Below are 129554 nucleotides of genomic sequence, written 5' to 3' on the forward strand. Positions count from 1 at the left end.
TGAATATTATGTAGCATGAAAAGCAAATGATATATCAGATGTACATAATATTCACAGAAGTTTCTCACCTATACCATAACTACAATGGAAAAACAGTAGGAAAAAAAAGCGCATGCTCCTTTGTAAAGCTCAGCTGAGTTATTTGGAAAAATTGTGGTTGTGTGTTACAGGTAAATAAATCCACAGGTATACGGACTGTGTGCAAGAAGACATTCATATCTACATCCCTGAGGCAAATAAACAATATGACGCTCATTGTGTCAACAAGAAGTCTCTAAAAGTATCAACCACAATTACTGCTCATGTACGACTGGTACATAACAGCTTCTTAACACATGTGCTTGACTACCACCACAAGAAAATTAGCTCTGCCACTGCAACTGCATACTCACAATATATTCCAATGTAGCCAAGCAGGCGGCAGCAGCAAAGCAAACAGCGAGAGCCTAAACATACAGCCCACTGTACAAGCACATCTGCAGGCCAGCAGCTCTGACTAAGCCACAAAGCCACAACATCACGTCTGTAGCACAAACTGTTTAATTTTACCTCTGTGAAGTGAAGCTTTGTCCACAGGAGTTGAGGCCCCTCCAGAAAATCCATGCAGAACCCTGAACACCTGAGCAGAGCGGCAGCGAGGAGCCCCATCGGGATGTTTTAATGGAGCAGGAGCAGGTGTTGTCAGGCAAGCATCACCTGGTGTGGTAAAGTGAGCAGAAGATTGGATGTTTAAATACACTGCAGTTCGTTTCATTTGATATGTTGCCATTACCACAGTTTGACATTTATAAATGCAGGCTCTTTACTTTCGCTCTCTGGCTTGTACTGAGTTGCATTTTATTATTTCAGTGCTGATTCAGATACTTTTAAACCAGTACATCGACAAATAAACAATACAAGTGCATTTAAATAAAAGCATATACAGTTCACAGTCATGAGTAAAATAAATAACCAGATGAGCCTCAGTTTTCCTTACTTGAATATATGAGTTTATCACAACATGGATCTGTCGACTGAGAAGATAATTATTATGAAATGCGATACATTTAATATCAGTAGAATTGAATTAACAGGCGACCCCCAAAAAAGTTACTCTTACTGTTTACTGATACTCTGCAATAATCCAACCACTGTGAGATGATGTGCAATTTTCAGACTTTTTTAATGGCTTTTTATATATTTGTAAATAGAGCTGGGAGACACACAATTTCGTTGTGCTGTGCACTTCTGGATGTAAGGTCAGAATGACAATAAAGTTCACCTTGACTTTGAAATTAGACCAGAGCTCGGTAGCAATCAGTGGGAGCAGGGTACTGTACCTTCAGTCAGCTGACCCAATTTAACATGTCATCTTCACTGCACATAAACCAGGTAGGACTAACACAAAGTTTTCAAACTTCACTCTGCACCATATGCTGTTTATAAAAAGCTCTGTACACAACATTGAGCACACAAACAATGGAAAGTGACAGTCTAATGTAAAACTGCTTGAGGAGGACTCACTAAAAGGAGTGATTCTAGCTCTAGAGCAATAACACAGACCAAACTAATAGGGATGCAGACATCAGCAAGCGACTGAGCAGACTCTGGTTCAACACAACACCAGGGACAGGATGGCAACTCTACAACATCTATTCCTGCAGTGGTCATACACAATACTGAAGATATTAAGTGGTGTATAAGTAACAAATGCCCTGACACTCACATATATAGAAGTTGATTTTCATACTGACCAGGAATAAGCCAGGGGCTGCCTGGAAGGTAGGTGGGACCTCAAGCATAAAATGTGTGGTATACTGTACTCTTAGAAAATGCTCAGCAGTGATGCAGAGTATATACAATTTGTAGTTAATGGGCTACAACATGCATTGATATGGTCCATTTTCTTATCATTTTCTATGGTTTTCAATAACATTTTTCAAGTGAATCATCATGTTTTTTTGAATTGGAGTGTACTCGTATATTGGCGGTTTTAGCAGATTTTTCATATTGTAAAATAGCTGCGTGCCTCTGGGTTCTTTTCAGGGAAGAAAGACCACACTAAGGCAGACCTGAGGGCTTTGGAATGAACAGCATATTTACACAGTTACTGTGAAAACAGGTCTTTGCAGTCACAAAGTTCACCCAGCTCTCTCCTCCCCCCCCCCCCCCATCAGTCATCAGAGCTGTCAGCGCCACATCCAGATACATAATGAACGTGGGGTCCCGTCTGTCACCTCTCCATCCACCTCGCATCTGCCATCTCTTAATCAGGAAGACTCCAGTGGGGGTGTAGTGTGGACGTAAGTCTTTTTCTAAACGCGGTACGCAGGTTGACAGGGGAGGTCCCATTTCCCTTCAATCAAAGCAAGTGCACACAGACGAGGGACACACTCACTTGTGTATGAGCATGGAAACACACACATTCGCCAGTGCCAGCACATTCCACAACAGCTTATACTTATGTTAATGTGAATACATTCATGCTTTTGTGTCTTCTGTCATGCAGCAGCTGATTAGACGTGACAATTAAAGCTGCACTAATCTATTTCTTTAAATATCTTAATACAATGTAATTGCACAACTGTGCCTTTACAGTCTTTTGCTCAACAACCCATCAGAGAAACTACCACAAAGGGTCACAGTGGGGATTTAAACAGGCTCACATGGAGGAGTCCTCTTCTGCATTCACTTCATGTCCTGAATTCAAGCTGCATATCAAACATTGTGTAATGGTCTTTACTGTGTATGGAGCTCTGATGGAACTTTTTTGTCAGACAGTAAAATTGACCAATAGTTCTCAACACATTCAACAGCAGTTGTTAAATTTGACCCCATGGGCAGCTATTACACAATTCGTGTGTCCTGCAATGCTAAAATTAGCAATGAATAAAATCAGAAGAAACCCTTTCAACCAAAGAAATGTCACCACTACAGAAGTCCCACTTGTAAGACTTCTTGGTCGACTAATGTACCTACTTAATTCACAGCAATGATAGCTAGCACTAGTTGTGTGCTCCCCTGTTTATTTAATGGGCTTCTTCTTCATCCTCTTTTTCAACACCTTTCTGTTATTCTTCACCCCATTCATCTGTCTCTTCGTGTCCCTGAGGAAGTGATTACAAGTGTATGTAGTCCCGGTGGGAAATCACTCGCGTTGCTGCTGGTATGTCTGTGGTGACAGATTTGGCCCAGGACTCATGAGCTGCTGAATTACTCCACAGGGCTGACCAGATCCGAGGAAAAAGGCGAGATGAATAAGGAAGAGGGAGAAGGAGCAGAAGGCTGATGTACAGAAGGTGGTGTATGGTCAAGAGGGACAGAGTACAAAAGGACAATGGATGTGGAAAAGCAGGAGGAGGAAAGGCAAAGGGATAACAAAAGAATAGGGAGAGCATGTCTAACATGTCTTCTTCTCCATTGATAATTTTTATGTCACCATACTCTTCTGACAGACATTCACAGGTGTTGCAGACTGATCTCCCTGATGGCAGCAACATTTATAGAATCCCTTCCTCTTTAGCAAATTGTCTTCAAAGTAAAAGCACAACATACATTTGTGTTGTTGTAATGCTTTCTATTGAGCTGAGCTTTTATTTCTAAAGGTTTTGAAAAGCCACATAATAGAACAGTAATGAAGCAAGTTCAGTTTCATTTGATGAAAAACACTGACTACAAAATCTTCATTATTAATAAACCAGGTAGGATGAACACAAAATGACCTAATTTCACTCTGCACTATTCTTGGTTTATAAAACACTTTGCACACAATGTCCAGCACAAAAACAATACAAAGTGACTTTGCTTGAAACTGTTTGAGGAGGACTCACTAATGGCTCCAGAGCATAAACACAGGACAAGCTAACAGGGAAGTTTACAACGGGCACTGCACTAGTGTGTTTGTTTCTCAACCTTTCTATAACCCGATATACAGGGAGACAATGGAGACAAGAAAGGATCAGTGGATACGATGTATTCTATAGATATATGCACATGCTTGGTCCACATATTTCATAAGTCATTTTACTGTGAGCACACTCCAGCAACATGTAAATAATAGAAACATGCAGCACTTTTCTTGTTGAACATGAGGAAAATTCTTTCAGGAGACAAGTGTAACCTACACTAAGGTTAAGGTTTTCAGTGTAATGGGAATTGAATGCACACAGAGTGTTATAGTAGAAATTATACTGGAGGTAATTCAGTCAATATAAATTTCATAATCTCCCTCTTTTATTATTGATGTGGTGAGGGGATGGAAGATGGATTGGTCTCCTCTCCCCTATTTTAAATTGATTTGTTCATATCTCCAAAAGCAATTTAAAATTCATTGCAGACTATGTAAACCGTGAGGAATTTCCCAAAATGCCCGGGTAGTCTGGTCACACAAAAATGAGAGGCTGATAACAGGGGCTCTTGACCACCAGCTGCTTCAGCTAAGGTCCTCCGCCACTAAAGACTGCGGAAATGTGTTGTAGTCACCCTTATGTACAGTGGCCCTGAATGCTCAATGCACTGCTACTGTGAGGAACCCATGCAAAAAACCTCTCAGAGAATGAATGTGTCTGTAGTCAAGCAGTTATTTGCATAGTAGATTACTGCATTAAAGAATGAAATGGTGACCCCACCAAATCGTCATGCCTGATTTAAAGCAACACTATGACCCTTTTTTATCATAAAATAGCAGCTTCAAAATTAGGATGATAGTTCACTGACTTGGAATAGAGAGACTGGTGACTGCCGACTTAAACTGCCAGTATCGGGCCAGCAAGTTCAAGAGTGATGTTGAACTGTAAATCAGTTAAAAAGTAACAGAGTTTATTTCTGATATTCTGTGAGGGAAATATTAAGAATCCTGAAGAGAGTTTGGTGTATTTGTTACAGCAGCAGCTCCTCTAGTTTGGCTCATGTCCCATCTGCTAACATGGAGTAGGTGGGGTTTATGACCCATATTATAGCCAACCACCAAGGCACAAACAAGATATTTTGGCTCTGTGTATAAAGAGCTGTAATGTCGTCCTTTATTTACAATAGCTGATCTGTTGTCTGTTGTCTTGTCAGCCTCCTTTCTGCCTTCCCTTATTCCCTGTTACTGAGTGCTGTGGCACCAAGCAGGAGCGTGATGTTTGATACTGTCGTCAGTGACATCACATGATCAGGGTTATGTGTTGAACATGGTTGCCATGGTAAAAGCAAGAGCAGTGTACAGTTTAAAATAAATCAAGGAATTTCTGATGATTTTCTCTAAAACCACTCATCCAACACAATCTCAGTCGACATTGCACTTCCTTGGATCGTTAAGAATTTGCCCGCAAAGTCAACCAGATGAGCGGGTTGTTGTAAAAAAAGTGTACAAAGAGAGATTTCTGGATTTATCGCCAAAATATGAGCATAAAGCTCAAAGATTAAATAGCTGTACCCAAAAAGCCAGAGTGATTTATGAGGCATCAAAAAACTGAAACCATCTAATAAAGTACTGCTGTCAAATCAATGCCACAGAACATAAAGAGGTCACATTTTGAATGAACATGTTTTTGATTTTTGCACAAAGATATGCAGTCTTTCATGTTCATATTTCAAATGGTGACTTGTCACCTGATTTACGAGTGTTTTCATGTGGGAGCACTACACAGTGCTGCTGCCTGAACTTTGGTTCATTAAAATGGCAGCTTTGACAGACTTTGTTTCTGGCCTTTAACAACAAAGCTGCGTGCGCGACTGTGATATCTTTTCATACGACAATTAATTTCAACACCCACTCGGACTTGTACCTCCCCTGACAAATCACTTCATTCCTTCTCTGCCAAATAACAAAACAGCGTTCTGCAATTTCACACTCCCCAATAACTGTCTGTGTTTATTAAATGGCAAAGGAGCTCCCTCTGGTAAAATGATGAATAATTGCATCACATTGTTACATCGCAGATTTCTGCTTCCTCAGCTTGTCACTTTTAAATCTGCGTTGATCTGTGATGTTTTCGGCCACGAGCTAAGAGAGAGGCCTTGGTGCATTTCCACTCGTCCACTTCTCATATTGTCAGTGACAAAGAGTAATGACCGTCAAATGAAAAGATGATGCTATGCTCCCATGAGGTGGTAACTGAAACATGTGCTCCTGCATGACAGACGGCACACACACACAAACACCCTGATGTGCAGCATTTTCATCGATTCACTGGTTCCATTAAAAAAAAACATTTATTCTAAATTGAAGTATGATTGTCTCATGCAGTTGTGATGTGCACAGTGCTGCTGACTTATCACATGAATAAAGGCTCTCCTGCTGCCAGGTTACTGATGAAGACGAGCAGCACATCCTTTGATTACATTACTCTGGTTTTAACTTCCCTGTGTCAGCTGTTAATATACATTTTTAATTTGATTGCATACTGACCATTATATATTGCCAGATATGTGGAATGTCAGGCATGAAAAATGAACACTGTCGCCTGTCTTCCTCCTCCACCATCTTAATATTCTTTTATCCATGCATTTTCTGCCACTCAACAATGGACAAAGCCACCGGGGATCGAGCAGGATCACAAAGTCTTTTGTCCTGAAGCAATTACAGCTAATTACAAAGCAATATTATTGTACAGTGTCCTAGTACAAAGTGGGATAATAAATCACCTCCCCAATCTGTATGTCTTTAAATCTCTGCTGTAATTAAAGAGCTTACGCTGCTTTATTGGGAAAAAGTGAACTGTAATGTTTATGTCACCACTATCTGCTTTTCTTTTAATGTCTACTCATCCAGGTTCTACACCAGGGCCACTGAGGACAACATCAGATGCCTGCATTTGTTATGTGCTCACATGCGCTTTTATTTTTATTATCTTTACAGTTTCTTAGCTTTTGTTTGACTAATTCTTATTTACAAAAAATTTCAAACAACAGAAATGTATCAGGTTACCAATGTTTGTCTATGTACATTATGTCCACTCTCTCTCTCTCTCTCTCTCTCTCTCTCTCTACACACACACTCACTCACTCACTCACTCACTCACACACACTCACAAAAGAAAGATTTGATGGGATTTTGGAAGAACTATAGGTGACTAGGAATCTGTGACATTTGCTGGCTCTTATCAGATCCTGTATGTTCTCCAAAGTTGCAAAATAATCTGATACAGACAGTTGCCACTGCAGCAGAAAGATCAATCCTCAAACTCTTCCCCATTTAGTTAATTAACAGTGTAACAGCAAATAAGTGGAGCAAGAATGGTGCTGGATTCACACCTGATTTAACTCAGGCAGAGGGGAAAAGTTTGTAATTGAGGGTTGGTTAAGGTTTGCCAGCCACTGTCCTACAGTTTAGCATTAAATGTCCAGTATGTAAGATTTATAGGTGAAAGGGATATATTGGTAGAAAGTGAATATAAAATAATCCTAGTGACGTTTTAACTAGTATGTTTCAACTAAATTGTAGATTTGTTGTTTTCTTTACCCTAGAATAGGCCACTTATATTTAAATACTTTATATTTACATCAGGAGGGGGTCCTCTCTACGGAATCCGCCATGTTTTTTTTACAGTAGCCCAGACTGGACAGACTAAATACCTTTTGACATTTTATGACAAATGCAAGCTACCACAGGTTCTCCCTCATGTTTGGAAGGGGGGTGAGGTGAGGGGTATTCAGCTGCAACATGCAACTTCACCACTAGATGTCACTAAATTCTACACACTGAACCTTTAAAGGAGACGTACAGTATGATGCTTAAAGGTTTTTCTCTCTCCTCTAATGTGAAGTAGGTGTGTGTCAAAGTTTTGCAAAGTTAAAAGAGAAAACACTGCTCCTGAAACACCTTGCAAGTCGTGTATTCCCCACATTTGCATAATGCACGCCTCTCAGCTAGTCTGACACGCCCCCTGACAAAGCCAACTAAAGTGAGAGTGGAGGCCGACTTGTTCTTCCTGTACGCGCTGGAAGCGGTTGATCAATACAAAGGAGTGGGCCAACTAACCATCAGAGCAGGCTGGGCTTTACTGGAAGGGGGCCTTAAAGAGACAGGAACTCAAACCAAGTGTTTCAGACAGAGGCTGAAAAGAGGAGCAGCAGCATTATGTGATTTCTGACCATTAGAGTGTGTATTTAAGTATGAAAATTATGAACCTGAGCATAAAATGTCCAAAAAACTTGTAACTTGGCACTTCTAGCTGCTGCTGCTTTTGTTCTCTGCTTGTGTGAGGATAATTTTCAATTTCACATTTTAGCAAAGATATTGCTGTTGAGTACAGTCAAAAAGGTCATCCATAACAATTACAAAATAATTTGCCAGTAATGCCTCGTCACGTCTTAATGCTTATAAGACACTTTAAAGCTATTCTTCTCTTGGCAGTGTAGTAAATAAGTGAGGCTAAATTAATAGTGTGAGAAGGGAAGAGGATCTTCCTAATCTTTGTTTTTTTTGTAGCTCTTTTGGAGTTGTGCAACACTTTGTTGTATTTGTACAATTGTTCTCTGGCTAGAAATTGCACTGCAATTATCCAACAGTACACCATTAACAGCTCTTTATTTCAAAGGATGATTCTGACTTGGGTTGTTATTTCTACATTGAATATACTGGGATACATGCACAGATGCATCGGCACTGATTGACAATGTTTATGTTCAATCGCCTGACGTAAAATAAAAATGCTTTTACAAAAAGGTGAGGCAGAAATCTAAATATTTCCATCCCATTGGATCTGAAAATGTTACCAACGTCTAACTAGTAGTTATACACAGATAAAGACATGTTTGGCCTGGATATGGTGCCATATTGTATATGATGGCAGATGGAAAACACATTAAAAATTGTATTTGTAATGAAGCATGAAAAGAGCTTTCCCTACAATTACCACCCAAAGAGGCACTTCTCAGTGCCCAATGCTTTTAGCACCGGTTCCTCTCAGACTGTGCAGTGAATTGCCTTTCTACCTTTATTTACTTAGTCATCGCTGATCTGAGAAAAGGGTTCAGCTGACAAAGATTAATGAGACCCTTCACACGGCCAAAAGGTTTTAATGATCAGTGGACTAACAGCCTACATAATGTGCTGGTTGCTGGGGTAAGAGGTGACAATTGAGACATCTAAAAAGCACAGATCTCTGCAGCTGAAAGAAAACCAAAGTGTGCATCTTTCAATTGAATGCATATCTTCAAACTCTGACTGCTGAAAAGCATAATATGTGATGTTTAAAGGGTCAAAACCATCTTCCACATAATGCATCAAAGTGGATTGAACCCGAGTTTTAACTTCCTCAGAAGTAGTTTGGAGTAGTAATGATTATTTATTTCCTTTAGAAATGTACTTAAAGAGCTTCCATTGGACTTTTTGTTTTGTTTTTCAGGGGCATTGACACTGGAACTCATTTAAAGGCTTGTGTCTCTCAATATACTGAAGTGTCCTTTATCAAGACGATGCCTCTCAAGCATGTTGGAGGATTCTTTCTTCCAACCTCAAACCTTTGTGAGGAGAGACAAACACAAAAGACCAATCAATAATGAGACACTTCACAAACAAACCAATCATTTCATTCCAGCACCAGGCTGAGCTTTATGGCTGATAATATGTCCCCTCATCACCTTTAGCATTCGGGCAAATTAATCTGCTGAGTTATTAAACTGATTTATAGGTGTATGTTTATCTCTAAACCCACTCTGCCCCTGTTTCCTCGTGTTTGTGTGCTTTCATCTATATACGTAATGGTGAGAATAACTATCAATGTACCTGTTTTTATATCATGTTTTTGTAAAGCCTCCCCGAGGCATTAAGACTTTCATGCTCCACACCCTTTTCATTCAGTTGGGTGGATTTAAAATTGAAAGAGCTTGTCAGGAGCTGTCTGCAATATGGTTAACTTTTCCAAGACCCTGGGCTCACTGTCATACTGGACTGTAGCAACTACCATGTTACATCTCAGCAAAGATGCAGTTTTCTATTGTACTTTTCTATTGGTCTTATCGACCACTCAAAGTGCTTTACCGTACAAGTCACATTCAGCAATTCACATACACATTCATGCAGTGCCTCACACAGCACTAATTCTAACACACACCGTTCATACTCTGCCCGCAAAGCCACTTGGGCAAAGCAGGCGTTCAGTATTGCCCAAGGATACGTCAGCATACAGACTTGAGGAGCTACAGATTGGACCACTGGCCTCTGGTTGGTGGACGACCCACTCAACCTCTTCAGCCAGAGTTGATTTAGAATTTCGAAATCAGTATGTTCAAAATAGTTTTACATGGAAAATTATGCAATTCACTCAGAACACAGCATCTAGTCCTTGTTGCTCAAGAAGAAATCCAGAACTGCTGAATGTGTTCAGCTGAGATCTTTACAAAATATCAAGCACTGGCCTTCTGATTCCCATTTGCACTCTTCTGTCCACAAGAGTCAATATACAAAATGAATCAGCCTGCCTGATATCAATCATTAAACACCCTTAAGGGTGAAAGTAACCAATTCACAGCTTGTTTTACAATAGATATTTTGTTGTTTAAGTTTCACAAAGAAATAAAACAATGACACCAGTATTGAAAAAGAGGAAACCCTCCTAAAACTAAGGGAGCCAAATGTATCTGGCCATACTGAGGATTACACTTCTAAAGAATTCTGGTGGTCTTTCAAAGGATACATTCATTCACACACCAGAGAGAGACTCAAACTTAGTCCTGTCTCATACCAACATATCAGATGTTTAATAAAAAGACCTTAGTCTGACAACTTAGATTTTGTATTGTGCAAGTCATCAGCACAATCTCCTGCATATGTGTTTGAAGTTTTAAATTGCTCACTTGCAAAGATCTAATTATTTCCATCTCTGATCTTGCTACATGTTAGAAGGAGTTGGTTATCCTGGAAGAGTCCTTGTTGCTGCTCACATTCTTTGAGGATTCCTCAAAGAGCAGAGCCATCTTAACTGTACAGCCAATTGCAACTGATTTTCTTGAAACTTGGTGAAAAGTTGATGTATGGTCTAAAAAAGGAACCAATTAAATATTGGAGCCGATTTAATTAAAGTGGCAGATCCAGATTTTTTTTTCACTTTTTCATTTCCTTGAAATAGGTTGTTAGCCTCGGTGTGTGTTTTTTGAGTGCATTTAAGTTTTTTATACAAAACTGGACACAGGATATATCTTGTGGGGTGGAAACATCCTGTACTCTCAGCCATTGATATTTCCTATGATGAGAAAAGTGTGTCTGACCTTATATCTGATCTGGGCAATCATGATACTGAAACACCCATAAATATGAAAGATTTTGATGGGGCTGGAGTCTCACAGATTTGCAGGTTTCTAACAGCAGACTACACTGCAGCAGTTTCGGGTGTCATGATTTTTTACACTGTTTTTGAATTGCTCCCTCTTCACATACAGAAAAAAACATGTAATAAGACTGTCAAGCCAAGCAGTTGCAGCAGCTCACAGTTCATGTTAAGTTAAACATCTCTGTTAAAAGGACATGAAAAGGGACACAGGAGCAGAGATGTAATATTTGAGGTACACACTGCTTCCTGTTTTCATCCACAGTGTACACATTCAAAGACACGTGTTTGCACTCTCTGAGTAACAGCCTGCAGCTCACAGGTTTGAGCCTCTGGTACATGTGACTATGCCTGGATAGTTTTCACACTGTGGATCTATAAAGAAAAAACAATATGTCCTTGTCTTCCATCATTGACCTGTAGAGTATAAAGTTAAAACCTGAGTTATCTTGTAAACAAGCTATTATTTATCCTTAAAGCTGTGCTAATCAATATTTTTATCATAACAAAGGATCAAATATTTACTATATATGCAATGTAAAGGAGGGTGATTGTCTGGAAAGACTACAGTGAGAAATGTGATTCAGCATATTGTTGTGTGTGTAGAGAGCGAGTGTGTAACAGTGAGGCTGGTGACTGGAGCAGAGAGTTTAGAAGCTGTATAGATATGAACCAGCAGTAAGGGTGTTAAAACAGGTAAGGTAAAGCAGGGATTTTCCTGCGGCCTAAAGCTGAGAGGGAACCATGGAAAATGGTATATTACATTAGTCCACAGCAACATTTAAAATTAATGATCGCTATTATAAAGGAGCGTGCCATGAAACCGTGGTTGGAAACCCCCAATGAGACGACCCCATGCCACTAGTTTTCTACTAAAAGCTTACTATACCGTTGAAAAAATCCTTGAGGAGGCAGACCGGACTCATTCTCTAATTTACTCTCTGCTGCTTCATTATACCTGTATATGGAAAGACCATTGTCTCCCACTAGTCCTCCTCACTCCTCCTCCTCCTCTTCTGTTAGATTCCTCTGTCAGCAACACATGCTCTGACCCCACAATCATAAGTCAACCTGGAACATCTAGACTTAATTACAGCACCTGGATGTTATATGCTTGAATTACAGTGTATTGTTGTAGTGGTGAATCATACATTGAGGTGGGGCTTTGTTGGTGGTGGGTAGAGGTCTGCATCTTGGATTCCCTCACAGCACGTCACAGCTTCTCAAATTTAGACGATGCTGAGCGTCGCTGTCACCGGTCAAAATAACAAGCATGCTGCCGGTGGTTTGTCATATTAGCTCTAACTCATTAACTTCATAACAGGCCTAAATAAAACATGTCTGTTTTTTCTTTGTGTGCTGTCTGCACACGTCTGTCAGCACCTGTCAGAGATGGATTATAGGAGAACTGCCACTCTGTTACAACACTGTACAACCAAATTAGTGTTTCTGCCGCTCCCACAAATTCAACAGAGTGAGACATCTTAGCATGTCACCGTCATGGATGGCACTCTCCAAAATTAACTGTCCTTCATGTCATATACATAAATGAAGCATAAACACTATATATTTTTGTACGGTGACATTCTGTATTTGAATCAAGTGGCTCTTAATTTAGAAACAAAATTCAATGTGTCTAAATTTCACAACACAATTAAAGTTAAATAATGTTCTGTCGTAGGTATAGACTAAAGATGGAAGACATGACGGCTCCTAAAAGTGAAGCAAAAGCATCCCTATTGCCCCCCAGGGGCTGGCTGCAGTATAGGTCATAAACAATTCCTCCTCCATGTTAGTAGGTGGATAAAAAAATCTATCCACATGTTAAAATATTTTTTCTCAAAAGATGTTTTCTGTGATTTTAGGTATAGTTTGAAATCACATTGATATGTTGACGATTGATGTTTCATTAGTTACTTAATGCTATAAAAACAAAAGGGGTGGAACGTCAAGAGTGACAGCTGAGACCAGCTCACAATGGGTCAAGCATGTGTATCGACAAGACCTCGATATAGCACACACACAGCTATCAAGATTTTGCATTTGATACAAAACTTATTGTCTGAAGTAGCATTCACTAACTAAATTGTTGGCTTAGTTTTCCTTATCTATTTAGTTTTTCATTGTGAAGTGAATGTTTCCACATATAATGTCACACACATAACTTTCCACACTGCTCTACTGTGAAACTAGTGTCAGAAAACTCTCCTCAGTCTTGATTGAATACAAATGTTCATTGTCTGTGCCAGAACAGTTGAGTGCTGTAAAGATAGAGTTGGAGACAGACATGCAGGGACATGCACTTGACTTGACGTGTGTCACTCTGTCACCAGATGCTCCGCTGCATCATAAATTACCTCTCACCGGCCTCTCACAATGTTTGCTCAGACAGCTCTTCTTCACCACCCCTCCATCATTCAAGAGATATTCTCCTCATCCATATCATGTCATGACAGGCTGTGTGTCAGGCATTTAAAGCATGGGCCCCGAGTGGCACACATGTCCAGGTAGACTGAGGGCTGTGGTGGACCTGTGTGAAAGACCTATGGACAATAAATCGAAATGATCCATAGCTCCCACCTCATCTGAGCTTCCCTTAAGGCTGTGGTCATATTAAGTTGCAGAGCAGCAGTGGCCACTCTCCCAAGGTCAATGTCAGAGGGGAGGGCAGCGAAGGATGGATGAGTAGGAGGATGGAGGGAGTAAGAGGGCAGAAGTGGAGTAGAGGGAGAACAAATTGGCAATGTGATGGGGGCTTACAACACTTTCTTTGAAGAAAATGTTACAAAGAAAAATATTTGTGTACCTGCTGTAGCACAGTCTTAGACACAGCAGCAACCCCCCCATGTGTGTCGACCTTTTGTTCCTCACACATGCTCCCTTAGGTGCTTGTTTTGCTATCTGCCCATTTCCTCTTTTTGACGCTGCGAGATGTCATCTTGTTTTCTGTCTCACTGTGGCAGTGTTGGGGCACTCGCATACAAAGATTGCACTGTGCATTGCACTCATTATTTGAATGCATGGCAGGGATACCTGGTGACACGTTTACCTTGAGTTGTGAAACCTTTGGGGCCGGCATACCGTCGACACAAACAAAGCACCAAGGCCTCTGGGCTGAACAAATCAGATTTGGTGATTCTGGATATAGGGAAACGGTGACCATGAGACCAAACTGAAGAGACCATTGTTTTGATGATGATCAAAAACAAGAAAACAAACATTACTTTCTTTATCTTTAATGCTGTTAATCCAGCCATCAACTCAAGTTACGTGTGATCATTTAGTCAGAATGGAAATTGAATGTACTTGTTTTATTTGTTTATTTCTTGAGCTGTTGTCCGTCCAGCTTCTGGGTTGCTCCCTGGCCCATGAGTTTTAAACCTTACAGAATAAAGAGACTATGCTCTGTAACCTGTAAACAGGAATATGAATGGAGTATTGGAAACTCATGTAAACAGTAAACACCATCATTGAAATCATGTCTCATTCAGAATGTCAATAGTCGGACCATTGGTGTCCACATAAATGAATCACTTGCACATGCAGTTATCAGAAGTACATGCTGTGTGCTGGGCTACAAATTTTTAAATATTATTTCTCACCTCAGATAGAAGGCATGACACTTTGTCTTATGTTCCGACACTATGAGCAAAATGTTGGAGTAATGGATAGCTTGTGACATACCCTGCAGAAAAAAAGCCTTCTAGTCATGTTAGCAATGCTCATGTTAAAAATGTCCCTTGCTGTTCTGCTGTGACATAACAAATCTGTGAGAGACAAGGCAAAGCTTGGAACAAGGGGATAACTTGTGATATACAGAGAGACAATGAGCTTCATTGCCCTGGGTCTTCTGGGGATGTATGAAATTTAATCGGCTGCTACATCCGAGGCTGCTCTTTAATATAATTTTAGGTTCAAACTTGATCTGTTATTGCAGATTTGGCTGCAGGAAAGCACAGGAGACTGTGTAATCACAACAAACTGGGTAATAAACGCAACAATGCACTTTATTGATGCAATACACCGACCAGCAGTCAGACAATTAATTTCATTGCTGTTTAAATGTTAACAGATAGTTGTCGATTATCTTAGCTGAGCCAGATGAGACTAACGTGTGCACATGGGGGACTTGTAACTACTGAATGCTGACTCATCATGAACATGTGGGTGTAAAAATAAACAACTTAATAATCAACTAATTATTACAATTATAATTACTAAATATATAGCCGATCAAATACATGACATAACTATAAAACTGCATCCTGACTGGACCTTTTTTCTACATTCACAACACATTTCTGTGACGACCTAACCACATTTGCTCTTCATCTTCCAGGACAACTCCCCAGAGTGCAGCCATTATGTTGACCTAAGAATCCAACTAAATACCAACTGCCCAGTCACACCGTGATGGTTAAAAGGGGATGGTATTCACAATAGATCCCAGGTGTCTTAATTCAACCCAATTATGACTATATAGAGGAGATGTTGTCAGAGTAAATGTCGCTGTAGAATTCTCACGGATAATTACTTTGCTTCTGGGTGACAAGGGGCACATTTGGTGAGGGGAGATTAGACCAGCCCATGAAGGGGAGGAAGAAGTTCCCCCCATCTGATTTTGTAACTTATCCCCAGGGTACAAAGTCAAATGTTGCAGAGGGCCCATTTCTATCCGGCCGTGTGTAATATAGACCACCGCTTTAACACTAAATGCCAGCATTTGACCATGAGGATTTGCTTTTAATTACTAACTAACTGCTGACATTTTGAACCTGCACTTTACTTTTTTGTGGATCACATTGTGTGCTGTATGGCAGCAGCATATGGATTCACAGATGGGAACTTCTGCTTTACCTCGTGCCAGATACAAACTGCTCTCTTAGGAAGTCATTAAGCCACCTTTGTATTCACAACTTCTGCTTACTGTGAACTTTAGAAACTAAACACTGGGTAGATTTTTTTTACCCACCTACCAAATTAACACACAATAAGTTATTAATAGGTGTCGGATCATGAATCTGCTTCATGCCACTCCACTTTAACCCTGATGTCTGGGTTGTGTGTGTCTCGTTAAATGTGTGGCAGGGGAACTGTGTGTCTTGTTTTGCTTTTTTCAATGTGTTTATGGGAAACGGATGCCTCATAAATTCTCAAGTGAATCAAACAAACATAAAATAAAAGACTAACAACTTCAGATTTGAGCCTAGTGTCTGTCTTATAATTCTAATGGGGGTAATAATTTTGCAATGGTGGAAACTTTAATTTGAACTTGATTCATTTCAACTTGCCTAATCAAGACTTGCTATTTATTTCCCCAAAATAGATTTGTTACCATGTGCAGTAGCTAACAGATGAGAAGCTTATCTCTGAAGTGGACAAGCACAGTCCACATCATACTTGGTTGACTCAGAAAGAAACCTAGGTTTAGTAGCACAAGGTTGTGGTTTCTACAAAAAATTCTCCCTGCAGCAGTCTGTGGTGGAATTTGGACACCTTGAGACGCCTGACACACATCATGTTTTAGAATCTCACTGCTCCTTGTTATTCCAGCCTCAACCTATCATCCCTGGAGTGTATATTTTCAGTGCTGACAGATGGAAAGAAAATTATGATAACAATTCACAGATGGAATTGACTGAACCAGAAAATTAAAAAAAAAAAGCCATTGGACAATGGAAATCTACTAAAATTGATTTCCAATATGAGGAAAAAGCAACATACATCTGGCCAGTGTCATGCTGAGTTGACTTCTGATAAACAAAGAGGTACACGACGTCTCCAGAGTGACATCATCACTGTCTTTTCATCCAAAGCAACACCAAACTGAGCTGCCTGGAAATCTCATCTTTATGGGGTGAATCAGCATGTGGAGTGGCTAAATCTGGACAATGAATCAGCAGCTCATCGTCTTGTGCCCAACTTTAAAATACAGCAGAAGATCCTTGAAATGGTGCTTCATTTGGGTAAATATAAAAAAAGCTGTGGAGGCTGTGACTCTTGTTAATATCCTAATTTTTAGTTTGATCTGTGAGAATTTTAATTACATCTTGTTGGCATTTGTACAGTTAAACATCCAGAACTTTTACTTATAACGTGACGCTTAAATAATATGTATACATTTCATTATATATATATTTCAAAGCTGTAGTTAAGATGCACAGACCAGAATAAACCGTTAAGTGGAGCAGCCCCTGCTCCTGGGAGAAAGGGTTCAGCACCACGGACAGCACCACGCATCAATACTCCCTCATTGGATGTTGGAGCAGTTTAAAGACTCCAGTTAGTGTCAATATGATCCAGAGAAAAACCTTTAATATATACCCTGTACAAAATCAAGAATGTGAGGAAGATAAACCTCCCTCACTTTCAAAATTAAAACAAATGATTCGTGAGATCATGTAAATGAACTCCTGCTCTTTTGATGGTGCCCTTATGTTTGCAGTTGTTCCCTCTGCTTCTTTTCTCTCTGTCTCCTTTACGCTGCCATGCCTCACTTCTTTTTCCTCCCTCTAACATGGATGTTTTGTTTTTTTCTGAGTCCTCATTGGCAGATGAGTCTTTGAATGACAGTTCAGTGCCGTGTTGTTCGGTTCAGTAGCAGCAGCAGCAGGAGCAAGGTGATAGTGATTGTTAATGATGGTGGTTGTGCTGATGTCCAACACGTCGATCCAAGCTGTAGAGATGTGGTGACTAGACCGTCAAACGATTCAGTCATCCCTTGTGCGCTAGATGAGGCATTGTCATCCCTTTCCTCCCGGTGTTCCCGAAATGATGTTATTATGGAATGAAGCAGGATTTCATTCATGTCTCCGGTGAATCAGAGGCAGCTCATGGCTTTAATTCCACACACTCGGAGTTGAATGAACGATCAGAGTTCAGGGTCAGACTCAAAGTTGGATAAACCTGCGCTCTGGATTAGACGACATGCTCGAACTTTAAGTTGGACTTCTTTCTTGGCTCTCTGAATCTCCGTGCTGGTCTCTCACTTACGCAACCCCTCACCACCACCACCACCTCCTCCTCCTCCTCCTCCTCCCCCCGCCCAGACGTCATCTGCTGGAGAGCGGGCTTCAGTGATTTAAATACGGACTGAGAGGCAGGGAAGGTGTCTGTGCGAGAAACAGGAGCGTGTCTGGAAAGTGTGAGCGTGTGCGTTACAGGCTGCCACATGGTGGAGCAAAGCTTAACCAAACTTTTTTTTTTAATCTTTAGAACACCCCCTCCCCTGCAGTGGGGCACAAAGTTTAGACATCATCCAACAAACTAATTATTTACCACCACACATCTACCTTTGGCTTTACTTGGTCAAGTGTTTATTTCAAAAGCAACAAGTGCTGCAAGCTTGGGGCGACAGTTTGTCTTTATTCTTCTCCCCCACAAAAAAGAAAATGCTTAAGACATATTAGCCGCTGTTCAGCGCACCGTGGCCCAGTGTGCCACCGCCGTTCACACCGGATTGCGATGATCGTATCCAACGTGAGCCTGAGCGGAGGCTGCGCGGAGGTCAACAGCGCTCTGTGCGCCTCAGCCGGGGAAGGGCACCCGGGCGGCGGCTCGTACCGGACCACCCTCACTCCGACGGGGAACCTGGTCGTGGCTGTGTGCTTGGGCTTCATCGGCACTTTGGGACTTCTGAACAACCTGCTGGTGCTCGTGCTCTTCTGCCGCTACAAGATGCTGCGCTCGCCCATCAACCTGCTCCTGATTAACATTTCCATCAGCGACCTGCTGGTGTGCGTACTGGGGACTCCGTTCAGCTTCGCAGCCAGTACGCAGGGACGATGGCTCATAGGAGAAGGGGGGTGCGTCTGGTACGGCTTCGCCAACTCCCTCTTTGGTGAGTAGAAATGTAGATTGTGTAAGCAAATGTGCACACGGATGCTTTTGTTTGTGTGTCTGTGGCACATCTGTAGACTGCATTTTCTGTATTGGGTGTGAGAGATGGTGCGCTGCAGACTCTGTGTGGATCCTTCCCACGGCACTGCGCTTGTTTCAAACAATGAAGTTCAGCTTCATTGTTTGAAATGGAGCATTTGTAAACAGTAGATAATCACTTTGCTGTATACATGTTGTGATGCGCATGGTGGGTCCTCACAACTTTCAAAGAAAAGGCTGAAAATCCGTGTAGCCCGAATGGATCGAATCCTGATAACCTGATAATTGTTTTTTTCCTTAACATCAAACCGGTTTGGTCAGTTGATTGGATTTTCACATGACGGGTTTTCTTTGTCTCAGACTCTCTCAGTAGCATTTTCAGAATTTTGGGTGAGACCATCCTGCAGCCTGCAGCGGAGAGAGGTGAGGTCTTGGTGAAAGTGCAGATCCTCTTATTAACTGTTATACTGTGCGAGGTGCAAGATAACACGGTCTCATGGTCGTGAAGATGTCTGGACGTCCGGATGCGCATGTTTCTTACCAATGAATGAGTTTGTAAGATACACTGTAGTGGAGATGTTTGTGGATGGGCTGCTGCATGACAGACTGTTGAATCACTTCCAAAGCTGCATGTGCGATGCATTTTCACGGTACCAGTGTGCAGTGGGTATTTAGAGCTGCTTAGTCATTTCAAAAGTCATTACTGACTCTGAAAACACGGCACACCGGACTGTCAAGCTGGTCATTTGGGCGCTGCACGCTGTTTTATGTATACAGTTGCGTGCTCCTATTAAATGGCCGTTAAACGCTCATTACCACATAGTTGAGTGAGTGGCATGCGCCTGAAGCAAGTGTAGCGTCATCACTGTTCATTTAGCTGCCCGTGCAGGTCCGTGCGCTGCGGGCACATGCACGGTCTCGGTCCGTGAGCAGGCTATGACGGATGCATCAGCAGCATTTGTTGCAGAATAATGTCACACCAGGGGAAATTAGCGATGAGAAAGCAGATGCAGGTCTACCTTTGCTAATATCGATGCTAATATCGGGCGCAATGACGCGCTCCCTCACTCACCTGGGCTCGGGCCAGGCTGGGGATGCAGAGCCAAAAAAAAGCTTAGTGCAATGTAAAAGTTCTAATAAAGAGGTCGTATAAAGCTAGCATAACAGTGTTCACATCCCACCCGAGCATGTGTATCAGTCAAGACTTCAACTGGCAATGTGTTAGATCCTCATTTGTGCATTAAACATAACAAATGTAACCACAGTCACAAGTCGTCCCTCTGACAACTGATTTGAGGTTCTTTAATGGCCAAGCCCTCTTACTTTCAGTCGCACTAATTGCTTTAAAAGCTTTTCAAGCCACCCACAGAACCTTTAGATGAGCATGCAGGCAGTCTGGGGTATGGGCTTTTGAAAACACCAATCCCTCAACTCTTTTGACATCAGCACAATGACATGCCATCTGTGTATCCTACTTCTCTCTGGCTGTCCAATCAAAGAGCACATGTCAAAGGATGTGTTGCACTTAATGATTTCAAACCAGAAAAGAGATGGAAGTCATAATAAAGCAATGTGACAGAATTGGATTCTAGGGTCCTTCATGCTCCTATGAGCATCACACTTGACTGTGGCTAAAATCAATTTATATTAATCTCATATAAAATTAACTGCATCAAGTCTGGTTCTGTTTGTATAAACTTTGACCGACAACTGTCAGTCCTTGAATCAGTTTTGAATAATTAATCATGTTTTCATCACATTGCCGCTTTGTTTCCTGCCATGCCTCCCCCATCAATTAATCATAGCAACTGGATTTCATGGTCAGCTTCCTCTCAAAATGATTTCCTAAAGTTCATCAGTCACTGCTGGAAATAAAAAAAAATATCCCAACACTGTGAATGTTTTTTTCACAGGATTAAACACAATAATAACATCTGATTAAATATTTACAGCTTTTCAAAAACAGACTTCCAGCTCCATTTCCAGCTGAACATTGACTGCACATTGGATTTTGGACGCAGACCCACTCTGCAGTCAGCGGCCGATAACTTTCTCCCAGATGAAGTTTATAGAAAAGCTCTCATAAATCTTACAGGAAAGGTTCCCTCTCATTCGATTCTGCACACTCCATTTTAATGAAGAGCAGCTGCTGGTGACCACCCGTAATCTCAGCAACGCTAAAGCCAAACATGAAGGCTTTGATAATTAAACATGTCCGGCGTTTTGCTAACAGTATCACTTGCTTAGCTACCTGCTTATCAGAGTCCAACTCACATGAAGCACCTTTGGGTCTTGTTGAGGTTATTTTCAAATTTTTTGTACTTGTTTCAAAATGCGTATGTTGTTGTAGATGATTTGCTTTCCGCTGTAGTCTTACTTGTGTGGATGTTGTCTGTCTCTTTATAGTAATTTTACATCTATTTCTACTCATTTTGTGTCTTTGGAGTCATTTTACATCTTTCGTGTGCATTATATGCCTCCTTATGGCCGATTTGCGTCTCTGCCGTACTGTTACATCTAGTAGTTTTGCATCTCAGTCTTTTTGTCGTTCTTCACAGTCATTTCACGTCCTTTTGCGATTGTATCTCTTTAAGTGACATTTGCAGCTAAAGCTCAGGAGACCTGCAACCCATCGAGCCCCTGGCTGTTTAATCCATCCATGCAGCAGAGGAAGGAAGTAAAGATCTACACACACATACGCTCAGTGATTAAGATTCATGCAGCGGACAAATCAGGCAGGCTTTTCCCTCCATGGCTTTTGTCACCAGGACTTGGTCTGCTGCTTAAACATTTCACACCCTACGTTTTACTTAACTTCACTTTCTTTGCTTAACAGCCTCTTGAATTTGTGAAACTTTTCAATTGATAACAGACTCTTCAGCACTACTTTCAGTTCCTCTTGGATACGTTGGCAGCTTCCAAAAATGGATTACTTCATTTCACTCAGATCATAGAGAATAAAGTGAGACTCCCATGTTTATCAGTATCTGGATGTACTCTGAGTGTATCCACTGTCTAGATAACTAGAGTTTTATGCTGATCTTAAGCGCTGTCTCACGACGTGTAACAGTGACATCCACAAAGAGCCAATTTATTAAAATCTCTCTGACAGGACTTTAGCTTCTACCAGCTAAAACATTGCAGGAAGATCGACTGCTTGTGTGTGTTCATGTGAGAGCAAGAGATGGCTTACAGACATCGTTAGAGCGCCCATTGGTTATGGATGAGTAATTCCTCAATGGGCTCATAAAAACAGAGTGCAAGAAAGAGTGGAGCAGGGTCATAGAAAGGAAAAGTGAAATTCAGATGAATAATGCTGTGTGCTGCTTTTGACACAGTGTGTCTGTATTCACCAAATCCCTGTAAAACTTCTCTGAATGATCAATGCTCCTTCAAATTAAAGGGCATGACTGTCAGTGACAAAAGATGTTGTTAGCCTGGCGTAGTCATATTCCTACTCCCTCTGCACATTGATTTCTACTTCTTGCTCACAATCTCCGGCTTTTGGTCTATAACATCTTAGATTTACGAAAGACTGAACAATAGAAAATGAACAGGTTTAATTTCAAGCCAAAAACACAACCTGCACTTTTTCCTTTCTGCCATCAACCCCCTCACACCCATTTAACTGCTTTACCTGCCCTGACTGGTTTTTTTTGCATTTTCCTCTCACTTTCCTTCTCTTACTGAACTTTTATTGTCTTCCATTAAACTCTTGGGGGAACAGGAGAAAATGTATTTTTCTGTCTTTATTTGACACCAGGTCTGCGTGCCCCTGCATACTGTTGGCTGACTCCTTCTGCCTCAAGTGATCTCTGCACAGTCACTGGATTAATCTTGCACTGCTGGGCCCACACGCTGCATACTGAAGTTAGATCGCCCTCCTGCATGCACACACACACACACTTGCACACGCAACCAAGCACAGATATAGATGACGATGTCCAGGGGAGAGGAAATGCATATACATGTGCATCACGCAGGCACCAGCAGCACCTGGCCAGAGTGATTTTAATTTGGTACGACGGGAAGAAAAAAAGGAAAAAGAGATTAGAACAATGCTACTGCGCCATAAAGGTCAAAGAGAGTGAGCCATTTAATGAGCAGGTGTACTAAATAATAAACGAAAGGTCTTTCAAAGCAGAGACCAAATTATATTTTGCGGAAACATGTCTGGTTTTAGTTGTGCATTAATGGGAAAAATTAATCAAAATAAATCATCCCTTCAACTTCTAGCCAAAGCCATCATCCTTAATGTTAGCGAGACATTTTCTTCCAAATTAAAGACTTCTCTTTTGTTTGAAACATATCAGCATCACAATACTTCCCCTGCACTTATGATGACCAAGGAAAAAGACACAGCGATGAGACAAAGCTTTATTTGAGCCTGTGTTTTTCATTCAAAACGTCTTTTCCTGGATGTACCTTATAAACCTATTGAGCCAGATACTTTCTAACAGACACATAAGACGGAGGCAGTCTGGGAGCAGCACAGACAGCCGAATAAAGATGCTCCTTTTTCTTGATTTCAGATTATTAGATCATAAGATGTTTCATTTTGGAATATTAGCTTCAACTGCTTCCTTTGATCCTGCATGAGGACAGGGGGGGGTTTGATTTCACTCTGTATTAAGCTACATCCAGAGTTCTGGGGGTGTCTTTCACGATGACATTACATGGGCTTTAATAAAGATTTCCTTGTCAGTCATATACTTTTTAACCAAAAAAAGAGCAAGGGGAATTTGATGGGATTGGAAAGTATGTCGTTTCTGTAAGTGATAAATCATAATCAACTGCAGCAGATTTGAAGAGCCTGAGGCCAAGGGACTGCTGTCAAAGGTTTCAGAAACATGATGACTGCCAACATTAAAGTTTTATTCTCCTGCATGTATGTCGTGGAGGAGAGTGCCTGAAACCTATATATTCTCACATTACAGGCAGAGGGGTGACTTCACTCGATTTTTCCCTCAAATAGTGTCTGTTTCAATGATTTATAACTCCAGTACAGTACATAAAGAATTTATTGGCAAGTTTCAAGGCTTCTCAAATTAAGCGTGATGTTCATTTGGTAAAGAATTGCTCTACTTACAGTAAGAGACGATAAAGTATGGATATATTGGGGTATAGCTAGTAGGCTACCTTCCAATAGGTGCTGGTCGGATGCAGTGTCCTCACATTCTCAGTCAAGCTCACTCCGCACCCCCCGTGCTTATACTTCTAGTTTACAAAAACAAAGATGGCACTGGCCCAAATGACTTGACACTTGAAAGCAGCTCTAAAAATCAATAGGTGACATCACAGTGGATTCCATGTATACTACCAATACACATAATACCAACACAGCAGAAACGTTGCAAGCTCAGCATCAAACCTAACTCCATTAATTGTCTCCAGTGAAGGAAAGTAATGCCAATGTTTATTCTAGTTTTGATTAGATTAATTTGTTGCTCCGAGTAGGTTAGCATGCTAACTGGCTAGCCTCAGCCTGGCAGGTCACTTTCAGATAGCGGGTCACTGTAGAGTCCTTCTCCCCTGATGTAGTAGCACTGCTCAGAGGGCATATTACAACCCTTTGTCTTGTTAACACAATCTTGGCAAAGTCACCACCACCCACAAGAAAATGAAATAAATTGCCATAATAATTCATTTTTATGAATCAAGCAATCAGAAATAATCACAATTTGTAAAAGTTATAGTGTAACTTTTAGTTTTTGTTCCAAAACATACAGGAGTAATGGCTGCCTCTGGCAAGATGGGTTTGTTGCCAGCTATTACTACTATCACAAAGATAACATCAGCCAGTCCACCTGTTGTTTGAAAGTTCTTCTGTTGTTTCTTTTTAAACTGCAGAGAGAATAGCAGAGTAAAATAACGAGATGAGAGAGTAGTGATGAGCTGACATGAAAGTGTCCTTCGTAAAATAGATGGGAAATAGTGCGTGTTGGTGTCAGTTGCTATGAGTCAGTCAACCCACATTAAACAGAAACACAAGTAGTTTGTTGTAAAACTTTGTTTACTTTGTAATATTGCAGTAACAGAGCTAATAAAAGCCTGGAGCTAAGCAGTCTGTGCAGAAAAAGCAGCATGATTGCAATATCTGGGGGCAACAGTCAGCACACTGTGCAATAAAGACAATAGAGACTCTGAAGGCAGTGCAGTATGGTGGATGTATGTGCACACAAACAAAAACATTCACAGAGCTAAAAGTATTTTAAAAGTGTTCTACTGCCTTTTCCCCCCTAACTTTTCCCCCTCCTCATTTTTACCTTTATTCATTTATTGTGTTGAGTGTTTGCAGCTTTGGCACCTTAAAGAAAGGTCTGGCTCACTTCCCTAAAGGAACACTCAGTTTAGCTCCACTTCATTGCCACTGAAAATCAATGGGCATGAAGGACAGCCTTGTGGATCACACCAGCTTCTAAACAAAAAGGCTGAGGGGTCAGCGTGAGCACTGAGCTGCAGGCTCCTGCTGCTCTGCCTCTGAAATAACAGCAAGGCATTGAGATATCAAGTTAGAGTGAGAGTGTGTGTGTGTGTGTGTGTGTGAGAGTGTGTGTGTGTTTGTGTGTGTGTGTGTGTGTGTGTGTGTGTGTGTGTGTGTGTGTGTGTGTGTGTGTGTGCACTGAGCAGAGAGACTACAGGTTGTGGTGCTGTTGGTGATTTACAGCAGCATGGATCTGCTGCAGGAAGCTGCTGAGCTGAAATACCATACAACCACATTCGCAATAGTTTTATTACACGGCACATTTCACTGGGGCAATTATTTTTTGAAATTATAACCCAACCTCTCTTTGAAACCCTAAACCATAAAGCTCATTTTGGCTGCACTTTTGATTTCAGAGAGAGCTGGGAGGTTTTATATCACAGTGACTGTGCATGATTATCTTAGATGCACAGATTTGGAAAGACTGAGTTTAGTCTGTATTTGATGGCCTCATTAAATGTGATGTACAGTAGTCAGGTAATAAAAAGGAGGCACAAACCTGCACATGATGTCTACAGTGTTATATTCCGCTTATGTACTATATTTAAACTGTTGAAAGCTGGATCTACCATTCTTGTAACTTATGTATATGTTTCCCCTGTCTTGTTTGCTGTAGGTATCGTGTCCCTCATCTCCCTGGCTATCCTCTCATATGAGCGCTACAGCACCATGATGGTCCCCACCGAGGCCGACCCCTCCAACTACCATAAGATCTCACTGGGCATCACCCTGTCCTGGGTCTACTCCCTCATTTGGACCTTGCCGCCTCTCTTAGGTTGGAGCAAATACGGCCCTGAAGGACCCGGGACCACCTGCTCTGTCGACTGGAAGGCCAAGACAGCGAATAACATCTCTTACATCATCTGCCTGTTTGTCTTCTGCCTCATCATGCCGTTCCTGGTGATCGTGTTCTGCTATGGGAAGCTGCTGTGCGCCATCAGACAGGTAAGTCTATGGGGAAGACTTTCACTAATGTTGTAGCATTAGCACAAGGAAATCTGGGTTCACCCTTAACACTAGATGCATCTGGGGTCTTTGGGATTTTCAAAACTAAAACCACATTTTTCATAAACCTTGATACTTCAGGGGATAGAATAATGAGTGCTGGCACCAGCTCATATATATTCTGACAAGGTAAGCAGTCAGATTATTGACCAAGAAAATACAGTAGATATTTGTTATTGAGGAAACTTTTCAAAACTTACTACCTCAGTAACGATGGATGATTCTTGACCTGAACAATTCCTACCCTAGAACAAGTGCACACAGCGTGAACTGTGAGCCGTTGTTAATAGAAATAACACCAACTAAAATGTCTCTAAATTGTTTGTTTATATGTATAAAACTCAGAAAGACACTAACACCTAATAGCTTATGAGCAGTGAGCAGCTTAAGAGACTGCATTTTCTCCAAGAAGTGGGTGGAGAACAAACAAAGTCAGAATTAATGTTTTTCACACCTGAAGTCTGGATCATGTACAAACCCAGGTTCAAGTCTTTGTTATATTGTTTTCATCTGATCTGGTTTCACTTTGTAATATCGGGAGCTGACTTAAAGGTTCAGTGTGTACAATTTAGTGACATCTAGAGGTGAAGTTGCATGTTGCTGCTGAATGCTCTTCATCTCACCCTCCCCTTCCCAACATGAAAGAGAACCTTTGGTGAACTTCAGTTGTCATGAAAACTCAAAAGTTTTTAGTTTGTCCAGTTTGGACGACATTAAAAAAAATGGCGGCCTCGCAGAGAGGATCCCCCTCCATGTTAATATAAAGTTTTAATTATAAAGGGCCCATTCTATGGTAAAGAAAACAACAATTCATATAATTTAGATGAAACACTCCAGTGAAAACATCACTAGGATTATTTTATATTCAATTTCTGCCAAAAAATCCCTTTCACCCAAATCTAACACACTGAACCTTTAAGAATTCTGTATCACAAATTAAAGTTAAAGAGTTAACAAAGTTAAAGAAATAGACTGCAAGCAATCCTACAAGCTGCTTCCACTACTCTTTAATCTTCTATTGTTTAATGCTGCCTCATCTTCCTGTGATAGGTCCGAAAGCCTGAACTATCCCAAAAAGTATTTTCACACTGCATATGATCTGAGGAATGGTTCAGTTTGATCCAGTCTGACGACATTTTAATCAGTTGGTCCGCACCATAGTCAGAGGAACCTTTCACACTTGTTATTTTGGTTCAGACTTAAGTGAAAATACAGATGGTCTGGAGCACACAAGGTAGGTTTGAAAGCCCCTTTATACTTTAAGTGGCCAGAAACTACAAATACATGTGAAAGCAGTGACAAATCTACTGGATACGTAAATAAATAATAAAGCTTGTTAGTACACAGTCATATATATACAATACAATATATATATAATATATATGAGTATCTAGCTCACAGGATGGTGATCATTGCCAACTTATTCAGCGACAGTTGAGAATCTCACTGTGGCGATATTACACATTATCTGCAGTCCAACACAAATCAAAATAAGAACACAAGCAACAACAATGATATATAATATGATTCAACCAGAACCTCTACATGCTGGATACGACTGCAAATTAAATAACCCAAATATTAAAACTGTCAGGACCCCTATATTGACTCCTGAAATGTAGAGGTAGAGACAGTTGCAATGTCTTTATTCAAATGGTGTTTTAGACTGAAACACAGGTGTGTACTGGGTTATGAAATGCTTTCATATGATTTAAGCTGATGTTATGAGAAAAGTGTTATAAAGTGAAATACAACTCAAAGATTCAATATCATTTCTTAAGATGACTACATGAAAAGTCTCTGTTATTGTGCTAAAGTAACTAAACTTATCAAGCAAGAACTCTAGTAGTTGTGAACCAGTGAACTAAAACCTGCAGGATATGATACATGATACTGAATGATACATGAAGATGTATCATTCAGCTGTGACTCTGGGACTTCATTATTTGGTTTTATTTGACATCCATCCATCCAAACATTCATTACACAGCAGAGCTAATGGCAGTTACCCTAACTCTAGCTGTATCCAACTAAAATGACCATGGGTGCTGTCACTGCAAGTCCATGAAGTCAATCTCTGGGTCTTTGATGGGACACACCACAGCACAGTTATTTGTACTGGCTTCAAATTGAGAGAGTCACAGTCAGTATTTATGTGAGCCGAGTTAGAGGAAATATAACCTTTAGCCAGTTATACATTTTTTGGATCTTCCAGGACTCAGTTAACTTTATCTTACAGGTTCAATGTAAGATTTAGGTGAAAGGGATCTATTGGCAGAAACTGAATATAAAATAACCCTAGTGATGTTTTTGCTTTTACGATTTAGAAGGAGAGGATGAGGTGAGAGGTGTTCAGCTGCAACACGCAACTTCACCACTAAATTCTACACACTGAACCTTTAAATAGTCATTTAACTGCCTGAAAATTTTGTTCCTGCTGACCCCCAGTGGTCATCTGTCCGTCACGCTGGACTCAAACCCCGTGGCACCACTGCAGGGTGAGATTACAGGTGCCACAGTGCACATTTCTGTAAACATCTATTTTCTTATTGTGCTTATAATAGTCATATAATATATTCTATCTTCTAATAAGAATGTAAACTTTATGGGCGACGTCATTTCCCTGAGTGTATGTCCCAATGTGTTTCCCAACTCTATTGCTAACACTACAAATGTGTGTGTCCGTTTGCATGTGCTCTGTCTTTGATCAGCGGCTTGGTGTGTGACACAGACACAACTGTGAGCAAAGATAGGTTATAATTAATCTATCAAGAACAATGCTGCCTTCTTTTCTTTTCACATACAAGGTTTTCTTCCTCTCTCTCCATCTATTTGCTGTCCTGCCTCATCAGAAAGCACACCCAGCTCTTTGTACATGATACAGGGTGAAACAAGGGAAAGTAATAGTGTCTCAGTGTTTTCTCTCTTTGTCTTTACCTGCTTCTCATTCTATTCCTTCCAAACCCTATGATTTATTTGTTATACGTCAGCTTCAGCTTCTTTGTCCCCCTGTCTTGTCCTTTGGTTGTTCTTTTTGCAGGATTAAATTAGCATTTTTTATCTGGTTTTAATGGCTTGCTGTGCTACTCATGGGTTGTTCCTCTCCTGATGATGGTGAGTACTTGCTATTTTTAAAGTCAGGTCATGTTGGAAATCAACGGCTGGGAAAGATAAAAGTATGTCAGCAACTTGTCGACTAAAACTTAAGAGAGTCGGCTCCCCTATCTAATAATGTGAAGATCAGTGGAGCAGTCCATGCTGGGTTTGATCTGAGGTGGTGTGCATTAGCCTGATCCCATCTCATAGTGAAATCAAATATCAGAGGTAGAGGAACGAAGTTGAGTATTTTGTCACGGCTTTCGATGGAATAATGACAAAACTGTTTCCATGAAGTGAAGATGAGACTCCTTATTAGGTTTACTCATGTGCCCATCAATAGCTCTCTGAGGGGATTTTAAGAAAGGAAATGGACAGAAACACAGTTAAAGAGGAGACAGGCAGACACATAAGCAGAAATCATCTATGCCTGCTTGTGCATGCTTCTTAGTGTCTGTCAATGTTGTTGTCTCTTTTATTGCTCGCTCTCTGAGCTGGCAAGTTGAAGTCTCCACATAAGTGTGGAGGACAGACGATATGGGAGAGGTGAGGTCGTTCCTTTGCAAGCACTTCAGTCAGAAAGTGCATTATTTGAAGGTCTGCTTTTGATTACTATCGTATTACTATATAGTAATCTCTGGAAAAAAGGTTGTAACAGCAAATCACTTGCAGTGTGTCAAGGTGTTATTCTTATACAGACAACCTGTGTATCAGGTACTTAAAGGTACAGTGTGGACAAACTAAACACTGGTCCCCTCGATGTAAATAAGTATTTAAATACAAAGGGCCTATCTGGGGTAAAGAAAACTACAATACATACATACAATTTAGATGAAATGAACTCGAATTATTCTACATTAAACATCTGCCAATAGATCCCTTTCACATAAATCTTACACACTGGACCTTTAAAATCAGCCTGTACCTCATGCCAACCAAATTCAAACTGTATTCAGACTTTACCCAGAATCCATCTGGGACTCGGTATTAAAAACAACATCCATCCATTTACTCTGCAGAAAGAGCACTTATAGGTAAATTATTATACCAGCAGTGTCCATGGTTTTTAAAAGGTCTTGTAAAATGTCTTTAACAAACAATTTCATGAGGCTGTAGATATGGAGATAGAGTGGGTGTCTAAAAGTGGCTTGTACTGTAAAGCACTTTAAGAGGTTGTTGAGGTTTTCTTGTTCTCTAGTTAAGACTAAAATTTATATAATATATTAATATAAATACAATTCATTTATCTATACATTTATTCAACCAATTGAATTAAAAACAATTTAAAGATGCCTTCCTTTCTATTTGTCACTTCATGTAATATGCACAAAGAATAAGCACAATTTATATTTACAATAGAATCAAAAGAATTGTACGCTTCTTATTTATTCAGCTCAATTAAACAAGTTTGCACAATCTATTTCTGTGTGGATACAACATTCCCTCTTTCTCTGCCTCTAGCCGCTGGACTTTTTGACCCTAAAACCTCATGCATTAATCCAAACGCCTCAGGAATATACTGAAGCTGTCTGCAAATCACCAAAACAAGAACAAACCAAAAAATCCACATATGAATCCTAATTAACCTGATACTGCAAATGCTTTAGATATTTACAAAATCCAAGACTCTGTTTATTTTCAGTTGAATGTTGTTGTTGTGATTTTTGTGCACATTAAACATTAAAGCTGCAAAGGCTGTTTACAAATTAAACAAAGAATACTGTTTGTCCAAAAATATTCCAGGGACACTGTCGGACATATTGTTGGTACTTCAACTACAACAAGTAAGAAAAAACTGGACTCACCAACTCTGACTGATGGAATACTATTTTTATCCCAAGCAGTCATAACAACAGCAAACGTTGGACTGTGGAGGCTGCTGGTGCTACACAATGTCTGGTTAATTAACACTGAAACAACTGTCGTGTTGTCTGCAGGATCACAGTATAGTATAGTAAATATAGTATAATTTGACATCATTTGGTGTCTGCCGTAATATTACAAGATAAAAGTCAGACACGGATTTGGTTGTGGGTAATGACAAATTAATTATTGTCTTCCTGGAGGATAGCATAGACACAGCTAAATGGTTGAGCTAAGTGATGAGCCCTGGCTCAGATGATTCATTTTTCAACCCAACCAAGTACATCAAAGCCACTGTGTCCTGATCCAAACCCACCGCCCAAAGATCTGTCCTTTGGTTTCTATTAGCAACATAGATGTCTTCAAAACAACAGCAGAAAACAAACTAATGCTTCAACCCAGGACATTGTCCATGACACTTGAAAACAAAAACAAAAGATAAAATATGCACATGCACACACACAGACAGATGGAGTCTTTGATTAGACAACCAGCAGTTCCCTCCCTTGTCTCAACAACCTCACTCTTGGTCTGCATTCATTATGTGACTCATGTGTCCCTGTGGAGATCTACCAATACTCTCAAGTACCACAATATTTCTCCAACCTACTCTGTGGCGGAGAGGCAGAAATGTTTACAACATAATACAAGCAAACGTGCAAAACATTCTCTAGTTTTTTAGTTTAGTCCAGCTCTTAAATGTGATAATTTTCTGTTCATTTTTTCATCATTGTTTTACATTATGCACCATATTTAATTCATTTTTAGACATAAAACCGTGAGCTCTAGGGAACATAAATTTATTTTAAAATAATTGATGGACATACAGGATAGTCAGCACATTGTGTAATGATTATGAAAAGTCCGAGAAGAACTAGTAACACAACAACAGAACAATGACAATTATGAAAAAAACTTTGCATCAATGCAGAATATTGAAGAAAAGTTTGTGGCCATGGTAGCATTTGCAGAAAATATGCCTCTCACAGGAAGGCAGGTAATCCTAGGACTAACCTATCATTACCATCTAGTATTATTATCAATGGCATATAAGTACAACTGGTAAATGGAATTAAGTAAACATTGTCTACTTGGTAAGCCTACTGTTGTACTGACTTTTCTTCAAGTCCTCTACAATTTTTGTTGTGTCTGTGCAGAATTTGCTTCATACAGCTTTGGGTGCCCTCAGGGGCGAGTGTATGATTGTCCTCCATTTCTGATTCTGGGTTTGTCAGGAGAATCTCTAAGGTGATAAGCTTTCACAACACAAGTTTTTGCTCAAATTGAAATATTTTCAACCTTGAATTTTCAAAGAAACCACATATTAGGAACAAAGAGTTGTGGAAAAACAGACAGGGATATGTTGAAATAAAGAGGCACAAAGGCCTGCGATAGATTTATCAAAACTTTAGTAAAACAATTCCAATAGTCCAATATTACAACAACTTTCTTCTCACAGTTTACAAGATGCCAAATGTGCTGCTGTTTAAATGCATGTCTAGGATAAATTCTCCGTTCACATTAGGGACCCTAATGTTCCTTACCACCAAAACAAAATAAAAACTCACCACGCACACACGCGCACACACACACACACACACACACACACACAAAATACAAACAAACTTGTCAGAAACAGAGATGCAGTGAAGGGGAGAGGAAGCTGCAAAAACACTTCTTGGCAATCACCAGCACTTCTGTGTTGACCTCTTTTAGTATGACGTTGGACTGGTATGCTTATCTTGTGTGTGTGTACATCTTTCTAACTAACATCTCTTCTTCATATACACACAAACAAGTATTATGCACACAACTGGCAGAACGGCTCATCTCATTTTCGACAGTAACAGCTTCAGTCCCTACTTTCTCACCAGCTCTTTTCAAAACATTTTCTCCATCTCGCAGCTCTCTGTGTGCCCTCGTCACATATTCTTTCCCTTTCACTGTGCCATTATCATCCATCTTATTCACCTTGGTTGTCTCGGTTGTCATTATCACTTCCATCCCATCTCCACCCCTCATCACCTCTCCAGAAAGCAGCCCGATATGTGCCATTTTTCTATAACAATGATGCATATGATACATCTAGAAGTTAGTTGTGATTAAAAAAACAAGCACATGCCTTTGTTTTAAATAATGTGTATGTGTTAGGCTTAATTTGAAAAGAATAATCACCTATATTTTAACTTGTAGGCTTTGGTGCAAAGATCTTTGTGGTTGCTTTTGTGGATAATGTTATATTACAGCGGCAACTAAATTAAGAAAATAAACTGCTTCATTCTTGTTTCCATTCAAATAAAAATACTATTTATTGCCTGCCTAAGTGACAACATGCTGACATCAGACGCACGCCCATCTACACAGCAATCAATATCGATCAGACTCATCCTGAGTCATGATTAAGATAAAGATTCTTTAGTCTGCTTCTTTAAATTGCAATTTAAAATCAAAAATAACCTGCTCAGTTGAAAACTATGACAAAGACATGAACCTTGGTCCAAACTTTCAGGTGTAAAAAAGCCCATAATGTTGACACAAGAGCAGGTTTAATACTATGTATCCACCTCAAAGTTTTGGAAGGAAATCCAAAGCAGTTTTTAAGAGTTGATCGTGAAAAAACTAAAGTGTAAACTCCTGTTGGCGACCAAGCCAAGTTTGCAAACAGAAGATTGTTTGTAGAGCCTTTATTTTTCATGACTTCTGACCAGGTAGGGGAAAAAGTAGAGAAAAGCTTTGGCAACCACTTAAGTAAATTCATGTTTTGGATGTCATTAAGTATTTATGTTTCTTCTTAAAAAGCAATCTCAGCCTTTGCAATTAAGCACAGTGGGATGCAGATCAGTGTGTGCTCCACTTAATTGTATTGAATATCCGAATGTTTTGTATATTTGTCTGTGTTGAGCTTTAAGTCACAAAACTTATAATAGATAGTGAGCTCATGTGCTAATTGTTAGCACCCTATTCACAATTAGAAGTTTGCCAACTAGCCCTGCGAGTAGATCATCAAAGCTCCAACAACCTATTTTACATAGACAAGAGAATATCACTTGGTGGTGTGACTGCAGTTTTATGTAGTTACAGCTAAAGAGTTTGCTTGCTGGACAAAAAAATAAATGGGTCAATAAAGCAATCAAATTGTATTTGTATAGCTCATATAAACTGATCACAATTTGTGTAATAGAGCTCAAAAATAAATGAGCTAGATAGGCTGAGGAGAAACTTCCAAATGACGGATCACCTAATTGTGCCATCCTCAGAGTCACAACACCAACATACCTTCAGGGTCGTGTCTGAGATTGTTCACAATTTCCTTATGTAGTTTAACTTTGACAGATTAAACAAGATGTCACAAATTTGAAGAGCTGCAGAGATTTACATACAAAACATTTGAGAATTCGGTATTTCAATTACATGCATTGAAGCACACACTGATCTGCGTCCTTTGTCCTCAATCGCAAAGGCAGAAAATGTGTTTTTAAAATAGGAAACATAAATAATAAAACATAAAATCACAAACACTTTGGTGTAAATGTTTCCCCCCATGCCCTTGTAAAGAGTGCAAGTAATACTCCAGTCTACAGATGCGGCGGTGTTTGCACATTTTCCCTTATAGCTCAGCTTCGGCTTCCCTGACATCTGCCGACCACTCATTATCAATCTGTGGACATACAGAGAAAACACGCAGCTCGCTCTTACAACCAAACTGTGAAATGCCATTAACTTAATCCTCCAGATATCTGATATTGTGTAGAAACACTTCAACACTCAAATTATGGTTGAAAAGTGCATCTGACCTCCAAAATCCATGAGGAAAACTGAGAATGCGGTCATTAATTGCAGTTCTTAATGATCCTGTTAGAAACAGCATCATCAGTTGTGAGGAAACTATTTCCCTCGGTCTGTTTAAACCAGTCAAGTGTGGTGGATGTGTGGCAGTAAAACCGAGTTGCATCTGTGCTTCAGCAGATGTTAATTGATGTTGTGCGTCACAGGGAGAGTAATCCTCCCATGAACTACAGGCTCAATTATAGTGTCCTCAGAGATGATAACAGCTCAAGAGTCAAGACCTCAACTACTGTGAGTCCGGTTCTTACACTGACTGAAACAAAATGACTGGATTGTGTGTCCATTTATATCTTTGAAAATTCCAGCAAATAAAAACTTATGCCATGATATATTGAATATCCTGAACTCTCCTCAGTTTAGTATGAAAGGTTACATCTAATTTCTAGTTTCATTGTTTTACAGATTTGTATATTATATCTAGCAATTTTAACAATCGGGAGATAGTGTTGAACATAGACGTGACAAAATGCAGTATATCACCCAAAGGCTGAGTATAGTGAACAACAGATCAGTCCTAAACTTGATATAAATTCAGAAATGATTTCATTAACTTGCCGTTTTGAATCACCAGCTAATAACATTAAATGTCTGTATACAGAATGTTTAATTAATTAATAATTAGTTAATGCAGGATTTTTATCTGAATTAGAGAGCTACCAATGATGATCATATCTTAGATTTTATCGTGAAGCATTTTGAGCTACATTTCTTGGCCGAAAGGTGCCGTATAAATAAAATGTATTGTTATTTTTACCAGGGAATCTTTCACTGAGGAGCACATTACTCTACATCAAAACAAAGGAGTTGGTTCAAGAGAGCATGTTCTTAATGGCACTCTCCTCACAATATACTGTCTGTACTTAATCTGTGTTACCTTGTAGAGGATTTAAGGAAACGTGACGACAAACACAAAAAACAGACTGCTCTTATATGGTTGTGTTTCCTAGATGAGGAGAGGAGGAGATGCTGTGCACGTCACTGTGTGTTAAATATGTTGCTCTCACCAACAGCTGGTTAACTTCACACTTCACTTAGCAAAAAGTTTGTCATTGCTAAATCTTAGTTTTTGTGGAGATAAAATAAATATAGAATGTTATTTAGTGACTTTCAAAAGATGCTGGTTTATAATGATCCTGACAGAAGCAGACTAAACCTGTTTTCAGATATGACCGGCTAATGATCTCTGAAGAATTGAGTCACACATGCACAATTACAGCGGGGGTTACTGTGCTCAGATGCCTTCACAGCAACAAACTCTACGGGGTTCATGTGAGCGGTGGTGCAGCAAGCACGTTGACAACAGTGTTGGCTCGTATATAACACAATGTAGCTTTCTATTTAACACACACACACACACACACACACACACACACACAATTCTTGGCAAGAGTGAAAATAAAATGTGTTTAAATGGCAAATTACAGAGTTCAGGTTCATCTTCAGCTTACATGATGAACATGATTTCAATATATTTTAAGATAACTTGATTTTTTTTAATGCAGCCTCAACAAATAAACCGCATCTATATGCAAAATAAACTGTCCATAATCTATATAATAGCACGTTCCTAAACATACTGTATTAATTTGTATATACAGTATCAGACTCTACATTCTTCACAGATAAATTTGACATTAATGTATTTTTGTCTATAAACTGACCAATGTTCAGGCCGATGGCTTTAAAGACTGCACACTTCTGATTCAGCCCCAAAAGACTTTGAATGAACTGGTGCCTTTTTCTGTGTAATCCTTTAAAAGCATGGATACTATGAAACCCAGCTAAAAGGCGGCAGGAGGATCTATCATTATTGTGATTCGTTACTGAGATTTGATCATCTGATTGCAGCCCTAGAGCCGTATATTATACTCCAGTTATTAAAGCTGACTATAATCCATCTGAGAGAGCTAATGTTTTTTTATGGCTGCCAGAATAATATATGTTAGGAGAGCTAGATAGGTGTTGAAACACAGGGTTATTTGAGGTCGATGGTATTAAAGTGTAGAGTTAATTTACCATGAGTTCTCTTTAGCTCAATGCCCACATGAATAACCTTTATTAATTTTGACCGACCTTCCACAGAAACCTACAGAAAGTGTGGTAATCAATCATACAGGTAACATTACGCACACCGCAGCCAGTGTTTAAAAAGGTCTAATTAAATCCACGTTATGTTGACTATACAGACAGCCCTCCCACAAACACATACAAAACCACATCATCCTTATCTTCATTTGAAATTTATATTTCACAAAAATATAAACACAGCATATTGTGCTTACGAATAAGTAATAGTTAAGTAGTAAAGTTTAAATCTTAATGCCCACCTCTATCCCAGGTAGATCTCACACACACATTTTTACATAATGGTCTGTCAACCAAACCGTAAAAACTGTGAAGCTAATGGCAGAATGCTAGTAGCATGTGGCTTCTCCTGTACATAGTCGATAACAGTATTTAAAGGGGTTCCAACAATATTGATGTTGCTGTGTTCAAACATAATCAGCTGTTTTCAGGGGCCTATTTTCAGGTGGACGCCCAAGGTGCCTGCTATGCCTATCCTGTAGCAAGGCCCCTGTTTACAGAAATGGAATAAGAAGTGATGTGAGGATATTGCAGGAAAATTAGAATGACGTAAGTGCTCAACAGAGAACATGGCCACAGTGATGGCTCCACATTTAATAACCCTCCATGCATTAGTATATATTTAGTTTCATCAGTAAGTTGCCCATAAGGTTTTAGTTCTGACAGAGTGGAAGTTACTTTATTGACCCACATATCTCAAATGTCCATATACAGTAAACTCAACTGGAACAAAGGCTTTCTGTGTAAATTACTGACCCAGTAACTCAAACTACATCTACCCCATGGGAAAAAATATTAAATTATTCATTATTACTATATTAATTATTGACACTTGAACCATAGACTCTGCTAGGAGACAATGTTTTGATGGCTGTCATCAAAATAGCACATATAGCAAATGTGAATCCAGTAATTCCCCATCTTTGCCTCACAAGCAAAATGGGACAGAAGGATCTGAAAATATCAACCCCAATTTTTCACATTTATTGTTGGTTTCCCAAAGAGGAAATCAAAGTGCAGGCATCAAAGTCACAACAAAATAGGAAACCACAGGGGAGAAAGAGTCACTCTCTGCTTGTATCATGGAAGGCTAATTGCAGTTCTTTTGTTTGCGATGAAACATAGATGGTTGACACAAAATCAATGCAAAGTTGGCCTGGATCAAACATCTGAATGTAGCTCCAGAGAATTTTAGTTTCCACAGAAAACTTGATGTGTGTAACAGTTATACACTGTCAGTAAAGTCTGTATTCTGTATGACAGACACATTCCAGAAAGCTCTTGTCATTCTCCTGTGGTCCAGTGTTATGCCAGCCATCACTGTTGGTATATGAATATTTGACCACATGGTTTTTCCTAACATGTCAAAGCAAGTTCTATTTCATAGAGTGCACATATTTACAGCTGGTAGGTTTATTGGATATGAAGACATTACCCCTTATTGATTCAGGTGTATTTAACAATGGCAGGTAATTATACCATCATCCTATTTATGTACAACCTAGTTAATGTGCGTCATTTTTACACTGGTGCCTGAAAGTCTTTCTTTTTCACAAAGCATCACCACAGCGACATGAACTCTCAACTGTAGAACAGTGACACATATAAAATAAATAACACAGTGTCCATTGTCTGATCATAACTGGAGGAGAATCTGAAACTTTGCATAACTTACATTTCTTGCGAAACATCTCAATGCTACGTTTACCTAATCAAGAATTGTACTTGTCTAATTTAACCATGATTTATGTCCCTTAACCACAACACCCTTATTGTCAAGTGTGGATATTGTACAAAAAAATCTTATTTGGATTTATTATGTCCTCAATATAGTTCAATAACAACGTTATTTGAGAAGGGACAACCCTGCTGACCAATTACAGAGTATCTAGTCAAGAAATGTGGACCTACAGAGAGGAAGCCCCAAATTGGGACACAGTTCAAGGCAGTTTTATTAAGAGCTATGCCCCAACATGACATGATGTGAGGAGACTAACACAAAACACGATATGTCATTCTCCTGTGTAGCTCCCATGCCTAAATAAAGCTCACCACTCGTTACTTTTTCTGAAAACACAACTTATTCCCTTTTCAAGATGGAGTGCTGAGTTCCTTTTAAGTGATGATGACACTGGGATGCAGAGCGGGTGAATAAAAAAATCCACAACAGGTTAATTTGGCCGACTCAAGGAGTTAATTCAGTGTAAAAGGTAAAAACCCTCAGGTGAGGTTATCAGTTAACAAAATCCAATATTGCCTATAGTTGGCTAAAAATGAGAAGCCTCAATCTATTTCATTTTCTTTTGTTGTTTCACTCTTTGTTCACGTCCTGGGCTCCCTGCCTGTCCTGACCCAGTAAGCCATGGCCTAATTGGAGAATCTGAATGTGAGGCAGCCTCTCGTCTGGTACTGCCAGCCTCTGCAGCCGTTTGTCTGTAGGATGTAGCAGCATTTCAATGTTGGCTTTGACACATACGCTAATGCTCTTTTCTTCAGCAAAGAAGTGATGAACAGTGATGGATTCCTTGAAATTATAGCACTCTTTCTTTACCATAATTTACAGGCCACAGGTGTATTTAGGATGGCTGTCTGCCGAAATGCCAGTGTGTGCTTGCCCCAACTCCGCCCCACCTGTCTTTCTCCTCAGGATATAAATCTCTAACACACCTCTTGAGAATTCTGCACTGGAAATGGAGCATCCACAGTATAATCACTTAGATTGGGTTCTTCCTGACCTATTTCTATTTGTTCACTAGTTCCCTGGTCCTTCCTAATAAAAAGTGTATGCTCAAGGAAATGTTGACCTCTACTGGAGATTCCCATTCCTAACAAATTATATTTTGCTTTTTAAACCAAAAGGTTTTAAATAGGACGCTCAGTAATTTGCCTTTTGCTTGTGCATAAATGTGCAGTGACATTTAGCCTGATAATAATAACATGCCCGTTTCTCTTAGACTCTCCTAATCTTACTCCAAGTTGGTCCTCTGAGATCTGGATCCCATCCTGCTGGTTACCAAGGTTTCACATCTGAAGGCTGGGCAGGAAAAAAGGTCCCACATGTAGCTGAAGAGAGATATGTTGCCTTCCGCCTCAGGGTGGGATTTGAGCGCAATAACCTGCATCATCAGGGTTCTCATTTGATTTCTTCTGGTTCCTCACAGTCCACCTTCTCTTTTTCATCAAACTATAAAGTCTTAGTTAAACCAGAACATAATCTGTGATCAGTTTATGTGCTACATTTTATTTGTTTTTGTGCAGATCAAAGAAGAAGAAATAATGTTTCAAAAAACTATTCAAAAAACATTCGTTATTGCCACAGTTTAGGTATGAAAAGCCTGCGGTAGAGATAAGAGAGACACATCAATTTCAGAATCCAATTAAATTCTTGTGATTATTTTTAGACTTCTGCATGGTTGGGAACCTACATTAGAGATTTCCTGCAGTTTTATATCAGAAGCTGGTTTCCGAGGTCCTCTGCTTGTGGTTTGTTAGTTGTTAATTGTTCAAGGTTTAAAACTACAGGAAGCAGTTTTTTTAACTTGCACCTCCCAAAGTTTGGATCTGTCTCCTGTTGGACCATTGACCTTTGAATACTGATCTGGGAAGCACTAAGCGACATCTGATAAAGATTGTTGATGAAATATCTCCCGCTGAAAAAGTGGTGACACACACATAGAAGACACCAACAAAGATGTCAAGAGAGTTTGAGGTGATAAGAGCTGACGACGGTGTTGGGGTTCTGTAAACAAAATCGTATGATCTCCGCAGTGGAGTTAATACGTCACTTCTTGCCTCTGTCTGCTGCACCACCTCTTGCCTGAATAATACAGAGGATTTGTTTCTGTTGTGAACGTGTCCGTGTACAGAACCTCCCGCTGCATTGTGCATGTGTGACAGGCAAACTACAGGTTTATTCTGTAGCCAATTCTCCCGATTTTACCCAGAGCTCATGTCTGAAAATGGCTTATGTGTTGGAGGTAACTCCTGCCTCAGATCAGTGTTTAAAGAAAACGATCATGTGTACCAGTGTGGTCACCTTTCGACTAATCACTCCAGTCATGCATGAAACTAAATGTAATTTATACCAACAGCGTCTATGTTTCCCTTCTCTCAGCTTTGGAGTTCTTCCAAATAAATTTGTAAAAGTTTAAAAGCTTTGTGAATAGGTCTTTAGAGGAGACTCTTGGTTTCAGACTTTTAATGCCATTGCCTGGTGTAAGATAAGATAATGTGTGAATACTTCCCCCTACCGATTCATCCCCCAGCAGGTCTATACATAAATGATCTTCCTTTTGTCCTCACTCCTTGCAAGTTACATAACAAGATTGATAATAACTACACAAACAGAAATATATCGCTTGATACAATAATGGCACACACAGGACTGAGTTTGAAGTGAAGAATACATAAAATTAAAGGACACGTTGGAAACAAACAACACTAACAACACCCAAGGTTATCACATCTGCAGTGTTGCACCTTGTGTAATGCCTTTTGTTACAGTATATACAATTAAATATTCATGAAGATAATTAATTTGCTGTCCCCCATATGTAACTGGAGTCGTATGGGGACAATCAATAATATACCTACTGAATGTGTTTAAAGCCATACAGCGGAGAACCCACCTGGTAAGGTGTGTGTGTTTGTGTGTGTGTTTTAGGCAGTTCCAGGACACATTGAGTTATGAGCTGTTAGCCCCCTGCCGCTAATTAATGAAAAGGGCATAACAGTTGTACACTGTATGTGCTTGTACACATGTGTGTGAGCTAGTGCGAGGGAGTTATATATTATAACATTATGGTACATGGAAGTCTGTATGAGTTTTATCGAGCAGATTGGCCAATGGGAGAGTCGGCTATTTTTATTCAGGAATTTAAACTTAATCCTAATGACCAGCACTATTCATTACATTCACCGAACACATGGGGTACACCTGTTCACCTACTTATTCATTTTTACATCATGTTCAGCAGTGCAATGCATAAAAACATTTAGACATTCAGGGTAATGTTCAAATCAAACATCAGAATGTGGGGACAAATGTGATCTGAGAGGAGAGCAGAGAGTCTGGAGCTGACAGAGAAGCTGAGGTAACTCTGATAACACAGTTTACAACTGGGGTGAGCAGAAAAGCATCTTGGACTACACAACATGTCGAGCCTTGAGGCAGACGGGTTACAACAGCAGATATTATTTCTGGTTTCATTCCTGACAGACTCTAACGATGGGAAGTTGAATGTTGGAAAAGTGTAGCCTGGTCTGATGAGTCTGGATTTCTGCTGAGGCTGCAGATGGTAGGGTCAGAGTTTGGCATCAACAGGATGAATCCATGGACCCAATCTGCCTTGTGTCAAAAGTCCAGTCTGGTGGTGGAAGTATAATAATGTAGCAAATGTTTTCTTGGCAATCTGTAGCCCCTTCAAGTTTTGTTGCAGACCATCTGCATCTCTTTATGCCTCAATTCACCATCTTCTAAGGGCTACTTGCAGTATGATGATGCACCAGGTCACAAAGTCAAAGTCTTTGCAAACTGGATCCATAAACAACGATAAGTTCAGAACTTCAGTGACCTCCCCAGTCAACAGATAGAACACCTGAGACGTGGAAGAACAGGAGATTGGCATCTGACAAATCTGTAGAAATTGTGTGTTGCAGTCATATCAACATGGAGCAGAATCTCAGCAGAAAGTTTCCAAAATCTTTTGGAATCCTTGTCATGGAGAACTGAGGCTGTTTCAAGAGCAAAGGGAAGAACTAACTACCCAGTATTAGTGTGATACTCCTCATAGTGTGCAATAACGACTTCTGGTGTTATAAAGAGAGCTTCCTAAAGTTTCGACAAAAAAGCTCACAACCCTTAACAATGATAAATTGCCTCCAAACATCCTACTGTATTTTAAGTGTACATTTTGCAGATAAAAAGGTAAAAAATGGAATCGTAGGATTGCCCTTCTGCTGCTTTAGTTTTGCTGTAACACTGGAAACTTAATTGGGTGCTAAGGGGCATGACCTTTGAACTGAATTCTTTGAAAATGATATCTTAAAAACTCACTGAGGTCACAACTTCTCTGTACTGCGCGTCTTATGAAGTTTGTTAACAAACTCTAGTGAGACACCCATGCAGTGTCATGCCGCTGGTATATCACAAATGTACTAGCATAGTGACTGTGACCATCTTTGTGAGTTAATGAGTCTCAGCTTCTGTTGCTGAGTCTGACTGCTACTAATCAGGTCAATCGTCAAATGATTTGAAATAAGTCTGTCAATCAAATATAGGTCCCCAGCTGCCAACTTTGGTTGAGTGAATTGACAATTGCCCAATACATTTCCACAGTCGACTTGATTTCTTGTGCAGTTCTTTTCTTCAATTTAATGGTGGTATAGGTTCACAAAGAATATTTTAGAATCCAGACATGTGATGCATTCTTGATGTCAAAGATGTCACTTGTGTTTGTCAAAAGCAGGATTGTAAGCTCTGCTATGCACTAATCTTTGACACCTTGCTCATAGCTGGCGGGTATGATCCATTTTTGTCTCTGTATTTGGTGTACTCAAAGACGTCTGACACTGTGGAGAACATAAGTCATCTGATAGAGTCCCTTTAGAGTTAGCAAGAGGCAGGACAAGAGATAGGATCTCCAGACCAAAAGCAATCTAACAGCTAAAAAAAGCCCCTTAGCTCTACAATTCGACAAGTCAATTCCACACCACTTGTACAGTTCCCCTCTCTCCCTAAGGTCCTCGGAGTGCTGTTATTCCAAATGAAAATGAATGTTCCGGCACTTCATCTGCAGCGTACACACACATGCCCCCACACCAACCTTCCATTCACTACATCAGCCCCTGAATTCCCTCTGCAGCCCAACAGAGCCTCACTCTTGATTTCATTCGTGATTCCCTCCTTTACAAGTTGTTTGTCTGTAGAAAGCAGCCAGTGATGCGTATTCCCCTGTGCTCGGCAGATTTACTTGACTCTCCTTTATTCAATAAGTCACAATTATGGTACTTTTTTCCCCCGTGACCTTGCAGACACCTCGATGTGACAGCAAAGGGGAGCAGGTGGAGGGGAGGAACCCGGGGATATGAAAGGCGAGGAGGAGGGGGACAGTGAATGTTTGCAAAGCGACTCAACGGAGCATGGAGGATTCTTGCTGAGAGAGGACCTTTGATGGGCGAAAAGCTGGTGTAGTGTTTGGCAGGAGGCTGGTGGTGTACGGGACTAATGCAGCAGACACAAATCCTGCAATCAATCATGTTTAGCAGCCCACAATTGCCCTGGCAGAACACCCTGGCCGACTCAGGAGCTGGAATGCAGAGGCAAAACAAGCCAGTCAGAAGTGCTGCGGCTATGTCTTTTCCACTTCTCGTGATGTGTGAGTGTGTATAGCTGGATTGTCTGTCTGGGTTGATGAAAGACTAAAATGTGTCATTAGATTGGTACGGATGTAGCTTTCTGAGGTGGTTGTGTCTTGGTGACTTGGTGGGGGGGACATCATACAGAAGAACTTTCCAGATGAACCTCAACAAGATAAATGTAACAGGCTTAAACTGTACTGTAGGCTAGAAAAGTTCTTGCTTTCAGTCAGACGTAGGGGATGTTTGGATAGCAGCACACAATATCCTTGTATTTGATAAATTACCAGATAAAGAAACCATCTGTCATACATTGCAAGTTCACAAGTTTCCCGCTAATTAACTGAACTTTGAGAGAGGGTTGCCTGAAGCTGTCATATATCTCTCATATTGTTCCTTTCCGCATCCTTTTAGTCACATTCAACAGTGACAAGTTTTTCCGCTTGCAGCATTCCAAAGTTAGTTGTAGCTGACTTACAGACTTGAACATGGGAACGTGTCTCTGTGAAAGATATTTTTTACAGTAAAATGATTCTTCTAATCTTTATTTCCTGGTTGAGGTGGTGAAGTGTTGAAAAGCTGTTCCAGCTCAACTCTCTCAGGAGCTCCAAGAGTGTTGACAATGCATTCTTGCAAAAAAGAAAAAATCCTAAGGATGAATAGGCTCAGGTCTCAAGTATCTAAAGGGTTTTCTAAGTGTGTGCGTGTTTCAAGATGACAGTATAGAGAAGGATATTTGGCAGCTTGCTTAGAAAATTTTACTTACACGGCAGCCCTCTACCTTAAGGTTGAAAACGTTTGTGTAACAAGGCAAACATGACTGCAGCTGCAACACTTTGCTCTCGTGCCAGGTAATCGCTGGCCAAGCTGGCAGCCTCACCTGCTTATAACAATATGGGGCAAACTCCCACAACAACTGTCCATAATGATACAAGGCCAAAAACAGGAGAGGGGAAACTCATCAACTCATCGTTAGATGCCCCGATAGACCTCAGTTTCTCCAAATTCACTCTTTCACCTCCCCTCTGTTTCTGCTGCAATGATCCGACTCCTTCTCCCTGTTCACTTTTTAATTATCAAACAACCACCTCTCCACTACATCTCACTCTCTGCACTCCCCCTCCATCTCCCTCCGTCTGTTCTCAGCTTCGTGTCTAGCTCATACTGCCTGCTTCCTGTCGCACTGCCACCACCACCAATCTCACAGTCTAATAACCAGTATCTGGTGCTGCTGGAGGCATGAAGGAGGGCAGGCGGCAGCTGGGGAAGGCGTGGGAGTTTTACTGAATGCCCCCAACCACCCAGGGCTGAGGTGATTTTCAGCAGCGAGTCTGGCAGACACCCACTTCGGTGTAATCAAGTTAGCTGCACAGAAGACTGCAGATTAACTGATTGTGTAGTTTCATTAGGAACATTTACAGCGTGCTAATATGGTTTTGGGGGGTGTAGGTGCATCTGGTGTGATTGTATAACTCTGGGTCACCAACTGTTGAATCAAGGTTGTCCATTATCTGTGTGTAACTGGACAAGAAATTATCTTAGAGTTGAGGGTTATTGTTTTGCTTCAATCTGCTCCTTCGATGTGTAGTTTTTATTTTTTTCCCACAGCAGCTGTCAGAGTAGGAAAAGCACATTAACAATGGCTGTTCACTTCAAATGTCTCACTAAGAAATGACAGTTAGACAAAGAGTCTGAAACTGAAGCAGCTACATTCTAATCAGCTGTCATTCATTTAAATTACACCTTTGACATGTCAAAATGTCTGCCATGAAAAAAGAATTACTGAATGAAAACTGCAGCATTTGATCTGTTGCTAAAAGAAAGACAGGACAGGTGGAGTCTGCCAGAAAATCAGTTTCTAAGTCGAGAGAAAGAGAAACAAGCAGATGCCAGGAGAGACATGGAATATTGTAATGTCTGATCTGCAGGTTTGTTGGTGTTTAAAATGTATTTCCACTCTCGGTGGGTCTGCATGGCGGCTAGCTGCTAAATAGCATGCATTGTTAACATAGTCGTGCCTGTATTGTAGGTAAAAAAGGTGTAGCTGCAGTGTGTCTGGTTAAACAGCACCATGGTGGGCAGGTGACAGATGTGTTCACAGTGTTTGTCTCTGAAAGACAACACAGGGCTCAAAATTAGCCTATACACCTGGCTGTGATGTTGACATCACTGTCTAACAGAGCTGTCCTCTCACAATATGAACATATGGAAGGACAATGGTTTCACAGAGAAAGGTCAATTAAATGGTTACATTTATAACTTTTAAGACCGTAAAGAATGAAACATATCTGTTGAAAGTACAAAAGATATGAAGGAATATCAGAGTCCCAGAATAACTTTCTGGTCCCATAATTGAAGTTAAGGTGAAGTGGCCTATAATAGAAAATAACCCTTGATACGCTACACTGTCTTGCAAACTACAGACAGAGGCAATGGGTATCAATTTTAATTTTAAGACCCTGCACTAGGCCTTTACATAGAATATATTGAATTATTAAATTGACTTATTTAAAATCTAAAACCTTCCAGTAATCAAATAATACCTTAAACATGCAACAACTTGATTAATGTCTTGAACTAGCGACAACTGGTTGACGATGAAAATCTTTGGTTGGAGGAAGGCTAGTAATGACCTTACAGTCCTGAGCAGTTCTTGAAAATGGACTCAGTCAGTATTGTGTGTTGATTTATTTAGCCATGTCTGAGCACTGTTTCAACATGGCTGCCAGCCTGTCTCCACCATCCTTGACCTGTTTTATGAGTGTTTACATCTATAAGAAAGTTGAATAGAAATCAGAGCCTATTTAACCTCAAGAAGCTGCCTGCAGCTGTATTTTCAAATATTAAACTGATGAGACTATTTGATTACAGTGATATAAAAAGCAGCTGGTCTCACTCATGTTTCATAAGGCTTCTGAGATGATGAGCACAGAAAGACAAATGCATACTGGGCATGAAGTACCACTGCTTATTATAGCCAAGCCCATAATTTGAGTTTTTCATGCATGCTTTGAAATAAACTGCTGTTGTTTTCACTTTCATTGCATAGTTCATACTCATATGGCTCATATGGTGCTCAGACCTGAGGCATTACTGTAGGAGCCATAACAGTATATCAATATGGACTTAGAAGTTAGTTTGGCTTAATATTGGATGATGTTTCAAAACTATTTTAATTAATTTTGCAAGTAACTGTTATGTATTTTACTCTGAGAAATAGTGAAGGCTTAAAGTTGAGACTGAAGTTGTTGTGGAAGTGGCAGACAGAATAAACAACTTACAGAAGTTGAAATAAAAATACTGAAAGAAGTTAATTTCTTTCTCGAAATGCAAACATGTGAATAAAGTTCAAACAGTGAACTCAAATAATGACCAGCCCCAGAGGCAATAAAGTTTCCAATAAACCCAGTTATCCTGATGACTTAGTCTGTCCTCACTTCCAGTCCTCAAATACTAAATATTATGGCCGTCTCCACTGGACAGTGGAAAGAACAGAAGGCAAGCAATCCAACTTAGTCACCATGTTCCTCTGTTAGTTTTTGTCATGGATTTAGCTTCTTTGGCAAATTGAAAGCAATATAAATGTTAACTTCAGTAAATGTTCACTTCAGGTGTCCGCTCTGCTTGAATTTGGGGAATGAAAATATTTTTACGGTGATAAATGAGTGCCTTTCAGAGACAGGAGAATGAAACAAGAGCTGTGCAATAAACCTGTGGGGGTCCAGCATTCAAAATATTTAATTTCTCTTTTTGCACATCCCCATGTGTGTAATTCAACATACATTGGCTACAGATTAAGGCAACAATGATTGAGAACTAGTCTCCAGCAAACTAAAAATACTAAAAAATGGATAAGATGGGTGTTAGGACTCAGCAGTACTTCCCCCCTCTCTGCTAGACCTTTCCATCATCGCTGACAGTACAGTAACGACTCCTGCCAGAAACCAGCAGGAGATCTAACTTGATTCAAGAAGGAACTGTCATACATGCCCACAATGCACCTGAGTATGGAGGCTCTGTCTCTCAAAAATCCATCAAAACAGATCTTTCCTCACCCAAGTCTGTACCTGGCTCTTTGCTCAAACTTTAATCATCCGCTGACTTGACCACACCAACTGCAGCCTGGGAGCTGTTATCATCCTTTAATATTTGCCCTTCCACTAATTTCTCCTGGAACAAGGCTAATAAGACGAGCTGCACCCGGCACCATGCAGCTCATACAGTGCCCTAACTTCTGTCACCACATGCTCCGTTAGACAAGTCATATTTGGCCTCATTTCCATCTCTCTCTGAAATGTGGAATGACCTTATCTCCATTTGGCTTCGCACAAATAACTTCTTATTTTCTGAACTCTCCCCAAAAAGTACATCAGGCACCCTCTAAGTCCACACTTCATATCTGTGCTGAGCTAAACTCCTAAAGGGGCTGGACAGGAAGAGATCCAACCATTCTTCTGAACATGAAATACAACAGCTAAATGGATATGATAAAGTCACCACTCAAATATCTATACAAAAATATGTTTTCATCAACTTCATGTGGAAGAGCAAACATTTGTGTAGCAGACAGTGCACACATGCAAGAATTGAGACAGGCAGGAAGAAGAGCAAACAAAAATCACTGTCATACACATGTTTCCTGCTCAGGCCAACACAACCTTACAAATGCAGTGTGTCCACATAAGAGGTGATAAGGTAACATTGCCCATAGCATGTGAATGCTTTTTCAGTAGAAATGTCCAGCAGTTTTTTCTATTTTTCATCAATCCTGACAGCAGTCCTCACAGCACAGCCTGCTGCAACTTGATGCTTTGACCCTTCTACACAGCAGTTTGTGTGTCTGTGCTCTGTCTCTAACTTCTAAACGAGCATCCAGAAAAGATCAGAAAGCATTCAGCAACAGCCCTGAATGTGTTGCGCTAACTGAGTTGCAGGTCCTAGAAAAACAGATGTAAAACTGCTGCAATGAACCATTGAGCAGTCGCCTTAAAATCACAGTTTCCCTCACAGAAGGGATAATAATCATGTCAATCATGTAGGCCAGCAGAAAACACAAGTAGGAAGTGATGGAAACTTTACCTGAACAATAAGCTTCCATTAGAATGAACGGACTGGTGTGTTTAGATATTCAACCTATGATTGGTGTGCATGGCTAATACAGGCCTTTGACAAACTGCAGAAGGAGAAGCAAGGTTAAATGAAATAGATTAATCATGGTTGAAATCTATTTAGATGTCTCACTTTCAGGGTCCTGGATTGATCATGGTGACTCATTGTCATGACTCATTGTAGGCACTTGAGGAGAACAGAGCCTTTGTTAATGTTAGTAACACCTGGGCTTCTTCTATGACGACAAGTCAAAATATATACCTTCAAAGATGCCCATTAAGGCAAATAATCAACTGTGTGACCAGAAATATATATATTTATCTAAAAATGTTGTTTTGTTTGGCCAACAGTATGACATCAAAAGAAATTCAGTTTGCTGTGGTGTTTAACATAGTATTAGTATCGATCATTTTCTGAGCAGAATAAAGTGAAACTATTCATTATCTGTTTAAAACCAAAGAATCTAACATTTCTTTCCCTTCAACATCCAGTCACTATGAGAGGGAGGATATAAAAATATGTATCTACAGTGTGTGGAATTAATCACATCATGATCTTTTGCATAAATTGTATTATTTTTAACAATTAACACAAGTCACTATAGCTGGAACAATGCACGTACACACATTTAAACTTGTGCATTGTCCACATATACTTGTGTGAATGAGAAGAATCCACACCAAACCCAGTAACAGTGAGCACAAAGCATTAAGACATTTCATGTACCAACACCATAAATATTCTATTTTCAGCCAGTTTGGTTCAAAACTAATTTTACATCGCAACATTGCCAAAATGATCTGAATAGCTGAAAGTCTGCCAGGGGCCTGGGTGGTGACAATACTCCTGTTGCCACAGAGGAAAATTAACCATTGAATATATGAATGAGTCAGTGAAGGCTATGAAGGTTTCCTCTCTTGACAATTCTTTTATGTCAGACCATTCTTGAGAAACTCTGTTTTGTGCTGTCAGAAGGATGTGACTGCTCTGGGGATTGTAGTTAAGCATATGAAACAAATTCTCTGTAAGGGCTGTCAATTAGTAAGGTAGCACCTTCCAGCAGCCACCCAGTCTTTGATTACAGTCATTCAGCACTTATACTCTTCACTTCCTCTTCATTTGTCTGTGATGTCTGCCACTTGGTTTATTTAATTACAGTCAGGATTGAAGCTGCCACCTTCTCTTCACAGCTGACAAAGTCAGCAGAGTGGAAACACAGCCGCCAATATGGAAGTTTTTGGACCCTTTCAGTCAAAAAACATGAAGGTGATAAAACATTTGATGAAACTAAACTGACACTTATTGATTCATGGATCCTCATCAGGTGAGGATGCAGACTTTATTTCCTGTGACAAGCAGCTTTAGATGTTTAGCACAACTAGTGCAGTGCCTGTTCTAAACTTGCCTGTTTGGACTGTTCTGTTCTCTTCTCCTGTGTTAATGCTCCAGAGCCACTTCAGAATAATTTCTTGTCATTAGTGAGTCCTCCTCAAACTGTTCTACAATTAATTGTCGCGTTTTATAGTTTGTGTGTTGAATGATGTGTGCAGAGCTTTTTATAAACAGTCTATGGTGCAGAGTGAAGTTAAAACGTTTGGTGTTCATCCTACCTTGTTTATCTGCAATTAAATCATTGTACGTCCATGATCAAATTAGTTCTGTTTTTTGTTTTTTTGTACTGATTTTATAGTAAATTTTTTTCATTAAATGAAACTGAAATTGCTTTATTACTGTTCTCATGGTTGGTTTATGTATAAGTTTGAATGATTTACATGAGTGATGTTATTTTTATATACATTGAATTTTGGCTATTTCAGAGGTCTGTTAAGCAAGTTCACATTTTTTCAAAATAAAGCCTCTTCAGTTCAGCTTGACTTAAAGCATCGCAGCAAGAAAACAAATTCTGTGCTTTTACTTTGTAGACAAATTGCTGAAGAAAAAAGTGATTCTATCAATCAGATGAAGTGCCATGGTGGAAGACAGGACCTCAACAATGTCTGTCAGTGCAATATGGTTAAATAAAGAAATTTAATTATCAAAAAATGATCAGGCTGTGATTTTGGCCGGTGGACAGCCATTTTGTTTATTCAAAGTTTATTGATCACAACAAATTCAATCCTGCACTTCATTGGGCCCCTTAACAATACGCATGCCAAGTGGGAAGCTCATAAGATACATACAGAATGAAACCTCAAATTCATATTCAAGACAGCTTAAATTCTGCCTTCAGAGCATATCAGGTTTTAACATCAAAACTACAGCCACAATAAAGAAAACAAAATTGAGTCATCAACAAGAAATGACTAGCTTTGTAAATAAAGGTTTGCTAAGCCAGCTCCATACAAACCATAACAACGTTTGCCTGGAAGAAACTCAGCTAAGCCTGCAAACACTTCAGAGTTTGTTTCAAATGATCTAAACATAATTGTGAAAACATCCAAAATGTCCTTTTGCTGAGATGTGGAAGCAACTTGGGAGAAATGAGCTAAATGTGAAGAGGCTGCTAATCCCTGGTGGGGCTTGATTAGTCTGCAACGTTGGAAAAGCAGTTGTTTGTCATATTGTGGCAATAAGTATGCAGGAATGTATGGGTTTACAGCCCATTAGTAAAATGTTAACTGAATAATGCAGGGGAAAACACCTCTATACCTGTATATATGCATATACAAACAGACCCTTATAGCATACATATGTATACAGTGCATGCAAAAGGGAAAAAGAGAAATATATGTAAAAGTAAAAGTAGACTTGATTAAATGATTAGCCGAGAGATAAGGATATTTAATGCCTGATTAGCTATAATGTAGGAGTAATGAAGACTAATCACTGAGACCTTGATTTTTTTTCCCTACAAGAGTGTGCAACTACTGTGAGTGCACAGTTTCATGCCACCGCCTCACTTCAACCCTTTTCCAAAAAAAAAAGAACCTGCCACAGCTTGAGCTCATCTTGAAACTTGCTCCCTGTCACTGTGTCTCCACGGCAATGCAGTTGACTGACAGCAGCTGACATGTGGCCATCGGGCAAAGAGACAAATGAAGGCATCTCAAGTCTGGAGAGTTAAGGTGTTTTGCAGTGTGCAGTAGTGTCCAGATTACAGTGAATGCATTTGTTTAGCCTTTTGCTGTCCATGTTCTCAGGCACAATCAGATTAGAGTGTGTCAGTAGTGTACATTCACACATCTGCTAAAGATCTGTATGTTTTGTTTGAGAAAAATAACAATTCTATAATAGCTTTTGGTCGAGTTTTTGTATATGTCACATCTAATAGATTGCTGAGAGCTGAGAACATGGCGACATTACAACACTCTGACCAGGGCATGAAACACAAGTTATCAGACATCATGCAGGTTGTGAACAAGCAGTCAATTGAGCCGGATAATATTGGTTGTCGTTACACAGGAAAAATTGTTTGTGCAATAATGGTATGGTAGGTTAAAGCTGAAGCCCAAAGTTGGTCTGTATTACTGCAGCATTTCCAGATGTCAGGAGTCAATGAAATAGTTTAACATTTTGGGAAATTTAACATGGTAAACATGGCTGGAGCCAATAGACAGCTAGCTTAGCTTAGTAATAAGACTGGAAAGAGGAGGAATAGTTAACCTGAAGGTCACTCCATCTGCCCTAGAAGCACCTGTCATGCTCACTACTTAATATATTATAGTTTGTTTTCCAGGTATCCAGCAATGACATCATGAAGTCAACACATTTTAGATTTGAATCAAACAATTGAAACATAACATTAAAAAATTTAACTCCTGATAAGAATGCAAGTGAATGTATATTCCCTAACTGTCAGTCTCTTGCTTTAACTTGTCAAAACTTTAAAGTAAGTCCTAAAATGTTTAATGTGTGAAAATAAGAATGTGTATGTGGGTTGGTAAATTACTGTTTACATGTCTGGACTTAAAGTTTACGTGTGAGGTCAATGGATGCAAAATTCAATGATATATGACATTAAGTTGTGTCATTGTCTTCCTCTTGATTAGACTTCTTCTTCAGGTATGCAGGATGAATGAATGAAAGTATGTCTGTCTGTTTCCTGCCCTCTCCACCTCTCTACAACTCTGGGAAACAACTCAACAGTGATAGAGTGCAGAAGTGAGAGAGACTCCTCTCCTCCTCATAACAACTCTCTGACAGTTCAGATGCACCATGACAGCAAAAGTCAAGAACATACACACCTGAACACATGGCGTGTAGATTCCTAGCTTATTAACATATTATTTCTCTTCCTCCCTCTCTCTTCCTGTCATTGTGTCCAGGTGAGAGGAATCAACCCATCGATGAGCAGGAAACGTGAGCAGCGTGTGTTATTCATGGTGGTGGTCATGGTGATATGCTACCTCTTGTGCTGGCTGCCGTACGGCACCATGGCCCTGCTGGCCACTTTCGGGCCCCCAGGCCTGGTTACGCCTGAGGCAAGCATCATCCCCTCAGTCCTGGCTAAGACAAGCACGGTCATCAACCCAGTCATCTATGTCTTCATGAATAAACAGGTGAGAGAGGGATGGAAGGAGGGAGGGGTGCAGCGAGGGTCAGGGCCTTTTGTCTTTCACTGTCACAACGCAGCGGGAAAAGAGCATCTCATTTACTGAGGCCAGTCTGCTTCACTGTTTACAAGGTGGTTTGTATTTAATGGAAATGAGCCTGTGGTTTGTTTTCATATCAGATTCTATTCTAATGCCTTCTTTTATGTCTATTACATCCTGTGTGCAGAGCTGTGTGGGTCTCACTGAAAATATGTTGCACACGTATGATGGATTTCTTTGTAGACGTGTATCGGAAATCATCACAGGGTTCAATAATTATCCATCTGATGAAACAAATGCTGCAATAAGTGGTTAAGAGTCACCGCCTTGATCTCTTTGACTCCATCTTGTCTAAGCTGGCACTTTGGTGCATCTCAGGCCATATTAAACAAATCGAATATATTTTGTGATCAACTAACTCAAGCCTTTCATGTGATTGTAACCTAATCCTGCTCATTATCAAACTAGAAAGGGTATTTGCAATGTCACGAAGGTGCCTGTCGTCTGAAGTGTTGATAATTAAAAACACACAGTATGTCTCAATTAACCTTGGCCCATCCCCACTTCAGACAACATGGTGAATAGCTTTGGGAGTTATCTGCACTTGTGAGCCACGATTCTGCAGTTGTTGTTAGTGGCTGGGGACTATGATAATGTTTTATTAGCTTTTCTGCTTTATTTAATTTTTAAGTTGCTGTGAGGAGATGAATCAGAACTGACTCAAAACCATGAGCCCATGACTTGCCGGTAAATTATTACTGTTATCAGTGACTGCTGAAATGAAAAGTGCTTTTTCTGAACATAATGTGTGACACATTCACATTTAAAAACTTTTTTCAAATCTGTCATCATTCATAACATTAAAAGAACATGTTGGAAAATATGCTTATTTCCCGTGTGGTAGAGTTAAATGAGAAGTTCAATACTACTTTGAAAGTGAATAGGTCAAAAGCATGTATCTGATTAAATGTTAAATATTTGATTAAAGTAACCAAACAACCCATCTAACTTTAAACCTAGTGAAATAATCATAAATGTTCTCACCATGGCAGAATATAGTGTGTTAATGTAGGATTCCATAGCAGGATGCAGGTTGAGGTAATAAGTTCCCAGGATTTCATATTTTTGACATATATATATATTTTTTTTTTTTTGTCACATATGCCTGAAACATCAGTACAGCACTGAAAGTACTGCAAACAAATGGCTGTCTCAAAGTAAAAAGATGTTTGTCTGGGCTGGCAGCGTCAAAACCCCGACAGAGCAGGTTGTGCTCATGCTCTTCTGGATGAAGGGGCAGAGAGATAAGAGACAGGAGGAAAAAGCCAAAAGACAGCCATGGTTGAGAAGTGAACTGAAACATTCGTTTCATGTTCTACCTCTAGTGGCCGACATGTGGAGAGCCATATCTGATAGCTGTACCTGCATACTAGATCACTGAGTGAGGAGCAAGGGATATACAGCCTTTGTATTCAAAATATTAATCACAGCAGACCTAACAAGCACTGCCACTTTTATCATGCAGCCCTTCCTCGTGTGTGTTTGTTTGAGGGTGTGTGTGTTATATTTAATTCAATCCACAGCCTGATGAAAACAAGCATGTTTTTGTGGAAAGATTCATTGTAGCCTCTATTTTTTTTAGGAATTTCATGTTCAGCCAAGATGGAGCCTAGAGTCCAAAATAATGTTCGAGTTGGATACGAGATCTTCCTCAGAATGAGATCAGGCTATTTCCAGCAGAGGTCTTTGGTGAATTCAAATCAGATTTAATGAGACACATTGCTTAACCAGTAGGGGCACTGATGCAGTTTGTCCCAGGAATTCTAAGAGGGCAAACTAATCCACACAAGGTCTTGATCCTGATTTTTTCTAAGGTAATGGCCGATTGTGTTGATATCACTTCAACGTAGATCTCTGTTTCCATCTCTGCCCAATTCTCATATGGATGGATATAAATATTTCATTAACAGGCAAGCACTTCAGTGAAGCGGTGATCCCAAACCTTGGAGAAAACATTACACACGTTTCCCCTCCGACACACACACACACACACACACACACCCACTCTGGTCAATCATGCTTTTTGAGACAATCCAAGATCTTCCTAAGGTATTGCTGATATTAAGCCCCACTGGCTGCCTGGTGGTTCAATCTAAAATAGTACACTTATGGATATACAAGATATGCATAGTTATTATAGCTTTCCAAGAAATGTTTTCATATCTAAGAATAATTGATAGTATAACTTAAATATGCCAAACCCAAATAAAATGTTTATTTTATCTAATCAATTTGTAACTTTGTTAGTTGCATTTGAATCTATAGGGGGATTAGGAAATAGTTTCCTTATGTGAGGAAAAACTAAACTGTCTATTTGGTTAATGTGTTGTCAGCTTTGGAATGGCTGAAACCATTAGAAAATTTAGTTTCTAATAATGTGATTAACCAAATTGCAAAGTGCAAAAAATGGGAGATCATTGGGGCCACAGGGTCGTCCTCGTGAGTTAATCTGATTTATATTCTTCATTTACTTTACTTGCTGCCTCTGCGTTATAATATATGCTTGCTTTGCTTTATTCGAAGCTTTAAAGCATGTGTTAATCATTGGAACATAACCATTACAGACACAGTCGATAATGAATATTAATGCAAAAACATTTTCACTACATTAGTTATTTATTTACCAACTTGTAAAAAGGGAATGTGCTACTATATGCAGCATAAAGGCAAAGGTATAACAGCTGCTGCAAAAACTTCTGCATAGTTCAACTTGTAGTTTCCACAAGGAAGTTGATGTAAACATTTCTTTGCAGATTGACAGAATGTATTTACATAATGGAGCATCAGTGTAAACAGAGCTTGTTTTAAAGTTTTAAACAGTTTGGGTTTTGACTGGTGGAGACTACCCTGCATTTTCTTGGCGTGTTTGGGAAAGCTGCTCTGCAGGTGAATGACAGGTACAGTGCATGAAGCTATAAGTGAGCACAGTCAAGTTTGAACACAATCCATCAAAATACTGGGAAGACTTTCAAGAGAGCCTGCTTGGAAATAGACAGAATTGGACTTTTCTGTGTCTTCGTGAAAGTTTTTGTTTCACAGGCTCCTATTTTTTTTCATGATTTCCAGTTTATAAAAAGCGTATACACGCTTGTCACTGGATTCACTCAAAAATTTGCATCTGGTCTATTGAGTATTTCAGCTATTACACAGCTGCTGTGTAACACATCAGAAAAGACGACCAGAGTTGCTAAATGAAAATTTACAGAGCTTCCTGAATGGGATTTGATTTGTATGAATTTATAGCTTCATAAACAAGTTATTAACATAAATCCCTGGCAGAGGACTGCAGGTGACTGTTATCCTTGGTTAAGAGATGATAAAACTACTCTCACGTAACTCATCATTGAAGAAAATTGACTGCCTCTTAGTTTGATTTATAGTGTATAATTTGGATGTGTAGTGGTCCAAGTTAACTCAAAAATACTGCACCACTTTCTTCTTTGTACTTCCTTATCAAGTTCCTCCCTCAAGTAAAAACTCTTTGTACTAAACAATACATTTAGACTTAAGATTTAAGATGTTTTGTTCCTTTCTGAAACACTCTTCATCATAGAGAGAAAAAATAACAAAAGATAAACGTCCTCCAGTCCCACTGAGGCCGACAGTTGAAACTTTTTTTCCCTCCCTCAGTGTAATCTTTACCATCTCGCTCTGGTCTTTTAAGTGAAGCACAAAATGCTGTGTAGGGTTTTTAGAAAATAATTCCATTCAAACAGAAAGATTTCATGTGCCGTACAGAGATTTATATACAGTACTGTCTGCTGGAGACTAAATCTTATCAGCTTCCAAAGCTGCTCAAGTACAATACTTTGCTGTGAAGCATTGCTCACACACTTACTGTTAAGATGGTTTTTATTGTTGGAAAATCAACACAAAACTACATTCAAATTAATCTAAAGGTCTGTGTTCCACTCCAAAGTGTCATTGGGCAAGTGTGTGTGTATGTGTGTCGTGTAAAGAGAGTTCAGTGCTCAATAAGACAAGAAAAGCACTAAATAATTGCAGTCCATTTGCCATGTTGCTCTGTCATCAGAAGGTGTGTGCGCCGCCATTTCTCCGCCGTCTGTTCCGTGTAGCACTCACTTTCTACTCAAGCTGCCGCCGACACCGCGGCAGCCATCTGACCTTACAGGGACATTTTAGCCCACACACCATTGACCTCATAACAGCGAGAGAGGGAGAGAGACACCAAATGTCCTGTATGTCATTTTCAGTCTTCAATTCCTCCCAGCCCGTTACTATGGAAACTGTGAGTTGAGGCGAGTTGAAGACTAAAAATGCTGTACAGATACAAGTACCAGCTGGTGTGCGTTTGTCCCAGTAATGATCAGCAGGGGCCACGTCCAAGTGGGCGTCAGGACATGCACGGAAAAACCGAGGAGTTGTGGGTAAGTTTTCCCTGAATTGTCTTCTCATGACTGCATGGTGGTATTTACTGGGTCAGCTACTTCAGAACACTGCTAAATCATTACAGTTGCCCCATAGAGTCTGGTGCCTACACAAAAACATTGAGTGAACATTGATAAGGAATATAAATGTTTCTAAATAATCTACTTCGAAGTTTGCTTGTTAAATCAATATTTCTCTCGCTTCTCTTTGTCTTCATCCACTCCTCTATCAGAATGAAGGCTGGAGCTGCGTGCTAGAGAGGCCTGTATACTGTACCCACAGTTTCAAATTAAAAGTACCTTGCAGAGTCTTGTAATTGTGATATTGCAGCAACCTCAGTAATGTCAGACATTGCAGTGGGTCACCAATCTCTGGAGACCTGACTAGCTTCTTGTTTTTTGATAATTTGCTGCTCCATGCTAAGCTAAGACAAGTATTTAACCTTTCAGCTAACTCAAGAAAAGAAAGTGAATGAGCATTAATTTTCAAAATGTCAAACATTCACATTACCGTGATCACACGTAATCACAATTGCAAACATTACAAAAACTGAAGGTCAAATTACAGAATGCACAGGTCAGCAGTAATAGTTATTGCTGGACATGAGCCTGTACAAGGCAGCAAAAGCTAACCAGTTCTTCAAAAGATCTAATCATCTGTTAATAAGCTGCTGAAGCATACTTCCAAACGACTCCACAATTACTTACTGTCAAGAGGAACAGACTTAAATAATGAAACCACGTCAAACAAACTGACAAGTCGTATCATTTCACCATCTTCTCATGTTACTGCTGTGAACTGATTCATCAGTACTGACAGCTTGACGTGCCCTGTGATTTTCTGAGTGATTTACCCCATCACTCCTTTAATAAATGGCCTCATTTCACTCCGGTTCATCCCAAGATGTTTACTACAGTGTCTATAACAAAAGGTCCTCAAAGCACAGCTGGGGTCATGTGGTCTGTATTCAGCAAGGATCAGATATTGATTAATACTTAAATGAGCATGTGCTGGTTGATAATTTTTAAATTGATAAACCATGGTACACAAAGCGCTGATCAACTAATGCAATGTCTTAAAGCACACCAGTAAAGATCCTGTATGGACCAGGCATAGTGTACGTTTATATTGTGATTGGTCATATTTGTTGTGCCAAAGAATGAACCCTACCCATTATCTTTCATCTGACCACATGTGAGAATAAACAGATACATTATAAAGATGTTGAACATTTCAAAATGAGATGAAATAGGGAAAAGCAATGTCTTGCATACCAACATGACGAAAATGTGTTACTGCAGTTTATAAACTAGATTCCAGAACTTCAATCACAGTTTGACCTAAATGGCAGTATGACATGATTTTAGGAGCCTTTAGGCTGACTTACCTTAAAGTTGTTAAATTATCTTTAATGATCATCTGAATAATTGGAAAATCCAAATAGCACCATACTTTAATTTACCCCTTTGGCAGAACACACAATGCTGTGCATGCACTATTGTCTGTATTGTTACACTGCTTGGTCTACTTGTAGTGACTGAGAAGAGATGCAGACAATTTTATTGAACTGAAAGAAACATTGAGTTGAAAGAGTGGACTTCACTTGAGACAACTGGCTTATCTGTAATTTGGAGGCTGGACAGCATTTCGAAGTATTCCCCATTCCCCATTTGCTTGATGAAAAAAGAAGATGTCTGCTGCAGGGCAGAAGTGGACCACAGCTCTGCTCTGCTCACACTTAAATATAATTAATATTTTCCTTATTAGTGATGTATTAGTTCACCAACTGCGGCCCATCCACTATTGTGCTCAACCCAACAGATTGACTCGTGCCTGCAGTCACCACTGGTCAGCTACAAGCCATGCCTACTTAGGGATTAAGGCTCCAATGAAATGAAAATATTTAAAATAATATATTATTATAATAAATATATTTATAGTTTAAAAATGTATATGTACAGCAAAGTAAGCACCTGTAAGGTTTGCTAGGAGTTGGTGAAAGTTTTAGTTAAAGACTATATATAAAGATGGACAAAATGACAGCTCAAAACTAAAGACAAAACATCTCGACCTCTCGCAACCTGATGGGTGGTAAAGGTAATAAATCCTGCCTCCTCTATATTATTAGATAGGACATGGACCAAACCTCAAAATCCAAAAGAGGATTTATGTCATTGTAGGTAGATCGTATCAGTCTAATATTTGTTTAAATGCAAATTAAGTAAAGTGTTTGTAAATTAGTTATAAAAATGGGGTTAAAACAAGTCATGATTGACAGCTGAGGTTGATACAGGATTGGTCATGTGTGTGTGTTGACAGTACCTCGCTACTGTGGCTCCATCCCCCGATCACTACTCCACAGACTTCAGCTCGGCGTGAGTATCCAGGATATTTGAGCTTAATCTCTGGATAGTAAAAAAAATAAATAAACACACGTCCATCTTTACAGACAGTCTTAGATTTCAACACCCTAAAAAACATTGCATCATATTTGCGAGGCCCTGCATGCCAACCACGGCTGAGGGGATACATGTACAGGTGTTATGCAGAGATTTATAATGGAACAATTTGTGTCTCACTTTAGTGCATTCAAATTACTTTGGTTCAGTTCATTTAGTAATTTGCACTGTGAAAGCTTACAATACATTTTGAAAATTATACATCGAACCCCTTTCTTCTGGGAGACATCGCAGGGAGATACTACTGCAGCTGCATGTAAGCAAGGTTATGATTGGGAACAGAATCATCTTACTCCACAGGCCAGAGTCTTCAATACAAACATGGATCGATAGTGTGGAAGGCAAGTCTGTTAGAAAGCATTATGACAATGGCTCTTGGAAATGAGCTGTAGCAGGAAATCTGAGCTGTGGGACTGTGTGAGGAAATGATTGGTACACATACTATAAATGCAGCGCAGTCTTTTCTGAGAAAGTACCATTAGTTTTCATGAGGAAATCAGATGATTGTCATTCTGATCATGGTCCTTTTTTTCCGAGGACAGCTCTCAGATCTACAACTTTTTCTAAAATTATGTTTATGGACTGCATGAATACTTCACAACACCAGGGAGTTTACTTAATCAAAGGAAGAGAGAAAATTGTCAAATGAAGTGGTGGGTAATCTGCTGATGTCCATAAAAGAAGCTCAGGTCTTCCGGACGCTGGCTCATCTCATTTAGATCACTTAGACTGCATTTAGTGTAATTTACTCAAGTGACTGCGATTGACCTCCTCTGAGGCTGGGGTGAGAACACTGCAACATTTTCATTATTACTGTCACTCAGCTAAAATGAGCAGAACTATTGTGCTTAGTTTTTGCAATCACTGCAGTTGTTTGGATATTGTATAATAAAAAATTGCGGACCCACAATTTGGGGTTTATATTGGACTTCTTTGCTCTTGCTAAGCGGACATGGGTGAACTGCTAATGAAAGCCTTTCTGTACAGTCCAGTAGAAGCAGATATCCCTGCTTCAGAAAACAAAATAAATAAAGGCCTTTAAAGTTGGAGATGACACCTAACATTTGACCCTCTTTTGTCATACTCTACCCATACGGCATCAGCTCAGATCATAGAAACATCAGCCAAACCTGATGTGACCTGCGTGAGATGACCCTTCGAGTCAATTTCAACCTTCCCTCTCACCGCATCTCTCTCCTTTCATCCCCCTGTCATCCTTTATCCATTTATCTGTCATCATCTTCACCTTTGCCTTGACCTTAGCCTTTATGCCTGTGTCTTAACTAACTTTATCCTCTACTACTTGTCTGTTGTCTCCATCTCCCCATCTTCCACCTTTCCAGTGCTCTTCAGTGTGTTTGGACAGCTGCGGGGAGGAGGAGAGCGTTGCATCAGCACCACAGAGAGGTGTTGAACGCGCCCTTTCGTTACATTTCATTTTTAGCCTTCACTCATAGATGACCTATAGGTTACAGGCAGACAGAGAGGAGACAGATATACTGTTCGTAGATACATTGTGAAGAGAATTTTAAGTTATGTCCAGAGGCATTTCTTGCTCTCTGCAGGCTTTTGACGGGCTGTTGAGGTTCAATGTCTAGTCAAGCTACGGAATTCTAACGAGATGAGTTTGTGATGCGTTTCAAAATTCATTTTCAAGAATTCAACTGAAAAGCACTTAGGTCCATATTTTAAGGACAAAGTTAGCAATACACGGTTTCTTTGACACTCCCATGGGAGGAATAAAGTCAAGAAGCTGCTGGTTAATCTATTAATGTTTTACGACTCCTCAGCCTGTCAATGATCTCTGTCACAAGCTCTGTGATTCATGACCAAAGAATGAAATCTTTGAAGCCAGGTTGCATTCAACACATTCTTCTTTCAAAACAAAACAGAAGACAAACAGGGCAGTGTCGTCTTTTGATATTACTCAAAAAGGAGTGAATTGAAGTATTTATTGGGGTTCTATTTTCAGCTGTGGATTTCATATTGTAGCAATATTTTGTGAGGAAACATATCAACCAATACAACGATTTGGTTCCTTTAAGTCTCTTTTTATTCTGTTTCTGACATGGTGCTCTGTGGCATGGAGGAATAAGATATATTAGGCTTGGCTACAGAAACAATAGTTGTAAGTGGGATCATTTCATTGTTGGTTTTTGTGTGTTGTCATATGGTTTATCGACAGCAAGAAAAAATGGTCCTTGTCCAAACTCTAATTTTAGTCATGTTTTTCAGCAACATCACATCAGTTACATTTTTCAGAGCACCTTCCTCTTTGTATAAATTTCAACTAATTCATGGCTTCTAATCAATCTACATTTGTATCAGCAATTTTTGTCCTGTTTTCTCTTTCTGTGTCTCAATATAATATTGTTGTATAGTTGGAATGCTTGGATTGCTTATTTAACTTTTGTGGTATCCCCGCTTAACTCAGATGCTGTGAAAGGCATCATATTTTGCACCTTGTGAGAAAATGTAGTAGACTATAAGTATACATAACACTCTGAAAGTATACTAAGTATACTACGTTTACTCAAGCGGTGCATCATCAGAGTGCATATTAACAGGAGCCCCAGAAGAAGAAGAAAATATTCTAAATTGTGGTCTAGTGGCTAACTGTGGTGTGAACATGTCTTGGATATGGATGGAATTGCCTGGAATTTAAAGCCAAATGCCCTGAATACATTGTTATGCTTTCAACCTGTTGCTGGGGTTGTCAATTATTCAGAATCTTCCTATCTGTCCATCAGCGGCTGTGGCTCTCTGTTATGCAGAAAGTTGGTATAAAACAGGGAGATCTGCATGAAATCAGGATTCTGGGAATTCTTATTCCCACATTGAATTGAGGTGTCCATTCACTATTTATTACACCCTGATGGATGGTGTATGTATTTCAATGCCTTTACTCTGCATCTTGGCGACAGCCTGTCTTTTCTAACCACAAAATATTTTTGATGTGTTCCGATTCTTGGTGCTGGTGTAGACCTGTAATGGATAACATGCAACACAATATATCACTACAAAAGGGCTACATTTATACCTGGTGTATTTTTGCCCATGTAGTAGTTTTATGGGCATTTAAATCACAATTGCATTTACAATGTTATCACAATGCATCCCTGAACACTTTTCAAACACATGAGGTTTGGCAGAACCTGACCTTCATTTACAATTGTTGCATTCCCAAGAAAAGGAGTTCACCACTTCCCACACACCTTTTTCAGACCATGTTTTAGGGGAACACAACAGTTATAAATGAAACCTTTGCTCAAAGTTAAATCACTGCGAGAATAAAGCCATTAGAGTTTCTACTAAAACTACCCTTTCTGGATGTTAACTATTACAAGGACTTCAGAACAAATGTTACCATTGCTATGCACCTAACTTGTTCTCCAAAGGGCACCAGGACTTCATTAAGGTGCACGCCCTCTACATTTTGTTAAATTCTAGAAGTGTAAATTCATTATCCTTAATTGCTTCGCAAATGCATCATTTTGCGCTGCAGGCTTTGAAATTACAATTTAGTTTGTATTGCTTTCAGTAATAATTCAGTAGTAATTCAATATGCAATGCATGATGTTGTCCCTTTGACTACATTCAAATGACAAAAATAGAGTTGTTGAATTGCTTACAAAATGCATCTTTAAAGACTCAAAGTTCAACGAGTGATTTTAATGCTAGCAGACTAAAACTAAAATCAGATTTAGATGATAATGTTTTTAACTTAATTAGAAAAAAAAAAAAAAAAGGTAATTATTGCTCTTCATGAAGTTCCTAAGAAAGTTAATTAAATGTAGCCAGACACACAGTCGTTACACAGCAGCTGTCATTATGCTTAAAATATGCCAAGGTGAACCAGGGTACAAAGTTAAATCCTAGTTCTTTGATCACAGGTGGAACCTTGCAGCTGACAAGAATTATGATTCTGGACTGTAAAGCTGGGCATACACTATATGATTTTAAAAACTGACTGTAAATCATCTGTGAACCCAAAGCTCACACTGTCTGAACCACAACCTGACTGCTCACACTGTACATGGAAAATTCCCGAGACATTTCATCTCTCAGTTCTGTTAGCTTTCACTGTGTCTGCCACTTTGCACAGACGCAGTCAGGAAAAAAAAGGTAGGTAAGGACTGTGACAAGGCAAAAATATAAATGGTGGTTAAGGACTGACAAATAAAAAGCTTAGAGAAAATCATAAAGTTAATAGAAGGTCAAATGTTGATTGCATTAAATCCTGCATTAAATCAGTTGTGCCACACGTCTTTCCCTAACCACAACCTTCACTCTCTTATTTTCTGCCTGGCTGCATAAAGGGCATCCCATCTACCGAGTTGGCACTGAAGTTTTGCAATAAGACGTAAATCATGAGGTGCAGAATAGGGAATAAGGCTCTGGGTGTCACCACTTTCCTTTCCTTCTTTTCCATTTTTCCTTTTCCACTGGCTGCAAAAGTTGGCTTCTAGCTGCAGTCACATTGAGTACCAGGACATTGCTGATAATAGTTTACAAGTAATGCAGTCAATTAACTTAAAGGACACGTACAGAAAGACATTGAGATTTACCGGGGCATTTGAGGGGCCACAGTGCTCACTGTGCTTTATCAAGGCAAGGTTGTGGCTGACCACATTTCTCTCACAGAAACCCTCTAGCAAGGAAGAAAGTGCTGACACAAACAAGTTGTAAAAAGGTGAAAGGCCAAATGTGAAATTGGTAAGAAATCAGCTATTCAGAGGAGCAGGTCATTGGGTTTAAATGTTATTGTATTGATGAGAGGGCGATTTAGTGCTTATGTTACAAATCACAACCCTATGTTCACTAGTCAATCAGGTTTCATACCAGTGATGAAGGCAAGGCAAGATATTCCCACATAAATTGCAGTCTGAGATGTCTTGTGGTCTGGCAGGACCATCCTCAGCTGAGTTTAGGAGCTAGAATCATGGCGCTACACAGAGTGTAGATCAGCTTTTTGGACAATTTATTGGTTTAACCCTGCCCATCAATGACGAGAGAGCATTGAGGGGGGAAAACTTGAATATATTGAGATGTAACTAAACCAAATACCACCAACATTAAGATTCAGTAATGTTCACAAGAGATTGAGAATGCAAGATACTGAACCCCAGTCTGCCCCTGATGATGTAGTATTGTTGTGTCCGAGAACAAAAGTGTTGTATGAATGTGTGTGTGTCTGTGCCAATTGTTGTGTAAAGCCCTCTGATCATTAACAAGAGAAAAGCTATATAGAAAGGCAATTCATTTAACATTTTACAAATAATGTTCAACAAAAACATTAAGACACAATAACCCCTGTGACCGAATGGTGCTGTGTGAAGCAGAGGCGGGCAGGAGAAGAGATCTGTCAGGTAAATTCATTTGGCATTGGAAAATGCAAGACCCAACTCTGACCACCATTACTTCTCTTGGCTTGTTTTTACAGTTTTATTCTTTGTGGTCTTCTGACTATTTCTGTAGTATACAGCACATTTCTGACCATGTTTCTTTGTGTTGCTTGCTTGCCCCAGTTTTACAGATGTTTCCAAGCCCTGCTGCGATGTGAGAGTCCTCGACGCAGCTCCAGCTTTAAGAGCTCCTCCAAGGTTGCCACCAAGGCCATGAGGGGTGTAGCAGTCAATGGTCCCCGTCGCACCAACGAGTTATTATTTATGGTAGCATCCCTTGGACAGCCAGCTGCCACACTGCCCCAACTGGGCCCTTCCTTTGAACTCACAAACGATATCACTAAAGCCCCTTCTTCAGACATCAAGCCTGCCGTAGTATCACTAGTGGCCCACTTCGATGGCTGATGATTGGGGACTTTTCATAGTTATAGCCAACATCGTCAGCCAGGAAGTCATCGATAATGAGAGGGGTGTAGTACCCGAGACTTAGAAAGCAGAAACCTGTCAGTCCAAGTGGATTTAACACAGCTGTTGCATCAGCTCTGCCCCAGCTAGTAGAGATGAAGGACCATTAACAAAGGGTAATCTCCGACTCTGGACAATATGAGCAGAAATCACAGGCAGTAAACCTACAGAGAATGAAGGTGTGTTTCTGTGCAGACAAAAAGTGCACATGTCTCACAACGCAGAGGAAGTGAAGGATGTTCTTGCCTCAATTTTGGGGAAAAGCTCTGCCGGACTGCCATTTTGTGCAATATCTATTTTTCAGGAAGGTATTCCATCATATGAAAGTCATAAAAGGAATGTGTTCACAGTGCAGGACAAAGGGATAAGAGGCATGGATTTTTTGACTTGACTGTGTTTACAAAGTGAGAGGGAAGAACAAAAGATGTCTATTACAATGCATTTTTTAAACTCTTTTCTAGAGTAGACATGATAAAGAAATACATGAAAATAAATACAGCAGGCGGAGTGATGACAATGTACTAGTACATATTTAAACCATCAATTAAATACACATTTATCCCTGAAAGTTAATTTGATTCATCACTTTGAAATGCATAAGGAGATTTGAATTAAGTGGATTAATAAAGTACTTTGTTGTATATGTAGCATTGCTAGCAGAAATCACACATTTTTTTCCAGGGATAGCGACTTTAAGGTCAAAGAAATAGGTGCATGTTGGCAAGTTGCTTCTTTCAATAAAGACTGTGCATGTGCACTGTTGCAATTGATATGCAAATGAGGTCTGAGATATGCAATATCTGGTAATGTTCCGTGGTCAGCACAGAGACATATAGGCTACTTGGTGTCGGTAAAAATCCTGAAAGTTTCTTGATGGTTTTCAAATTGACATTTTCACATGACTGCTCCCCTCCAAAAAACCTGGTGGCTGGTTACAGTATAGGTCCTATATTGCGACTCCATGTTAGTGGTTGGGACATTGACCACAATAATAGGTCAAAGTACAGCTACAAACAAATCATTTTAGGTAGTTATCACAGTGACGTATGTTCAAGAGCTCATTTCATTACATTTGGTGCTAGTTGTATAGTTACTTGATGCTATAAATACACTTTGAAACAAAATGATACACAACTGATACTAACTCACATGTGTATCGGTGGGACTTTGCCACAGCTCCATCGCCCGCTCACTACGTCACAGATTCTGGTTTCAAATGCCCAAACACGCAGTGTTTTTGTATACCCATATGGAGTCTATGTAGACTGCATGCTGAAGTGGGTCCTATCCAAAGTGCAGGTCATCCTTAAAAAGGATTGAGGTCACAGGCCCTTTAATGTGAAGGGGTGATTTTCAAACATCCTAGAAATTAGCAGTGCTTTCCTCATGGGTACAGAGTCAGCAGTGCATTGTTAAAGATTTCTGCCTCTACACGTAATATTTAAAGTGATTTACTTTTACAAAAGTCGCAATGTTTTTTAACATTCTCTAAAATAACTGGCGCCCACAACAAAAAAAAAATTCTCCCCAGGACGCAACAAAATACTTTATCAGAGGCAACAAACCCTGACCATTCTGTATATATGTTCTTTGCAAAGTGCTTATTTTCATCTCGTTCAATTTTTTGGAAACTGATTTTACACTTTTCCTTTTGCAAAACAAAGATAACTGGAGTTTCTGACAGCAGTGCATCAGTGCATCAGTGCTATGTTGTAAGTGAATGTCTGGTGTGGTACTTTTCTCTACTGCATACGATCACTTTAATTCATTTTTAGCTCACAGACTGTTTGAGGCTGTGAAGTTCTTGTATAGATTAATAAAAACATGTTGATACCAAAGCTAAAGAAATTGTCATATATTTTGAAAGTGCTGTTCAATAAAGTTTTTTTGTCTAAATCTGCGATGTGCAATGTTTTGTGTTGGGGGTAGCATATTTTAACCACTCCAAAACTAAAAATACAAAAGAGAGAGTTGATGAATAGTTTAATTATTATTTGTTTGCTCTAATGGGATCTGAAAACATGATGTATAGCTAAATAGTTTATAATCTACACATCTAACCTACATCCAAGATTAGGTAGCTTTTAACACTCTTTATTTTGTGTTACAGCTGTTACTGGTGACAAGGAAACAGCACATCCACTATGAGTTTTTCCTTATATTCCTCAACTTAAACAGAATAAAACATGCATCAAAATCAAAGAGGTGGTTTCATACTTTTCTCCCCATACATGTAATTCCAGGTTCATCTGTACACTCTGATACAGGAATATTGCTTTTTCTAGATTCTCCTGGTGGGGATATTGCCTGAAAGACGCAGCTTCAGCTTCAGACTTTTAAACAGGCAATAAGTGCAATAAGAATAGGAGTGTGCTCACTTTGAACATCTTTGATCACAAGATCACCATCTATCTGCACAGCCATAGAAGGTATAATTTTTTTTTTTATTTTGTATTAATTTGAGCATAACTCATTGGCCAGAAATCAGAGAAAACGCACAATCTTAATGATAAAATCAGCTGATATTGTCTTTTTCTCTGTCTTTTTTTAACTTTCTATAGATGTAGTAATAATATAATCATAATAATTGTTTCATTCAAATCTGATATTGTGACTGCCCTATTTGAGAACCTTTTTTTCTCTTTTTAACAGTGAGTCAGCTGAATCATTAGAAAGTCAGAAGTAGATGAGGTTTAAAACCAACTCACACAAGATAAGATTGGCTTTATTTGCCACCCACCTACGGATGATAAAATCTGGTCAAATCATTTCAACCAGCTCATCTGAAATTACTGACTGATTCCAAACTAACAGAGAAATGTATCTGTCACCAGTGGAACTGTAAACAGCATGATGTGCTGTGTGAGAAATGAGATCGACAAACTTGACAGGCAGAGAAAATACTTGGCAGGATAGATGGAGAAGGTTTACAAAATGTAAACAGTTAACATACCTGTCACCAAGACAAAGAAACTTGATGTAAAGTTGGCCTTTGGTGAATCTAGCAAGTTGTAAATGAAGTTACACACAATAATGTAATAAGCATTGATTTTCTAAGGGAATATCAAATTTCAGGTTACGTCTAATCTGGTCACAAGATTTTCTCTCCCACATTTAACGTTCACACAGAATCAAAGCAGGAGTCTTATGACTATCTAATTGCCAAAACTGTCCAACATAATTTTGCCAAGTTTATAGGGTCAGGGAGTTTCTATCTTAAAGTCTCATCAAACTCTTGACATCAAGTTAACCAATAAAAGACTGGGCAGATACACTTTTGGCCTTATTACATTATTGTTACCATTATATTATGAGCACTGAATATTACACTCTGAACCATGAGAGGGGTTGCTATAGTATAAAGTAACCTTTGTTGTAGTTGATATCACCCAAATGATTTGAAAGAGCTGGACAGACTACCCCCAAGTCTGTTTAGACTGAACTGAATTTGTTAGTGGGACTTCAGGTTGAACAAATCTTTTTTCAGTGCTGATTTTAATCTTTTTCAGGCTTCAGTGCACCTTCAGGGATGTTCTGCTAATTGTTTTTTGTAATGCTTGGTCCTTACTCTCCACTGTTTACAATAAAGCCTCTGGTGAGCGGAAATAAGAGCCGCCCCAATAATCAACTCCTTTAACCAAGGGGCTCAGGGCATAATGTCTGATTAACCATTTCAATGGCCACAAGACTGGGTCAGAGCCGGAGTGAGTAGAAATCCAAATAATCTTTTGCTACAAAGCCTTTCAACTTTTGTCAAAAATAAGAGCCAGTCAGTCGTCTTGATAAACATTTGCCCACTATGGGCCAGCTTTAACACAGATTTCCCTTTTCTGTCATACTTTCAACACGACTCTAGGTTCCTCTGAGTGCATGGAGTCTTGCTTTGAGATATCCTTCAGCTTCGTAGAAGCCAAAACGCTTAACTCCACAAGTTTTAATGATTGACTAAATCTGAAGGGTTGATATTACAATTACTTTAGGGTTAGGCATTTAATTAAAGGTCCAGTGTGTAATGTATTGGCAGGAAGTGAAGGGTGAGGGGTATTCAGCTGCAACATGCAACTTCCCCAAAAGATGTCACAAAATTCTACACACTGAACCTTTAAAATTGTTGAGGTTGGGAATGTTCATTGTCAGTGAGTGGCCTTGTAGGTGAGTGTCTGTTCGTCCGTCTTTAGTGAGCAACTTTTTACTCAGTAAATTAGAAACCACACAGAATGAAATGCTGATCTGTGTCCAAACAAACAATTTATGCTTTTCTAATATAGTGCTTATTCATTTACTTTCAGAAGTTTATTTTATTTTCCTGTATAGGCATGCCATTTTAATTGTTGTGAAGCCATCTGAGCCATCATTAGCATGATTTTGAACTGATCATGTACTCAGTTATTTTCTGTTGCTCCAGGACTTAATCAAGTTAAAAATGCACCAATCTGCCACAACATAAAACCAGTTACTGGCTATAATAGGGTGGCTGATTGATGTATTCCAATTCCCACTTATATTATAGTGAGTGATTGCATATGTGCTTTTACCCCAAACAAATCAACCACTGGTTTAATCTCTAAATTACAACTGCATAAAAACAGAGATGCTCATCAACGGAGTTCATTGTGAGTCTGCAGGTATGCTACAGGCCTGAGTTACTATACTAGGAACATTAACTCACTTTCACAGCTTAGTGTTGCTTCAAGATTCACAGTCAAGATCTATTAGCTCAACATGTTTTAGCAGCTATGAACCCGCTCTCCATCTTTCCTTATATCAACTAAGGTAGTAGACAAGTGCACTATCTTTAAATTTACATTGTTAACAGAATAATATACACATCACAAAGTCCTATTGCAATTTGTAAGTTATATTTGCATCATCGAGATGTTAAATAGCAGCCTTAACCATCACACTACAAGATAAAGTGAACCAGCTTTCTTTAGTGATTCTTTTTATTACTACTACTCAAACTAATGTTCTACTCCACCATCTTCTGTAATCTGTTATCATAGTAAATCAGGTTATAATCTGTTTGTGTCTTCTGAAACAGATGAGAGGCTTCGCTGCAGGACAAAATTATAGAGAAAGAAACATTTGGCAAAATATACAACACCTGGTAACATTTCTTTCACCATCATACAATGCTTTTGCTGAAGTTATATCCACATGCATCAACAAAGTGGACACAAAATGAATTCTCTCCAGGCGGTGAATTGCTAAAAACATCTGTTGCTCTTAAAGTGATGGTCCTGCAGCAAAGGTGTTGTAGTGTTTGTCTCTGACTCCTGCCAAACAAGTCAGACCAAAGCAATTGTAATATCTGGCAGGCTGCCCTGTGACCAGTGGGGTAGCCAGAACTCTGATGATAAAACACATTGTAAATGAGTGCAGACAGCACAGGGGATTTCACAGTTAATTGATTAATACAGTCTACTGGCACCTGGAACTGTCCACCATCATTTTCTCATGGGCTCTTCAATTTGGAGCACTTACCTCATTGTACCTCTTACTAGTAGCAATAAAACGTTCGTACATTTAATTTTACTTTTTTTTTCAAGCATGGTGTGGAAATTCTCCCACCAGGTAGACCCGTGACAACACAGGTTTACTAATTAAAATGGACACTGGACATCTGTTGTCTCAGTATCTGTAGAGGGAACATTTTATAATCACAATAGATTATCTAGAATTTTCAAGAGGTGAGAAACTTGCAAATGAAATGAATCATGGATTGGAGCCCATATTAATATTCTATTCTCCAACTTCACTGAAACTCCAATGAAAAGATGCAGAAGCTAAAGTCCACAGTATTTCTAAATTCACCATTATTCTACTACAAAAATCCATGTTTAAGTTGACCTATGTGTGAGCAAGAGTGTTCCACTGAGTGAGAGTGGAAGATGGTATTAAAACATTTCAAAAAATAATCATCTCACACCTCCTTTTCCAAAGTTTCTCTTTAGTCGAGTGGCACTCTGGACCTCTGCAGTTCTCTCTAAAATGTTATGCAATTATTTTTTTTTCCCAGGCTAGTCAATTTTTAGCCAGCCTATCTTTTCCCTTTTACCCTCCAGTTGCAAGGTTTTAATTGCCAATGTCCATTTAGTGACAGGGGTTTGGTGAACTGATTTTGTAGAGCATATCAATGAAAGTTCCTATAATTTGTTATATTTGTATGTATATATATATATATATATATATATATATCATGGCAGGCGTGTTTGCTTGCTCCGCTCTTGAACGCTGTGTTTTATTTATTATATACACAAACCTTGTCTATTTAGGGTGCACGAATGCCACTCACTGCAAACTTATAACAAGCAGGCTTTGTTAGATATCCAGGTGGCAGTGTGACTCTGCATTTTCTAGTTTTATACCACCGAACTGGACTTGTTTGCCCCACACAAGATCACCGCCCTTCGTTGAACAAAGCGCCTGAGCAGACCCGTGTGGAGGCAGAGACGCAAGCGAGGCAAGAGGGAGGACTCCATGCCAGGCTAAAAGCCTGTGCTAGTTGTCCACCGCTACCCAGCCTCCTGCTAGCTGATGTCTCGTCACTGGAAAACAAACTTGACGAGCTGAGAGCCAGGATTACAACACTACGGGAAATCATGGACTGCTGTGCTCTAATTTTCATCGAGATCTGACTGCCAGCCAAAGTACAGGAATCCGCCATACAAGTACAGACTCACTCCGAAAACCAAGGAACTGATTGTAGACATGAGAAAGGAGAGGAGAACTGTTCATCCATAGGATTGAGGCGGAGAGGTGAGCAGCTTCAAATTCCTGGGTGTCTACATCAGTGATAACCTCATCTGGACACTAAACACCACCCAGCTGGTCAAGAAAGCACAACAGCATCTGTCCAAAGAGAGACAGTTTTGCACACTCAATAAGTCCATGTTTTCAATCTATTGCACTTCTTACCTTGATATATATTTTTTTTTATAGAGATCTTAAAAACACGGTATTCATAGTAGAAGGCAAAGAAAGAATTTGAGACTGTATGACAATAAACACTCTGAACTTTGAACATCATCACCTTTCCTTGTTTTTAAGCAATTCAGGATTTCCAGATGGAAAATGTAGTTCTTTGTTCAGTTACAAATATTACCAATACTGGTACAGAAGTGCTAAATGTGCAAATCCAGACAACTTTTTGGGGAAGTTACCTTTACAGTGATAGCAAAAAAGACCAGCCCATCATTATTTCAATGTTGAATTGCTTGCTAGCCCCTTTTTACCTTTAATTAAAAATAGTATCAGTTGGGGTAACCTGGTAGATCACCTTGGAGAGTGCATACCACTGAGGCAAAGATTCCTTACTGCAGTGGGTTTGAAACCAGCCCCTGCCGTTTACTTCATGTCATTACTTTTTTTACTCTCTTTTCCTATCATAATACTGGCAAAAATGAAAGTGAAATACACATTGTCTGCTAAACTTAAGCAAATGGGCAGTCAACCAAGCAAAAGCTAAACTCACATCATTAGACATTAAGTCTCTCAGCCCCTTGATACCCTTTGCTAGGATGAATCACAATAGATTTTTTTAGATGGTTGATCGACAGCAATATCAGATGACTTCCCTTGCTTCAGTGTTCAAAATTACATGGAAATATTTTCTTCTGCTTTGAGTTATAATCCTTAAAAGTGTAACGAAATCACCATTTAACATTTGCATCTTTTCAGCAATAAGCTACTTATTGCATTTTGTTATGTATAAACTGTCAAACACATAGCAGCAGGCAACAAGATAGAACCCAGACTGGCAGGAGAAATTCCATTACTAATATCACAACAAATGGAGACAGATTTTAACATACAGATAAGCAGACAGACAGTCACAGGTTCTGGTAAGATGCTAATGAAGTAAACAGCAACAGGACAGTAACAGGGGATGGGAATGTTGACAAGAAGTCAACAGTCCACAGCAGAGACAGGATGAAAAGACAAAGATCTGGGAGAGGGCCAATGAGCTGTTTAAATTCAGAATGGGCTGCCAAGTGACTGAAGGAGGTCAGATAGGGACACATCAGGTGGGTTGTCAGGAGACTGGAGACCCATCAACCTGGAAGACTCAGGTGGAGTCCCTCTGAGGAAGAGGGTGCTGTTTAGGTTTCCAGAGACCCAAACTCAAAGACTCCTCAGAGGGCAATGATAGACATGGGGCAATGGATGGCTGGGAAGAAGGAGAGTTGGTGGCCAGTTTGAAAACAAGGCTGTATTGAAAATTACTGGAGAGAATGTTCTGTTGTTGCCAATAGCAACAATGATGTTGCCAATGATACAGACTTAGGATAAGTCGACAGGGAGAAAGGACGCTTGCTGTGAAAGGCTGACTTGTGTGAAGCAGCTTCACTCATTAATTCAGTTTCCAACAGTCAAGATTTGGAGAACAAGCCTTTCAACAAATATTCAGGTAGCAATGTTTCGTGACACATTTACAGCTACTGGAAGAGTGAAATCTCAAGGGTTATAACTAACTGTTGGACACATTATTTATACCAGTTAAAATATGGGTTGTGCAGACAAACACATGTCCATTAGATAACTGAACAAAACTGCAGTTGTGAGACTTCTTGTGTTTTATCTCAAGTAAAGATAGGACTGAAAGAACATTTTGTTTTTAAAATTTAACCTTTGTCATTGTCGATAAAACAACCAAGACCCATTTACTGTAGAAGTGCAAGCTGCTGACTTGACGGTTCATTCTGTACCTTTTAGCCCAGGCCTAACTTTTGACAAACTATCTTTCATTTCCACTGTGTGCTGTGGTTGGTTTGATAAGCCTGCGGCACACTTAAGCCCGATCATAAGGCTTTAATTGGAGCCATGGGAATCAGTAAGTAGGCCAAGTGGACAGTATCAGGTCAGCTTTCCTCTGAAGTCTACAAGTATCCGCAAATAGATCCTACTCTGGTCTCCTCTGTAATACAAAGCTTGTTGAATCAATCATCATCATCTGTGTTAAAGGATTACTTAGTGGCATGCCCAGGTGGGAAGTGATAAAGTACAAATACTATGTTTCTGTAGTTATGTAGATTGTTCTGATGAATTTTTACTTTTACTCCCTACATTTTAACTTTTAATTTTAGTCCCAGTTTGCTTTGCGCTGATGTCGGTAGAAATGGTGCTCAGAGGGATACTTTTCCCTTTTATACTTTGAATAGATTTTAGAGCCTGTACTTTTATACTTTTACTCGAGTAAAGACGTTGAATCAATATGCATACTTTTACTTGAGTCATATTTGACACTAATACCTGTATTTCTACTGTATACTTTTGCCAACTCTGGTGGTTTGTAGCAGTGAAGTTGCATAGTGTAACCAACTGAACACCCCTCGCCTCAACCTCCTCTACCAACCACATAGGAAAACCTACAGTGACCTTTAGGTAACAGCAAAGAGTGAATGGCCCTCTCTAAAGCCAGTGTTTGTCTATTGTGGGCCACCAGTGAAACATGGCAGTGCAACAGACGATGGAGAAGAGCCCTAATCCAATGTAGCGCTCATTCTAACAAACTAATACAAAGCTAGCAAATAACGTGATTTTTAGTTTCTTTAGTTTTGAAAAAATTTACATATTTTATATTCCATTTAAGCTAGGAGATTGTTCCGATTGTTCCGATTGCCTTTATTGTCATTGACTGTGATTCAATGAAATTTACATTGCTACGCCCCCGTGGTACAACATAAAAACAACATGATATCCCCTTAATCCTAAGAAACACACTGACCCTCTAATGTTTTTATTTATGGAGGAAAAACCAAATGTCCTCTGTCTAAACTAAGAAAGAAAATGTATCTTAACATATTAAAAGGATAAACACTAGCACAATAACTCACACTAAGATAGCATTCAAATTTAAAGCACATTAGTGAAATTTTGAAAAACACAGTGAGCTCGTCTGCAGCAAGAATAGGTCTGGCATTTGAAGACAGGAGATGTTAGAAACAAAATCCATTAAAAATGTTAAAGGAAAAATAAATGAGTCAGCTTCTTTTGTGTGAATGTCACAGTGATTTATGTTGAGGTTATACTGTCTCTGTAATCACCCACAAGCATGGGCTAAGCTCGGTTATAGAATTTAATTACTTAGACAGTGGCTGATGGGGATTAACTGAGGAAAAGTGACAAAAATGGGAGGTTATTATGTCTGGCCATGTTAATTGTCCCATCTGGTATTATACAAATCCATGAGTAAATCCAAGACTAAAGAGAGAAGTTAAATTCCAATTAAACTTGGCTAAAATACAGTTTGACCTCGACTTCCAAACCTTTGGCTGAAGTGGATGAGTGAATTGTGGGATGGTAATTAACAAAAGGCAAACAGGTGAGAAAATCTATTGATTTTATATTTGAGGACAAAACATGACTATAGGGTTGAGTGTGCTTGGGATGTCAATGTCAATTTTATCTACATAGCAAATTTAAGAAAACTTTGTTGACAAAAGTGCTTCAAAAAGTATAAGGAACAACAAGAAGATAGTAACACGCAATGCATCAAAATACCAATAATAAAAATAAAATAAGATAAAGGCTAATCTAATCTAATATGGAGTGGTAAGCTGTTCCACAAGTATAAAGGTAGCTACTGCAAAGGCTCAGTCACCTCTGGCAAGTCCAGGAGCAGCTGATCAAAATGAACACCAAGACTCTTCACAGAGGATTGAATATTAGGGGCTTGGGGTTCAGGGTGTCCAAACACAATGACCTCAGTCTTGTTTTCACTTAGTTTGAGGAAGTTTAAGTCCATCAATGATTATATGTATTATATAGGGGCTGCAGTGAACTATTAGTTCAAAGATTCAAGGGCAAGTATATTTGAACATTATCTGCAAAGAGGTGGAAAGAAACATTGTATGTCTTAAAAATTGATGCTATGGGCAACATATATAGGGAGAATAGGGTGGGGCCTAGAACGGAACAATGAGGGACACCACATGTAGGTGGAGCCGTCCCGGAGGAGTAATCACCAAGGTGGACCGAGAAACTCCTATCTGTTAGGTAAGACTGAAACCACCTGAGTGCAGCACCTTTAATCCCCACAGAGTTCTCCAAATGTGACAACAGGATTGAGTGACTGACTGTCTCAAAAGCAGCTGTCAGGTCTAAGAGCACCAAGATAATAGTCTCCTGAATCAACACCTTAAATCAGACCGTTAAAACTTTTTTTAACAAGGGCTGCACAACAGCATGTTTAAAGGCAGCAGGGATACAACCAGAGAGAAGATAGGTGTTTATCAGTGACAGAATACATGGTCCAACAGTGACTTCCTTAAGAAGACAAGAAGGGGTGCTATCTGAGGGGCAATTTGTGGGCTGCAGATGGTGGACCACCTCGGATAGGGAGGAGATTGATCCAAGCTGATCCAAGACAGCTGGGCACATAGATGGAATGGGGGGTGTCATGGTCAGTGGGCGTAGTTAAAGAAGATCTAAGAACAGACATTCTTTTCAACAAAGAATTTAAGAAAAGAATCACAGAGGACAGATGCAGGTAAAATAGGAGCAGAATTATGGTCTGGGTTCGTGAGAGTGTTTAAAATTGTAAAAAGAACCTCAGGCCTGTGACATTTATGGACACAAAGTTAGATATAATCTCAGTTTTTGTAGATTTTACAGCTTTCTCATTATCAGACGGTTCTGTAAGATTTCATATGACACTCGGAGTTTGTCCTTTTCCGACCTTTTTCTCACGAGCACTGAGAACATCACATCTACCCCCAGTTATAGAGCACAGAGTTTAAAAACAGCAGAGAACTGCAACAGAGTTTGACAGTTAATTACACGGCAGCAGCGTGCAGGAGGAGAAGGCTTGACCACAGAGCAATGGACTGTAATCGTGAATAAAACAGGCAGATGATCGGATATACATGTATCACAGATTTAATTGACATGAACACATAGGCCATTAGACAGCACAAGGTCTAATGCCTGCCTCTTTTCATGTTTGGGGCCAGACACCGACTGGTTGAACTTAAACCATTGGTTTAGTTTCACAGCATACATGTAAATTATAATCTGTTAAAATATCTGCTATGAAGTCAGCAAACCCTTGCATAAAATCTTTGTTGAATTTCGGTGGACGGTACACAGGAGAGGAGGCAGCAAAGAGCTGCAGCTCACAGAGTTGGTGACAGTGGGACTATGGAAGGATGTCCCCCTATGCTTTGTGTGTTGATAGAGACATTATTCTGTATTACTTTTATTAACTTCAGATGAGAGTGATACACGTCTCTGCACTTAGCATTTCATTTAAACTTTTTTGAAGACACTCACATACATCAGAACCCAAACAATTTCAAGGTTGATGAAATTTAATTTCAAACTTCACAGTTTGGCTGTTTGACTACACATAGAATGAGACATTTAGGTTTTCGGTTGCACACAAGTTAAGTTTGAGAATGATTTAAAAAGTATCAAGCTTTGATATCAGTTCCACATTTCATACATTTAATTTTAAGCACAAAAAGGGAAAAGGTCAATATAGTTTTCCTTATACAAAAAGAAAAAGGTCAAATTCAAAACTTATCTTACTATTTTCAGTACACTAGAAAAGTAGGTTGACAGGAAAGTTCTTTGAACTTGGGACAGCAATGTGTCTGACCACATCTCATTCTAAATCTGACACATCCACAGGCATTGAAAATGCTGGTGTTTGGAGCTGCTGTGTTCCACTATGGGCCTCCTGTAAAATATGGTGTTAAGTTAAGTTATTCATTAGACATCCCAATTCCTTTAATTGCATCTACATTTCCTTCACATGCATCTTTTAATGTCATTTTAGTCCCTCCCACAGTAGAAGGTGAAATGCAGGAAGACACGAGGAGAGGGGCAATAACAAATGAGATGCTTCCTCAGAACCGTTATCGAAAGCAGTGTCTCTTTGAGGTGAAAGCTGCACAACTGGATCAGCTATAGGTTGGATTTTAGACCTCTGCACTGAGGTCTGGTATCAGTGTAAGATGGTTTTCTGGCAGCAATTTGTCTAAAATGTTATTATTTCTTAAATATGAACTGCACAATACAAAATCTGAAAGGGGAGATATAACACAGTAAAGAATAAAAACACTTGTTATGGTTATTTTAATAAAACACACCTGGAGACCCATTTTATTATTTGATGGTGTAAAGCTGTGATGCTTTTTCAAATCAGTCTTATTTGTTGCAGTGTCCATGACAAAACAGATCATGGACACAGATCACTCCCTGTTTCAAAGAGCAGAATTAAGATTTGTTGGACGGCCTTCAAGGACGTGAACCACAAGGTGTTTCCAGGTCGAGTGAAGAACAGTCAAATAATGAGGATTAGGATGTACCTGTTAGGATGTACTCTAGGTACAGTGGAAGGGTTACCAATTATGACACTAATATTACAAAACCAAGTGAGAATCTGTGGTGCAGCTTTTCCATTTTTATAGAATAGTTTTAATTTTCAGCCCACACATAAACTCACTGCCCTGACAGACAAAGCAGACTTTAACTAGCAGCGTTTGAAAAAAATGAGCATCTCATAAACTGAGGTGACAGCAAGTTACAGGAGAGGACATGGGGGCTGTCTGTGAGTATGAGCCACATGTTACACTGTATTACTCAGCTAATTCTCTGACAGAACTGCCTTGAATTCATTTTACATGCCTATTAAGCAGAAAAGATTGGCGATCACCTTTGGGATCCCCCTCTCAGGAGCTTTAATATCCATTGGTGACAATCTCATTCATGGTGATATAGCTCAAGGTTAGAACGTAAAGCATCTGTTGTCTTTCATGCATCTATATTCAGCTACTCTGTCGGAGTTTTATGAAGAACTAAATCCAGCATGCATGGGGGCAATTTGTCTGTATTTTAACTCTAAAACAGCTTGGGTTATAATGAGAGGAACAATTGGCAGTGGTCACTTCCACCAGGACTAGCCTTAAATCTCCGGGACTTTAGTTTTGTACTCAAGCAGTGTTACAAGATCAACTTTTTTTTCTTTTCATTATCAAACAAGACTTGATGCACAGAGATGCACAATTGGAATACATGGTGCCGGAGCTTCATCTGCTAATTGTGCCAGTTTACTGCTATCAAACTACCAGACTGCAGAACTTTACCTTGTGCATGAAATGTGCTTTATAAATAAAAGGTTGTCCTGCCTGTTCTTAATTGTCTTGCTTGTTGTGTGACCACACCTACAGAGGAATTAGCCTGTACACCAGTTCTTCGACCTCACTGCCACAGGTCATGCAATGCTCCTCTGCTCCTGTCTATCTGAGCTCCAGAGAAACAAAGGAATACAAGCAAACAGCCATCATCCCTGAAAACCTCAAGGTGCATAAAACAACTGTATCAGCAACCTACATTTATAATATATATGCATGAACCTTAAGTTCATTTATGCAGTTGACAATGCATATGCAAGCAATACAGTAGCAATTTTATCCCTGTTGTAGTGCTTCTATCAAGGGCCCTAGTCAACCAAATGAAAGCCTGGTCGAATTGACCAAAATGAACTAATTGCAGGAGAAAACTACAATTGCAAAATTGGCCAGAATGCATCTAGTGTAATGTACTTGTGCCCTTATTAAATAAAATGTATTAAATACATCATAGACATAAAAAGCTTATATTTGTATTTGTGGCATATTAAAATCATTTTATGTAATCATTAGCCCAAACATAAGGCTCAAGCATCAGACACACAAGGTTCCATGTTAGTTGTTGAGGTTAGATATGACGGCTCTTTGTAAGTTCTAATTGAACAAAATGCAGCCATGCTATGACTTATTTAAGATTGATCACAGGTAGACCCTCCTGCCACAAAAAATTATGGATTCATCATGGAAGGCTCTTAATGAATATAACATTGATGCCAACAGAGGCCAACAGTAACAGCTTCAGCGACATGTCTAAGATGGAACACGATGTAATAGTAACGTAAGGTTGTCCCACAATAATCAGCCCAGATAGTGATGCCATGATAAACAAACAAAAAATAGCCTCTAAGGTCAACAGGACAGCTGAGCATGGGATTAACCCACCACCAAATATGTAAACGGATTGCTGTAGTAAAGACCCTGTTCATACCTGTCAGTAACATGCATCTCAGGTGACCTCAGTACAAGCAGAGAGCTGTAAGGACGTCAGCTCACACCTAGCATTAGCATGGGTCTCCACATCTGTCTTGAATAACAACATCTCACTCATGCAAATAAACACATAAGTCACCAAATGCATTGTTTTTAAATTGGCGGGAGGAAGCAATGCACTTCCAATGACTCATCTGCTTGAAATTAAAGGAGAATAATTGGGTTTTCCCCATGTCTCTAGAGGTCTTGGGCACTAGTGGCTGTCGACCAGTATCATTATTATATTTATAAAATGGCAGCACTGATGGTTGTTCTTCACAGTATCACTCATATGATTGTATGTGTGTCCGGCTGCTTAACAAATGTTTTTGTTCAGTTGGACATTCCAGTGGCAACAAGTTTTGCGAGTCAATTCCTCCTTGCTCTCATTCCACTTGTAAAAACATTTCTCTGACAGTTACCTCTTTAATTCTTGTTCTTGAAAGAATTCATGTCAAGAATGGACTACCTGGACAGTTTTAAGGTTGATTCACTCAGGCCTAGCAACATAAGGCAAGAAAAATAATGCACCCATAATGCAACATTCTGTCTTTTTTATTTTAGTACTTTCTCTTAGCAAAAAGAATACCTGTTGTAATGCCTGGTACAAAATGCAGGTTAAATAAAAAATCTTGTTTTAAATTAGGGACAATACAATCTGTTTTGTCCAGAGAAAAGTCAGATGGGTTTTTTTTTTCTTCATTTAGTTCAGGTTCAAAAATGCTAAATGTGATCATCTGCTACTTGGATAAACCCTGAATAACAAATGAAAACAATACAAGAGGGAGCCTGTTCCTTGGCGTGTTCCAGGCATATCAAAACACCTTCGATGTTTGATTTAATTCTATGAACCTTTTAAAATGTTAAGATGCTGTGAACAATACCAGCTTTGATGGGGTGAATGCGTGTCTGTTTACGCAGAAGATGTCAGTCAAGTGTGCAGTCCTTCAGCGTGGCCCAGGACACATTTGCATACACACTGTTGAAAGAATGGTACCATGTATAGCGGAGCCCACCTCAGAATGTGTACTCAGCAATGGGATGTCAATGTGTCCTCGAAGAGTCTTACACCTGTACTTAGAGCTGTCCGTTTGTGATCAGTCCCATGTGTGAACACAATATAGTTTGCCTGTGTTTATACAGTATGCAGGTATTTTACACAAGCAATTACATTCTGGTGGGAAACGTTTTCCAGGATGCAATTATATTTGCTGTGTTACAGTGATTACATTCAGCAGTCCTGCTGTCGATGTGTAAACAGATAGGCATAAACCCTGATTTATAGTTTTCTACCTACATTAGATAGACCAATACAGAACAGTATTATGTTACAGTCAATACTCATATAAATTCTTAAGGTAAGTGAATATTAACATTAACATAAGCTATTGTAGAAAACTTTAATTAAAAAAAACTTTGGTTCTTATGCCTAGTAGTTCTTTCTGATTTGCCAACATCTCCTCTACTGACAAACATAAACAAAGTTAGCATAAATTATAGATAAAGCTATTATTCATTTTTATCATCTGTATCAGGCGCATTCAAATTGTGCAAGATTAACATCTACATTTTTTATGTATTCTATTTCTACCACTGAATACTTGATGGTTTGTATTTACTGAGAGAAACGTGTGCATTTAGAAAGAGGGGAACTGTCCACAAGGTTAGCGAGACAGACTAGGGAAACAGATTTATGTGATTGCTGTTCCCCAAATTCACTGTGATGGTAGTTTTTTGTTTTCTTTGTGACCAGAAGGGGCTTTGTTTCATTCAAGCTGTAAACATTGACACCTGCTTTGATACGAGGGAGGGGGGGGACACTTGTGTAATGTGATGTGATGGCCAGTACACAACTGAATAAATACAATTCGGCACCGGCCATGCCACTGTTACAGAGCGGCTGCTTTTTTCTGCAGTGCGGTCAGCTCCCATAGGAACACATACAGCCACTGGGCTCAAAGATTCACACACACCCTATACATATCTAAATGTGTGTGGTTATTTTTGATTTAAAAAGAAAACCAAGACATCTAATGCTTTCAAAACCAAAAGATAAATTCCCCAAATGGAACTTTTAGTTTGTTTGTATGTTTTTTTCATATTGTTTATCACAGTTCGCTGCTCCAATAATCCCTCTACAGTAATGTTAGATAGAAATTACCCAGCTTCTCCCATGTGCCATGTGGTCCTCAACCCAGTTTGACAGCTCCTAATCAACCGCCCCCCTTTCCCTTAACACCTTGTCCAATCATGCATCCCTCCACTTTTCTTCCATCTACCAATTGCCCTCAATTTCCCATTAACCATCACAATTGTACTCCAGTATCAGTGAGAGATTGGTCTAGACCCAAACCACTGTAGCTGCCTGGCAAGGCACAGTGGGAGTGGAAGAAACACGGATTCAGTGGAAGCATCAAGAGGGGAAATCTCTGCACCTAGAGAAGAGACATTTCCTGAGAAAACAGATGGCATTCCATACTTCATTAATCACAAGCCAGGATGACAGCTAACCTAAATTGGAAAGGCAAGGACCTATATTCGCTTCCCATCAGCCTCCTTTGTCCTTTTTCTTTTACACACCTTCCTCAGTTTTAATCAGCTGCACATTTTCTTTCTTCCCTCCTACACCGACTCTGTCCATGCTTGCTTCAACAACCCCTCACTGTCAACTCCACACAGAACACATCGAGGTACTCTGTTCCCAAATGGCACTGCAATAAAAATGTATTTTATTTTAATACTATACCATTACAAGTATGATCATTCCAGAATATCATTCTCACTTTTTTGATGCTCCTCTATAACAAAGATGTACAGATCTCGAGTAGACACAAGTTGCAGCTGCCTGATGGGCTTTGAGGAGACCCTTGAACCTGAGCTCCTCCATCATTCAGAGATCATTCCTTCTGAAGAGACCAAGGAACCTGCATGACTCAAGTGTAGTTACTGATGCTCCTATTGCTGATGATGACAGTTGTGATGATGTGTCACTTACTACAACCACTGTGTGTCAGGTCAACCAAGATTATTAGAGTACTAGCAACAGCAATGTGCTCAGCTATTTAGCAAGAAAACCTGAACAGTACATCAACATGGCTGATTTTTTTGTCACAATGTGTTAACATTATATCACAGCAGATATAAAGGCAAGTTCAAGACAATTAGGAAACTTAGTCTATCAATGACTTAAAGCTGACATCTGTAGAGCTGCAACAGCAACAACAATGACCCAGCAATATTATTAAACACAGCTCAACCAAGCTAGATTACTTTAAGAAGAAATTAATCAATTTTCAATTCTGACAGATGATAAAATGATTGATGGTAAAATTGTTCCTCACTAAACCTCTGTCATCTTTTGGTGTTTGATAACATAGATTATGTGTTATTAAGCCATTAAGACAGGCTGAATAATACTTCCTCACACATTACATCTGTACACCATTAGGAGAACAATGGCTGTTTAATTCCACACATACTCCCTTCTCTCCCAGTAATACCCAAGGTCAGGTTATAGATGAAGGGCCAACTAGCTGTAAATTGTAGTGTCAGGGCTTCCTTAGCCAATTCAGAGGCCTAAACAGAGAGGCACCAAATCTTTTGTGTTTTGCACCAGTGGCAAGATGGGATTTAGGAATGCATACTTTTGACTTTACTATCCAACAGGATGCGAACACCTACATGTAACATAGAGAGTGACAGCAATTCTAGCCATTTATGGATGTGCTGTTAGAATGGGTGACGCAAGTAGAGGAGGATATCTGGGGATGCTGTGGGAGACATCTTCAGACTTGGGGGTGACAATTGCTCATGTATCTCTGTTAGTGTTTGCATATTGTTCCACCTTCTGGTCTCCTTGACGCATCAAGTCTATATTCAATTCCTCTGCCATCAGAAGACATCAGCTGCTGCCTGAGTTCTGCTTTTACCAGCTTCCAGAAAACTTCCATAACAATACTGAATACTCCCTTAAGCATAATTCAAATTTAACTGATTTACATCAATATGGAATTAAGATATCAAATGAGTAAAACAGGGAGAATATGCTATTACCCTCTACAGAGATGTAGAAAATAAGGAACTCTCTTCCAGTACATGCCAAGCAGGTGAGATTTGTGAGTTCCTCCAACAAAAGCTTGACATGGCATCCTCAAATAGTTTCAAATTGTTATAGGGCTTCAATGTCTGCCAGCTTACTTTCTGTGTTCATTTGGAACCAAGGTGTGAAGCCATACATATTAATGTGTCTTCTGTTGTCACTTCCAACATCACCCATGGTACGTTACACATGACAGAACTGTGCAGCAGAGGCAGAATGCCCCCCCCCCCCAACTCAAAATGCCACTCAGCAGAAGAGAGGAGCTCAGAACACAGGGTCAGAGATTTCATAATGATCCCATAATGTATCAATTACACACTGACATGTTCTCTCCAAACTGACAACTGATGACTGAAACACGCTGAGTGCAATTATTCAAAGGTCTTCTTGGGGTCGCTGTGAGTTAATTAAGGAAACAAATGGTTAATCATATGGTCTGTTTACCCCTGAAATTGAGATATGTTGATGAACAGCTTGCAGTGAGTTATTTTTGATGAACGTGCCATTTTGATTTCAGTGTGAAAAGATTAACATGTCACAAGATGAGAAATTAATCTAAAAATCATTAAATCTGTTTCAGCTTAAACGTGTGGACATGCTTGTGAGTTTCCATTCGAGTACAGTTTTGCTATATATTAATGATTATATTCCAGATTAAATCATTTTTGAGTTTTAGGTGATAAAGAGTCAGAGAACGGCGAAAAATCCCCATCACCTTTCAACACAAGTCATGTATAGCAGTGTTTACAATTTTGGTTTCCTTAATGCTATCTCATAAATGTAATTTATTTCCACTTGATGTTCGGAGAGAAATGCAAAAGAAAAATGTTTTTAGCATCTAAGCTGGGCAAATAGCCAGAGTGTGTATGTGTGTGTTTTCAAAAGTGCTTTCTCAGATTAACGCTCAGTGCTGCCAACGCCTCACTGCTTCTGTTCATGCTCATGTCCTCGGACGGCCGTCAACAGGTGTCAGACCATTAGATGACAATTTGGCCCACTGAATAGATTCTTGAAGTGAAAGTGGCGGTAAAGCTCTCTCTCTGGGACAGATTTGAAAAGAATATATTAAAAATAAGCAGCATGTTCACCTGCTTCTGAAGGCTTGAATCATTTCTGCCTCTAGAAAACTGCATGGCACCTAAACTCATTCATCAATGTGTCTTTAAAGCTCCACAATGAGTTCTGCTCTCGTTTAACTACAGGCCTAGAGAAAGACTGAAATCTTCTTCAGTTCAGACAGAGCTGCCAAGTATTCAGTGATGTGATTGCAGGCACTCAAGTCGGGGTCATTTACAGAAGGGAAAAAAAGAGCTGTGCTGTTGCAGCTGTTGTGAGTGAGGATAAAGTTGTCATTTTGTCCTGTCTGCTCAGGGAGTCAAAGCAATTCCCAACACCTTTAGTGACATTTCTGTCGGAAAAGAAAGGCAGCTTGTTCAATTCATTTTCTCTGTGTGATCTGTATTAGAGCAGTGTAAGTCTTGCACAATGGATGATGATCAAACTTTATAAAATGCTCAAAGTGGCAATTATTATTGAATTTGGCAGATTCTATCAGGGTAAATCTAGGCTCACATAACCAGACCTGTCTGTGTATCGCTGTGTCAGCACTGGAGAACAGTCTAGCTGCACATATTATTCTGCTACAGGGATAATCAAACCCACTGGCTTGTTTGTGTTTCTGTTACCAATCACAATCATCCTGGGTAGCACTACGCCCAGGAGGCAGCAACAGGGCCTCTGCTAAATCGTGTCATTGGGAGAAACCACTAATTCACTGCAAAACCAACACAAAAAACTTGAATCTACTCTGTGACTGCATGATCCTTTTCCAGTTTGTTGATGACTCACTTGGAGTTTCCGAAGGGGAAGAAAAGTCAAAAAAGTTAATAGGGCAGAAGTAGAGGGTGATGAGGATGCCACCTAGAAATAAGATGAGTCAGACTGGGATACATCTAACTTCAAGTAACTTGGGTACACCAAGTTTGTTCTAACACATACATAATATAACCTGCTTTCTAATACTATACCAGTATCTGTCAGTCTAATTAATGCTGCAATAGTTTCCTAATGAACCAATTTTTTCTAAATACAACATAAAAGATTTGATGTTCTATAACATTGCTTCATGGTAGGGCTGTGTGCTCTTTGCCCTGCTGATGCTGTTGCTCCCTCACTTTCTTCCTCTCACATAAACACAATGACACGTCCGTTAGTCGGACTAATCAAGTGTATTTTCCGGCATTTCACACACATAACAGTGATTGTGTTGGGCTCAACACTGTGCCTGAATGGACCAGAGCTGCTGCTCTGCCCATATGCAGCTCACGCTCCGTCCCCCGTGTAGACATGGTGTGAGGCAGCTCAGAACATTGCACTGGTTAGCCCATTTTCCCCCGGGATTTAGATCGGACAATTCTGATGTACACAATGATTCACCTGCAATTGTCAGTGCAGATTTCCGAATTAGCACACCGAATTGTAGTGATGAAAAAGGTGTGTTGTGGTGGTGAATGTTGCATGTCCAGCTGTCTAGCTTTCATTTTGCAGACCTGATCTCACATCACATAATCAACTGAAGTACCTTTATTCCCTACCATTATAGAGATTTACTTTACATAATTAAAGTGCCTGACTTAATGATGGTCTTCGTCTAACATCTTGTGGAGATACTTTTAACAACGTTTGAATTAGGGCTGGGCAATTAACTGAAACTGATGGGGGTGGTGCTTGAATAAAAGAATGGTTCATTAGTCGTAATTGAGGTAAAAGTCTGAAATAATCGTGATATTGAATTTATTGTCCAGCCCTAGTTTAAACATTTCCGGGGTTTTGCAGAACTGTCCAATTCTGAAGTTGACCTAATGGTTAAATTAAACATGCAATTAAATAGATTAAGTGTTTGTAATACTGTAACTGTAACACTCAGTTGCATCTTTATGTGTCACAAAGTGATGGTAGGTATAAACCTCTTTCACAAGCAAATTTGTTATCATAGAGGAAAAATATCAACATGAAATATTGTGTCATATATCAAGTCTGATTTGAAAACAAATTTTCACATTCTCTTCTTGACCTTGATCATTGGACTTCTCCACTCACATTCCTCAAACAATTAAGAAAAGTTGTGATAAAGCATTTTTAATATTTTAAAGCTAAAATATAATGTTTCTTTTGTATTGTCTTGTATCCATCCATCCATACAATAGCAGGCTGTTAAACAAAAAAATGTAATTTACCGGTCAGAGAACAGTTCCGTGCTATTTAGAAAACCTGAAGAGATTTATCAGAATATAATTACTTAATTTAATAATGAATCCACTGATTATTAATACAATTTGTCATATCTAGTTTACTTTACATACATGTAATCTCAGATTGACAGTAATACATGTCCAAACTGCATGATGTGCTAATGACATCTCTGTAGGATGCTTTGCTCCATTGAGTGACCTTCCGCTCTGAACTGAATACATCCCACTCAATACAGAACAGGAAGGGGAGGCAACGCTATGTGAATGGAGCAGAAAGTTAATGAGTAGCCTTCACAACTGACAGGGACCATCTGTAGGAGCAGGCACATGCACATGCCGTAAATAGATGGACGCCCAATCACAGCTGTGGTAGCTGACAGATCCACGCGAATGCGCACGCACGCACACACGCACGCACGCACGCACTCACTCACTCATTCACTCACTCACTCACACACTCACACACTCCCACACACTCACACACACTCACACACACGAATATCACCACTGGTGTTTCTGCATATCCCTGGTGCCACCATACCTCATTCATTTTTCCGCTTCCATTCCTCCCACTTCAGCCAAAACCAAAAAACTGTCCAAGGAAGACATTGCTTAAGAGAATTAGACTGTGGGGAAATCAACATGCCGTCTCCAAGGTCCTGAGAAAAAGGAAGCTGCAAGTGGCACAGAGAGCATTGTCATTTTCAGACATTTAATTAATTTCCCAGGTCCCCAAGGCCAAAAGCTGTGAATTCAGAGAAAGGGCACTAAGAGAGAGGGAAGGAGAGACCAGGTGAGGTTTGCATGGTGCTTCACATCTGCAGGCCACGTCTGTGTTATAAAAGAGAGGCACAGCGTTACAAATGTTTCAGTAAAAGTCGTCCACCTCGTTGGCTTATTTTCATTATAAATCAATCTTCTATTTGATTGTTTGAGCCCGAGTTGACTTCATTAAATGTCCTGTTCAATGTTTAATTTTATTTTGTCCAGTTCAAAACCCAAAGATATTCAATCAATCATTATGTCAACAATGGAAAAGCAGCCCATTTCTGTCATTTGTTGACATTTTGATTGGATAGTGACAAAACACCATCCACCTAATTTTCTGTCAATTCATCAAACTTACCTGTCCGGTCACAGAAAAGTGACCATAGGTAGTTTGGATGGAAACATACAAATTTGATTTACAATGTTTTGAAATAAAGCTCCTATGATGATATAAATTACACCTCCGTGATGTTTCAGCTGCTTGCACTCATGTTAAAATCACACAGATTAATTAATGAAGTAAAGATGAATCCTGGAGTTTAATTTAGGATATTTAAACATTTTTACAAAAAGATCTGGGCAGTTTAATATATTCATTACTTGGTATCTGTTTGTCATTTTATACTTGATTATTAATGAAAATTAACTGTTACCTAACAGAAAGACACATGGTGATCAACTTGTTTCTTTTATAGAGAGAAAGATCCATCACTCTATTCGTCTTTCTAAAACACACACACACACACACACACACACACACACACACACACACACACACACACACACACACACACACACACACACACACACACACACACACACACACACACACACACACACACACACACACACACACACACACACACACACACACACACTCCACTCTCCATTTTTTCAAAAATCTAAATGATATTGCTCTTGTGAAACAAAATCATCAAACAAAAAGAGAACTGGTTTGGACAGAGCATAAAAACCAGGGAACAGAAAAGTGCTCCATTATATATGAAATATAACAACCAACACAATAAACACTAACTATAGCTTCAGCAGGCTGATGGAGCCAACACAATTTCACAAAACAAATCCCCCCAAAAGAACTTTGTTGCTTCTCTCTCTACCTTCTTTCTCGCTATATAAAATAATCATTACTTATTAAGCACTAGAAAAACCTTTAGACCAGTCACCAGCAAGCGAAGTAGTCCCGGCTAATAGTGTGTCACATATACTGTGTTCATGTTCAGGTTTCAGGTTGATTAAACCATCTAATGTATTTTTTCAATGCTGTGAAATCACCAAATCTCAGAAGTCAGAAGTCTTGGAAAAAATCTAAGCCAAGAAAACCAGAACTATCTGCAGGGGGAATATTCCTTTAGGTGAACTGACCCCTGACTTCTCTGCACAAAGCTCATACATTGAATGTGAATTATAAGGTTCCCACTTGTACCTCATGACAAACACCTCACTAAATGTGTGCCCACTCAAATGAACTAGAGATCGATGGTTTCTCATTGTGCCTCACAAAATGACGTAACTGAGCTCCTGTACTATCATTCTTTTTGATTAGACAAAGCAACTGTGCTAATTGAGTGGTGGTCTGAGGGAAATACCTAAAATACAGCCACGCTGTGTGAACATGGATCAATAAGCCATCTGCATACAGATCAATGTATCACATAGTGATCAATCTGGCCATATTTTTTCCTTGCACACTGCTGCAAATCATTTCCCTCTTGCAAGGAGCCATTGTTACTGCCACAGTCAGCTAGGCTGTAGAATCTTATTAGTGTACAGTATAGCACTCCCTTGCTACCTTTACCTGGAGGATACTTCACACATATCATGAATGAATTGGGCCTTATATAATGTTACATGTCATTCTTTTGACATGGATCATTAACATTCATGTTTGAACATACGATTAAGTCATGGATGTTAATATTTATGTGGAGCTTTTAGTCTGTGTTGCAGAATATACAACACTTGTTATCACTGTTGTCCACCCATCTCATCTGGCTTTATAGAGTAGTCCCGTGTTCTCCTGCAGATATGCTGAATGGCTTGCACTGGGAGTATTATGAGGAATTGAAAATAAATAAAAGTTTGGAGGCCATACCGCCGTTCTGTAACCTTGCAGGGTGGAGAGTGGGATGCCCGTGGAGCTGAAATATGGAGCTGTCAAGGAAAGTCGCACAGCAGCAGAGGAAGGACACATTAAGCCAACCAGGGGATGTGGTGGAGAAGTGACGGGATTGGTTTAGACTTCATGCCGGGTGTATCTATACCATTATCCCAGTCTGCATAAAACAGTATCTTTGACACTTAGGAGCAGTCACCATGGCTGAACGAAGGTGAGACTGTCACTTCAGAAACTTCATCAACAGGAAAATATGAACCCTTGAAAGTGAAGCACCAAAACCCTGCACTCTGGAGCTGTGACTTCTTCAAAAGTTCATATAATAAGCTGCACACCTATAGCAAAGCAAGGCTGAGCTGAACCTGCCAATTATCCACTGTGACTACATGTCCTCACATTCAACTTCCTCCTGTTCCCAAACTTCACTGTGTACTGGCACTTACACACACTGAAGCTGAAAAATGCCTAAAAATATTTAGATAAATGTACCAAGTTTTGCCGACTTCAACAACTAGTCTGGAGTTTCTTATAAAACAGAAGAAACCCTCTAAAACCAAACAATTAAAGAGAAAGAAAACATTTACAGAAATGCTGCAGATTTCCTTTGCTACAGTTTTACTGTGTTTAAACGTAAAGGAAAAGTTTTGGACAATTGACTTATTTGTATATAAAAATGATCAATATCAAGCTTCTTCCTGCATGTCTGTGTAGCATGTCCATAGGTAATATAATCCACAAACTAGCATCTCAAAAGATATTAATCCACATGTCACATCACACTTGTTTAAGCTGCTTGAATACAAATGAAAAAAAATATGTTTAAAAAAAGAAAGAACATGGTTTATGGGTGTGGGTGGCAGAAAGTTTTGTGACCAGGCACAGTAACTTCCTTGGGTTTGCAGCCAATACTTAAGGAGCCGGTTCCATGGCAAACCAAGCTATCAAATTAAAAGGATAGAATTGAATACATGGCTACAGACTACACTCATCAAAAGATGTGGGAAGGCCAAAGAAAAAAGTTTTCAGCTAGAATATAAAAATATGCAACATGAAAACATAAACAGACTGTAATCACAAAGCTCGCACTTCTCTGGTGAACAACACGTGCTTTGCACACGTAATGAAGCCACTTTTCAAATGTAGCATGTGCTGAACCAGTGGTTTATAGCACAGGCCAGTTCTCTGCAAGGGATTTAAATGGATGTCAAGGGGAGCAGCTTAACTTTGCTTTATTTATCTCCTAATCAGAGAAATTGCTTAATCAATGTACAGAACCACTGAAATCTGGTAGTGGAACAGTCCTCTCCAGTGCCACCAGCAAAGGGATTAATCAACGCCTATACCCGATAGGTTGATGATAGTATGTGTGACTCTGTGTGACTATGTGGTTAAACTGCCTTACTCCACCAAAGTGAATATCCATATGTTCCAGTGCTCACAAACCCATGACTGTTTCCAGGCTGAACAATTACTCTTATGAGGGATTGCAGAGGAAGGAGACACCCACAAACAGGAATTACAGAAAGATTTATGGAGCAGGTGAAATGATCAGAAGTGCTGAATGGACAATGATGGAATGAAGGCGTAATCATGTGGCTGTACATTTTTGCATACAAAGAGGTGTTCTGCACATAACTGCATTACGTGAATGTGCAAAAACACATGCATCTGAGATTGTGTGTGTGAGGAGTAGGTAGCACTGGGGCACGTTGCGGCCAGGCGATAACAGCGATGAATGGCCCTGCCAAGTATCTAATGAAGCATTAGTGACAGACCGAGGGAGGACACTCCTCGCCTCCTCTGCAGCTCATGAACCTTTCCCAATTTTTCATCCAGCATGTGGAGGGACTGGAGATAAAGGGATAAAAAGAGGTGTAGAGAGCAGTGTGGAGAAGATGCTTATGATCACCTTACAGCACAGGAATGTCAGCTCAACGAAAGCATGAGAAGGCGGCAAAAACAGAGCATCTCATTTATTACATTCATTAACAAAAGGCACAATCGCTGAATATGCAAAGTGCAGGATGTGTCTATGTATCAGGAGTGACATAATTGGGTGTCATCTGAGTAAAAGAATGAAGGTTATTTAAAAACAGCATATGAAGATGTTACCTGCTGGTACAGCAGTAATGATTTACTAGAGATGGGAAGAGTCAGTCTTATGAGTGGGGAGGACACAGTCTCTTTCATTCAACTCCACCTCCTCCTCAAAGAAAACAATTACTGTTTTGAAAGAGGAAGGTCTTACCTGCCCCCTACACATTGCTTCTATACAATTGAAGAACACTATTATATATATACACAATAATATATTTTTTATTTCAAGACAGCTACTAGACATTTTCAGTTTATTTAAAAAATATATGTTGCAATTGCTAGTATCAGGAGTATGCCGACCTTTAGCCCAAGAGTGGGATACAATATGCCAACAGCTCAAAAGACCAAAACTTTTGACTGAATCAAAATCATATGTACAACACCACTGGTCTAAAATGAAAAGTCTACATCACTTTAATCACTCCAATAATTCCAATCATAACTTGGTCCCTTCTTTAAAGAAGACTGAAAGGCACTATAGGTCTACCATACCGTACCATGCCCAGGCCATATATGCCCTACATCAGTAATGTGTTGCTGTTATTCTTGTCATCACATAATTGTTAATCAAACACACACTTATTTACACTTGCAGCATTGTGGAAAGCAGCATTTTACCCCAGGGGTACTGGCAACTGCAGTTCTGGAAACAGCAGTACAAAAAAGTCTCACTGGAGCCAACATTGCAGACCTCTAAACTTCTGGTGGTTGTACAGACAAAGCTTCTGACATGAGTCCTTTCATTCGCAGGACACAAGATATTATAACCTAAAATCTTTTGTTATAATCCTAAATTATCTAATATAGTCCCATTTCTATTTCTTATTTCCCCCCCTATTTATCGATGAGCAGCCTAAATATAAATTTAACTGAGAGACATGTGATGCGCTTTGTTTGTGAAAATATAACTGATGATATAGTCTTTAGAAGGGTATGATTCAACATTTTCCCATGGTCTAATGATAAAAAACTAACCAAAATCACAATAGAAGGCAATATTGATTTACAATACTTAAGAATCACAGTATATATCAGGTCTGTAGTAGTACTGAATTCACCCTCCTTAGAGTACAGGAAAAAAATACGCCATATGAATGCTGAAATGTAATGAAAACATACATTTGATGTATTCTGCTAAATTACTTTGACCAAACTTATCCCTCACTTCTTATGTGAGAAGTATAACATGCAGAAGACAACTTATCAGCTCAATGTCCAAGGACAGGACAAGATAAGATGGCCAGGGAGACACCCAGTAGCGTCTCAAGGTGAAAACAGCATGCAACTTATAGCATTGGTTTAGCATTAGATAAGATGTGACCCAACCAGCAGGTATAAAACATTGATATTTCCTTTTCCCTGTGCTCATCTGTGCATCTCATGTATTTGAATGGGTCGAGCGACCATCTACAGGTGCTGAATTTAATTTTCAGAAAGACCAGTGTTGACCTTGCACTTAAATCAACAGACATTTCCCCCACAATGAAAACCATTTGTGAAGGCTATGGAGGTTTTTTCCTATCTTTATTCAAGAGTGTGGTCTTTCAGTTCGAGCGCATGACTCGTTGAATTTATGTCCAGATTGTGCATTACTTTTCATCAAAACCCTGCCCTTGCACTAAAATAGCTCCTGTTTGCACTTAAATTTGCTCTGCTTCTGCTCAAACTGTGTGCTTGATATATTGTTGCTCGCATTGTTGCACGCTCAAGAATCTGAACATAAATTCAACAAGTCATGTACTCGAACTGGGAGACCACACTCTTGAATAAAGATAGGGGGGGGGGGGGGGGACCATAGGAAAGCCTTGGAAATAAAGTATGTCACACACAGCTTATTTTTTGCACGCTACTGTCATTACATAAAAGATATCATTGGAGGCACAATCCTCATAAAGCCACATAGTTAGTTTGAATGATATTGGCTGAGTTGGCCTCCACTCAGGACTGTGTGTGTGTGTGTGTGTGTGTGTGTGTGTGTGTGTGTGTGTGTACACACTTCCATTGCCATATATGATTTCGCTGTCAGAGCAGGACAAATAACACTTGAATCATTGTCATTGCCACATGGACTCTGGTGTTGCCATCGTGTTACCTTCAGGTACACACAGATACCACATTTGTGTTACACTTGTCCATGTACCTGTGTGCCCCTTTCTTCCTCTTTCCCCCTTCTTGATGTTAAACTCATCACACCTTTCAGTGCCCCTTACTCTGGACGCCCACTTCCAGATTTCAAAGCTCTGTGAATGTAAATCACAATGTCTGTACCCTCTGATCACAGTTACAATCTGGATACAGGCTTATCAGCCTCTCTCTCCACTGTCTTACTGTCTCCCTGTCCTTGTGGGTCAGTCTGCCCCTCTCAGATCCACACTGTACAGCAGGCGCACCGTATTCCAGAATACCAATAAAACGCTGCAGCTAACTTTGAGCCAGGACAATGGTTAATATTTCCTCACCATACTCCATGGGAGAAGGGCTTCACTTGTGTCCACAGCTGACTAGAGAATTTTCTAATTTGGCTCTTTGTCAGAATAAATGGAGATCCCCTCCAAAGACAATCATGGTCCGGCCCACGCACTAGACTCTACTGGTTACATTAGAAGCAATGGCAGCCTGTTGAAATGTTAAATATATGGAGCTGGAATACAAATACAGTTCTTTTTTTCAACTGCAGGATGACTTTACATGTGTTGTGAGGTACTGTATATGTTTGATATGTTCCTGACATAGAAATTGCAATTAACATTTAATTTGGATGCAGTCTGCAACAGTGTATTTGGAACCACACCATATTCAGTCAGAGATGACCTCATAATCCACTCTCTGCATGTATCAAAAACATGACTTATACACAGGTTAAATATGGACCATACTAATAATCTGTGAGCAGTATTCATTTTAAAAAAATCGAACCAATTACTAACAAATAAAACTGCTAAAAGGTAATCAACCATAGAGACCGTTGACAAGGCGACAAAAACAATTGCATGGTAATTTTTAAGTTCTTTTGACTGTTAACAGCTTGAAGTTGGCACAAATCCCGTCCCTGCTGCTGTTTAGACAACATAAAACAAACTTAATCCAGGCAAACATGGCAGATTTAAGAAATATTATTCAAGTAAACAAACAAAGCAAAGTTGACAGCAGTGCAGCCTCAGTTTAAGCAGGGAGAGAAAGAGGAGGATGAGGTGTGTTGAGTCAATACCTACCAGTATCTGACGAAGAAGAGCCCCGACCGAAGACAATGTCCACAGTGTCCAATATCCACATCAAAGAGTCCCCACTGGACTAAATGTCTTCCACACAATAGTTTTGTGATGTTTTAGTTTGTTTCTTGTCCAACAAATATGCATTTCATGTCCCGAGGTATATTCAGAGCAACTTTTCTTTCTCCCAAACTCCATAAATACATCCTGGATAACTGTCGGCTGACAGAAACTGTGGTAATGCAAAGAAAACATTAGCAACACAAAATGTCGCTTCATCTTCTGGTTGTTTGGGCTTTTGGGAAACAACTTGAAGGTGATTTACCATCACAAATGCAAACAGTTCCATTAGTAGAGAGATAATCCTCTGCTGGTGTCCTGACTGCAGGTAGTTTTCTCAGCAGCCATCTTGACAGGTGAACACAGGTGATACACTGATCACCACCTGTGTTCACCTGCTGATTCACCTCAAAATGGCCACCATGAAAAAGCTTTATTGACAGTTGTCCTTCAGCACAATGTGGACACATGTCATTAAAACTACAAATGTGTTATCTGAAGCATTATTAAACCACGTTCCCTTTAGTAGACTGTACATGGCTGATCTTAATATCCTGTGGTTTCCTCAATCTAATAACAATAAGTATTTTAGTGTTTCACTCTTAGACTAGAAAGATGGACATGACTTTTGCCCCCTGGTGGCTGACTGCAGTGCAGGTCCCTGCAATGTTAGTAAAGGGGACATGGAACATGCTCATGTTATATAAAGTTTTTTTTTTTTCCCTAAAGATAGATTATGTCATTTTACGTGACAGTAAAATTACCACACTTATCACACTAAGTTCAAGCTGAGACTGACTCATGATTGGTTGAGCATGTGTATCGGTGGGACATCGATACCGTGACTACACTCCACAATCTCTCCTGCACAGGCTCTGGCTCTAAACATGGCAATACTATCCAAAATATTTTAGCTTCAGTTATATACAAGCGGAAGTAACTGGAGACTTGTCATCCATCTTTATATGTCTTTAGTTTAAAGAAATGTATATATAAAAAATTATATATATATATATATATATACTGTATAAACGTTTTCAATATTATTCATGATAATCATAATTTTGTTTTTATTATCCTACCATATGAAAATGACTGTGATGGCTGTCCCTCCTGTGTTTGTAGAACAAAACCCAAACCTGAGCCACTTTAAAAGACACAGTCCCTCATGGCAGGGGTCTAGAAGGTCAGGGGAACTGTCACAGGGCCCGAGGGAAGATCCTCAGTGAGGAGGGACGGCTGCAGAGTTAAAGGGCTGTCCTCTGCTTTATCAATGTTACATCCATTTTTACTTTAAAGAAGTCAGAGCAATGAGGCCTTCACGAAACAATCACGAATTTGGGAGGGAGACTGTCTTTTCACGACGGACCCCATGGCCTCTGCTTTTCAGTTTTTTGTGCATTAGTCATTGTGTTGCTTGAGTAATTTTACCTTTCTTTCAGTAAGACTTGCTAGTACAAATCATATACTACATATACCGATGGATGACGTGACAGCTGCCCAAGAGTAAAGCTGAAGTATCTTGATCGCCACCTGGTGGCTGGCTGCAGTATGGGTCATAAATTAACAGAACTGATTTGGACCAAATAAAAAAATCAAAGATGGTTTCGGACATTTTATGTAGTCGTTTCCATGCTGATATTTATTCAATAACTACTTTTGCTGGTAAGTTTGTTTATAATTAGACAAAAAAAAAAAAAAAAACTCAGTGAAGCATCATGAGTGACATCTGAGACTGACTTGTGATTGGTCAAGCCAGTGTATCTATTGTACAGACTCAGACAGATGTGCAAGATGGTTGCAATTATTTCTTGATATGAGGAGGAAGACATGTCTTTTCATACATCTTTGAGACAATTAAACAAAGAATAATGTTTTCATTGACTTCAGTATTTAAGTAGCATGAATACAGAAACTTTTCACCCACCTGGCACCATGTAATGAGGAACCAATGGTCATTACAACCATTAATTAAAAAACAACTGCCATGTTACATTTAATGAGATTGTCAGCACATAATAAAGCCCATTTTCAAAGGTAGCATGTGCTGAACCAGGTTTATGGCAGAGGCCAGTGTCCTGTAAGGGATTTAAATGGATGCTTAGGGGAGCAGATTAGAACATACTTTCCTAAAAAATGTCAAAACAATCGTGAATTTGGAAAGGAGACTCTCCATGATTGAACTCAGGCCTCTGTGACCCACTTTCAATTAATTTCAACAATCTACCTCTTTTTAAAGAGTCCAGGGATCACATATTAAAACCAAACAAATAAACAATAGTGTTTTATTGTGTGTCAGTAAGAGATGCGCGGTTCGGCTCTGACGTCATCCTGAACTGCACGTATGTTTGACTCATCCACTCCTCACCCATCTGAAGGAATTCTTTTCTCCAATTTAGAGATCCTAAGAGATCCAATTTAGAGATCCTAAAAGATTAAGGCGACTTAATGACGCACCCAGCAGGTATAACTGCAATCCGCACATCATCAGCGTGAGTCTTTAATTCTTAAACAAGTAACTTAAGGTCCATCTACTGCTGTGAAAGATCTTGTTGTAAAAGCAAAACATTTCTAAATTGAACTGGTCCCTTTGGGCACTGTTTCACTTTTTTACTCACTCCTAAAAACATGAGCTCCCAAAATTGCCAAACTGGGGAGAAATAATAACTAAATTCAAACTATAAGTGTGACCTCTGACTTCTAAATAAAATATTAAGAAGAGCCGGGGTGCCTCTGTTTAAACAAACTGTTGCTCAGTCTACAGCAGAGTATGGATACTTAACTGTCCCTACGGAGAGACAGAGCAAAAAGACATGCAGTCCAGAAAAGGTCTTGGCATATAATAGGTATAAAGACTTGCATGTGTACCTGACAGAAGGTCTTGGCAAAATGATTGCCAATTTTTGAAATGTCACATATCAAGAGCTTAGGGTGCCAGTCGTGCTTTAGAGAGGCTCCTCCCCTCAGAGTTCAATCCGCATTAATATCAATAGATATGACCGTGCACAAGTGACCTTTGGATTTGTCAGAGACAACCATAGACTGTGGTGGTGAGGATGGAGGGATTTGCTGAGGAGCAGGTTTGAAAGAACATCAGATTCAAGGGATTCTGCTCTGCACACAGACACACACTTGTTTCTGCTGACATAATCAACATGTAATGGATAATACCTCATTACTTGCGTGCAGCATTAACCCCTGGTCTCATATGATTAATAGGAGCTGATCATGCGGGGGCTCTGGTACTCACCACCTAAGCATTTCAGTCTATTGTTCATCAGTCAAATCTCCATCCTCTTTGAACTTTTTCCAAGACTGTCTGTGCTGCAGTGTGGACAGGTTCACTGGGGATTGAGTGAGAAAAATGGATGGACTGTGCTTTGTTACCTGTTCCAGCAGCCTCGTCTTTTTTCTTCTCCCGCTCCTGCTTCACCTCCCCAGGTTCTCCTCCAGAATGCAGACTGGTCAGTTGAAATGAGTAACGACCGGCCAGTGCGGCTGGATCGACGTGCATTACCGAGCCATCCATCACATTGGTGACAGCTCTCTGATGCTGCCTCACTTACCACTGTGTACGGAAAACCATTTACACACACTCAAGCACTAACTCCAATAAAACCTCCAAAGATATCCCATCAGCCATTTGGAGTTTCCTTACCCAGCATTAAGCTGGCAGGTCTGGGACTGAGGTAGGAAGCGAGCTGCAGAATGCTATAAAGCAAACTGTAAAAGCACAGGGAGGCTGCAGCTGAGGTTCCGGTGGAGTCTCTGTTGACTCAAATCAACCATCTGTGATGATTGGACAATACATCTCAATGCATGGCCTAATGCAAGGAACATTTCTGAAATAAAATGAATCTGCAAAACAAGCATTTCAATGTGTATATTTACCTCCACTCAATGTCTCTTTGACTTACTGCTTGGAGACAGAGGCAATATATTTGCTGTTGTGGCAGAGCTTGCGGCTTTGTTGATAGCATTTACCTTGATGTGTTTTTAAAAAAGAAAAGGGTATTAATAATATTAATGTAAGTGCCCAAAATGTTTTCAATTACTACCTGGACATCATAATGGAATGATATCATTTATTTGCAAGATAATATAATTACATTTATTAAAACATATTAGTTGGATATACTTTAAACTCATACAGTAAATTCTAAGAGACAGGGTTGACTTTACCACAAAAGACAAAACGAAAAATACCACCTCCAGATCCGATAGCTTTTTTCTGAACCCTTAGCCGAAACACAAGGTCCTCATGATCAGAGGGCTTTTGTCCAGTAGACTGATCAGAAGTCTCTTGAAAGCTCTACTGACGAAATCCTAACAGCCACTGAACCCATGTGCATAATGTGGGATATATAATATTACTGTCTTTTCTAAGGTCAAGAATAAACTTTTATGAAAGTATTCAAAAGTTAATTAAGGTTTTTAAGGTTTTTACTACACAGTATACCTTCTTGCCTGATACTGTGAGTACAACATATGGCATACAATGAAGATTTAAAGCTGATCATAAACTAAGTGCATGTCCAACTGTAGAAAAGAAAGAAATGTTTTGTATACAAGATTTCCACTTGGAAAACTATGTTTACTGGACCTTTGTGTGGAAGATAAAATGAGAAGAGGTTATATTTTATTTTTTTAATTTAAATACATTTTTGATTCTAATTTTCTTAAGACTGAGACCAAAATCCTGAGGAAAAAGTTAATCATTCTAGAATATGTCCACATTTGACAGCCTCAGCTAAATACATTGTGTAGATGAATTGGTGGAACCGTTTTGGGTTTTTTGACAAGGAAATGATTTCTCTTTCAGCCATAAACACAGTGTTAGAAATATTGTACCAATATTGTACCAAAAGCTTTCTGTTCACTCCTCTTAGTGGATTCAATGGACCAGAAGGGTTGATTTTATTCTCAATATTTCAACTTTAGTCTCGAAATGCAAAACCAAACAATCTTCCTCCCCCATGTTTTTATTTATTCTGATCATTATAATCCTTTGTACCTTTCAGCCCCTGCTCCTGAAGTAGGTGAAAAGGCAGACACACTGTCAATTAAGTACAAATTATTTCTGGTTCTGTGTAACACATTTCTGCATTGTTTTTACATTTTTCACATGGAAAATGCCAAATACCAAAAAAAAGCCAAAGCGAGTATTAAGGAAACAGTGCCTCTTTATCATCTTATTTGACAAATAGTCAAATTTTTACAAGCTGAACAGTTCGGTAAAACGATGGGAGGTGATTCCTGTGCCCTGACACAGAATCATAATCACTCTGGAAATGACGCACTCATATCTGGCACCATGGAATATTAATAAAGTAGAGGTGAGTGAACTGCTTTGATTGATGTTATTGTAAAAGTTTCCTCACTTTGACAAAAACAAATCAAGGATTCATGTTGAGACAAATTACATGTACAGCTCCAGCAATTTTCAAATCTGTGTCAGAATAGCTTTTCATTGCTGTAAAATATGAAAACAGGTTTTGAAAGACTCCAGGTGGGACATGGCTGTAATGAGATGGTGGATATGAAATCAGTGTTTTTAAGTGATCATCTGTTGTGTATGTATTGAAGCAATATAATCTACAAGTAGCAGTTATATCTGTGTTTCTTGGATGAATGAGTTGACATGCTCCTCACGTTGGTGGTGAATGTCTTCTCTATTGCAGTTCTCCCAGCTGCTGTTTTGCCTTTTGTCTCCTGTTTTTCTTTGTTTATCCAGCTCCTTAGTTGCTGTAGCCTTTTGTTTTGCGATAGGTATTATTTTTTCTTCTAGTTTGGCTGTTCAAACCAGATGGGCTTCTTTCGCTTTGTATTCATGCATCTCCCTGTTGTTTTCTTTTCTGTTTATTCATTTGTAGTCTTATCCTGAGTTTTTTAAAGAAATGATTTGCTCAGGGAGGGCGTTTTCACACATGAAGACTTCGGACCATGGTCCGACCATTATCCTGACATCATCACTGCATCTCTGCTGTATCTACCTATAGGTTGATTGGTTTGTCGATGGGTGTGCATTGTAGCACCCTGAAGTATTTTTATGCGTTGTCACTGCTGAAGTAACAAAGAGCGTCTTTACTGTCCTCTGTGGAACCTTTCTTCTATTTCTCCTCAAGTTTATTCTTCCGATGGCGCCGTCAGGGCTAGAGGATTTAAAACGCATGCCATTAAACTGTTGGTTGCTGTCTGGTTGGGAACCTTATTGCATCTTTTTATCTCTTGTCCTTTTCCCTTTATATGTAATAAAGATGTAAAAATATCCCTGAAAAACCTTTTCAGAAGCTGCACCTATCTTGTTTTGCGTCACTCACATGTGATATATTTATGCCCTGCAACATATTCCCACTGCGTCCTTTGCAGAAACAAAGCCCTCTTAAGCTGTCAGTGCTTGAGCCACACTCTTCAGCGCTCTTCATTCTTCATTGTTCATCATCGCTGACACTCAGTATCAAAGCACTTCATCAGCCTCATCTCAATTCCAATTTGCAATTGCATCAGCGCTTGTCTTAATGTTGTGTTCAAGAGAAAACACAAAAAGCCTTATTTTGTGGAAATTTAATCACTAGGGTGCATTTGCAATCTGTTTTGATTTGCTTCAAACAGCCAACTTCGCAAATATAAAATCTGTATCTAGTTAACCACACACAGACTGTCAGTGAATATGCAGCGTTTTGCTGACTTAAAAGATTTTCTTCTGATGTAGAGAAGTCCGTCATGACTGCAGCTCTTATGAACTTGTTTCTTTTTGTTAGTGGCTTTACATACATATAATTTTCAGCTATAGAATCACTCAACATCACAGTTTCCTGGGTGAGACACTGGACAGACTGTACCTTGTCTAATCTACTTTGAACTTGGGAAAGGACACACTAATAATTCCAACAGACGGAGTGAGACACATGCCAGAGAACGGACGTGAGAGAAACACAGAGAAACATAGACAGAACTGAGCAGAGCCGAGAAACCTGAAAAGATTATATGTCGGACAATTTATGTTTAGTGTTTGAGTTTGTAATGCCCCTGGTGAACAAAATAAAATGTTAAAAAAAACAATGGATTGTCTCTGGCTGTGTTTGGGAGACCCCGGTGGCCTCTTCAATTGCCACAGTGATGAAACAATACTTTCACACTTGGCTATCAAACAAATCCCGTAATTGAGAGCATTTCGGAAATACTGATAAAGTTCCTGAAACAACCTCTCCCACTCTGTACTTAAAGCAAACTCAGCAAAATATAGATCACCTCAAATCATTTATTTAATAAATAATGAATACATTTGTTTTATTTGAGTTGTTCCAATGGACATATTTAAAAGTAAGATCAACCTGAAGAACAAGCACATAACTTATATGTGCAAATAAAAGACTACAGAGCATACTTGACCTAAAAAAAGGGGAGATTAACCTCTTAACTCAAAATCAATGGCCATCAAGGTATGGAATCGTACGTAAGGAAAAAGATCAAAATGAAAAGTCTAATGTTGAGCATGCAACAGTGAACAAGGTGTAATGGTGTCCATATTGGCCTGGTTTATAAAATATAAAACATAAGCTCATCTGATACCTGTAGGTTTTGTATACAAGATCTCCAATTGTATTAATATTATGTTTACTGGACCTTAACACAGTAGAGTATCAGGGCCATTCAAAGAACAAATACGAGAAAAGAAAGATTTATTCTTTTCATTTTGCACTTTGAGAATAAAGTCAAAATGTGGACAGTATACTTGAAATTTCAAGATTAAAGCTGTATATTTAGGAATAGTTTCAACTATAGCACATTTGACTGCTTCCACAAAATGCATTTTCAATCTATCTATCTATCTATCTATCTATCTATCTGTCTATCTATCTATCTAGATAAATTGGCGACGCTGTATTTTAGATTATTTAGATTATTATTTTAGAGATTGTTCTGTCTGTTCAGAAGGAGAGACCATAAAATGGAACACTGGCATCTCTGTACACAACGGCTGCTGGCTCTTCTATTATAATAATATTGATAATCAACCAGACATTTAATAGCGAGAGGCAAAGTGAAGCATGGATCTATTTCATGGGTCTAATGCGTCACAATGACACAGCACATACGACAGATTTCAGGTTCTTATTTGTGCAAGAAAAAAGAAATATATATATATATATATAAATATATATATATATATATATATATATATATGACACCATTACTTTTATACCGCCTTTAATGCAAAATTGGTGGGATGATGAAAACGTAAATGAAAAAGAAAGTTTTGATGCCTTTCAGGATTTAAGATAGCCATGGGTCTGAATTTCTGTTCATTGGGTTGGGGAGCAGAGATTGAATGGAGGTAGAGCTGCAGGGTATGGCTGGTTGTGTAGAATGATGGCCCTCAGTGAAAAGCTGGCTCATCTCGTCCTATATCACCTCTTAGAGGGAACGTTGTGGAGCAGGTGTTTCGCAGGATATGCAGCTTCCACAGTAATCCTTCCTCGCCCATACTTCACCCTGGTGACAGGCTGCTCTTTCAGACACAAAACTTGCAGATTAAGCTAAAAAGCTAAAAAAATAAAAAAGCTAAAAATAAAAAAACATGAATATTTGGATTTTCTCCTACTAAATGTCATAATGATGTCACTCCAGCAGACCCACTATATTTGACTTAGAAATATATATGTGCTATAAAAACCAGAGGAAAATGTGCTAGTTTTGACATTCAGACAGTGTGTGTGTGTGTGTGTGTGTGTGTGTGTGTGTGTGTGTGTGTGTGTGTGTGTGTGTCTGTGTGTCTGTTCATGATGAGGCCTCACACTGACACTGTGAACCCAGAGTAGGAAGAAGAGAAGAGTGGAGGTTTGTGTTCAGTTTTTAATGTGGACTGTGTATTAACCCACCAGGGGGCCCTGAGGCACAAAAAGAGTAGCAGGCCTGTATTGACCCCATCTCATCCTATTCTCTTTGCATTGCCTATGTACTCAGTCACATTCAAGTACGCATCAAATCTCCACACAGGACTACACATCGCAGCTTGATTATGTTTTTGCCTTAAGGCTGAGAAACCAACCAGAGCTCCTGCACTGGAATAACAGCCTCCAGCTTCACTGTGTCTTTTAGTTTAAAGTAATGTGATGAAGAATTTGTTTATTTTGGATTGTGGACCATGTCAGGAAAATGTCAGCAGCAATTTTCATCCATCCATCCATCCACTCATCCCAGGGGCAGATCCAGGGGCACGGCCAGGGGGGTACTAGCCCCAGCTGAAATCTGATTGGCTCCTGCAGCACGCCTGTCCGGTCAGTAGTACTTTTTTTAGATAAACTAGTGACATTCTTACAACAATGACGATAAATATGACAATTTCTCAAGAGTTTTTATTTTCCAAGGTTACAAGTACACAATGTGCTTGAACAAGGACACATTTTCAAAATACACTCACTGATGTGTGGCTTTGCTCAAAGCTATAGAGATAACAGGAAACAGCTTACTTAAATGTGCTTCTAACTGTATCAGGAATTGTGCATGGATATTGGACTGTCTGTGTAAATTGTAACTTCATGTCTGAAAATGCCTTCAGTAATCATTCCTTGTTTTTTTCTCTTAGGTCAGGTGATCTTACACACCAGTGTTATCTGGAAACTATTCTATTATTTCATGTCCCTTCTATCTGATCCCTGGGACAGTGTAATATTTAAAAGTTAATACTGCTCTTTAAACCTGATATAAGTTTCTAGGTCCTTTGGAGAATTTAGGAAACCCACAGAGAGACGTCTCTTTGTCTCACTCTAAATAAACCTCAGAGTACAGTGTGTCGGAGAACTGTACAGCAGTAATATGAAAGCTCCTGTCCTGACGGAGGGGTACAATTCAGAGCTGCAGCAGTAACAGTGTGTGTCCTTCGAGACGGGGGGAGTGTGTCAGTCGTACAGCCTGCCTGCACAAATACCCCTCTGTGAGTCTGACAGGTGAGACGGGAGATTAATGACATCTTTTCTTCCTCTCAAAGAAAGTCACTGAAGGCTGTGTTGATTGGCAGAAAGAATCAAGGTCATAGAGTTCTTTTACATGACAGAGAGATGAAAATCAATTATAAATCAGCTATGAGGTGTGTACTACTGTAAACTAATGTGAATTACAGCAGATTTCAATGAAGAAGAAAATAGAGGTTGACAAAGGTGCCAGCAGCACTGATCAAATGTATAGAACATATCGTAGGTTGATGATTTCCAGCTGACGGAGGAAAAGCCTTGGGTCTATTCTTTCGACCAACTAATTCCACAAACGTCTGTCTGTCTGCATGTTGCTCATATATCTCGCGAACCATTCATCTCCTCAGCTTCACACTAGGCATTTGTATTATAAATTGCCAGAGGGAGTGCAGAGTCGAAATTGGTGCGATATGGACACACAATACGTTTAATATTAATACAATTTAAATAAACCGGCAACCAGTGCTCTGTAGCAATGCGTCTTCAGTCCGCTGGCCAAATTGAATATACCAGCAATATCTGTCCTGCCAGATCATTTAAATTATTTCATTATTTTCATTTCACCTCCATCGGACTGATACACACGTGGGTGTTGATCTCCTTCATGGCAGGAACATTAGTAGAATCACTTCCTCTTTAGCAATTTGTCGACAAATAAATTTACAATTGTTGTTTTGTTGCTGCAAAGCTTTATATCGAGCTGACTCAAAAAAGCTTTTGTTTTGAAGAGACCATGCAATGTATGAAAAAATAACATAGGTGAAGTAATCTTTAAAATGTCTATATAAGCCACATGCGTGAATTCATTTACATTCATGTAAAACAAGAAATTAATCTGGACTCACATCTGCTGCTGCAGATAAACCAGGTAGGATGACAACAAAGTTTTCTAACTTCACTCTGAACCATAGACTGTTTATAAAAAGCTCTGCACAAAATGTCCAGCACACAAGCTATAAAAAGTGACAGTATATTGTAGCACACAGGACAACAGAACAGCCCATTCCAAACAGGCAGGTTTAGAACAGGCACTGCACTGGTATAAAAAAAAGAAGAAAGGTGCAGCATTGTAACAGTGACACAGCGATTAGCACTGTCACTTCATAGATTCAGGGTCTATTCTCAGCTTCCTGCCTCGCTCTGTGGAGTTTGCATGTTCACGTCCTGTTCAGAATTCCTGTTTGCTTTCTTCCCAAGATGAATAGTCAGCCTTGAAATTGCCCGTAGGTATGAATGTGAGTGTGAGTGATTGTCTGTCGAGCTGTATCAGCCCTGTGATGGACGTGTGACCTGCTCAGGCAGTAAATTGTGCTTCCTGTCCATTGTCTTGGACAGACAACATTATCCTGAAGACAAATAAATTGATAAAGGAAATAAATGATGAATGATATATTTTACACGCACACACGCGCACACACACATGCACGCACACATGCACACACTCAAACACCAAGTCTCAAGCCTCAAACAATAAGAAAGTGAGGGCCAGCCAAAATGTCCTCAGTTTACCAAAATGTCAGCAGTGATATGTAGAATAACTTTTAGAATCTATTTATTAAATTGATATTAATCCTTAATTTGGATCTGCTGCATTAGAATTACTAAAATTCAATTCATTCAATTCATGCAATATCTAAATATGGCTGTACTTCTTCATGACATTTAAATCAGCACAACAGAAAATGACTGAGAACATCTGCATGAAAAATTGTGTTGCTGTGTAATTTGTCTGATGGTGTCCTTGTCTGAGGAGGATTTGCTGCTGGGCAGCACCTACACATCAGAAGATATTAAGCTCTGATGTTTGCAGCTATTTTCTCATGCCTTCAAAACTGAACTCTATTGAAATGTTGAGTCGATTATATCGTGGCTGCTTTTTATTTCTTTTCTTTTCTTATTTTTTATAATAAGTTAAACGTGTCACTGAATGTTTTTGTCCTTCTAGATTACACTAAGTCTCCAACAAACTGCTTTATGAAACACCGGCAATGTGCCCTTCATAGCCCAGTTGAACTGAAACAACCTGAGAGGTACAGTCTGAATCCACATTCAGCTCCTATCAGATGAGCCGATGCCTTCGAAAAGCCAAAGAAATAATGGCTGTGGCCGTTGGTAGAGGCCTCTCTGGGTGTGTGAAGCTCATAGATCCTGCAGCTGATGCACACATGGGTGTCAGTGGGACACAGTTTCCTGGGATTTATGTACCAGCTGCCTGGCAGACGAGGCCTATAGAGACTGCATGAGGACGACAGCGTTGTTTGAGATGTCACAGCTGTTTGTTCACATGTGTTTCTCCACCTGGACAGACCTGGCTGTTGTGACACCAAAGACAGATTCACCTACACAGTCACACAGACACTTCTGTCCTTATGAGAATTACATTACACTTGTGTTATTAATAATCACAATCAATTGCATGTGACATACAAAATACGAACTTTCTTGTCATCATTGCCCTGTTTCAGTTTAAATCATTTCATATGGGGCAGTATAACAATGTCACATGATAATGCATCTAAATGTATTGTATATCTTCAATAAATGAAGAGTAAATTGAGTTTGGTCTCTTTTCCCTTGCTTCATTCCGGGCTGATGGAGTTTGGCGTCTTGAGCTTTGACGTCTTACAAATACCCACTGACATTTTATTTGGTCACAGAATAATGGACATTCCTCTGCGTCTAGACAGTTCATTACATCTTTGATAAATAAAAGAACAAAAGGAAGCTGTCTGGATTTTCTTCTAGGTACTTTTTTCCTGATGTGGATGCTTAAACACTCTATTGTATGCATGAGAAAAAAGAGTTCATTAAAACTGATTCAGTAGTGATAAGTGAAAGAGCAAACGAATGGTTATTTACACATCCAGCAGACACAAAGCAACAGTAGCAATCTGTCAGAATATTCATTTTTGCTTTTAGCTCCTTTTTGCTCTCCACAAGTTCCTGAGGGAAATATCTGTCTTGTTAGTTTCTAAATGCACCATTATAGTCACCAGCTCCAAACCAACTTTGCCAATCTGCCATTTGACACTATTTTTTTAGCTTTCCACTGAAAAGAGCTGCAGCAGAGTGATGAGGGCGGTGAGAGGGAAACAAAAAAGTCAATATACCAGACTGAAAACCAAAGCAAGGAGCTAAAAGACAATATATAATATGTATGACTATACATTTCCATAGCTTTGAGGTGAACTTGAGAATGGGTGATATTTCTTTGTAATGTAAAATTACAATCCACTGAAGGACTCATTTATCACTGTCACTTTTTTCACAGATCCCAGTGTTTGTAGACAGTTTGTTTAAAATCAAAGTTTTAAACTTTTGATTCATGTACAGTATTGGTCTGTGGGAAAGTTGATTTGAAAGTTGATTGAGTTGAAGGTGGATGCACATGACACCAGAGTTTGTCATTGTGTTGAAGGAATTCCCCTGTCAGGATTGTATGTACAGTAAAAGCTGACTGGAGAATATTGGATGTGATGCCAGATTGACATCATGTGATCGTTAGAGCAGCTGAAGCTGAGCTCAGCAGGAAACAAATGATCCTGTCAAGCATGAATTTTGTTCACGTGGTGATTTCAGTGTAATAGAAATGTGCTTAAACGTTTGATGACTTCATCTTTCGCCATTAAGTCAGGTTCACAGGAGTAGAGTTGGGTCACTGACACTGTTGCTCTTCATTTCATAAGCTGTTTTTTTTATTGTCTTGAATGTCCTTGTTAATTTTTTTCCCATTTATTACTGCTGCTAAGGAGGTTATGTTTTCACCCTTGTGCATTTGTGTGTCGGGGTGGATTTGTTTTTAAGCAAGATTACACAAAAAACATTTAACGGATTTCCACGAAACTGGGAAAAAGGATGTGGTAGGAGTCAGGAAGGACCCCATTAAAGGGCAGATCCAGGAAATGTTTCTCACATTTGCATTTTTTAACATTTTCACATATGTGCGCAATTTGCTGAATTTAATGGAATTATTGGGCCTCTTTTAGTTTAGTTTTTTAGACTCAACATCTGGGCATTTCCGACTTATCTTAGTCCAAGATAACAATTTACTATTTTTGTCTCTTTGTAGTGAATGAAAACATCAGTGATCAGGTTGAACATTTCAGTCAGTTTTGTTGAGCCATTTAGTTCATTTTGAATAGACATGGTAGGATCCATTGAGTTTTTGATTGCAGATATAGAAAACCAATACCTCTGTGGCCCCTCATTTGGCCCCACAAATGGGCTCTAGTTCAATGGTCCAAACTCAGAGTCTTTCAGCAGGTTAAACTCTGACAGACACTACAGTAATGAAAAAAAAACACTGTGTGTTGTGGGATTTCTCACACGAATGCTTAAGATGTTTTTTTTTTAGGACATTTGATGGAAGGTCTTGAAAATCAGTGTGAGGTGGTAAATTTCCCCTGGGTGGTGCTGGGAACGCTGCTCATCACATAACGAACAACCACAGGTACCGAATGAATACCAAAGAATTACTTGGAGAAAATGAGAGCCTCTCCAACTATGCCTGTTGTCCAAATGTGAACCAGTAATGAATACACAGAAAATCTGCCAAGTCAAGCCAGTCAAAAAAACGTCATGGGGGGTTAAATTCCAAATCTGCTACCAAATGAAAATGGCACTAAATTCAACAAAAGCTTATCTTATCTGAGACCTAATGTTTAATCTAGTGACTGCAAGTTTTCTTCACTGGTCAATTTCCCATGGTCCACCTGCTTTTATTTTAAGATGCACTCTCTTGCTCTCTCCCTTTGATTGACTCTTTCTCACTCTCCCTCCAATCCTTACCGTCCTGTCCAGTCTGTACTGGATAAATGAAAGCCCATCAAGAAGATATCAAGATAAACATAAAAGTAGTCTAAGGTTGACAAGAAAATAAGAGTCATCCATCAAAGGCCCCGGCTACTTACACAACATGTCACACAACCCTTGGGTTCTCCACTCCCTGCCTGACTCGCTTTAATTCAGGACACTGAACCGGATCACCACATCAGACAGCCGGACAACAAGCTCCAGAGATAGAAGAAAACAGTATTCAATGTGTTGTTTTTTACGAAACACATTAAATCAACCATGGGTCCAAGGGAGCATCACTCATTTCATTATTTTTTAAGAGAGATATTAGACGAGAGTCTTTATCTTCATGTCTGACCTCTGGAATTTGCACCATCCTTCATTCTCCAGGTTCCCCTGGACATCTCTGACATCAGGTTTCATGTTTTTATATATATATATATGTATATCAGTATAATTCTCCATTTTACTTGCACTGGTGAATGTGCTTAATCATCTTTTGTCCATTCCTTCTGTCAGAGATAAGGTAATGTTTATACAGTTTTGTCCTCACTTGTAATGGATGCTACTGTCCTGATAAATGTCACCCAATGAAGCCTTGTCCATGATCTAATCTCAGTTTCTACCCAGTTATAAATCATTTTTGGTTGGGACCACTTGGTTACTGTTACAGATTCAGTCACTAGAAACATCTCCTGATACCGGACATGACAAAGAGGACAGCTACATAATTTCCCACAAATCAATTCAAGGCCACTGACAGAAATCAATTAAGAGGGTAATGGTGTGGTATATATAAGGTTTTCTGTGACTTCACTATGATGTGAGGACCTCTGCCATTAAACCAGGGCATGACTTTGCCCCAAGCATTGCAAAGTCACATTTATGAATTATTTCCTTGAAGTTAATTCTCCATTATTGAGGATAAGACCAGCAGGTAGCTCCATAAGGGTGGTGATGATCCTGATTAAATTAGATATCAGATGGAGCAGGTGAAGCACAGCACAGTTTCTGCAGCTGCAGCACTCTGCTGCTGTGCTCTCTCGAAGCAAAAATAGTGTCGTCTGCATGGGGCTGTCACCAGTTCCCCGGAATCAAATTACATCTTGCTGTGAATTAAAAATATCTCCAAATGAATTATTTTAGTGTGAACTAAAAAAAATTGACAACAGACAATCCAACTCCAAAGAAGTGGTCGACATTTATTTCAATTGTATTCGATTTCCAATGGCACAGTGGTGAGCAGATAATGAGTGAATTTTCATTTTTGAGTGAACTATCCCTTTTAGACAAAACTTGTTATCCTAGCCAAACAAACTCTCCATCACAAAATTGATTAATCAAAATTGCATCTTTATTTCTTGCTCTAAACAAGGCTGTGAGAAACCTGAAGGTCAATATAGGAGCAACCAGCAAAAACGAACATCTAGACACATTAGTTAATTACTTACTTAAATAAGTTGCTACCACAAGACCTCATTTCAGACTCATGTCCTTTTTTCCAAAGTCACTTTCCCCAGGAATCTCCACCCTGGTGCCTGATATGGCTGCTCATTCATCCATAAGATTCAAAGAGTTAATATGCAATGGTATTCATTTCACTCTGTGCAGACTCTGAGGTAACTTAAGGGCATTGGGTCTGAGGTACGCACATTTTTCCCATACAAGTGACTCAGCAGATATGTAGCTGTGCAGAGACCGTAAACAGCAAGAAGATGAGGGCAGATGACAGCTAAAATCCTGTGCAGGTTATCAAAGCGGTCTTTTTTGTGACAGTAAATCAAGCCCCTAAAACCTCTGAAGGTGTCACCACTATGGATCAGTTACACATACCGCTATGCAGTGGTGGAGGAAAAATTCAGGTCTTTTGCTACAGTAAAGAAGTAGCAATAGGAAAGAAGTTATTGATACATATGCAGTAATGTATACACAGCAGTTTCATCTTGTAGTAGTTTAAGGTGGAAGAGCTTTCAACCACATTATATATATTCTGGGGTGTTTTATTCAATAAAATCATCATATTTTATTGACACACATCACATGTTTGTATATAAAATCTTCTGTCTGCAAAATAACTAGTATCTAGAGCTGTAAGATAAATGCAGTGGAGTGAAAAAAAACATTTCCCCCAGAAATGAAGCATGAAGAACATAAAATTGCATTGAAAAAGTCTGTATGGCAAATTGAAGGAAACGATTTAACAACAATAGCAAATGTACTTGTAAATGGAAAACAACACCTATCAAGACTCATTTATCAACATCATCGACAAGGGCTTTCCAGTTGCATTCACTCAGTCAGCACACATTCATCCAGTGCTCCTATACACAGTGCTTCTTCTTTCACACACAATTCATAAATCGCCTACACAGCCATCAAGGACATTTTAGATTTATGTATCTTGCCCATGGACTCTTCAAAATGAAGACTTGAGGTGTCGGGGATCAAACCACCAACTTTCTGGTTAGTGGATGACACGCTCTACCCCCTGATCCAAAGTCACTTTTGTGTACTGCCATACAGGACATGAGGGTTCACTGAACAGTAGGAGATTCTGGACTGAGGAAGCTGAAATGAAGGAATATCCAGTATGACTGGTCTGTATTTCCTTGAATAAAAGTAGGCATATGCGCTCAACTAAATATCTGGACTCTACAGTATGAAGCTGTGCATATTCTGGTCCTGCAATATCAATAAAAACCTTGTTAAAACTAATAGATAGATAGATAGATTACTTTATTCATCCCCAGAGGGAAATTAAGTCGTCATAGCAGCTGGTATATTTGAATACAATAAAATACAATACAATAGAATAAAATAAAATATTGAGGTAGAAAGAATAAAAACAGAAACACAAGATGAATAGGTAGATAAGATAACGTGCAGTGGCAATATGATGTAATGGTACTGATGATATGATGGTAATGTTATTGTTAGACAGTATATAAAAATAGTAGTACAGTATATATATATATATATATATATATATATATAGTATATAATATAACATAATATATATTTATATAGATAGTAATTATACCAATATAATGAATGGATTAATAAATGGATAAATGAATGGATTCAGTCAACAGAAACGCTAGAGTTATTTTACTTTGAAATGTGAAGTGTTGCAAATTGTTCTTGTCATATTTAACAGACATTAAAATTAAGGTGAGAGATCATTTTCTCTTTCTGCACTTTTACCGCACATGAAGAAAAGTGCCGTTAGTATGGCTGCTCTAACAAGACATTCCACAACACACACACACCACTCACGTCTCTGGATGCAGAGTAGTGCCACTTGAGACATGTCTGAGATGATCGAATTTATTATTATCGTGTATTGTTTGGGATGAAAGTGGTTGCTTCCATTCCCATTGCATCAGAACTGCATAGACTGAACTGTGTGACCTTTTGAGGACTTGGGAGACGTTCGCTGTTCTCAGGAGGGAGGTGAGGTATACGACATGTCAATAACATTAAATTAAAATCCCACCACTCGATACTCTACACTATTGACATCCAGCGTTTTCTCTTTAGTCTCAATGTGAACCAGTTGCAGCCACACTGAAGCATGTTCCTAGGACATTGGAAAATCACTACCCCTTGTTGGTGCAGGAGCTTTGTCCCAGTAACAGACAGTAGAACCTGGGTACAGGTTTAAAAATGCAGGTAAATGCTTCATTTGACTTTGTAAAAAGCTAAAGATACTCATTAATTCTAAGCAAAGGCTAACCGTATGTCAGAACTTAAACTGTACCACTAAGGATACCCTGTGCATGACATTTATTTCCTTGATATCTTTAATATTCTTTTCTGTTCCTCTGTGGAGCAAAAAGTGCAAGAAATTGTGGAGAACAAAAGTTTATGAGAAATGAAAGAGAAAGCCTCTTCTCTAATTGGACTGCTGGAGGTCACACATCTTGTGATGGACAGGTCAGGATAATGAGCCCAAATACAAAGCAGACACAGAGCATCATTATTCACATCGTGACTCTTTGGCAGCTGACAAAAGGCTTCTTGCCACTGGCAGGAGAGGATCTTGGCAGAGATACGCTGTCACCTTCTGACCTCAGCTCTGTTCTACTCTCATCTGTGCAGCACTCCTCTCATCTTACCAATTCATAAACACTTAACGTTACGTTGTAACGCCTAGATCTGCCATCACAACACACCCTGAGCCCTGATGATAATGAAATCGCCTTCAGGTGATGCGGACCAGCAATCCTGCTACTCCACGTCATGTGAAGATAACCTGGCTCCTTGCCATGTCTTTCTTTGGTCCGTCACACAGGGCTGAGGGAAAAGTCTGGAGGGATAGACAGGGTTCATGGGCTGTACAGCTCAGCTTCACTTCAGCCCTCCACTCCTCCAGCTACAACTACGATGATACCAAAACCACAGCAAGGGGCTACAGCACCATTAATCACTGCCAGGTTGTAGGCCCCAACCCATTAGTTAGGAGTCGTTCGTCCTTCCACACCAATACTCTACACAAGCGGCATAGCGGTCAAACCTCTGTGCTGGAGGGAATACATCCCGCATACAATGGTACAAAGCAGCAGATATAACGTGCCGCCCCCTTTCTGCTTGAAAAAGAAGTAGTTCTTGAGTCCTCATCACGATAAAATCGCTTTTCTCACACATTGTCTCCCTACCAGCTTTCAAGTCACTACACTACATTCTGCCAAGAGAAACAATTGATTATTAAGCAAGACATGCAGTCATGTGTTATTAAGTCCCCAACATAATTGGTTGAGAGGGAAGCTAATCAGGGCTATTTAATCAACCTTACCCTTATTTGTCTGTCCGGAACAAAAGAGATTTTGGCGTGTAAGCTTTACCCAGGCAGCCAAGCCAATGAGATCTCGCTTCCAAGAAAGCTTTTCTATTTCGCTGTCAATCTGGAAAAACACCGGCATAGACAGAATGAAGATATATGGCTTTTATTACCTGTTGTGATTTGAGATAATGCATCAAAAAAGCATGTGGCACTTTCAATAAAGAGGGTCAAAGGTGGCGCTTTGTAATTACAGCGATCATTAAATGAGGTGGAAACCGCAGCTCTTTTTCATCCTCGTGTGTGAACAGTGATCCGAGCGTTGCCCAGAGAGGGGGAGGAAGAGAAAAAAAGGAAAAAACCCTGCAGCACCCGCTTTTTCACTTAACATCCATTCAAGTTATTTTCTCCTCTTTTCTCCATAATTAATTATCTCCAGTAAATTGGTTGGAAAATGGCTGGTGAGACTGAAACCGCGTGCAGGGATCATCCTGTCTGTCTGTGTGAGGAAGCTTGAAGTCTGTCAACTGTAACTGTGCTGATTAAAACAAACCCGACCAATTACGCTGAGGAAAATGATTCTGACACTGAAAACTGATCTGCTGTCATTATCTCATGGAATTCTGGTCACATTTTTACACACAGGAGTTGGCATGAAGCAAACGTACAGCTCTCTGTGTGTCGAGCGCATCCATTGTCTGCAGCCAATACACACAGCGTGAGTGGTTACCCAGGATGCAGTGCTTACCGACTAATAAACTCTCAAGTTCAATCATCAGAAAAAAATTAAATCTCTGATATTAAACCATTTAGATGGTAATGGAACTGAGGCTCTGCATTGACGAGTATGTGTGTTTGTGAGTGTGTGTGTGTGTGTGTGTGGGGGGGGGGGGGGGGGGGGGGGGGGGGGGGGGGGTTGTAATAAAAGAGTATCACCATGGTAATAACTAAATGTAAATGAAGCTTTTAGGGCTCAGAGTCCCACTGAGTGAGTTGGCTCCCAGAGTTTCAGTGAAGAACAACTGAATGAATTGCAACAATTAATTATTTGACAGATAGAAATACAATTGGGTCCCAAAATGTGTGGGATTTGAGAGCGTGCTAGTTCAGGCACATTAAGATTTTCTTTTTAATTAAGTTTAGGTTGGATTTGAGCAGTCAAAAATGTTGAGTGTACAACATTTTGGCTAACCTAAGAGCTATCTGTATGAATGCAGATGAATTAAAAGCCGATAGCCGATGCATTGTGGTGTTCCATCTATATCGCTCCCCACACGGACTGTTTACCAAAGCCTCCTCAAATGTGATTGGTCAAACTAGAAACAACAACCAGAGGCTTCCAGCCCAAAAATCTTGACCCTCACCTGCATATTCACATACACAATCTGTTGGTAGACATAAGCCTGACATCAACCGTGAAAACAGAGGCCTAGGCAGCTGGTGATCCTCTGTATATTTGTAAATTTGATTTCCCTAACTAGCATGGCATGTTAGCACCAAAGCTGACTACATTTTGTGTCCCAAGCAGGAAACTGTGATGGTTGTCGTTATGACGATGGCACCAGCACCAAGTGTCAGGCCTCTGTAAGTGTTACTCCGATGTACTCATCACTATAACAGTTTCAAATGATTGTTGGGGGAGGCACAGAATGGAGGCTACATTGGAAACTATGGAGGGAACATTTTTGGCTGTGAATTGTTCGACCCTGTCTCCTGGAAATTACATTTCTACACAACTGTAACAGAAAATAGGTTTTGTAATTGTGACCAGTTTTGCTTTTTTGATTCACATGAAGATATTTTGCTGACTAAAAATTTAAGTTTGCAATGTTGATGATGGAGACATTTGCAGAGAATATGTGTTTTATGTCAGAATCTCCATTTGAAGTGGCTACAGCATTATCAAACTATATGGTTATGTTATTGTTTGCATTATTGTCTAGTTTAATGCAAAAACGTGACTTTAAACTTTAGATTAATATGTTTATTTACATTTAACCAAATCCACAATCTTCTCCTAACCAAAATGGTTTTGTTCCACCCCATCCACCTCTTGTCGACTTCGCCGCCACTCATGCATTCAAAATAAGATTGCCTCTGAGCATAATCTATCCAGCGATTACATTTGTTGTTGCAGTTTAGTTGTGTATAAATCTAATTTCTCTGAGACAGGGCTGGAATTGTTGCTTGCCCACCAAGGATAAATCACATTTTAAATGAGGTTTGAGGATACAAGACAGCTGTAGTGAGAGATTGCTTCTATTGGCTCGATGCAGGTTTTGCTCACACTTCACTACTTCACACTACAAACAGTCTACACAGACATTTTTTTTCCAATAAATCTGTAGCATTTCAATCTCCGAGCCAAGATAAGCTGTAATTAAAAACAAGCAAGGTTTCTGCATGGTACTTTAAAACAATTCCAGGTATGAGGCGGCCATGTAGGCAGAGAGAGAAGAAGTGGGGTGTTTTCACTTAAAAAATTATTAAGTAGTGCACCAGCTCACAAACTGCAGTGGAGGCAACTGCATGGGTGACATCCTTCTGTGAACCAGGGGGCCGTACATACATACATGCCCTGCAGTAGAGAAATTGTAGAGCCATTATAAAACTGAACGGTGCATTTGGATGCTGCATTGTCAGTTTAGGTTTGATCAAAATTTGGTCATTATGTTCAGATGGAGAAAAACTGGAAAATTTGGTTGGTGGTAGATAAAATCAAAACATTCTTATTGTGATGAGATTCAAGAGCTTTTCCTGAGTTCAATTCTCTGAGTTCTAAGTTTATGTCTGAAAACGGCTTATGGCGTCCATTACTTGTTCAGTTCTATTTCAACTGCACTTAGGGATCATTTGAATCCTTTCTACAGGATATAATCAGTTTCACTAAAGAACATTCACCATCAAAACATGCATTACAATGCATCTGAGTAATGTAATGTGAAATGAGTCACTTCTGAATTTACAGAGAATTTTGACCTGACTCTGCAGATCTTCTTTATAATCCTTCAGGTCATCATGTTTTATTTTCAGCCTCACTGTTCTAATTGCTTCCAGACGCAGAGGGAAAAACCTAAACACTCTTAACCGGATCTGCTCAGCATGAAAACAACACACATGTTTAGTGACTACATGGTGGAGCACTGAGCAGCTAAAGAGCCAGAGTGACTATTAAACCTACATTCATCATGTGGACACAAACTGATGTAGTTCAGTGCAGGTTGTAAACTACATATGCCTCTGTTTGCTGACATGTTCACAACTGACAACAACATAGTGTTTACAATCTGCTGCAGCACCCCCAAGTGGACAAAAAGATCAATTAATGCATCCATCCATTATTGACACTTCTTATCCTTCAAGGGTCACAGGGGGGGGCTGGAGCCTATAAAAACTGACATCAGGCTGAGAGGTACAGAGTCAGCCAATCACATTCACACCTATGGCCAGTTTAAAGTCTTCGGACAGTGGGACTGTGAAACAAAGACGTCCAGCAAACTCCGTATAGAAAGGTGCCGGGATTCGAACCAAGACAGTGCAACAGTGCTAACCAATGTAGCACTATTAACTTGTATAGTGTGATACCTTGCAGCTATTACACAGGAATTTACCAGTTAGGGATCAATAAAGTCAGTTCGTCACAAAACACCCACCCATCCATCCATCAACCCATCAGTCCGTCCATCCACCCATCCATCATTCAACCCATCAGTCCATCCATCCACCCATCCATCATCCAACCATCATCTGTCCACCCATCAGTCCATCCACCCAACCATCATCCATCCCCCCATCCATCTTCCATCCACCCACCCATCAGTCCATCCATCCACCCATCCATCATCCATCCATCATCTGTCCACCCATCAGTCCATCAGCCCAACCATCATCCATCCCCCCATCCATCGTCCATCCATCAACCCATCAGTCCATCCATCCACCCATCCATCCATCCACCCATCCATCATCCATCAATCATCTGTCCACCCATCAGTCCATTCACTCAACCATCATCCATCCCCCCATCCATCATCCATCCACCCATCAGTCTATCCACCCACCAATCAGTCCATCCATCCATCAATACACCTTCTAATTACCTCATGCATCTAGTTTTTCCCTTATAACCATCTGACTGTAAACCATAACTATTTTATAGCTGTACCACAATGAGCATATGAATTTAGCATTACCTAGAGGTTTAATCAATGTATGCGTTCAAATACTCCCTCCTCACACATGTTGTACTCAACAACCAACTTCCCCATATGTGGATGTGCATTTATTTTTAAATGTATTGATGTACATGAGTCAGAGAGACACAGGAGCGGTGTCAGTGGAGAACCAGGATTGTCTTCCATGGGCGGCCTGCGCTGACAGGATTAGTTATAATGAGGACCAGTAGGGATAAGTTAGAGAGGTGGACAGAGTAATTCATTCCTCATGGTGATGCCCTTTTTATTTATTCAGCACCACAGTGGTGAGGCTGAGCAGACGAGGAGTATTTCTTCTTCGGGTCTCTCAGTAAAGAACGAAGGCTCTTTGGAGTGTGAGGTGGGGGGAAGGGGGTGGGGAGTAGGGGGTTGTGGGGGGGTTACACAGTCGTCTTTTTTTCTGTCGAACAAATCCTGGGATTTAGACATTCAATTTCTTTGGTTAATGTCTACGTCAGTGTGGCTGCCACCACATTATGTCAGGGAAGATTGTGACTGAACATTGTAACGATAAAGTAGACATAAGCTGCGGTCCATATGTTTAAGGGATCTATTTTAGTCCCTGATCCCCATATGTTGTTATCGATACTTCTATTGAATGGACACACAACACTGGAGGAACCTACATCTGCAGGCAGCGCATGATAGCATCTTGAGTAAGTGCTGCAACTTAGCAACAGGAATGGTTTTTTATGTGTTTTGCTCTGAAGCCATAAGGCAGATTTAGAAGGGCATCAATTCAGGGGTTACCTTGAGCCCCCCGGTCCAGTTTTTTTGTGTTTGTTACATGCAACGAATACAGAATCAACTCTGGCTGCCATTGGCTGCTGGGCCGGATTTACGGCATTATTTACACTCGCTGGCTTTTCAAGAGACAGGGACATTGATGGTTTGTTCACCTCATCAAAATGGAATATGGGGTGAAATTACACTGGAAAAGGAAATTTCTATTCAGCTGGCCTTCACGTCTCAGGCTCAGTCTACGTCAGGGAGGTGATGTAGCGCACAGCAGAGAGGGATGTGCTAAAGAAGGGAAAATGGGAAAAGAAAGCAAACCTTAACACAAGGAACACACCCCCTCCCTCCTTTCTCTTCCTCCTCACCTTCGTTCACATGTGCACATTTGTTCTGCAGGGCTCCGAGCTGAGGAGCGGGATCAATACTTGATTTAGTTGAGCTATCCTACTTATTGCAAACTTAATAATCAATAATAAACATAATCAGCAAATCATTACTACAATGCAACTGTATCATCCTGAATTACTCCTGATAAGAACACATTTTTTTACCTCAGGTTCAAGGTTTGTTCTTTAGTCTTTAATCTCTTTTTGTGTCCAATAGACTGAGAGAATATTTTGACTCATGTTTCAAGAATGTCACTGTGTTCCCATGTCTTTGCAAAAAGGAAGGAATTATTTTCACTGCAATGTGTGATGAAGTGTCCAAAATGTATATATTTGTGACAGCAGTATCTGACTTTTTAAAGCTGCTTTCAGACTCCAGACATTTTCCTAAAACTTCCCAGAGGGGCTGAGAACGCAAATGTCTGAGTCAATTCACAGCGAGATAGTGGGCACGTTGATATATAAATATATATATAAAACTAAAAATGTACTTCCAGGCCTGCTATAGTGCGATCTTATGCAAACTCACGAACTCTATGCATCATTCAAGCGAGACCTTCATACAGTATTTCACTTAACAGAATATTAGCAGAGCTTGACAGCGCTTTAAAACAGTAGAGAACTCAGTTTATGTGATAATCTATCATCAGTGCTGCAGTCACACAGATTCTAACAACAGTCCCTTTAAAAAAAAATGAGCTTAAAGCTTCCCTCTCATTCACTGAGCTTCATTGTGTCCAGTCATGATGATGTCAGCGGGGTCAAAGGTCAAGGACTGCGCCAGAAGTAGCTGCACACAGTGATAAGTGTTTTGCTGTTCCAATCAAGTGCTCCAATCAAACTGGCTTCATCAGTCTATTGTTGTGCAGGCCTGTAATTTGGCATCAGGGCTGCATGCTAATCCATCCCACTGTGAATAAGACTGCTGCTGCTGCAGCTTCACACACATTACAATGAATCAGCATTTATTGTTCCATCAAATGACCAGAAAGCACACGCAACACACACACACATACACACACACACACACACACACACACAGCACTCTTGAGATATAACACAGCTCCTTTCTTATTCCTTCTTCCTGTGGCCTTGGTTCAGCCTCGCCGGTGTGGACGACCATGCTGGTTCTAATCTAAAGAGACATGTTTGCCACAGAGGCCAGCGAGTCTCAGAGTGGAGTGCAGTGTATCATAATGCAACCGCTCTGTCTCCTGGCTCGATGACCCACACCAACTGCCAAGATTCTTTAAAGACACATTCTCCCTTTTTTTGTTTTGTCCAGGAAATATATTTGTTTACACACAGGGAGAGTTTTCTGTGGGGACCGCAGCTTCTCCTCACAGTCCAAAGACATGCAGATTATAGGCTAAGGTTGATTAAGCCATTTGCAGACATTTCCTGTGGAGGATCTCCGGAGAATTGGGTGTGGAGTTTCTCCACAGGTTGCCTTTCCCACATGCACAATGCAGCAGGGGGTTCTCTGCTTTGACGGGTTCACAACAGCAACAAATTCTCTGCAGGATTCAGGTGAGGGCTGGTGCAGGAGGCAGTGGTGACGGATGTAATGTATCATTCCTATCACATGATTTTGTTTATGACACATCGACAATAGCCTCTGCTTTTATCACCACAAAGCCTTTTGACATCTTTGTTGGTGTCTTCTATGTGTGTGGCAGCGATTTTTCATCCTGACATGTTTATTTTCTTTTTGTCAATTTCCTTTTTGCATCTGTTGCGTGTCAACCCCACCACTCGCCTGCGGTGAATCCTACAGAGACTCTTGATTGACTGTAGGTGCGAACCTGAGACTAAATGGTTGTTTGTGATATGATGGCTCCAACTCCCCCAAGACCCACCAAAGGTTAAGCTGTAGGTAGACGTTCAATGATGGATGGATGGACAAACAAGGAGTGGAGCAAAGAATAAGTGGAAGAATGTAATCAAGCTATGTCCCATTAAACTGCTAAATCAGCCGTTTGATCAGGGGAAATCATGGATGACAAAATAACTGGGAAGCAGAAGAGGAAAAGAGGCAAGCCATGAAGTACTATCACATTAGCAGATTTTTCTGACTGAAGCTAAAAACAAGCCTTCTATTGATTAGACCTTGAAATTGGATTTTAACTTGAGGATTGCAGTTGTAAAATCAGACACACACAACATTGACGGCTGTTTGCTTCAATCATTGTAGGTACTGTTGGAAATCAAACCAGCGTAAAGTGGGAGGGAATCTGCTGATTGGACTGCACATTACACAGTTCGTGGATCTATGATGATTTATTTATTTATGTGATGACATGATATCACATCTTCACTGTCCTGCCCTACAGACGCTGCTCCTGGTTCTTCACAGACAGATGAGGGGAAGGTTTTTACTCTAGAGTTAAAAACCCTCCTCAACCAAAGAGTGACACATATCTGCATTGCACTGATATTTCTGCAGTAATATTTTCACACTGATGACTATTTACTGACCTTAAGTCCAAAGGCATTTAAGACTGTAAGCCAGGAAATACACATTATACACATAATCCCCATGACTAATATCCTCTGCATCTTTTTTTTTATCTTATATTTGATATTTTATTTTTCCTATGTAGCATGGTAGAGCTCACTGAATGTCATTTTACATTTATGACAATTGTCTTTTATTTTCATTTAATTTAATTAATTTTATATACTTTATTGCTCTATTGTTGCGTTTATTCTTATTTATGTTGCAACATTAAGTCTCATTTGATTGATTTTGATTAATTCCAGTGACTGGGAGCCATACTTTGAGTACAATATGTGGTCATTAGAGCACATCATTGGGTACGACTGGTAGCTTAACTTAAGCTGAATATTACTACAACCTTCTTTACTGAGTTAGTTTTGGCGACCTTCTGGCTCGGCTACACTTTTCTACTTTTATATCTACCCCAGCTGTTGTTACACTATGCTTTCGTGATTGCCATAATCCTGTTACGGCCACCTGTGGCCACAGTTCTCCCTTTTAATGCTTTAAAGTAGAGGAAGGGCCTCTGGTTTAAGCACTAAATGTATGCGTCTACCAAAGTAAAACCTTTCCCGGTAATACTGAGCATCTCTGAGCCCCATGAGCTGTACGGACATCCTGTAACTATTTGCAACAATAACAGTTTTGCCATGCAATTACCCGCCAGTTAATTGGCCATTGTTCTCAGAAGACTAAATTGGTGCCATCTAATGGTCCTCGAAGCTGTCTGAGGATTTCTCAGCTATTTAGCGTTATTAAGCATTAACATTTAAAGTTCAGCTATGGGGTATGGTGTCGTGCCATTATCAGTTCCATTAACATACCTCTGCTGAATACTGTCAGCTCAGGGCTTTTCAGAATGACTTGAATTCATTCTCCGGCTCTGGGGTGTAATGAGCTTATCGGTTCTCACTGGGTATTGAATGGGACAGTTGTTATTGAAAAGAGGTCTTACACTACATCTGATGTTTCCATCTCAGTTCTGAGGGAACCAGAGTAGGGATTACGATGACATGACCACAGTGGGGGAGGAGACATGCAGTAGCTGCTGTAGGAGTACACAGGTCAGGCACCCAGTGAAGAAGCCAGTCCTCGAGGAGCGAGAGGAAGTGCTGTGTTGAACAATAATTAAAGTCACAATACTCATGACCTTCTTATAACACTCTTTTGAAAGGTTAGGGAAATGCCACAAACCTCACGTACAATTAATCACACCAAGCAAGTTGCACTTAAGTGTTCAAAACCTCTCTGCATCACAGAGGAGAGGCCACACAGCTGATGTCCCCAGACCTCAGGACGATCTTACTGGCTCATACTTAACAACATGATATATATATATATATATATATATATATATATATATATATATATATATATAATTCAGGATAATAGTATAAACACACATATCCATGTATTCATGATCTATTACAGCTTATAGTTTTGAACTTCATAGGAGCAATACTGTGACGCAGAGGTGACATACAGAGACACAGAACCCACTCAGACATTCACACCCATGGTCCATTAAGAGTCTCCACTGAACCTAACCCCAATCTACTGACCCTTTACAGTGACAAGTTCACATAGAAGTAAATGACTCAAGGCAAAGTACTTCATTTAGGCTCACAACCAGTGCACCATAAAATGCACGACAGCAGGATTGTTAATTCAATATCTACACAGACATAATCCACAACTATCCTGAAAATATAAACATAAAAAAAAACATTAACCAAGAGCATTAATACAAAATTACTCAAATGATTAATAAACCTACATCTCACTATGACACTTACCAGTCCCATGAGCCTTTGCACTAACACTGTCCAATCACCGATCGCTACAGTACTTGTGATCTGGGATTAAGTTCCATATCAAATTTTACTAAACACAATTATTTATGACCAGTGAGCACTAACCGTGAGGACAATTAAAACATGGAGGCATCTAGGACCCAAACATGCACCAAGCTTTTTTCAGTTATAGCAATTGGTGGCTGCCTTGGCTACTTAAGTTATTTTCATAATATCTTTAACATTTTCCCATGCTGCCTGTGTTAAGACTAGACAATGAACCCTCCAGTGTGAGTCCTGTAATAATAGGTGTGATCCACATCCACTGCAACCTATAGTGACTCCCCAGAGCACCAGACTTTCACTCTTCAGATTTGTCTGGTTTCATAAAAATCTCCTTTAAATTAACTGCAACATCTCTTTAGATCATTTGCAACAAACCAGGGAGTATAAAACATTCTAATAAAAGCAAGCTTTGATCACTTTAAATGCATTTCTGTATCTCTTATTGAGGAACCCTCAATTGGATTCATAGTCCTCCCTCCAGCCAAATACCAAGTACAAATTTCCTCTCTGGATGCAGGCCAGACAGTAATTTGCTCATGGATGTGTGTCAGATTCACACCCAGATGAAAGCAGCCAATGATGAGCTTCTTTTGGATGAAACTTCATTATTAGGTTCCACCGCTGACTAACAGCACTCCCCTGTGGTGAGTCTGTACCATTACAGTCTAACACAGACTAACAAGATATAACTAACAAAAAACAAGATATACTGTGTGCAGCTGTACTCTTTATGTATGTATGAGTATCTATATTTATATATGCATGCTGCATATTGTCTATCCTGCACACAATCAGCACTGAGATAAATGTGCAAATAAGCAGGTTTATATCAGGACACATTTGTCTGACTGACAGGTGAAAAAATCTGCTCTGAATTGCTCACCCACGCTTTCCTCTGTGATTCCCACACAGACTATTATACGAGGATATGCACCTTCTTTGTGGTTCAGGGGCAAAAATCATCAATTCTGAGAAAATAACTGGAGGATTTTATACGTTCTGCATAGCAAGTAATTTAAAAGAGGAGCCATCAGTGTTTGGAAAGACACATTTCAGAAGTCCCCGGGCTGTAAAACACAAATTAGTCTGGGAAAATAAACAAATACACATAAAAGATGCATACAGGCGCTCACGGAGAGCCAGTTCCAACTGTGAGGGCATCCATTGTAATTTGCAGGTGCTTCACTGCTATAGAGAGGATGTTTGTGATGTGAATAGTTTATGAGACAATGTTGTCGTTGGTAAATGATAAAAGTCCCTCATGATACTGCAGGGATCTGATAATACTGAGCTTTACTAAAGACACTAGGGAAATGTGGGCTCACGTGAAACATAAGCCCATTTCTTGCTGTTTTCATGTGTCTATTGAACATATCATAAATGTAAAATCTTGAGTACTACTCGAGAATAGAAATTACTTCTAAGTAGATAAGGAAATAGAACGTCACTCAACTGAGTGTATACCTCCGCCAAGGCCCAACATTCCCCTAATGAAACCAACGAATTTTCTAGATCCAGATTTATATTTGGATCTGCACCAAATTGTACACACTCATAAATATTAGTAAACATGCTTTATTTTTTTTCTTACATTAACATTTAGGGCATTTAGCAGACGCTTTTGTCCAAAGCGACTAACAATAAGTACATCTGTCATCTTTTTATGAAGATAAACGCTGAACAAAATCTAAAATCGAATGTGTTCTTGCCTGACCGCTTCCACCAAGTTTCATGGCAATCCCTCCAGTAGTTTAAAGGTTCAGTGTGTAGAATTTAATGACATCTAGTAGTGAAGTAGCATGTTGCAGATGAACACCCCTCACCTCACCCTCCCCTTCCAAACATGACAGAGAACCTGTGGCAGCCTTCAGTTGGCACACTGTGAAAACATCAATAGGATTATTTTTATATTCAATGTCTGCCAATGGATCCATTTCACCTCAATCTTACACACTGGACCTTTAAGTGTAATCTTGCTTCTAAACAAACAAAAAATGTATTAGTCCTCCCTTGGCCGAGGATATACTGATTTTGTCATCACTCAGAATCAATGAAAACAAATCTGTAGGCACCACATCAACATGTTACAAATTGATATTGGGAACTATTTACACACACATTTAGCATGTATCCACATTGAATGAACCAAAGCATTAAAGCTGCAGGACCTAAAAACAAAATATTGACCTGTAAGACACTATGAGGCTCTGTAGAGCTGAGAGTAATCAGGGTTTATCACTACGAACCACCGCTTTCATATGCAAGTAGTCATGTGATCCATTGTTAATGTAAAAGTCTTGTGTGTAAAAGTCAATTAACTT

General features: G+C 39.6%; 1 protein-coding gene and 1 long non-coding RNA gene across 2 annotated transcripts; one reads left to right on the top strand and one right to left on the bottom strand.

The window, feature by feature from the left end:
• Positions 1–559: 559 nt before the first annotated feature.
• LOC138405163 (uncharacterized) lies at positions 560–98377 on the bottom strand. The gene is made up of 3 exons (XR_011238845.1): positions 97932–98377; positions 61260–61342; positions 560–696 (listed from the first exon to the last, which is right to left on the bottom strand). It is a non-coding gene; the product is annotated as an uncharacterized lncRNA (long non-coding RNA).
• LOC109638486 (vertebrate ancient opsin-like) lies at positions 18504–69164 on the top strand. Its single transcript, XM_069511730.1, has 4 exons — positions 18504–19074; positions 26213–26541; positions 54222–54455; positions 66925–69164. Exons 1-4 carry the CDS (start codon positions 18699–18701, stop codon positions 67204–67206), a joined length of 1221 nt encoding a protein of 406 aa, XP_069367831.1. The 5' UTR covers positions 18504–18698; the 3' UTR covers positions 67207–69164.
• Positions 98378–129554: the final 31177 nt, after the last annotated feature.

Source organism: Paralichthys olivaceus, chromosome 16 (genome assembly GCF_024713975.1).
Source record: "Paralichthys olivaceus isolate ysfri-2021 chromosome 16, ASM2471397v2, whole genome shotgun sequence".
NCBI lineage: Eukaryota > Metazoa > Chordata > Actinopteri > Pleuronectiformes > Paralichthyidae > Paralichthys > Paralichthys olivaceus.

Bases quoted from the DNA above. Each gene is read 5' to 3' on its own strand.
- LOC109638486 (XM_069511730.1), top strand. From the start codon at position 18,699: ATGATCGTATCCAACGTGAGCCTGAGCGGAGGCTGCGCGGAGGTCAAC. The intron at 19,075-26,212 runs GTGAGTAGAAAT...TGTTTGCTGTAG, and splicing joins CTTCGCCAACTCCCTCTTTG to GTATCGTGTCCCTCATCTCC. The intron at 26,542-54,221 runs GTAAGTCTATGG...CATTGTGTCCAG, and splicing joins TGCTGTGCGCCATCAGACAG to GTGAGAGGAATCAACCCATC.